Source organism: Medicago sativa, chromosome 7 (genome assembly GCF_051527215.1).
Source record: "Medicago sativa cultivar Bolivia chromosome 7, Bolivia_mono, whole genome shotgun sequence".
Classification (NCBI taxonomy): Eukaryota; Viridiplantae; Streptophyta; class Magnoliopsida; order Fabales; family Fabaceae; genus Medicago; species Medicago sativa.
This window is the reverse complement of record NC_140755.1, coordinates 73,020,998-73,165,176: the sequence shown is the minus strand read 5'-3', so window position 1 is coordinate 73,165,176 and position 144,179 is coordinate 73,020,998. Positions and strand designations below refer to the sequence as shown.

At 34.6% G+C, this 144,179-nt stretch overlaps 8 protein-coding genes and 2 long non-coding RNA genes across 15 annotated transcripts in view; 4 read left to right on the top strand and 6 right to left on the bottom strand.

Annotated features, from left to right (window-relative positions):
• LOC146908284 (uncharacterized) overlaps positions 1–1,317 on the top strand; it is a 9,117-nt gene extending 7,800 nt beyond the window's left edge. For all 3 annotated transcript variants that reach the window (XR_015018044.1, XR_015018046.1, XR_015018045.1), the window contains exon 7: positions 1,150–1,317. This is a non-coding gene — a long non-coding RNA (uncharacterized LOC146908284). The remainder of the gene's footprint in view (positions 1–1,149) is intronic.
• Positions 1,318–29,003: 27,686 nt separating this feature from the next.
• On the top strand, positions 29,004–34,108 carry LOC146908283 (alpha-soluble NSF attachment protein-like). The gene is made up of 9 exons (XM_085724246.1): positions 29,004–29,184; positions 29,435–29,484; positions 29,809–29,881; positions 29,969–30,048; positions 32,046–32,200; positions 32,316–32,475; positions 32,558–32,605; positions 32,793–32,873; positions 33,590–34,108. Exons 1-9 carry the CDS (start codon positions 29,037–29,039, stop codon positions 33,668–33,670), a joined length of 876 nt encoding a protein of 291 aa, XP_085580372.1. The 5' UTR covers positions 29,004–29,036; the 3' UTR covers positions 33,671–34,108.
• A 2,639-nt stretch (positions 34,109–36,747) lies between these two features.
• Positions 36,748–46,878, top strand: LOC146908282 (D-alanine-D-alanine ligase family). The gene is made up of 24 exons (XM_085729708.1): positions 36,748–37,120; positions 37,299–37,370; positions 37,943–37,986; positions 38,294–38,405; positions 38,512–38,583; positions 39,020–39,082; positions 39,342–39,419; positions 39,519–39,611; positions 39,794–39,913; positions 40,435–40,521; positions 40,684–40,893; positions 40,991–41,038; positions 41,157–41,411; positions 42,066–42,172; positions 42,760–43,004; positions 43,517–43,585; positions 43,710–43,774; positions 43,933–44,102; positions 44,472–44,550; positions 44,744–44,999; positions 45,123–45,168; positions 45,978–46,086; positions 46,284–46,346; positions 46,582–46,878. Exons 1-24 carry the CDS (start codon positions 36,797–36,799, stop codon positions 46,660–46,662), a joined length of 2,868 nt encoding a protein of 955 aa, XP_085585834.1. The 5' UTR covers positions 36,748–36,796; the 3' UTR covers positions 46,663–46,878.
• A 3,692-nt stretch (positions 46,879–50,570) lies between these two features.
• LOC146908281 (senescence associated gene 20-like) lies at positions 50,571–51,216 on the bottom strand. Its single transcript, XM_085727146.1, has one exon. The coding sequence runs from the start codon at positions 51,181–51,183 to the stop codon at positions 50,680–50,682; it is 504 nt and encodes a 167-aa protein (XP_085583272.1). The 5' UTR covers positions 51,184–51,216; the 3' UTR covers positions 50,571–50,679.
• A 5,904-nt stretch (positions 51,217–57,120) lies between these two features.
• Positions 57,121–60,062, top strand: LOC146908280 (protein FAR1-RELATED SEQUENCE 5-like). Of its 2 annotated transcripts, XM_085727893.1 has the most exons (3): positions 57,122–57,334; positions 57,453–59,756; positions 59,868–60,062. In XM_085727893.1, exons 1-3 carry the CDS (start codon positions 57,224–57,226, stop codon positions 59,877–59,879), a joined length of 2,427 nt encoding a protein of 808 aa, XP_085584019.1. In that variant the 5' UTR covers positions 57,122–57,223; the 3' UTR covers positions 59,880–60,062. The 2 variants fall into 2 exon arrangements, with proteins under 2 accessions (XP_085584018.1, XP_085584019.1); XM_085727892.1 differs by having other exon boundaries at positions 57,121–57,334; positions 57,453–60,062.
• A 2,677-nt stretch (positions 60,063–62,739) lies between these two features.
• On the bottom strand, positions 62,740–66,757 carry LOC146908279 (uncharacterized). 3 transcript variants are annotated; one of them, XR_015019809.1, is made up of 4 exons: positions 66,035–66,705; positions 64,774–65,615; positions 63,771–63,892; positions 62,740–62,873 (listed from the first exon to the last, which is right to left on the bottom strand). It is a non-coding gene; the product is annotated as an uncharacterized LOC146908279 (long non-coding RNA). The 3 variants fall into 3 exon arrangements; XR_015019810.1 differs by lacking the exon at positions 62,740–62,873 and having other exon boundaries at positions 63,558–63,892; positions 66,035–66,698; XR_015019808.1 differs by lacking the exons at positions 62,740–62,873; positions 63,771–63,892 and having other exon boundaries at positions 64,449–65,615; positions 66,035–66,757.
• A 24,254-nt stretch (positions 66,758–91,011) lies between these two features.
• LOC146908278 (uncharacterized) lies at positions 91,012–96,024 on the bottom strand. Its single transcript, XM_085725003.1, has 2 exons — positions 95,624–96,024; positions 91,012–92,592 (listed from the first exon to the last, which is right to left on the bottom strand). Exon 2 carries the CDS (start codon positions 92,588–92,590, stop codon positions 91,160–91,162), a length of 1,431 nt encoding a protein of 476 aa, XP_085581129.1. The 5' UTR covers positions 92,591–92,592; positions 95,624–96,024; the 3' UTR covers positions 91,012–91,159.
• Positions 96,025–97,214: 1,190 nt separating this feature from the next.
• Positions 97,215–98,027, bottom strand: LOC146908277 (uncharacterized). The gene is made up of 2 exons (XM_085729247.1): positions 97,800–98,027; positions 97,215–97,583 (listed from the first exon to the last, which is right to left on the bottom strand). Exons 1-2 carry the CDS (start codon positions 98,025–98,027, stop codon positions 97,215–97,217), a joined length of 597 nt encoding a protein of 198 aa, XP_085585373.1.
• Positions 98,028–100,688: 2,661 nt separating this feature from the next.
• LOC146908276 (senescence associated gene 20-like) lies at positions 100,689–101,397 on the bottom strand. The gene has a single exon (XM_085726543.1). It carries the CDS (start codon positions 101,309–101,311, stop codon positions 100,856–100,858), a length of 456 nt encoding a protein of 151 aa, XP_085582669.1. The 5' UTR covers positions 101,312–101,397; the 3' UTR covers positions 100,689–100,855.
• A 12,198-nt stretch (positions 101,398–113,595) lies between these two features.
• On the bottom strand, positions 113,596–114,323 carry LOC146908275 (senescence associated gene 20-like). Its single transcript, XM_085727903.1, has one exon. The coding sequence runs from the start codon at positions 114,264–114,266 to the stop codon at positions 113,811–113,813; it is 456 nt and encodes a 151-aa protein (XP_085584029.1). The 5' UTR covers positions 114,267–114,323; the 3' UTR covers positions 113,596–113,810.
• Positions 114,324–144,179: the final 29,856 nt, after the last annotated feature.

The window sequence follows — 144,179 nt, the reverse complement described above, 5'->3', positions numbered from 1 at the left end:
GATTATGGTAATGTAGAAGTTAGAGGAAAAATATTATGATAAGTTTTACGTGAGAATGAATAAATATGCAATTTCGGCTAACGTTACGTAAAGTGAGAATTGTTTGATTTTATTACTTTATTTCGACTCTTAGCTAATATAAATTATACTTTTAAGGTAATATAATGGTTTGACTTAGCTAAGACTCCAATTCTCATTATTGCCGAATATGTAGCCGAAATTGTATTATGCATATCCTCTAATCATACACTACCATAGTGTATATTTATTTGTGTAAAGTAATGTTTAGAGTAAAATAGCTATTGAACAAATTATTCTTGGGTAAATTTCCAATCATTGGAAAGTAGAGAATTCTAAGTATGGAAGTTCGGCTTAATTAGTCGAATTTAATTTATCAGGATATGGGGAAAATTTTATAACCTTTTAGAAATGGCATATGACAACGATATGCCTAGAACCTGAATAGGTTAGTATCAGAAATAATTTCAGAATAAAGACGGAATCACTACGTCTTTATTATCAGTTTCAGGATGTTTTCATTAAAAGAAAATTATTTAAGATAAGTTATTCCTCTCTATCTCCCCGTCAGTAGTGGAGTTGAGGATTGACTCAGTTATCAGAGAATCAGATCAAGTTATAATATTAAAACATGTTTAAATTGTGGCTTTCGCTATCCCGCCAGTTGGATACGAAAGGTTCCCGCCAGTTGGAACGGGCATTATCCGCGAGGATGACCCCACAATAATCAGAGGAGTCCGGTATCCCCGTCAGTTGGGTTCCCGCCAGTTGGAAATTAATACCGGTCAGAGTGGAATAAATTCCGGGGTTACTCCACCTGGGTTTATTCCGTAAAATCAACTCAGATAATATTGTTTGTTCAACGCTAACATTTCTAACATAATATGACAGACATTATGATTATGTTTATGATTTTTGTCATTAGTATTAGAATTATATTAGTAATTCAGATAGCGATCCTAGTTATCCCCCGATCGCTCAGTTATGCATGATAGAACAGTATAAACCCGGAATGGGTTAAGTTTAGAGACAGATGGCGATCCTAGGTTCCCTGTGATTGCCTACAACCTAGGATAGGTGGAACTCACTGAGACATCCTGTCTCACCCCAATCCCTTTTATTTTATTTCAGATTCGCAGGTGGTGCGCACGCTGAACATTGGTGATGAAGTAGCAGAAGAAGCTGGAAAATTATGTTTACTTGTCATTGCATGTATTTTGTAAACGTCATTGATACTCTTTCAGATGTATAAGACAAGTAATTCTATAATTTATTTGGAGAAATTTTTATTTATTGTAATTTTAATGTATCCAATACTAAGTTTAACGCACATGCTAAATATTCTAGATAAATTTAGTATGGGTGTTACAAGAAGCGTCTTAACTTCAGGAGCACTATTCTTACTTCAGAAGCGACTTAACTTCAGGAGCGCTTTTTCTCTTCAGTAACAAGTTGCCTTCAGGAGCGTCCAAGCTTCAAATTTTTGTTGTTTCCTTTGCTCTTTATTTGCTCATTCAGAACCAATGATGATGTAACTTTATAATTATGGTCCTGTACACTTGAACAAATATTAGCTAGTCCAATTTACAATTTTTAATACCTTGTTATCATCAAAACTCTTTAAGGTTCATTGTTAAACACATTTTGTTCCAACAATCTTCCCCTTTTTGATGATGACAAACAAAAGTATTTAAAATTGATCAATTGTTGTTAATCTAATTAACAAGTTGACTTTGGGGTTCTGAGGTTTGTAAGCTCAGAGTCTGAGGTTTGTAAGCTCAAACTCCCCCTGAGTCTGATAGTCTTTAAGGTGAGGTTTGTAAGCTCCCCCTAAGTTCTATCCAGGTTAATTAAATTCATTTTTCGCACAATAAAAATATCAGAGCTTTAAAAAATTGAATCATTGAAAGAATTAACTTATAGATAAGAAGAATGGTTCAATTAATTTTACTTGAATTTTGATACTTCTTCGTTCGTTCATAGCTTATACCAATAAGGTAAAAAAAAAATGATAGAAGTTTTTCAAAAATTTCAAATGCCATTAATGTTAATGGGGCTCAGAGCCTTTAAATACTTGTCACATATACTCCCCCTTTTGTCATTATCAAAAAAAATGAGATAAAAATAAGCATAAAAGACAAAAAGATTTGAGAAAAACTCAAACATGAGAGAGTATACTAAGAAATTAACTAAATAAATCAGACCAAAGTATATGAACATGAATATCCAAATATCAGAAGCAGCTAAGCAGTCAGAATCATTTAAGCATTCAGAAGTATAGAAAAATAAAACAAGATGGTTTCAGAAGCAAGGACTAAAAATTTAAAACACACAACAAACAAAAGATAACACTAAGGTGTGCAACTAATGATTGGTTTGTTGTTGTTTCTTCATCTTCTCCATTTCTTCAGTTTTTGTCTTCAACAGTTCTTCAAGGTATTGTTGCCTCTGGAGAAGAGCCTGTTCCCTTTCCTTAGCCTCTTGCTACTGCTGTGCCATCTGTTTCTTCAGAAGCTTACACAACCTTGCTTCTCTGGTCAAGTAGTCCTTTTCTGAGAAGAAAGGCTGGTTTGCCAGGAGCAGTGTAGAACTTCTTACTCTGAGATTCTGCTTCAGATGCTCCATTAAATTCCTGACAGAAGCTTCCTTGCTTCTGATGCACTTAGCCTTTACATTTTCAATAAGCTCAGCTGCCCGGTTCTGAAGAGATGCCCAGGAGTCTTCATATGCGTTGGTGAGATCAATTGACCTTCTTTGATCCACCAGATTATGCATTTGACTAAGGATTGTGAGAAGCTCAGCATTAATATGTCCAGATTCCAGGATGTTTGTGGGTGGTTGTTCAAGGGTTTCAAGATCAGAATCACTGATTTCCAGGTCTTGAACAGGGTTAGGAACTGGAATGGTAAAGTGTGTTTGTGTGTTTGAAGATGAGGGCTGGTCAGAAGCAATGTGTGCGGTAGAGGTTGAGGCTTGAACATTGACTTGAGAGTTGTCAACATCCATGGGAGTTGGTTCTGGGGAGTGTTCAATTTCAGTTGGTGGTTGTTGTGGTGAAGTTGATGTTTGAGTGTTGAGTTGGGGGTCAATGGTAGCTATTGGTGATTGTGGGGGTGTTGTGGGTTTATGTGGTTTAGGTGTTTGTTGATGGGGGTTTTCTGAAACAACATTTTCAGAAGCAGCTGCTTCTGGAGTTGTTTCAGAGGCTTTTTCTGAGGTAAACTCAACATTTTCTGGAGGAATCATGTTGAGAGGTTGAATGTTAAGGGGTTGAGGGTTAAGGCGAAAGATAGTATCAATGACTCTTTCTCTCTGCTCAGCCAGTTCAGCCAACTTCTCATTAATTATGTGACCAACTGGTTCATAAGTAGTTGACTGAGAGGGCTTTTTGTTGGTTTTGGTTGATGTTGACTGGCTTTTTACTGGTTTTTGAAAAAGTTGAGCTAAGGGTATATCATCATCAGAATCATCAGAATCTGATAATGATGTGGATGCGGAATCTGATGATATATTAATTACCTTCTCGGGTTCAGGATCAGAATCCTCTTTATCAGACTCACTGGTCATCAGCAACAGTTGCTTGGCTTCTGAAACTACAGACTCTTGTAGCTCAGCAGCAATTTTCAAGACTTTTTCAGCTGCTGCCTTCTTCCCTTGTAACTCCTTTAACTCCCAATCAGAAGCAGCTTGAGCTGTCAAAGTGATATGAGGAAAATCCTTGGTCCTCCTCAAAGCTGGCTTCCTCTTCCTCTTTGGTATAGCTGGTTGTACAGGGGCAATACCAGAACTTAGGACTGCACAAGAGTTGTTGTCTTCAGCTACCTCTTCAATTGATGGCATTGCAGAACCACCAATCTTAAGCTTGACAGAAGCAGGTCTTGCCTTCCTTGCAGATTCTTCAACCTTCAGATATTCTTCTTTGGTCATTTTCCTCTTAACACTCCTGCTTTTTGCCAGAGGCACAGTACCACCATACATTTCCTCAGGTACCTCATCCAACCTGATGACCTCTTTGGTTGCCACATAGTGTTCCTTGATGTACCTCATCTGTACTTCAATAGGATCCTGTTTGCAGATGGGTGGAAAATCCCTCATAAGATCAGACACGACATGAGATTCACTTAGATCAGTTCTAAGTTTGGTGACCTTGCTGATCAGCTTCATGTTCTTGAGAGTTTGAGCATTTATGAATGCTCCAGTTTTTGTATCCAGCATCTGATCTGTGTAGCCTTGAGCTCTGCTTAAACTGTCCAAGACACCTCCTTGATAGAATATCTCTGATAAGAGTCTTCCATAAGGAACCCAGGGCCTTGGTTTATCCTGCAGCTGACTCTGTTTCAGACACTCTACCAAGTACTTGAACATGTATTTGGGCACATTTACCTTTTCCTTCTTGATGAGGTGCTGGAGAAAGACCTTCTGAGCCAAATTTGGTTTCTCATTATCACCACATGGAAACAAATCCTCATTCTGAATCTTCAGAAGCATTTTGGTTTCCATGTTTAATTCAGCATATTTCTTCTCCTTTTCAGAATTGTATATAACCAAGTTAGCTCTTTCCTTCCAAATGCGTTGTTCAGCAGCACTTGAAAGATCAATTCCAGAGTAATATCCAGACGCTTCAACCTTAAGAACAGCTTCTATTTCCCATTGAGTAATTCTTACTGGAATACCGCAGATACTTGATCTGATTTCATCCTCAACAAACGGCGCAAGACCCATTTCTTCTCTTGTTTTCCCTTCTAATTCAGGATACATTAACACCATCTGACTTTCCTCAGCTAGGGATGCTGCTCTGTTGTAAAATTTTGCTCTTACCCAGAAGTGTCTAACCAGAGCTTCGTATGTTGGTCCATTCAACATTTTGAAGTAATGCATGAGTCCTTGCTCTTCAAAGTAGCTTCTGATCCAACACTTATGAAAACCCAGAGAATCAAAATCCACTGGATTCTCTATCTGAACTTGTAAATCCCATTCTTCCAATTTCATGCTTCTTCCTCTATAGTCATATTCCGGGACCATTCGTGAAGTAGATACTGAATCTTCTAGTTGCGAACTTGATGATGCCATTTGATGATAGACGAAGATTTGAAGAAGATGAAGATTTTAGGGTTCTAAGGTTGAGAGAATGTGCTTACTTCGCAAGAGGTTTGAGAGCAAATGTGTTTGTTGTGAGTGAGTAGTGTGTGAATTGTCAAAGTGTTAAAAGTAAAACGATTGCAATTCAAAAGAGACAAACAAACATAACATTAATGACAAAATTGGGGGCGCGTGAAAAGTACTTTGAAAGCTATTAAATCATCATTGCCCTTTTAGTTATACACCAACACATACAGGCCACGTAAGAAGTTCACAGAGTAACTACCAAGTTAGTGGGCCAGAAGTTACTTTTTAAAAGGTAACTTCCAACGTTTCCACTAATTCAGCTATTCAGAAGCAACAAATCCAGCTTCTGGACTTCAGATGCTGACGTCATCATCAGAAGCGAGTTTTCCTCAGAACCTCAATAAAGAGCTTCTGATGGACTACCGCTTCTGAACTAACTTCAGAACCTAAAATCCTATTCAGGAGCAAGCAAGCATTTAATCAGATACAAAGTGCATGTTCAAATTTTTCTTTATAAAATCAAATCTTTCAACAGTTAAAGGCTTAGTAAATATATCAGCCCATTGATTTTCAGTATCAATGAATTGTATATCTAAAATTCCTTTTTGAACATAATCTCTGATAAAATGGTGTTTGATTTCAATGTGCTTAGCTCTTGAATGCAAAATTGGATTTTTAGATAAACAAATAGCAGCAGTATTATCACAATAAATGGGAATACTGTTAGCAGTTATCTGATAATCTTCCAACTGATGTTTCATCCAAAGTAGTTGTGTACAACAACTTGCAGCTGAAATGTATTCCGCTTCTGCTGTAGACATAGCAATAGTTGTTTGTCTTTTGCTAGCCCAGGATATAAGATTATCACCCAGAAATTGACAGTTGCCACTGGTTGACTTTCTTTCAATCCTATCACCAGCATAATCAGCATCACAGAATCCAATTAGCTTATAATCTAAGGATTTCCTATAAAGGAGACCAAGATTAGTTGTTCCCTTCAAATACCTGAAGATTCTCTTAACAGCAGTCATATGAGATTCTCTAGGATCTGATTGGAATCTTGCACACAAGCATACACTGAATAAAATATCTGGCCTAGATGCAGTGAGGTATAACAAAGAACCAATCATACCTCTATACAGCTTCTGATCTACTTTAGCTCCTTCATCTTCTTTGCTTAAGTTGCACGTAGGGTGCATTGGAGTGTTCATCACTTTACAATCTTCAAGTTTGAACTTCTTCAGAAGCTCCTTTGTGTACTTTGATTGATGAACATAGACTCCATCTTTGCATTGATTGATTTGAATGCCAAGGAAGAACTTCAGCTCTCCCATCATGCTCATTTCAAATTCATCCTGCATTAACTCAGAAAATTCCTTGCAAAGAGATGCATTAGTAGAACCAAATATTATATCATCAACATATATTTGCACAACAAGAATATCTTTCCCAAGGGTCCTTCTGAAGAGTGTAGTATCAACCTGTCCTCTTTTAAAATCATTTTTGATTAAGAAATTACTTAGTCTATCATACCAAGCTCTGGGAGCTTGTTTCAAGCCATATAGTGATTTCTTCAGTTTAAAAACATGGTCAGGATATTTAATATCCTCAAATCCAGGAGGTTGCTTGACATACACTTCTTCTTCTATGACACCATTTAGAAATGCACTCTTGACATCCATTTGATATAATATTATGCCATGATTAACTGCATAGGAAAGAAGTAACCTGATTGCTTCCAATCTTGCAACTGGAGCAAACGTTTCAGTGTAATCAATGCCTTCTTGTTGACTATACCCTTGTGCAACAAGCCTGGCTTTGTTTCTTGTTACTTCACCTTGCTCATTCAGCTTGTTTCTGAATACCCATTTTGTTCCAATAATGTTCTTGTGCTGAGGTTTGGGTACAAGATCCCACACATCATTTATTTGAAATTGATTCAACTCTTCTTGCATAGCTAGGATCCATCCATCATCTGAAAGTGCTTCATCAACTGTTGTAGGTTCAATCATTGAGATTAGTCCAATCATTGACTCTTCTTGTCTGAAATGTGATCTTGTTCTTCTTGGACTATCTTTGTTTCCAATGATTAGATCCTCAGGATGTGAAGACTTGTGTTTGAATGTGTTTCTGGGAGGATCTTCTTGATGTGAGCCATCTTGTGCTTCATCAGAAGCAGTTTCATCTTGCGCTTCTGATGTGGGTTCAGCTTCTGGACTATCTTCAGACTCAGCTATCTGATCAGGTTCTGGAGTAGCTTCAGGAACCTGTATCTCTGCAAAACTTTCACCTTGCTTTGAAGTTTTATCTTCAAGCTCCTTGTCATCAAATTTAACGTGCATAGATTCTTCAACACAGAGTGTTTCTGAATTATACACTCTGTATGCCTTTGACCTTTCGGAGTAACCTAAAAAGATTCCTCTTTGGGCCTTGGCATCAAATTTCTTTAGGTAAAGCTTGTTGTTCAGAATGTAACATGTACATCCAAATTGATGAAAGTAGGAGATATTGGGTTTTCTTCCTTTAAAGAGTTCATATGCTGTTTTCTCCAAAATAGGTCTGATATAGATTCTGTTTTGAACATAGCATGTTGTATTCACTGCTTCTGCCCAAAAATGTTTTGGTAAATTGTTTTCATGAATCATGGTTCTGGCCATTTCTTGTAAAGTTCTATTCTTTCTCTCTACAACCCCATTTTGTTATGGTGTTCTAGGAGAAGAGAATTCATGGAAAATTCCATGTTTTTCACAAAAAGCTTCAAATGGCTCATTTTCAAATTCTCCACCATGATCACTTCTGACTTTCAAAATTTTTGATTCTTTTTCAGATTGAATTTGAGTGCAGAAGCTACTGAATACATCACACGCAACATCTTTACTCTTTATGAATTTCACCCAAGTCCATCTGCTGTAATCATCAACAATGACTAATCCATATTTACTTCCATATAAGGATGCAGTACTCACGGGTCCAAATAAATCAATATGGAGTAATTCTAAAGGTCTTGAGGTTGAAACAATGTCTTTGGTTTTAAAAGATGATTTCACAATTTTCCCTCTCTGACATGCACCACAGAGTGCATCTGAATGATAGTCAATGTCTGGTAGCCCTTTCACAAGTTGTAACTTACTAAGCTTAGAGATTAACCTCCAGTTAGCATGTCCCAACCTTCTGTGCCACATCCATTTCTTATCATTCACTGATAGTAGGCAAATCACCTTCTGATCAGCCAGTTCAGAAAAATTGATTTTATAGACATTGTCAACTCTCTTTCCCTTGAACACAATGGATTTGTCTTCCTTGTTGATTACTGTACAGTTGGGTTTTTCAAAAAGAACATCATAACCATTATCACAAAATTGACTAATGCTCAAAAGGTTATGTTCAAGACCATCTACCAACCATACATTATTAATTGAGGTAGAGGAATTACCAATAGTTCCTGTACCTATGATCTTGCCTGACTGGTTGCCTCCAAATTTCACATTTCCTCCCTCTTTCATTGTTAGGCTAAGGAAGATGGACTTGTCTCCTGTCATGTGTCTTGAGCAACCGCTGTCTAGGTACCATGATCTTTGCTTTGGCACTGCTCTTAGACATACCTGCATCATTGACATTTTTAGATTTAGGTACCCATTGTTCTATGGGTCCTGGAAGGTTAGTACTTAAGGATTTACTCTTCACTTCTTGTACCTTGTGCTGTGAGTTGGGTTGCTTCTGATTAACCATCACCTTAGGTTTTGGTACTTCAGAAGCAGTAACTGTCTTCTTCTGAAACTTAGACTTCAGAACCCCAGATTTTGGTTTCACCAGACTCTGAGGAATAGGTTCTGATCTTTTCAGGATCCTGACCTTTGAAGTCTTGGAATCAGATTTGATCATAGCCTTTGACTTAGAGTTCTTTGGCTTTGAAGTAATCTTAGCCTTAGGACTAGAAGCTTCAGGTTCTGATTGAACAACAGTTTCCAACTCAGCCCCTTCTGGTACAAAGAATGTTTTCAGACCTTCCTTGATGCATTCACAACAAGATTTTAGATTGGTTTTCTCAAGTTTCACTTCTGGAAAACCAATTCCTCTGCCATTGTTCTTGTAAATGCTATAAATCATAGAAGCTACTCTGCTTCTGTCAATGCCAGATATAATAAAATCTTCAAGAGCAATTTCATGGTTACTTAAAGGTTTTTCATTACACTTTTCTTGTAGCTTCTGACATAAGAACCTGAGTTGATCTTCATATGTTTTACACATGAAGTCAAAGCCCCTAAGTCCTTGTTCAGAAGCTTTCAGATCCAATAGAGTTGATTTTTGCTGTTGTACCAAATCAGCATATTTTTCTTTTAAATCCTTCAACTCATTGGTTCTTACTTCAAAATGTGTAAGAAGTTCTTTAAGTGACTCAACAAGTTCATCTCTGGGAATTTTGGAATATACCTCGTTTTCATCTTCTGAGTCTGAATCTGATCCAGCTTCTGAAGTTGCTGTTGCTACCAACCCAACAGCTACCTTTGCATCTTCATCAGCTTCCTCTTTATCAGATCCAGATTCACTACCCAAATCATCCCAGGTTGCCATTAAACTCTGCTTAAGCTGCTTCTTGAGTTTGCTTGGTTTGAATGTAGACCTCTTTGACTTGTCCTTTGACTTTTCTCTTTGAAGATCAGGGCATTCAGCAATGAAGTGTCCAGGCTTCTTACAGTTGAAGCATCCCTTTTGATCTTCTTTCTTTGAGCTTCTGGAGTTACCCCTTCTGGAGAGAAACTTTCTGTTCTTCTTGGCCAGATATTGAAGTCTGCTTGAGAGCATGGCCATTTCAGCAGCATCTGGTTCAGAATCTGAACTTGACTGTTCTTCCTCTTCAGATTCAACTACTTTGAGAGCTTTTGATGACTTGCCTTTGGATGGAAGAGCTATTGATTTACTCTTCTTAGTAGACTCATGTTCATTAAGACTTAACTCATGAACTTTGAGAGAACTAACAAGATCTTCGACACTTAAAGTGTTTAAATCTTTAGCTTCCTCAATGGCAGTCACCTTTGGTCTCCATCTGGCAGGTAAGCTTCTGAGTATCTTGCTTACATGATCAGAAGCAACATAGCTCTTCTTTAGAATCTATAGCCCAGAAACTAAGGTTTGAAACCTTGAGTACATCTCCTCAATAGTTTCATCATCCTTCATCTTGAATAACTCATACTGATGTACAAGCAGGAGAGCCTTTGCTTCTTTGACCTTCTTGCTCCCTTCATAATTTGAACAGAGAGAAGCAAACATAGCTTTAGCAGTGGATTTGTCACTCATCTTCATATACTCTGCTTTGGGTATGGCAGTGACAAGAGCTCCTCTGATAATATGATGCTTCTTGTAGAGTTTCCTCAGTTCTGGAGTATGTTTCTTTCTATCCACAACAGCTCCTTCTTCATCAAGGACTAAATCTCCAACACCATCTTCCAGAATATCCCATAATTCTTCATCTAGGCTCATGATGTAACTGTAAAAGTTGGTCTTCCACCAAGAGAACTCTTCAGCATCTCCATTGAACTTTGGAACTTTTCCAACACTGGTTTTCTTACTATCACTATAATCATGTGAGACATTTTTATAGCTAGTATCACCAGGACCAGTAGGAGGAGTAGATATGTTTTTCTCAGATCTTTGACTGTTGCACGGTTAAGTGTTACACAATAGACCAAGGCTCTAGATACCAATTGAAGGTGAGAAAAACACAAGAAGGGGGGGTTGAATTGTGTTTTTGAAAAATTCTTCGTTTCTCCTAAACACTGAACACACTGATCAGAAGCTAAGTGAGACAGCTTCTGAAGTGATTATCAGAATCTATATGCAGCGGAAAAAACAGAGAGAGAGAAGAAGAAAGACACAAAGCAATTATACAGGTTCCTTCCACAAACCGGAAGTAGTCCTGTCCCCCTTGCACTTCCAAGGAGAGTTCACTATGAGTAATATCTGATTACAAATGCTCAAGCACACAAGCAAGAGACTTCCAATGCTCAAGCACACAAGCAAGAGACTTCCTTTGCTCAAGAACACAATCAAGAGACTTCCTGCTCAAGCACAACTGCAAGAGACTTCCTAACTAAACAAAATTACACAGAAAATTGTTTAAGTTTGAACACTTGATATACAATCAGAGGTGCTCACAATACAAATCAGATACAGACTCAATGGACTTAAGAATTTCTAAGATATGACTTTGAGACACAGAAATTCTAAGTGAATGCAGAACAATTTCAGCAGAGGTTTGGTACTTGTGAAAATCTTGTGAGTCTTTCGTTCAGCGTTCTTGCATTACCAAAACTCTAAGTCTTCACTCCTTTATATAGAGGTGTGAAAGAGACGTTGTGAAATCGCCAGCACACCAAAGAGTCGTTGTTGAAGCTTGATCTTTCACCAATGATATATTTCCTGATTTGGTTGTTGTCCTATGAAGAACAAATTTGAAATCCATTCCTTATCCAAAGGAACATATATGCAGGCGAAACCGTATTCTGGAGCTGTTTTCTTGTCTTGTAGCGTGGACACAAAACAGAGTAGTGGAGAACGTGGTTGTACAATTCGTACAAAGTACAATGTCAACGCTTCCGTCCAAATTGCAAGCACAAGCCTTCAAACACCTTTGAAATGACCGTTGCAAAATTCCACTAATCCTTTGTTTGTGTTTTCGAATCCAATAGACAGCTTTTGCATTGATAATTCTTCAATTCTTGAATCTTTTGCAAATCCAGTTGAGATTCAGCTTCTGGTGAAATAGCTTCTGATGAGGCAGCTTCTGATGATGCAGCTTCTGATGATATGACTTCTGCAGCTTCTGATGATGCAGCTTCTGATGATATGACTTCTGGACTTCTTGTCTTCAGGAGCACTATTCTTACTTCAGAAGCGTCTTAACTTCAGGAGCACTATTCTTACTTCAGAAGCGACTTAACTTCAGGAGCGCTTTTTCTCTTCAGTAACAAGTTGCCTTCAGGAGCGTCCAAGCTTCAAATTTTTGTTGTTTCCTTTGCTCTTTATTTGCTCATTCAGAACCAATGATGATGTAACTTTATAATTATGGTCCTGTACAGTTGAACAAATATTAGCTAGTCCAATTTACAATTTTTAATACCTTGTTATCATCAAAACTCTTTAAGGTTCATTGTTAAACACATTTTGTTCCAACACAAATCACTCATGTGATTGTTCTTAGTCCAAATCCAATATGATAATCCTCAGTCTCTTCCTTTGGACCAACAATGGTATCAGAACTAATGATTTCATTAAAGATAATCGACTCTTGGTATCAAAAATATTCCTGACAACAAGGGTCATACAAAATGTCCCGTTGACGATGTTTGTTAACGGCCAGTCCTAACAAAACTTTAGCTATCAAAGAATATCTATATATTTGAAGGGTATGTAGACAAAAAAACTTGTACTTGACGGAGAGCATACCGAGATCAGTGGGCACACGCTTGAGGGAAAGATTGGTATGTTAAATGTGAACATGAGTCTCATATTAGATTGAAACTTAAATGTTGAACAATATATAAATGGATGTTAAATAATATATAAGTGAGAAGACTCATATATTTAGTATTTTAAAGTTTTGGTTTATTGATACCCAAACACGTAAGTTGGGATGGATGTTAAATAATATATAAGTGAGAAGACTCATATATTTAGTATTTTAAAGTTTTGGTTTATTGATACCCAAACACGTAAGTTGGGTACCGTAAAAGATAGTTGTTATATACATGGTACGAAAGCAAGAACAAACACACAAAAGTATAGAGTTAAGTATAGAATCTTAAGTTGAGAACTTGTAGTGGTTTTCCTAGTTGTATTTGAAACTTTTGTACATGTGCTGAAGTACATCACACCACAGTCTTTCAGAATATGCTAACATAAATGTTTGGATGAGGTAATTGAATTTTTTTAAAGAATTTAGAATTTTAGACAATTCAAATGATTCCATTAAATTGTTTTTATTTTTAAATATTTTTGTTCGGATGGAGTAATAAAAAATTTCATTGTTATGACTTTTGTTCAACTTTTATAAAATTTAATTTTTCTGGGCTAAATTTTAAAATTGAAATTAGAGGTCAATTTGCAAATTTCAAAAATTTTGAGGGGTAAATTTGTAATTTAAAAAAATTAGGGGCAATTTACAATTTTTTGTAAATTTATTGAGGTCAATTTGAAAAATTTAGAAAATTTGAGGACACCAAAGTGAAAATTTGAAAAAAAAATATAAGAATGAAGAAATTTGAAATTCTTAACTTTTAATCGACATTTGAAATTCTCTAAATTTAACTTGAACAAAATACTTCATAAATTTTCATCATTTTGAAAATTCTCCAAATTATCATCCAAACAATTAAATTCATCTAAAAGTATTTGAATTCTCTCAAAACAATACATTACCTCAAAACATTCTCCCATCCAAGCACACTTTAAAGAAACAAATGCAATAATTCTAAGCAAAACAAAACATAGAAGAGAAGAAATATGAAAAGTCGTCATCAATTTTCAATTTTATCAATACAAAAAGCCAATATAAGAGATGAACTTTTAACCACTACATTACTTGACAAAAATAAAACTAAGACTTGGATTGGTTACCAAAATGAACCCCACCACATAGCTTACATGTCCATCAAGATCAGCTGGATGGAATATTTCTTTAAGTATAGCATCACAAAAGAGGCTCAGGCTATTTATCTCTTTCACAAATTAAATTATTGAGTTTTAAGAGGAAGGCAAAATCATTAATTCCATGGGGAAAAGCTTGGATTAAAGCCAAAAGAGATAAATAGCTAGAGCCTAGAGAAACCATAGTGAACCCATGTTTGTATAACCAACGACAAATCTTGATAGGGAATCTTTAGTATCTCATAAGTGTAAATATTACTAGTGGTTCATTGGTCCTACTTTAACATGTGCTATGTTGTGCACGACCAAAATCAACATCTAAATTTTTTTTGACAAGAAAAATCAACATCTAAATTAGCATCAGCATGTTGCTGGCCACATTGATCTTTTATTTTGTTTGCTTCCATATCTATGCATACACACGGGTACATAATCTAGCTAGGCACACAATATGATTATTTCAAAGTCAAAACTGTGATCTTAGGTGGAATTTAGCCTGGGAAAGGCTAGTTTTTTCCCACCATAGGAAAGTTGGGTTTAAACCATTAGATTTAATAGGAACACCAATTTTATCATAGTCTTCCTCCACTTTATTTTTTCACATTATCTTCAACCTCCATGACACTGAACTTGACCCACTGCCACCAACACCGATCACAAATGAAGCCCATCACTTTCATTCTTTCTTTTTCAAATGGAAATAACGTTGACAATAAAAGTTTTATTTTTGGACAAAAACTGAGTTTTTCTTTGATATTGTTAGACAATACTCACAGTCCTTCTTAAATTAATCCAAGGTATTTATGTGAAGATCTGGGTATTTCTTCATCTTTCAACTCCAAATTAATCCACCTCAACGACAACAACAAGAAGTGGAAGTGTGTGTTTGAGGGAGAAGGAAAAGAACTGTTAAGATTTGCAGCAAAAGAGTTCTTGTTGATTCCACTCAAGCAACATATTTATTTTTACGGTGTACAATTTGGTAAAGAACATGCAAATTGCAAATTGTGAATTTATACATGAACACAAACGAAAACCAATTTTTAATTTACAGAAAAATTAGTGACCCATTTGGCATAGAAAATTGAAGTAAAAAATGTAGGAAGAAAAAATATTTATAGCAGTTTGTGAAGATTTGTGTGATTAACTTGTTGGAATGGTAGTCAGCCAAGGTTTACATGGCCTGTGGTGGTGGGTGAGTGACTCATGAGAGAGTTATATGGCGGAGGTAATTACTTGTTCTAGTAAAGGAGTGTTCTTGTTGATTCCATTAGAACAAAAATGGTTGTTGTGTTAATTTCAAGCAATTACAACGAAGAGTTCATACCAAAATTGGTGCCGTGGTTTATTGGTGTTTGTTGATGATTGTAAGGCTGAAGACAAAGGGGAAAATATTTAGTGCAGAGAGACTATGATAAAATCAATGTCCCTCTTTAATCTAATGGTCAAGATTTACTTTTCCATGATGGGAAGCAACTCCCCTTTCCCATGCTAAATCCCACCGTGATCTTAGGATGATTTTGATATAACGCTTACAAGTTGTGTACACTTACTTTTGGTTTTGTTTTAACAGAAATATAATTTCTTTACATAAAATAAAATTTGTACCAGTGCTATGGTTTCTTTTTCAAACAAATATCTATAAAATTGAGCTTATTTCTACAACAAAATATTTAGTATGTGCTTATTTTCACGATAAAAGATGCAAAGTATTTTGTAACGGAAAAGAAATTTTAAAACATTATGCTATATAGAGAGTGAAAATAGGTCAATGATCTAGGCTATATATTTTTTTTAAAAAATGACAAATTAATTAAGGGCATATTCGTATGTGTCTTTCATGTGGTTCTTAACTTAAAATATGCATTTGTGGTTATCCCAAACATTAGCAAAATATGGATTTGAAGAAATTATGATAGTTATAAATATTTTAAGTTAAATATATACATACATAAATTAGAGATATTCTTCAACATCAACATTGTAAGTGTATAGGTCTTAAATATTGTTTAGATTAAGTTATAGGTTTTGATGAGATGTCAAAATAGTCACTTAGAATTGATGTAACTAATTTTTCATCAAGAATCACATCACTAATCTTTAAGAAATCTTAAATTTACATGTTTTCGAAAGCTCTATAATGTGAATCGACTCATGTATATACATATGAACCGATTCACTTCATAAATTAGAGACATTCTTCAACGTTGTAAGTGACATTCTTAAATATAGTTTAGATTAAGCTAGGTTTTGATTAGATGCGAAAACTAGGACTTAGAATTGATGTAACTAATATTCCATTGAGAATCAGATCACAAATCTTAAATTTACATGTTTTTTAAACTCTAGTTTTGTTCATTTGGAAAAATAGGGTTGAAATTGTTTCATTTAACGAATGTGCAGGTTATGCTTAACTCCATTTTGTTTGATTAAAGCTACTTTTCCAAAAACATCCCACTTACACCTAAGCCTTGTTATAAAACTGAAAGTGAGTACTATGATATTGACATTGATTAACAGTTTAGAAACTTTTAAAGTGTGTGGTAATATGGCAGACATGTATGACGACTTTGGGTACCCTTATCAACCATTTGCAAGAAGTTCTAGAAATGGATGTTGGTTAAGACAGCTAGTTCATCAAAATACTGGTTAAAGAGTTGTCAAAACGGGCTAGCCCGTATGAACCGGCCCATTAAGCCCGATTATTTATTTGGGCCTTAAATATTGAACCCGAATTTTTATAGGGCTTTTTAGCCCAGCCGTAAAAAGTCTGGTACCCATTAGGGCTAACCCGTATGGGCCGCGAGTAGCCTGTTAGCCCGCATAACAAAAAAAATCATATATATATATATATATATATATATATATATATATATATATATATATATATATTGAATAATTCTTTACTTTGTTGATTATTAAAGTAAAAGATAAAAGAGAAAATTCAATGACTTAACACAAATATAAATGTAATAAAAAATTATATTTACACGTTTCGTTGCTTATAATTTTAAAGATTGAATATATAAATATCTATAACCATAACATACGTAAATTATTTAATATTTCTTTCCGCGCCGTTTTAGTTTGTGACGTTTGCAAGAAAATGTTTACAAAATTTTTTTGTGCTAGGAATTATTTAAACATACTAAAAAAAAAATTAAGAAATTTTATAGGAGTATTTTATAGTACTTTTTTAATTTTAAAAAAATATTTAATACGGGCCGGGCCGTTTTTCCCGCAGGCTGTATAGGACCGGGCTCGGGTAGTATTTTTGAAGCACGTATTGCAACTGTGCATTCCTTGTGCAACCACCCCCACCCCCCCCCCCCCCCCCCCCCCCCCCACACACACACACACAGACACACACACCCCCATATTTTTTTTACTACATCCTTAATATGTGTGCATCGAGTAGAAATTAAAGCAATTTTTGTGGAGATGAATCTTATAAATTTTAGTAGATGGCTAGGGTTAGAAGCCAGATCTTATTGATACCACCTAAGATAATATTTTCTTTTCTTAATTCATTGCATGAACATGTATATATACAGCAATAGTCTTGACTGTCAAGTTGTGACTATCTTGACTACCACGTCGCTACTGACTTGACTCTTAAGTCATTATCAAATATAAAAGATGCATACTATATATAAAAGATAGTATGTATCAGGAGTGGTTATTGTGAGAGGGTGAGAGGGGCTATTATTAGCCTTTGGATGATAATGAAAGGTTGAGATTACATTATATGGATTAAGTGAGTCACGTGACTACTGCTATTTGCCACAATCAGATTTTGTTCCACCTTCTTTGTCTTTCATCTATTTTCCCCTCCTAATTTCACAGAAAAATTATGACTATGCTTCTTCCCTCTCGATTTGTTCCTTATGTGTTCAATTTAATATATAAGCTTGACTGCCTAATTTGTTAATTCAAGAACGACTAACTCATAACTTGGTTTTGCTGCTATGAGTTTCGATTAAAAAAAAATTAAGGGAAGCCACATAATGAATTGAATTACTTTGCTGCACTGAAAACTAAGTTTGGATTTCACAATGTTTTAGTTGTTACCATTGCTAGTTGTGAACTCAAGTAAATTGGCCTAATTGATTCGTTTTATCAGTCTCTTTTTTTAATTAACAGGTTCGTCTTTCTGAACTCAAGCTGAACCAGTTTCAATCCTCCTCCCAATCTTCCCCACGCCAGGAGTTTCGGCTCCTCCTGACCATACGACGAAAAAGCCCAGTCATCGCAAACTCCACCGCACACCTTAGCAAAGACCTCACGCGTCAAAATTGTGTTTTCTTCTAAACTCAAGGACACAATGGGGAAGACGACTTGTCGGAGGCCACATGAGAAGAAATCGGTGTCGGAGTTGTACGTGACTCTAATTTTAATTTTATAAACCCTAAAAGAGAGGGTATGTTTTCAAACAGCTCTATTAAACCCTAAATTCAATTCAAATCAACTCTAGAAATTAGCAGGATCGTAGAATGAATAGAGGGAAGCATGTCGGCGACGACAAACAAGTATTTTGTCTTCACCATTTGTGTTAATGGCAAAGAGAAGAGAGGGAGATGTAGATCTGTGCGGCGAGTAGGATGAGAGAACCGAGATTGAAGTGTTTGAAAGGAATTGAGATGAAAGCTCTTCAACTTCGTTACCCTGAAGTAAGGATTAGAAGAGAGTGAACGTCAAAAAAAAAGGATTGGAAGAGAGTGAGAAATGAATGGGAAAGAAAAGAGACATCACGTGAGTTTTTAAACTTAAAATCTAATCTGAGCCATGTATTTAATCTGATGGCTGATAATAGACCCTCTCATCTCTCATTCTAAAATCTCCTCTCACTTGAAACATCGCGCATATATATATATATATATATATATATATATATATATGAGTAAGGATCCGTTGACACCTGGTGTCAACGGATTCGTTGACACCAAATCTCAACTGTCTATTTTATTTAATCAAAGGCTCCTAATAATTTCTAAACTAGCTCATTCTTCCTCTTGTGCATACGATTATCGCACCTCTTGATTTTTTCCTATACGTATAGAATTTGCAGCAATCCACATATGTGATTATTATTTTATCATGCTTATGCTTCCAATTATTTGTCTCTGCGGTTGAATGAAAATATCATAAGCTTCTAATTATATGCCAAAGGCTGGTTCTTGGATTCATGATAGCGATTCTAATACCAAAGTTCATATACAAATTGAAAATTAAACCAAAAAGCCCCAAATTAAAATTAGGGTTTATAATCCATATATGTTTAGATTTCTATTTTATGAAGATTCGCAATTTGCAATTTCTTTAGGCTGACTCCCTTCTCTAATTGCAATCGTTTTCATTACCTTTCTCTCCGGTTGCAATCCATAGGTTGAATTAACTAAGTAGGAATAGAGATGCAGACAAGAAATCATACAAATTGGTGTGGTACATGGTTACAATTTGTCTAAAGAGAAGAGTATCACCGGTGTTTTCAAGTACAGTTTTCAACGATTTAATAAAATAATTGTATGTAATTGGGGAAAGGATACACACCATATAGAAACATGGGAGCCTTTGATTAAATAAAATAGACGGTTGAGATTTGGTGTCAACGAATCCGTTGACACCAGGTGTCAACGGATCCTTACTCTCTATATATATATATATATATATATATATATATATATATATATATATATATAGAGGCCATATCAAATGAGAGGAGTGTTTAATATGAGAGATGAGAGGGTTAAATTGTGGCCCTTAGATTAATCTTTATGGTGATACTTAAGTCTGGTAACCGCAGCCAATCATTCAGCACTCTCTCAGACCTCAGTTCCGTCTTTTCGTTCTTAGTTGCCAAAGGAAAATTGATTTAAATCAACTCTAAATTTTTTATTAAAAAAGAATCACGCTTTAGGGGGGTGTATTGGATTAAGATTTTAAAAGACTATTTTAATAAAAAAGTCTTTAAGATTTTAAAAGACTGTGTGAGATTGTATTGATTCTGTGAGATTTTAAAAGACTTTTTATGTAAAAGACTTTATACACTCAAGATTTTAATGGATTTATCACACTGACTTTTAAGGATTTCAAAGGATTTTATGGGATTTTAAAATTTTAAAGGATTCAATGAATTTTAGGGAAAAAAGAACAAACTTACAAGTGTGAATGATAAAAATAATGAACAAATAAATTCTAGCGTTTGAATAAAGAAAAATAAAACCAATAAAAAATTCTTTTACTATTGATTTTAAAATTTTAAGGATTTTATGAGATTTTAAGGGACTAAAAAACACTCTTAACACATTATTCTCCATACACATTTTTTATTTGTTAAAAATGTTATTCCCACAAAATTCAATTGTACATATTTAAAATTATGACAGCCCTTACAAATCTTTCAAAAAAAAAATATTGTGTCAGCCCTCATTTTGTGTTTGAAATTAGAGAAGTCGTTTGAGTTTTTCTAAGAGAGGTGAGAGAGAGAGAAGAGAGGAGAGAGGGAGAGAGAGAGAGAGAGAGAGAATGGAGAGATAGAGAGACGAAGAGAGAAAGGAGAGATGGGGGAGGAGAGAGAGAGAGAGAGAGAAGGGAGAAGAAAGAGATAGTAACTTTTAAATGAAAAACAATCCCAAGAAATCTCATCTTTTCATGAAAGACTTTTTCTTGTTAAAATTACACTACAAAATCCCACAAAATCCATCAAAATCCAATTTATTAAACAATCCTTTGAAATTTGAATGATTTTGAATACCATGAGACTTTTTTTTAAGTGATGAAAAGTCTTGATTGAATTCCTCAAGACTTTTTTAAAATGACAAAGAGTCTTGATTGAATACCACAAGACTTTTTTTAAGTTGCAAAAAGTCTTGATTGAATACCACAAGACTTTTTCATAATTAAAAAGCCTTTTAAAATCTCATAGAATCCTAATCCAATACAATGGATCATCAAATTGATACCAATAAATGAATACCAACTTGATTGAAAATTCATGGTTGCCCGTCAGATCTGGAATTGAAGGGAAAAGTTCTTTAATTGAGAAAGCCAAACAATAAATGGATTTTCAGTTGTCTTTTGGATTTGATGAAAAATCCATGTCTGCAAAACTGGATTTGAAGAAACGTGAAGATGAAGAGGGGTTCAGACAACTTAGGTTTTTGAAAATTACATTAGAGTAGGAATGATATTAATCATAAATCCATTTGCTTTGTCAAACATTCTAGAAATTAACCAACTGTTTTATGATGATGGATATTGTTACCAAAAAAAAAAATGATGATGTATATTCAAAACTGGAACATGCCCAAGATATACTAGAGAGAAAACGAAGGTTGAAGGGATAACACACACATTTCACGTGTATCAAATTAGTCACTGAAGAAACTGGATCTGCAATGGTTTTAACATCTTGTGTTCTGAATTTTTAGTGTGAGAAAGAAGAGAGAGAGAGAGAGAGAGAGAGAGAGAGAGAGAGAGAGAGAGAGAGAGTAATAATGAAAAGAAAGGAAGAGGGAGATGCATTACACGCGCTTAGATGAGAAATAAAGAGGAGAATGTGCAGCTTTAAGAAAAATAAGATCTTGCCCGTTAATTCTAATCCAAGGGCCACCATTAAATGCTCTTATCTCTCATTTTAAAATCCCTCTCACTTGATATGTCCTATATATATATATATATACACACACACACACACACACACACACACACACACACACACACAATATAAAAGATACTACATATTTAATAGTAAATATATGGAAAATGCTACTTCTCAAGAAAAATAGCTTCAAGAATTTTTCAAGACACAGTTGGCAAATTTTAATTGGATGATTTATTTGTCCACTTCCTATTTTTCAGCCACACCTCCTTGAATTGTGGCAAATAGTGCATTGTGATTGGCTACTCTTTATTCTTGAAGAATTCTTGATGTTATTTTTCTAGAGATATAGCATTGCTCTAAATATATATGTTAATGGATAAGATGAGTGAGTAAAACGTTTGCTAAAGAAGAGAAAAAGGTGACGGTTTCGTTTTATTTATCTTTTCAAATTATTTTTTAAAATTTAAATGAGGTGTCATGTTATTATTTATTGTTTGTAAATGTTGACGTGTTACTTACGCTTGTGTAGAATTATTTCTCTGTATTTAGTCTGAAGTTTAGACCAAATACATTTGACTTGTAGGATTTTTTTTGTTTATATGTTTCATTATAAAAGGGAGTAGTGTCCTGGTTATATTCACTATGCTCGATCAATGAACTGAGAGATCTACAATTAGATTGATCTATTACATCAATTTTCTCCTTGAAGGGATCATCAATTTGCTCTGTTCATGGGTACCACCACCCATGCTTGTTTCTCCACATTAAAAGTTTCTAAGCTATCTTTGTGATCCATAGAAGTAAATAGGTATGAATGAAGAAAACTTATGGTTGTAAAATATTTTGCGTGAGAGAAAGATACAGAATTGGAGCTTGTGTTTGTGTTGTGCATAGGCATCAGACATAAGTATCAAGTTTTTAAGCCATATAAACTTGTGTATGATGCTTATCCACAACACAAACACACCTCGAGTTTTCTTAACTCATACCCTAGGTACTTCTATGGATCACAAAGATCGTTTGAAGTGGCAAAAACCTACATTTAATGTGGAGAAAACAGCGTGGATGGGGGTGCCCTAAACTGTTATAGGATTCTTCCTGAGCAAAAAACTTTAGTGTATTGTGATAATTCAATAGGGTATAGTATTTTTAGTTATGTTTTATTTACTAAAATAGTACTTTTATTTAAGCTTTATTTGCATTTTACAGTTTTTTGTTTTTGTATTGAATAAATAGGTAATTTCAAGAGTTATATGTGGTAATGATGCAAATTGGTGGAAAACCCTTGCATATATGGAACTTCAATTTGGAACAAACCAAGATCAAAGCCAATCAAGACCACTTTCATTGATCAAAAGGTGGGTTTTAGCTCATCAACACTTCATATTTTGCAGCATTAAGTTTCAAAATCGTCACCAAATGATGGAGTGGGTCAAATGAGTGAGTCATAAAATATAAGGTTCTTACGGCCAGCCATAGTGGATGACTGCCAAGGACTTCAATTTGGTGGTTTTTCTTTTGGAACTTGAATGATCATTGTGTAATTGCACTCCTAAATTTGTAACTAATGAATATAAGCAAGAATTCATGTATTATTTAGTCTTGGGTCACACCAACATGGATACCATAAGAATAGGGAGTCATGTTGTTGAGACACTTGTTTATTGCTAGAAATTCAATATTGATACAGAAAAGAATGTCTCATTCTTAGGCTTGCATTTCAAAGCAAAAGAAAGGAATGTGATTTTGATTGCTCATTGTAATTATGAATTCCAGTGATTTCAAGGCGTTTTTATCATAGCATATTTACAACAAAAAATATTTCCCGAGTATTTCTAAAACATTCATGCTATAAAAATCCCAAAACATCTTTTAATTGCCTACTTAGGACAAAAATGTAATCTCATAGTTCACAAGTCTCTATGGGATTGATACTTTATTACGATGATTAAATTGTGCACTTGCAGAGATATCATGTTGTCCTTTTGTATAACACATCTTCCTCAGCACCATCACTATAGTCTAGAATTATATTGTTCATAATGTTTCCCCCAATAACCATGGAGGTCGAAGATGAAATTCTGATTTGAATGTAAACACATAATCTCCACTCATCATCTCTATTTGAGCATGAAGAAATTTGGTGGATTAGAAAGTTATGAATTTCAGATTTTAACTATGAAGGAAAAAAAATCTAGGGATTCAAATTTATACTCCCTCCGTTTCAAAATGAGTGTCGTTTTAGGTGTTTACACACATATTAAGAAATGTAATGATTAAGAGAAAGAGAGTGGTTTTTTTACCAAATTATCCTTATTAACTATTGGTTAGTTTTAAAAGTAAGTATTTTGGAAGTAGTGTGCAGAGTATTAAATGGAGGGTACAATTGAAAAGAAAAAGTTATTATTGCATTGAAAACTGAAAGCGACACTCATTTTGAAACAAATTTTTTTGGCTAAAGCGACATTCATTTTGAAACGGAGGGAGTATAATTTAAGGACGAAGGAAATAGGGCAAATGGAGTAAAGTTGTCAACGACAAGTAAAATTGTTTTCCTGCCACAAATTTTTTTTATCAAAATAGTCCCTGCATATGTTAAACGTGACATGAAAAGACACATCCCCGTTTAGTGTCACACGTCAGTGTGCCTAGCGACCAAATCTGATAGGGAGACTTATTTGATATAAGTTAAGAAAATTAAAGGATTATTTAGCTATATCACAAAATTTGAGGATCAATTTGATTGTTGGTTACAAATTCAAGTACCAACAAGCATATTTGCTCAAATAATATAGTAATAAATATGTTTCAATCTTTTTGAAAAATTAAAATGTGCTTAAAGTTTTTTAAAGGTCTAAATTGTGTCTCTTAATTTTTAATAGGGGAGAAATAAATCTTCACTCTTTTTTGGTCAAATGAGAAAAATAAGCCTAAAAGAGAAACAAGAAAAAAAGGAAAAAGAAAACTGAAAAAGAGACCAAGTATGGAACTCCCATGGCATCCGCAAGAAGGACTAGCTGAAGCACAATCAGAGGATTGTTGAGAATCATCGAGTTACTAAAAGTTCTAGCACGAAGTTTAGCGAGAATGTCTGCACTTATATAACCTTTTTTTTTTTCGTTTTTCTTTTCACTTCCTAAATTTTTTTTGCAGGAACCTAATCAACATTCAACCATTGTCATCGCTACATTTCAAGAAAAATATTGCATTAAATTAAACACTCAAAGTCATACACTCTTACTCCATCCCTTGAAATTTAAGGTTTTTTCTTTATTTGGTCTCTTTTTGCTCTGCAATTTTTACTGGTTTATTTATTCACTTTCAGTTTTATTCCATTTAATGGCTTTTGTTAGTTCTGAAGAGTACAACTTATCTCTGAAAAGTATAAATGATCTCTAAACACGCATAAAAGAGAGATTTTTTTTATTTGAATAGCCAACGAAGATATATACAAAATTGGTTACAACAGTCGTCGTTGGAAAGCCAGACTCTCACCTTCGGGAAGGCAGTGAAGCGTGGGTAGTGGTATCCTTAACCGCCGGCAAAAAGAAACTAACCAATAATAAGCGTACAATGAAAACCCCTAGACATTAAGAATTTCTTTTCGTACTTCAGAAAATATAAAAAATAGAAAAGAAAAATCACAAATCATGGCGTGAATGCGCTTGTATGCTGGAAATAAACTTTCTGCACTTCAAAATGTTCCTTTATTTTACTTAGGATGATTTGTAAAATCTCATTTGATGTATTTAAATCCTAATAGTGAAACATCAATGAAGGAATATTCCTAATGTTTTGTACTTCAAATGTTCATAAGTCTTATATGAACATTGAAGATGCCTTTTGACTTTAATCCAAATAAATGTCTTTATTCCTTGATTGATGTAAGTCAATGTACTTTTCTAGGCTTTTATTTATGTTACGTGAGTCTTGAATGTTCTTGATAATGTTCATGAATTTATGGGTTTGTTCTTGATAACCATATGAACAACCTTCTGAACTATCTTGAACCTTCTGAACTATGTCCCACTTTCTGAACTCTGACTGAGTTCGTAAGTCTTAATGTCCTCTAATTGCTTGCTTATTGGATTGATTTATACTTTGTTTATGTCTTAGTTAAACACTCAAGAACATAAATTAAATACCAAGAAACTAATCAAAGTTCATTAATCCTTTAATCATCGATGTTTGTTATCTTTAAAATTAATTAGGGATTTTGCCTCAACACACATAATCTAGATTTATTATGTTTTATAAAAACTTCGGCAATTTTCAGATAAATGAGAATGAAGGAAAATTGTTGGAAATGTAAAGCTAGACAAAAAGTTTGAAGCATGAGAATAGCCTAAAATCTTTTAGGATGTAAAAATTGAAATTCGTTCTTAATGGGTTACTTTAGCATGAAAACAATGAAAACAAAGAGTCATATTAGTGAGACACTTATTTATTGCTAGAAATTGAATATTGATACAGAAGAGAATTTCTCATCCTTAGACTTGCATTTCTAATGCAAAAGAATGGAATATGATTTAGATTGTTCATTGTAATGATGAACTCGAATAATTTCAAGGTCTTTTTATCATAGCATATTTACAACAAAAAAAGTATTCCTCAAGTATTTCTTAAACATTCATCTTATAAAAATCTAAAATCATCTTTTGATTGCATAATTAAAAGAAGAAGGTAACCTCTCGAAGTTCAAAAGTCATTGTGAGATTGATATTTTATTACGATGATAACATTGTGGATTTAGGGGGGGATGTCATGTTGCCCTTTTGTACAACACATCTTCCCGAGTACCAACACTCTAGACTAGCATTATATTGTTTCTAATGTTGCCCCCCGTTAACCGTGGAAGTTGAAGATGAACTTTTGCTTTGAATGCTTTCTCTGAACTTCATAAACACATAATCCCCACTCATCGTCTCTATTTGAGTTTGAAGAAATTTGGTAGATTAGAAAATTAGGGATTTTAGATTTAATAATGAAGGAACAAGAATCTAGGGTTTAGATGTATATAATTTGGGGCAGAAAGAAATAAAGTCAATTTTACTGCCATAAAAAAATGATCGAAATAAACCCTCCTACATATGTGAAAGGTGACATGGAAAGACACATCATCGTATAACGTCACAAATCACCGTTTCTATCGGCCAAACTTGAAAAAGAGACTTATTTGATATAAGTTAAGCAAATTGAAGGACTATTAAGCTATTTCAGAAAATTTGAGAATCAATTTGATTGTTGGTTACAAATTCAAGTACCAACAAGCATATTCACTCTAATAATATAGAATTAATATCTTTCTATCTTTTTTAATGATTAAAATGTGCTTTAAGTTTTTTCAAGGTCTAAATTGAGTCTCTTAATTTTTCGCGAAGGCAAAATAGATCATCACGCTTAAAATTATAACGATTAGCCATTGTTAACAAATTTGTAGAACATTTTTTATCACCGAATAAATATTAGTAATGTTTTAGTAACTTTTCAAAAGAATAAAAAAATATTTTTTAAAATATATATTTTTATAATATAAAAGATGACACTTAGGTTATCCATATAAAAATGGTGGATAATTTACCCAACCACTAAACATTAGCCGGATAACTAAATTTTAAAGTGTCATTCACAAACTACCAATGATCCTACTAACAAAGGCTTACTTTTATTGGTTGGTGGGTAAGTTACCCTATAATTCTTTAAATGAAATCTAGAAAAAACGAATATTAAAAAACTAAAAATACTTAGCAAATAAATTGTTTGTATTATATTACCTGCTACGGGGCAGTTATGGTTGTTAACGGTGGTTGTTGATTTTTCCTTGTCGGTACAAGCTAGTGTATTTGCAAAGACACGTTGATACTCAAACCAGTGACGTCTTAAGGTGTTGTTTTAAAGATTATTTTAGAATGAGAATTATGTTCCTATTTTTACATTAGGGTACTTTAATGAATATTATAGATTCCTCGTAGCTACAAGAAGGCGCATCATGACGGTAATGCCCCTTATGGTGTAGAGGTCGGGTAAACGTTTGATAGAATGGAGGGTTGAGATGGGCTTTGAACACCTTATTCAGTGTCCCTAAAACATGTTTTGTATCGAAAAAGTTGTCAATTTTCTACGTAGTCTATATCTATATATAAAATAAACTTGACCTCTTCTAAGGATAGAATTGGGCTTATGTAGTAACTCTAGATAACTTTCCCACCTCTCTAGATAGGTGGCATTTAGGATACACAAAGGCTAGATAACCCTCCCACCTCTCTTATTGTTTAGAAGTAAAGCAAGTAAGACCGAAGAGATAAGAATATTTCCTGTTACATTTATTCTTTGCTTCTTCTATTTAACTATAAAGAATACAATGCCCTTTGGTGCTTCATCATGACTCCTAGCATATTTTCATATCATATCAATTAATTAATACATACAACTTCAACTCGAACTAATCATATTACAGTCAATCTATTTTCAATAGATTGAACTTTTTAAAAAAACGAGTTTAAAGTAAACTATGTATCATTTTTTTCCTCTAAAAGAACCCCTATGATTTTTATAATACCCTCAAGCAATAATGTCATGCAACATACATGTTTTGTTTTTAGTTACCATATCATAAGTAGAAGTTTCAACATCACGTTCCTTCACAAAAAAAAAAACAACATTTCAAAATTATGTGATTAATTTCCGTTGGGAAATTTGTGATTGTGGTTGAGGTCTATAAGGAAAGTTCTATCCTCCAAACTGAAACTTTTTTTTTTCTAAGGAAGAGTTAGAAATCGAACATTCGACTATGCTAATGGGATTAAAATCTCTTATCGTTTGTATTAAATCATAAACCATCCATTGTTAGTCATGCGACATCCATATTTATTAATTAAAAAAATATAAACATATCACGAGTGAAAAATAACCGTATAAATATGATTTAATTCACATGTGCATAATCTTTAAACATAAAAATATTCCAAGAGCCGAACCAAAATAATACAACAAACCTACTTTTTTGTCTTAATCATTTGATAATGGTCTAATAATATGAAATTCGATTAATCCAAAAAAAAAATTATACAAACAAAAATTATACCAATCAATTATTCAATCCTTTATGATGAATATTTTTTTGTTTATGACGGATATTTTGAGAAACTAAGTTCAAAATCTAATTGAAACAATTAATTATACTTTACTAATGATCTGATCAAAACTTCAAATTACTAAAACCTGTTTTTTAAAATGAGGAGTGATATTTGAACAACTAAAATCAAACAACTTTAGTGACAACCTTTTTCTCCTCTCTTCTTGGACAATAACAATAGAGAGAGAAAAAGGAAGAGAAAGAATAAAAGTACAATGAGAGTATGAGAGAGAAAGTTGTCACAAAAGTTATTTAAAAATGGTTGTTCAAATATCATTTCTCTTTTAAAATAAAGCAGTTAAGGTTAACGTATTCATCGGAATACATACTTCGCACCCATAACATCTTTAAAAATAACACAAGGGATTAAACTCTCACAATATGATAAACAAATGTTCGAAATCTTGACTCAAACAAGACACGTCTCGAATAAGATTATCAATTATTAAGTTAATACAAATTTGTATATATTTTAGTAATGATGTGTAGCCCCTCCTCATTGCATCGTTTGCAGCTGCAACTCGCAATCCAATGGCTGATCACATAGCGACGGGACAACAACTCGCTAACAAAGCTGAGAAAAAGCTCTTCTGCTGTTGCGCCTTGTTTGGTTCCAATTATCAAGATGCAGCTGAACTCTTCCTCAAATCTGCTCAATCATTCAAATTTGGAAAATCATGTTCATTTCTCTTCAACTTACCACCTTTTTTTTTCTTTCTTTAGTTGCTATTTTGTTAATTTGGTTTCATGCATCATAATCAAATGACCCGTCATGATTTTTCACTTTGTTTGAAAGCATAGATTATCAAATTAAGCATTTGAACTTTTGGGCATTTATAAAGTTTCAAGCTTTTTCTGTTGTGTTGCTTTGGGGGTGTTATGGTAATTTTCAAGGGTGAGTTTGTTGATAATGGTTTGGTTTGTTTCAGGGGACAAAGCTGGTTCAATCTTCATCAAATCAGCAAAATGCCATATGAAGGTTCATTACTATGATTTTCCATTTGTTTTTTATGAGACTATGATTTTTCATACTTTAGATCAGTGTTGTCAAATAGCGGATATAGTTGCGCTATAGCATAACGGAATTTTAAAAACTGTTGTTACTATTCTGTGATATACAATTTAGTACAAAGTGTTGTCAAATAGGGACTATAGCACTATCTGTAGCATAGAAGAATTTGAATAAACTGTTATTTTCTGCGACCCGCGATTGACAACACTGCTTTAGATATGAATTTTGTGCTGTTGAGTTTATATATATGATGATGATGGTAAATATGGTTTGGAATTGTATGTGAAACAGTTGGATAACAAGTTTGATGCTGCTAAAGCTTATGTTGATGCTTCCCATTGTTACAAGAAAACATCTAGAAAAGGTGCTTATTATATAGATTTGAATGCTAAGATTTGTTGATTAAGCATGACCTTAATAACTATTTTTGTTTCTGTTTTGATTTTTTAAGGAGGTATTACATGCTTAAAACAAGCAGTAACTATCTTCGTGGAAATTGGTCAACACATTATGGCTGCAAAGTATTGCAAGGTACTTTCTGTTTTATGTACACATCTTAGATGCAAATAGGATTGGATCACACAAAATTGCAGAAAATGTAACAACGCAACTGTTATCCCATAGACTAATTCTCATGTTACGAAAAATTATAGCAATGCATTGCTGTCTTGGAGACCAAGTCTCTTACATAGAGTATTTTCTGTCCAAAATACTGAACAACATTAACCTCTTTACCTTCTTTGTGATTCTACAATAATATATACTAGTGAATAACTGCAACAATCATTTTCTAATCCTAACTGCATAATAACTGTCATTAAACTTACTAATCATTTCGTAACGATAACTACCATCAGGCATTTACTCCTATTGTTTCCTATGTTGTCTGATTGGTTCCTTCGCTTCCTGCGTCTTTAGAAACAACCTTGTTCCCGATGTATGAGGCCTTGTCACTACAGTCCCTGAGTGTATTGAAATTACAAAACATCCTAAAATGTGTCTCCTGTTAGTAATTTCATTGACCAAGCTAACTTAACAGAAGACCCAATTGGAGACCAAACTGACCAACGAAAGATACATTCAGGGATGCTTTTGAAATTATGATAAATTCAAGGACTATAGTGGCAACACCTCATATATTCAAAGACTGAGATAGTGAGATATATTTTTACTGACAAGAGTTACTATAGGATCTTAAATTTTCATCATCGTCCATAGCTACTATCGTTGAATTCTTCATTATCTCCCAAGATCACTAATTCTATCAGTTTCTCTGCATATTGTTTTAAGGGATGGACCTTTTCTCAACACCTAAAGCATGAGCCCTTGCTTTTCTCTGCATACATTCATTAATTGGTGCAGATCTCTGATTTTCACGCCAGAAATACAAATATCTCTCTCCGCTCTTTTATTAGAATGTACTGAAATTGAAATGAAGTTTATGTTTTGTAAATTTCAAGATATACGCAGTCAATACTTTCAATTTTTCCTATCCCACTTGTAGCTCCCATTACATGAGCCTGTTCCAACATTTGAAACAGTGAAAGGTCCCATTTCTCTGTCTTAGACCCATCAGCCATTTTGATGGTGTTGAAATAGTGCTAGAAGACCTTGTTTTTGTATGCAAATATGAGCTTGTTCCGAACGCTAGTGTATTTCTTCTCTCTAGCTGTTTATTGCGTGCGAATTGCAGAGCAGAGCTTCAATTCTTGTTGTAGGTTGAAAAGTTTATATCAGATGCTTAATTTCAGGTTGCAACACAGCCAACAAATAACCCAAATCAGGTCGAAAATGCTTAACTTGTGATAAAAGAAACTCAAATGCCTCTATAAACTCTTCCACGAATCTTTTTGTTCCAACTGTTGCTATGTCACCATTTCCCACCTCAACTTCTCCCATAGAAGTCCATCTCCTGCTTACCTCAATAAGTTAAACCAATGGATAATAGCACCCTCCATGCTTAACTTAGCTGCTTTGACTTTTATTTTGTTACTAATAATATTTTGAGCTTCAAAATTAGGGTCATTTGCCTTAGTGATTTACCCAATAGGGTCATCTCGATTAAAAGATGGCAGTTTTACTTTTTAACTGCCGTGCAGTACTCTGTACTCGTCCATATCAAGATTATTTGAATCTGATCCTTTGTGGTCATCTCTGTGATGAATTTTTGTCCATGAATTTCTAATATTGAACAGAAAGTTTTCAAAATTTTCCTCAAACTATCTTATATGCTCATCCGTTTGTGCCATCATATCTGACATTAAATCGTGGAAGGTGAAAGGCAGCCAAGTGATTGTCTGAACCTCCTCTACTACGTCACATCCAAGTTCCAAACATTTGGAGAAGCTTGTTGGCATGTGCCTTTGTTTTCTATTCCTCCAATTCTGACAACTGTTCATATACATGTATTATGTTAGTATTATGCCCTCATTGTTAATCCATACTGTTAAATCTTTCACTTTTGAAGTTTTGATAAGGAGATTAAACAAACCCTTTGAAAGGATTTAAATTTGTCTTTCTGGATTTAGGAAATCGGTGATTTGTATGAGCTTGATCAAGATTTCGAGCAGGCTAAATCATATTATGAGAAGGCTGCTGAACTTTTTGATATTCGCGGGGATTCAACAACCTCTGTAATCCAGTGCAAACAGAAAGTTGCACAATTTTCTGCTCAACTTCAACAGTTAGTGTTTTCTCTTTCTGTCTCTCCAATGCGATTTTTCAATAACCGATTAAGGGAGACGTGGGTTAGTCTTCACAAAGTCTTGGATCATATTGATCTTCTTGATATTTACCAGATATCAGAAGGCAATTCAGATTTATGAAGATATTGCTCAACAATCTCTGAACAACAATTTACTGAAATATGGAGTTAGAGGATATCTTCTTAATTCTGGCCTTTGCGAGCTTTGTCGCGGGGATATTGTTGCAATTACCAACGCTTTAGAGCGCTATCAGGTTCTTTTTCATGTTTCTTCTTGATATCAGAGTAATACTTTACAGTCATACTTTTGACAAATTTTCCTTTTATCAAGTATAGGACTTGGATCCAACATTCTCTAGAACTCGTGAATACAAATTTTTGGCTGTAAGTAATGGAACTCCCCTGTCGTATTTGCATTGCAATTTTGTTTGTTCGAAATAACTCCTTGCCCCCCTTGAACACCATAAGAAAATTTGTCTTAGTACTAGCTTGGATGGCTTACTACTTTTCTCTTGCTCTTTCCTTGATCACTTTTTATTTTTATCATTTGAAAGTTTTTCTCGAACTTCAGGATTTGGCTGCATCAATTGATAACGAAGATGTTGCAAGTTTTACTCGAGTTGTCAAGGAGTTTGAAAGCATAACCCACTTGGTATGTCTCTTTGTCCAAAGACCCAAGTAATATGTATGAGGGGAGAAAATAGTCACTCAACTCCAACACATATGGTTACATTCGATCATTTCATTTTCTTAAATTGTTACTGGTGTCGACGTGTTAGCGTCGTGTCTAGTGTTCGTGTCAATGTTTCATAAATTTTAACATCTTCATTTCTTACCCCTTCTTGTCCACTCTCCTATGCATATAATAATTTTGGCATATTTGTCTCCATTACATTATTCATGTGTTTCATGCCATACTACAAAGTATAGTACACAATATTAGCATTTTTCGTCTGCATGTCTTGCAATGATTTTATGTATATTATAGTTGCATTTTTGTGTATGTTTCTCGGTATCGTGGAGATTTGAGAATATCATTGCAGTATCATACCAAATTGCATCTTCTACTTGATTATTGCTAATTAAAATATAATGCTATTTGCACCTCTTGGCCATAATAATAATTTGTCCAACTTTTAGTTTGTCCATTGAGGTCCATACTATACAAAGTTTATTTAGTGCATGCCACATTTTCATCTCAAAACTGTTATTATCCTTCCATTTTTAATTGAATGGTCACTTTGTAGTCTTCAAGAGGTAGCCAGAACATGTTTTCTGTTTTACCAAGAGACTTATTGTATTGTTATTCTCTTGTGTCCTATCAAATTCTACATGTTTTTAAGGTCACATGTGACTGTTTTTGTATAGGAGTCTTGGAAGTCAACCCTTTTATCTAGAGTTAAGGATGCTTTGGAAGCAAAAGTGATGGAAGAGGATGATTTGACATGATTAAATCAATATTGAACTCTCGGCCAACGAAACTATTCCAACTTTGTAAATGTCGGTGGTAAAGATATGTGAATCGATATCGATATTATATTGTACTAGTATCAATGGATCATATAGTGTTAGCATGACCCAAAACGTAAATAGAGAACACACGATATTTGATCACGGAGTTCGGCCAATTGTGTCTATGTCTTTGATTGGAGAGCAGCTGTTGTACCTAGTATTCAAACTTACGGCATACAAGTACAAGACACAACTTTTGTGTTTAGATTCCACTATCTCGAGCAACCTTCTGACTTCTCAGCAAGCTATGAGTCATACCCAACATATAGTAATAGATGGGTAAATCTTTCTGAGCTGTATTTTTAATTTTTTTGGTATTCACAAATTCATCATGAATTCATATGTATAAAAGTATTTAGTGTTTCATTTTCTAAAGTTTATTTTTTGCTAAATTTCTAAAGAATTTGTTACCTACATAATAAAATAGTGAAAATTTCATATATAATGTTGAAATAATCAAGTTTGAAGAACAAAAAAAAAAAGGTTTAATTAAATAGTTTAGAGATGTAAGTAATTATTAGCACAAAAATAATTGAATGTGGTTTATTGATATCATTCATATACATACATTTTGCATTGCATTGAATCTGGTTTTGACTTAGACGATTAACAATTTATCAATCTATTGTATGGTTCATAAAATTTTTGTACTATCTACCAAAACTTGCATAATCAAAGGCTTCTTGTTGCTACAAAATTTCTGTCATTACTCATGGCAAGGTCTAAGGAAAAGTTGGATTTATTGTGAATTTACTGCAAATATTCCTATCTTGCATTCATATAGGATGTTGATTTTCCAACGGTAGTTCCAATCATACCACCAAAGTCAAGCGCAAGTGGTTGGTGCTCAATGCATATGCGACTTCGTTTCATAGTGATAAAAAAAGGGAGTAATTCCAAGTTTAATTCAGTTGGTAAGGATATTCTATAATTAATGCAGGGGTTCAGTTTGAATTCCGGACACCCCACTTATTCACTTTAAACATGAATTTTTAGTCATTAGACAGGTCAAAACCAGATTACTTAGATAGAATATGACACTCCATTACATTCAATACACAGGTCAACCACCGATTCATAGTCATCATATTATATAAGTTAAATGGTCTATTTTTTTGTTGCATGAAGACAACAGAAAGTAACAATAGCCACTCCATATAAAGTATTCTCTTATTAGGAAAAATTCGTAATCAAACATAATGATGTGTTCAAACATTATTTAGATTAATTTGTAACCACCAATTTGTTATGAATAAGTTAACTAATAGCATGTTAACTATTAGACACATTCACACAACCAATTTTCTACTAAAGTATAATGAAAAAAATATTCAAAAACATTAGAGAATAACCCAATGTATCATCATGTTGTATAATATTTATTATAAAATGTTTGGTATTTTCAAAAGAATTATAAAATGTTTGTGATGATTGACCACTGTTGGTGTTGTTGCTGTTTAAAAGAAAATCTTAATTAGGTTCAAGAATCCTAACTTATTTGTAATCACATGAACTTATTGTGTTTAGCAAACAGCTTTTTAATCGTATGAACTTATAAGAATTCTATAAGACTGGTTAATGTTGTAATAAAATACGAAACACATGGTCTTGTTTTTTCTGGAAATAAATATATAATATGGTCTTGTTTTTTTTTTAATATTATATGGTATTTTTTTGAGAGGAGAATATTATATGGTCTTGTTGTGCCGTCCTATAAAACAATAATAAACTCTAAAAATGAAAAGATTGTGCGTCAGCAAAGTGGTTACACAATGCTATTCTCTTTGGCTCCTTGTTCGCATCATACATATAGAGTAAAATAACCAAAAACTTCAAAGAAATTGTAAATTCTTGGAGTTACTCCTCTAAAATTTGAAAAAACGCAAAATCCACCCTTAAATTGTAAATTGTAAATTGTCAGACACGTTCGTTCCTTCGTTTTTTTCCTCCGTTTGACAAGCTAACATGTTCGTTAAATGTACACAAGGTAGTGACAAGTTGTCAGAAGGATAGTGACACGTCATAGTGAATATTTGCACATATTTTGAGACAATCAATGTTTGAAAGGTTGGTCGGTTGAGGTAGAAGGACAAGATGATGAATATAAATCCATGTAAGGTGAAGGAACAAATTGCATCGTTAGATCAAGATGAAAACATTGGTGGTGATGATATATTGAAAGCAAGGGTAATGGGTGAATTGTATTGTTTAGCCAAGGACAGAATCAAAGAAGAGGTGTAATAGACAAGGTTAATGGTAAAAAATGATGCATTACTGAACGGAGTGAATGTTGAAGTATGTAATAGAATTGTTGTGCAAGATGTTCTATGGGAAAGAAAAATCATCATCATTTTATAAAATCATCCTACGTTAATGGTATATGAAAGATATTAAAAGAAGTGAGAATAATAAATATATGGGGGCATATATATGGGGGCATTGTAGGAAGAAAATCACTTAATTTTTATTGCTAATGAAAGTTAAGTTGGTTGTATGAATTTGACTCAACCACAATGTCGTGGATTCAACTTTTGTTGATGATATGAAGACCTATTTAATGAAAACTTATAAGTATTTCCGTAAGTGTTCTTTGAGTACTGAGAGTCCAACTCACTTAAATTCTTTATTGAAAATAAAAGTCTTTATTGAATAGAGGGATCGTAACCCTCTAATTTTGTATCCATTTCTTATACATCATCAACACATTACTTCATACACAAATCCAACTTTAACAAATACAAGTTTGTACTAAAATTCCTTTATTAATTATAGTTAGTGAAATATTTAAATTTGGTGAAACTTGATAAATAAAAATATAATAAATGTTATATTTATATTTTAAATTGACCATTATTTAAAAACAAAAATGGTAAAAAACAATTATTTTAAAACGGAGAGAGTAATTTGAAACGAGGGAAATGAAAGTAAATAAGAATTTTCTTTTAAAAAATTCATGAAATTAATGATTAGATTGCGACAGGTATATAAACACATCATCATTCACAATTATGACCAAGCTCCGACTCTCACACTGAACTAACCAACCTTTCCTTCCTTTCAATCATGGCCACGTCATCATCCATCTCTGGATTCTCCTCCACCCTCCTCCGCCACAACCACACCGTACACCACAGAAGTTCCACTAACCTGCAACTAATCTTCCCGAAGTACTTAGAATTGAACCACAAGCCGATCACGTGCCGTGCCACTCGCTCCAGTGCCGTTGCACGTGACACAATTGGCGAGGTGGTGGTTGTTAGCAGTGGAGTGGTTGAGAAGGGAAAAGAGGAAGGAAGAGCACTTCGAGTTGGTTTGATATGTGGTGGTCCTTCTGCTGAACGTGGAATTTCGCTTAATTCAGCTCGATCAGTTCTTGATCACTTGCAGGTTCATGCAATTTCCATATTTTCATGAATTTTATTTATTTTCTTAATTATTCCTAGCTTTCGATAAAGTACGAAATGATACTTTTGAAACTCTTAACACAAAATATCCAATACTGCTTATTTATTAATTCTGTGTTTTTTTTTTTTTTTTTTTTTTTTTTGTTTTGTTTACTTGGCAGGAGGATGATTTACATGTGAGTTGCTATTATATTGATTGCAATCTGAATGCACATGCAATTTCTTCTGCTCAGGTTAGTGTAATACATGTTTCCAAAATAGTGCTTCATGAGCTCCTATTCCTATTGAACTATATTTGTGAGAAATTTCTTTTGAATAATGCTAAATTCATGTATAAATGATCCCTTAGATATTTGAAGACCTGAACCAATAATACAAGGGTGGACAAGTCAGTGAAGTCACATATATACCAACAGTATATTGTTTCAACACTATATTACGATAAAATATTAGTTGAATTAGGTTCCTCATTGCTCTAAATAATGCTTATTTGTTCCTAAAGTCTTGCTATATACAATTCTTGATTAGTCTTAGTTGATGCAAATAAGTGAAATAGAACATCACTTTCGGCTTGGTTATGTCTCATTTTCTTATAAATGGCGCAATTTTTTTCTTTCCTTCTAGCTTATAGTTCAACTCATCAACTTTTTAGTTTCTTGAACTTTCTGTTTTCAGTTTTTGGGTCAAGGTTTTGTTTTCTTCATTTAAAACTCTCAGAAATGGCTCTACTGTTATGTTCTACCACTTAATTGATCACTTTCTTGAATCCAACCCATTTTTCTTATTTCCATATCTTTTTTTACAGGTATATTCCAACACTCCTGCCGATTTTGATTTTAAACTTGAAAGGTTAGTAAACCTTTCGTTCCATGGAAAATCACATTAAAGAAGTATGGTAAAAGTATTTCCAATTTACGAGTAATTAGCTTCATAACTGGTTAGTGATTTTCAAAGAGTTTTTTTATGAATAATCACTCATCATTCAATCAAATCCTTATGTGGTTAACTTCTCCGCAAATGAAAATGGTTTTTTAAATAATTCCTTTCTTGTAATATTCCCTTCAAAATACTGAATAAATATCATAAAAATATAGTAAGTAATAAATACTCATATATGTAGTATGAAAGTAAAGATGGCCATTTGTTAAATTTGCAGCCTTGCCCAAAGTTTCCCGACTTTGGCTGATTTGGCAGAGCATCTAGCTGCAGCTGTGGACATAGTATTTCCAGTCATACATGGTCGATTTGGTGAAGATGGTGGCATTCAGGTGCTATGTCTCTGTGTGTGTTGGTGTGTGTGTGTAGGGATCTTCTCTAGGCGATAATTAATTTGTGTATGTATAAACGATATTTCTATGTGATATATATTTTTAGGAATTGCTGGAAAAGTATAATGTTCCATTTGTTGGTACAGGATCAAGTGAGTGCTGCCAAGCATTTGACAAGGTAAAGGGCACATGTATTTTCTTGTCGTTTTTTTTTTTTTTCTACATGATTTTGTTCTCATTAGTAACACTGGAATGTAGCCAATTATTGATTTCTAGCTCTAAATTGGTTTACATCATAATAGCCGTCATAATGATAGTTAGATTAGGTTCTATACATTTAATAATAATCATTTACTAGAAAATACAAGATTTGAATTTTGCAGTTCACTCCTGAAATAGGTTAAAAAGCTTCTTCATTTAGTATTTACTCGAAACCGACTCGTTAATTATTGGGATGCTGATTGTGTTATATGAGAAAGTAATTGGAAACACTATATGAGACATTAAAACTGAGACATCTTCAATTTCTTTTACATCATCTTTATTTTATTAAACTTTTGTTACTTCCTAGTTTAACTATACCTCTTGCACTAATTATCTTAAAATTATTCCAGTATAAAGCATCATCGGAGTTACGGAAGCTTGGATTCGTAACAGTGCCCAGTTTCTTAGTTCAGGTATTGAAAATTGTGTTTTGACAAGGTCAAAATTTCTCCTTGTAGTGACAACTAATTAATTATATATTACATCAGCAGGTATCTACTAATGTTTTTCAATATCCGATAATTGGATGCTGCAAGCCTGCAACTCTGTTTATCTATACTTGCATGTTTGTGAAAGTATTTTATGTCTTTAAAGTTTAAACATAATTCATCCACATTTTTCGTACTGACATACTGAGATTTTTATAAATTGTAACATTATGATGTCAAATAGGGGTATGAAACAAACAAATCAGAACTATCAGAGTGGTTTAGGAAACACCAGCTTGACCCTGACACGGGGAAAGTTGTGGTAAGAAACTTGATTTGTTTCAGTAATTAGTTATTCATTCTTAACTCATTGTGAAACAGTTTGTGATGCTTATTGACGAGTTAAAATCTGACTTCTCAGGTAAAACCAACAAGAGGAGGCTCAAGCATCGGTGTTACGGTTGCATATGGTGTGAATGATTCTCTTGTGAAAGCCAGTGAAATTATGTCTGAGGTATTTTCAGTCAATTTGGTACTTGAATATGGGCAGAAACTTTTATGATTATGTTGATGAATATACATATAAATCATATAGAATGATATAAAGAAAAGTTAGGAGTAAATGTTTACTTGAATCACATCTCTCCCATAATATATATTAACTTTCGGATTGTTCATTGATTTTGAATGTTATAGGGAATTGATGATAAAGTGCTAATAGAATTATTTCTTGAAGGAGGGAGTGAGTTTACAGCCATTGTCCTTGATGTAGGATCTAGTTCAGATAGTTTTCCTGTCGCACTACTTCCCACTGAGGTATGTTTCATCTTTTTTTCAATGTGATTTCTTAATTATTCACAGAAATTTTAAATTTTTTATATCACTCTAGAGGGGACTGAGGGTATTAAATGAGACAGTTCAAAGCATCATTCCAGTTCGGTTCAATGGAGTGAGGGTTTATTTGAAAAACATTTGAATAATATTGTTCATCTATCAAGGAATGCAAATTTAACCATTTCCTCCAAAAATGAAAGGAACGGCCGTTTCTTATAATTTGGGCTGGCTTAACTCAATCCCATCAAACTGATTTGTAAGGTGAGGGATACCTTTGAGACACTATGATGTCTTTGAGCTGTGGTTCAAGGCTGTAAATTGGCCATGAGTTGTAGAACAAAATCCAGTTTTAATAATTGGGATCAGTTGTAATTATAACTGAATTGAAATTCCGCTTCCAAAGTCAGCAAGAAATTACTCAACAATTCATACTGAAAATTGTAATTGTTTATTTCTCAATGAATATTTCGTACAGAGTAGTAACACTGTAATTAGGTGAACAGGTGGAGCTTCAGTTCCTTGGAGAAAAAGACTTGAAAGAGAATGATGCAATATTTAATTACCGCAGGAAATACCTTCCAACCCAACAGGTCAGTATTTAGTATAAATGTATTATATATGCACACAAGATGCAGTGCACATATTTCCTAGGAGGTGACTTTCGTATTTTTAATCTCACTATAATTTGTTTTTGGTTTCATGCAATACTGCCAATTTTATTTCTAATCTTGTGAAGGATATATTCTCCACAGGTTGCTTATCACACTCCACCTCGATTTCCTTTGGATGTAACAGAGAATATTCGCAAAGGAGCATCTATATTATTTCAACAGCTTGGTCTGCAAGATTTTGCACGAATTGATGGATGGTTTTTGCCTGATTCAGGTTGTAAGCTATCATCTTCAGAAAGTGAGTTTGGAAGGTCTGAATCTGGCACCATAATATTCACCGACATTAACATGGTGAGATGATTTTCGCTCTTGGGAGGAATACAGATAGCGGTTTTACTACTAATGGTGGTTGTTCACTATTGCTGAATATATTCATTACATATTTCAGATCAGTGGTATGGAACAAACAAGTTTTCTGTTTCAGCAAGCTTCTAAGGTATTTCTGGATGTGTCTACCTCACATTACTAGTAATCGACAGCATATATGTTTTGCATATTGATGTATGGATAGCTCATGTTTTTTACTGTCCGAAAATGCTCTGTTTGCTATTCAGGTTGGTTTTTCTCATACGAACATCCTTAGGAGCATTGTTCACCATGCTTGCTTGCGGTTTCCAAATCTTGCTTCAGTCAGTGGCATATCAAGTCAGATTTCAAGCAGATCAAAATCTTCAGAGTCTAATAAGTCATTTCCCCGTCGTGAAGGAGCTCAAAAAGTTTTTGTCATTTTTGGAGGCGACACATCAGAACGGCAAGTATCTCTCATGAGTGGTACAAACGTTTGGCTCAATTTGCTAGGCTTCAATGATGTAAGTATCCATAATCAAGAAAACCTTCAAATTTTTACAACTTTAGATATGTCCATCCAATGAAGTGTAGTCCTCCCACTTCAACTCTCTTTTTTTTACAAAGTTTTAAGGAAATAGATGTGGAAGTATAAATCTGACAAAAATATTACACTTGTTTGTTTTAGCTGTTTCATGATTTCTTTCCTTTAGAATCGTCATATGATGTGTTGTAACCAAATATCAGAAATTTACCCAATATCTCTTATTTTTGTGGTGTAAGTAGAGCAAGGTTATTTTAGAATGGAAATGTTTTATAAATATGATATTTTGGTTGGCTTAAATACCACTTTGGTCCCTTAACTTATTTTAAAATTTCAACTTGGTCTCTTAACTTTACCAGTCAATTTGATCCCTTAACTTAGTCATTTTGCATTAATTTACATACGTTAGAGGACCAAATTGACCGGTTTTAAAGTTAAGGGTCCAAACTGAACTTTCTAAATAAGTTAAGGGACCAAATTGACAGGTTTTAAAGTTCAGCAAACTAAACTTTTAAAATAAGTTATGGGACCAAAGTGGTATTTAAGCCTAGTTTGGTTTATATTTTAGCTGTTAATAAAAAAAATCTCAATATAATTTGCATGTATTAGAGTTTAAAATCGTGCGTTCTTACAGCTTGAGGTAACTCCATGTTTGCTTTCCTCAACAAGTGATTATGCATCTAGTGTCGATATCGGAATAAAGGCTGATGATGTATGGAATAGAACAGTTTGGTCATTACCGTAAGTATTGATCTTTTTATCTACATCGGGATTTGTCCTTGATTTCTTAATATACTTACTGGAACAACTTCTCTATTTTAAAGTTGATAAGAAGATATAAAACCATTCTACCTGATAGCTTAAGCTTTTAAGAAGTTTGTCACTATCATTTTTCACCCCATTCTTAATAATTAAATTAAATTTCAACATGAGGTAAATGGGCTTGTAAACTTAATGATTTTTTTGAGTGTTGGTCTTTGACCAGAACGCTGTATTCTGCCTGCCATTTTCTACCATGAACTAATGACATGCATCAGGTTTTCCCTTTTAATTTTTATTTCAATGCATTGTTTGTCTTAAACCTTCTAAACTCCATAAAGTAAAATTTTCATTTGGCTAAATAGGATAGACAATTAGCATTCACAATCCAGAAATGTATCAATGCATGTGTACATTCTGTATCAGAATAAAAAACTTCTAATGTAGCTTCCTGACACAGGCTATGAATCCATGATCAGTAATAATAGTTCATTGTGATTCATTCATGTGATCTGCGGAAGTACTTGATGCAGGTAGAATGAGATAATTCAACATTAATTTTTGTACAGATATTCTCTTGTGCTAAGGCATACTACTGAGGAAGTACTTGATGCATGCATAGAAGCAATTGAGCCAAATCGGGCTGCACTAACATCTAATCTGCGGAAGCAAGTAATGAATGATCTGATGGAGGGTTTGAAGGACCACAATTGGTTTACAGGATTCGATATTGCTGATGAACTTCCTAAGAAATTTTCTTTAAGGGAGTGGATCAAGCTAGCCAAGGAAGTCAATGCAACAGTTTTTATTGCAGGTATTAAAAGCAGAGTGTTTTCTAGTGATTAATGTTTTAACTTCAACTTCTTTGTTGATGCATGTTAAAAGGTTTCCATATTCACTATTTATATATTATTGAAGATGCGTTTTTTAGAAGTCACTGTATAAGTAGAGCATGTTTCACCTTGACAAGTCAAATTTGATGTAATGTTTCAAGATGATAATACATTGCTTTATAAATTGTTTTTTTCGTTTTTGAAGTAGCTTTATAAATTGTTTTTTTCGTTTTTGAAGTAGAAGCAGAATAATTATAAGGGAAACAGTTGTTAGGTATGACTATGATAAAGCGAATGATAGTAAAATGGAAATTCTATTTAAAAGTGGTTAAAAGGGTCCCATTATTTGTTTAAATAATGATAACTGACCAGAATAAAATACATTCTTTAACAGTTTTCTAATGATTTATATTTTCAGAGTAACTTTCAAGGATTCTGGTTTATGAAATTGATTGTGTATTTATGTACAATGTTCATTCTTTGTTACGTATAGTACATGGAGGCATTGGAGAAGATGGTAGACTTCAATCTTTGTTGGATGCTGAAGGAGTTCCCTACACAGGTTTGTTTATATTGTACCCTTGCTACATGAGACCATTAAGTACAATGGTATCTACGACTCAGGTTCAATTTTTAGTTTTTTTAATTGTAATTGTGTATTCTCCCACTTTTAACTTCTGTTCAAGGTCCTGGTGCATTGGCGTCAAAGATTTGTATGGACAAAGTTGCGACTTCTGTTGCTGTAAATCATGTACGTTTCCCTTAATCAAATTATTTTTTGCTCAAAGATAAACACTCCTCCTCTTCCATTACTTTTCTCAATCTGACATTAACACTTGTCCATTATTTTATTTTTCTTTTCAATTGGTCAGTTTTCTCTGACCGTGCATTCTAATATCTTATTGAAAGCTTGCAAATTCGGGAGTTCTTACCATAAATAAAGAAGTCTGGCAAAAAGATGATCTGTCTAATAAGCCCATAAATGATATATGGCATGACCTCACCCAGAAGCTACAGTGCGAAACATTATGTGTTAAGCCAGCAAAAGATGGATGCTCAACCGGGGTTGCAAGATTACGGTATATTTTAATTGTGTTAGGATCCCTTTTGTGTTATCAATGATTTAAAAATTACGAAATATTGCATTATAGCCTGCTTTTCAAGGATTAATGATTATTACTGTAAGATATGTGAATGGCCTGCGTTGTATGACCACACATGGTTCTTATTATAATCACAATAGAAACAGTAATAATTTCATTGGATCAATCAAATCCTTTATTAGAGTAACTACATCCCTAATTATAGCCACAGAATATAAACATCTATAATTACAATGGATCATTAAAATCCATAAATAGATTAATTACATCCCTAATTCAATAATTACTTTACTTGCTCATTCTATTTTCATGCAGTTTTTTTTTAATGGCTCTATTTTCATGCAGTTGTTCCAGTGACCTTGCAATATATATCAAAGCTCTGGAGGACTGTCTACTAAGGATTCCTCCGAATAGCTTATCAAAGGTATAGGAACATCAATAACTTCATGTAGTCATCGTTATGTCATTTATTGATGAATAAGGGGTTATATCTTGGGCCATAGTTTTCATTGATAGATTATATAGGATTACCAATTATTGAGTTACGGATTTCAGCTCCTAACTTGCAATTTGTACTTAACGACATTCTATCTCTTGCTTTTGGTTGATGTACACAGGCACATGGAATGATTGAGATGCCAAACCCTCCTCCAGAACTCTTGATCTTTGAACCTTTCATAGAGACGGATGAAATAATTGTGTCATCCAAAGTTAAAAATGAGACTGCTCATGGCTTCATGTGGAAAGGAAACAGTAGATGGGTGGAAATTACAGTCGGCGTCATTGGAAAACGTGGATCAATGCACTCATTAAGTCCTAGTGTAACTGTCAAGGAAACTGGTGATATTTTGTCATTAGAGGAGAAGTTCCAAGGTTGGTCTCCACAGAATTATAATCTTTAGTTTTTAGAACCATAATTGGAAAAATACATAGCCTTCGTCATGACTGCAGTTGTTCACAATGGCTAATCTCTATCCTTTGTACATTGCTTCATAGGTGGGACCGGGATCAATCTGACTCCACCTCCCTTGTCAATTATGAGGTATGTTACTGAGATTCTACATCCCTGTAGCAAAATAGATTCAACAGTTTGTTGATGATTAAGTTATGTACAACTTCTGGCAGGGTTGATACTGTGTACCACGGTATCAATTATATTTCCTTAATTCCATTTATAGATGACTAAACTGCATTTTCCTCCCCCTAAGTTTCAAAATGTTGCGATTTTGGCCCCCTATCAAAAAAATGGCAAAAGTGGCCCCCCATGTTTAGGGAAATATGCTTTTTGACCCCTTATCTTTTCAAAAAGTTGCGATTATGGCCCCTTTTTGGGACACGTGGTGTTTTCTCATCAATTTTGGGACGAAAGGGGCCAAATTTTCATTTTTTTTTAACAGGGAGCCAAAATCGCAACATTTTGAAACTTAGGGGGCGAAAAGTGCAGTTTAGCCTTTATAGATTGGTTGAGATTATAAGCATGTGTGTCCAATTCTCAGTTTGATAATCTGGATAATTATTAAATCGCCTATCAGTTGTTCTCTTGAATGTTTATCACTATCAGTTTGTTGAAATACATTTCTTGTTGAAATACTTTTGGCATTTCTGTGCGTGACTCAAGTTCAATATTCAGTGTATTGGAAATTTCTTAAAAAAAGCAGATTTCTTAATTGGTATGTATGTAGGTGAATTTAGGCCGTGTCCTGTCGTGTAATTGGATGTGTTTATATTGTTTGACAAATTGTTTTGTTGTTTCTTCATAATTCAATGACGTTTTGTTGGCCTACACTTAATAAATTGGCAGGTTTCGTGAAATGATTTTTAATGATATTTTTCTTGTTATTTTCTTTGTAGTGAGAAAGCTTTGCAGAGATGTAAAAAGCATATTGAACTGATTGCAAACACTCTACAATTAGAAGGATTTTCACGTATCGATGCATTTGTCAATGTTGACAATGGAGAGGTTTGTTGAATTCCTTGCTCCGAGAAATGTTTTTTTCCCTCTTGTCTTTCACCTAATTGTTTTTTGAGTTGTCTCTTTGAAGTAGATTCTATTGCCTCACATGTAACATATGCTATTGTCTTTTGAATATCTGGAAAATGGTGAGGTAGAAATGACTTATCATCATCTTTCTCATTGACAACTTCCAAAATTTGTAGGTTTTGATAATAGAGGTAAATACTGTACCTGGAATGACACCTTCTACTGTTCTGGTTCATCAGGTAATTTTTTCTGATAATATTATTACTTTTCTTTCATGATCATCTTTTTTTGTTTTTTTGCGGGTCGAATCTTTCATAATCACTTTAAGTGTGTATATATTTTCTTCCTCCAAAGCTGTTACATAAAGTATGTGCTTTGCATCATACAAAATTTGAATTAGGACATTCTTTTAACAACCAATGTATTTCCATACTTGTGTTTTCTAATTGACTCTTCATTCTATTCATATCTCAGGCACTAGCAGAACAACCACCATTGTATCCTCATCAATTCTTCCGCACTCTTCTTGATTTAGCATCTGAAAGATCCATGTAAATATGTTCAAATAAATGTTTGAATTGTTTTCATGTAATGTTTATTATTATTACTAAAAGTTATTGTGTAGCTTCCCTTGATAATGTGAAACTCCTATTTCTTTCTTTTCTTGTTTCCCTTCTAGTATGTATGTTTTCAAATGCAATAAGACAAGAATAATACTTCCTCCGTTTCATATAAAGCCTTGATAATGTTGAAAAGAGATTGTTCCTAGCACTCCGAATAGATTATACTCAATGAATATGTTATCAATCCTTTAACATGTGAATAAAAAATTGTGATATGTTACATTTTTATGTATTTAAAAAAAAAAAGTGATGCTAAAAAAGTTAAGAATTCTACAAATAGCAAATATTTGTTGAAAAATAATTTTTACTAATATGTGTGCCCTTAAGCTATGTTATCATTTCCTAAAAAAAAAAAAAAAAAACTTGAAGCAAACATGTGAATGTTAAATTTTCTATTTCACCTTTCCGACAATAATTATGACATACTTTGCAGACGAATACTCTAAATTTCGATTGATGGTTTCATTTGCAGTTTTTAACAAATCTCTTTCTATTTAAATCTTGAAAAACTGTTTTACCTTTTCCCAAATGCAATCAAAAGTGGACTTGATTGGTTGTACATATTGACAACACTGTCATTACTCCGGTGATTATCATAGGTAAAGTACTACTAGCATCTTGTCACTATTTTCAAACAAAAATCCTCGGTAATTTTTTTTTCTTCTAGTGCAAAAATTGATTTCTTGGAAAGGTAACAACATATAGTCTCAATAGTCCTGTTAAATGGATGTTTGGTTCAACTTTTACAAGAATCGATTTTGAGTGAATTGATAATGGTGAAAAGTGATTGAATATGTAGTGATTTTGGATGTATTTGTGTAAAAGTGGTTTAGCAATAAATTTAAGGCTAAATTCAATTGTAGAAGTCAATAGCTAGTACAAATTGCAGCTTCAAGTAGAATCAATTATACAAGCAAAATCAATTCTACGTTAAATCATCCAAACATCATAAAATCATTTCTGCAACCTCTAGAATCAATTTTGACCCTCTAGAATTGAAACCAAACACATGCTTCATTAAGAATCTCACCACAAAAGGATTATTTTTCGGTTTCTAAAAATATGGCTTTGTCATTTTTCTACTATCTTCATCGACTCTATATATAAGACTCTTCTAGCCAAATCACAGAAATTAAGAAAAATTGTTAGTATATAAAATTTGTCAAAATTATCCTTCAATTGTTAAGTACTCCCTCCGGTTACTATTATAAGCAAATATCAACTTTTTAGGTTCATTTATTAAATGATGTATTTGGTCTATATTATTGACCAAATACATCATTTAATGAATGAACCTAAAAAATTGATTTTTGCTTATAATAGTGACCAGAGGGAGTATATGACAAAACTCATTACTTATTTCTAAGTACTCCCTCCGTCTCACAATAATTGTCTCTTTACCATTTTTTCTTTTTTTTCAAAATAATTGTCACTTTAAAATATCAATGCAACATTTATTATTATTTTTTTCCATTATTATACCCTTATTTATTGAATTTCATCCAACTTGACTACTCCACTAACTATATTTAATAAGGGTGTTTTAGTAATTTTTTTTGAAGAAGCAGGGTGTTTTAGTAAATGATACTAATTTTACCATCAAAATCAATACAATTAATCATTTCCTTAATACCCGTGCATAAACCTTAAACGACTATTATTTAGAGACGGAGGGAGTAGTTGGCAAGATTCATTAGTCCACCGTCCATCCAAACCATTAAATTCTAGGTAGTAGGGATGTGGGAGGCGTTAAAGTGGTTAAGCTTGCTAGACATACCAAGTGCTACTAGTGAACTATTGACTCCAAACAAGTGGTAGATTGTGCTACATTGATGATAAAAATCCTCAAAATGTTTGGGTCCATCTACTCCTTTTGTAGACATCTACTTTCATCTCACACTAATTATGGGATTAATTTTATAAGATGTCACACAAACATTATTGCTCGTATGTTAGTTAGAGTGGCAAAATATTTTTATGTTTGTAACCGTATCTTTGATTATAGCTCAACTTATAGTAAAGCAATGAGTTTTTCCTTCAATAAAAATGAGAAATGATTGTCTTGTAAGTGTATCTCAGTTGGTAGCTACCGATGATATTATTTGTAAGGGTCGAGGTTCGAGCTCTAGATTTCCCACTTCTCCACACTTACTTGTTGTTTTCACTTTAGTTTTTACTAAAAAAACACATGAAAATTACACATTTAACTCCAACCGTTCGAAAAACAAAGAAAACGAAGGAAGTCGAAACCGTTAAAGTTAAATACTCACTCTGTCCCTTAATGTAACCACCCATTTGATTTTATTTTTGTCCCTAAATGTAACCCCCTTTTCAAATTACTAGATGCATTTATTACTTTTTTCCTAAACATACCCCTAATTAATACTACTAACTTGTCTTGAAATATGAATAGTCAAATTTAATACACATACAAACAAAGGACAATTTGGTAATATTAATACACAAAACAAACACATTAATTACACTGACAACTTTTCTTAAGAAATGTGAAAAATGCAAAGAGTGGTTACATTAAGGGACAGAGAGAGTATATAATTTACATGTGTTTTCATGAAAAAACTGTAGCGGGGACAACAGTATTCTTAATTTTAAGGATGGTTAATGATGATCCATGTGCTAATCTTCTAGTAATGCCATCGGATTATATGAACAAAAAGCAACAACATTCTTGGTTATTGATAAAAAAAAAAAGTTATGCAATCTAATGCTCATCACCATCAAAAGCATTGATAATGGGTTTCAATTTTCAACCATGAAAAACAGGAATTTTTTTTATTGATATTGCAATTTCACTTCTCAATGCAAAGTTTAGTCAATTGACTTCGTCGATGTTAGCACTTGCAAATCTTTTTCATTTTTTTGATAAAAATAATACACCCTCCGTCTCACAATATTAGTCGTTTAAGGTTTGTGCACGATTAGTAAGTAAATGATTAATTATGTTGATTTTAATGGTAAAATTAGTAGCATTTACTAAAATATCCTTATTAATTGTAGTTAGTGGAGTAGTTAAGTTGGATGAAATTCAATAAATAAGGGTATGATAGTGGAAAAAAAGTAATAAATGTTGCATCGATATTGTAAAGTGACAATTATTTTGAGAAAAAGAAAAAATGTTAAAGTGACAATTATTGTGAGACGGAGGGAGTAAGAGCTTTTATTTTTCTCTCTATCAATGGCATGCAACCATAGGAGTTTTTATTTTGTGTTCTAGAGCTGTCCCAAGAAAAAGCTAAGCAATTAAAGCCATTGTTTTTGACCTCTTAAAACAAAGAAAGTTGTTTTTATCTTCCTCCCACCATTTAAAAACGTTAGGATACACCGTTCTGGACAGCCGAAAAAACATAGTTTTCCCCACCTCTAGAGTGGTGCTTCCGGAGAAAAACCATGATTTTTGTCCATCTGAAAACCAAAACGGTGCATCCGAACGAAATGGGTTTTTTAAAAATTGTGGGGAATAAAAAAAAACACTTGAAAAATAGATACTTTCACTTTGAGACTGTTTATAGGAAAGGAGATTGAGATATACTTTCACTTTGCTCTAACCAAAATAGATATTGATCATTCAACAATAAGGGGAAAAAGGCACTTAAAAGAAAGAGAGGAATAAAGGAGTAATAGCAATATAGTGTACACTACCATTATTTCTCTTATATTCATATTATTATATGCACCTTTAAGCTTTCATCTTTTTTCAACTTTTTCCTTAACCTCTTATTCATTCTTTTCCCTTCCAATTTGGTGATAATTTTATAGAACAATTTACCATATCCAAAATACATAAATACATAAAATATATTCTTCTAAAAGCAAGCTAAATAAGTTGAAAATGATGTTTAATATCCATAAGACCAAATTCATGATACATTGTACAAAGTACATTACATAACAACCAAATTGAGCAGCACAACAATGAGTTGTGTAGTGTCTAAATAGCCAACACAAGTCCAGGAAGTGACCTACGATAAAGATCACGAGGTTGACTTCTCCACAATGTCATGTTATCTTGCTTATGATCTTCCCACCTTAATGGCCTCAAATCTTTCACAACAAGCCATGTATTGAAATACTCTCTAAATTGTGTAATCAACCCATTTTTCAATGTCCAAACATGAACCCAATAAGCTTGTCCTTCCCACCCTTCAGTTATCACACAATCACCAATTGAAGTGACACTTCTTGGCTCAAATTTGAACCCTTTTTTGTGATTTGTTTCTCCTGTTAACACCTTCATCATGTGTTGACATTGTGGTGGACCATGGAACCAATACTCAAGATCACTTGCTAGCAATTTGGCTACCATTTCCATTGTTCCTTGACCCAAAAGTGCTTTGTAGAGAATTTCAACTATGGACTTATTTTGCATTTCAACCATAGAGTCCATTTTTTTATGAGAGAATGGTACTTGTTGAGTTACCACTGATTTTTGCATTGCATGGTAAGTCACAATTTATAGGGAATGAATGTTAAAGTTTGGTGTCATTAGTTTGTTCTGGAAATTGAGCATAGACGGTTGAGATTGATTAATTTATGAGGTGAGGGATTGGATGGTAACGTTTGAAACGACAAAATGTGTCACACCACAAATATGCATATATTAAATCATAGCATATGGTACTATGTGGGAATGCATTTATGTGGAGAAAACGATGTCTACTTGAAGACTATGTCATTTTAGTGTTTTATTTTTAGTAAAGGCAAAATGTGGTTGATTATAATTTTCTCGGTAGTCAATTTAATCTTGATAAAAAAAAAAAAAAAAACTCAAAGTAGTCTTCTCATTTTTATACTAACGAAAAATTAATTGCATATATTATGCCTTGTCCTTACCAACTGAGTTAAGCTCATAAGGACAAAGAAAAATTAATCTCTAATATAATGAGACACGGCCAATTTACCCTCTGCATAAAAATATTATGGACTAATTTGAGTATTATTTTTTATCGAAGATTAAATTGATTGGCGAGAAAATTACGAAAGACTAAATTGAGTTTTTTTTTCCTGGTGTTGTTTGGAGTGGCTCCTAGGGGCTTGTCCTGGGGTCTCTCTTTTTGGTGGTTTTCGGTAGCGTCTTTTGACGGCTATTATGGTGTTTTTGTACAGTTCTATCCTTTTTAGTTAGGCTAAACTGCATTTTTCGACCCCTAAGTTTCAAAATGTTGCGATTTTGGCCTCCTATTTAAAAATTACAATTTTGGCCCCTTTCATCCCAAAATTGTTGAGAAGACGCCACGTGTCCCAAAAAAGGGCCATAATCGCAACTTTTTGAAAAGATAAGGGGTCAAAAATCATATTTCCCTTATGTTAGGGGGGTCAAAAGAGCATATTTCCCTAAACATGGGGTCACTTTTGTCATTTTTTTCATAGGGGGCAAAAATCGTAACTTTTTAAAACTTAAAGGGTGAAAAGTTCACTTTAGCCTTTTAGTTATATATATATTTTGCCATTAAAAAAAAGACTACATTGAGTTTTCATTCTTTTTTCGGATGATATTAGAAATTATGTTAAACCTAACTCAAACTACAATATTGGCTTCCAAAATAAGGACAACCCACCATTTATAAACATACATTTTAGTTAATATATCTCATCTTATATGGAAATTTTAACACATATCCTCTCACGCACAAGATGAAAGACATTTAAAGTGTGACTCCATGTTGTAATTGATATGCAAATTAGGGCACACAATTTCAATTGATAATAAAATCCTCAAGATTGTTGTAAAATTCGTCATAATAATTATCTCTAGAAAATAATCAACATATATAAATTCAAGTATCAATCAAATATTGCTAAAAGAGAGAACAATAAACTTATCTGTTCTTTAAATTGCGGTAATTTGATGTCGGCAAAATCGAAGTAAACAAACATGAAAGTGATAACCTGCAAAACAGCAAACCATTATTAAGTAACCTGAGGCGTGACATAGTCACTGTCCTTGAGGATTTTATCCGCCTCATGAGCGCATATCCTCCCAGGATACAACAGTTCTTCCCCGTTATGAATCATAACCGGAGGTGACAGAACAACTCGAATATAAACACAGGAGATGCAACCTAGGAATAGAATATTGATGGAGAAGAAGATCGTTATTCTGGCTTCTATAGTGAGCACTATTTATTTTTATCAGAATGAAGGAAGTGAATTGTATAAACGTGTAGAACAACTGTTCCTACAAATAAGCCTAAGCCTTGACCTAGTAGGTAAGTTTGTACAGAAGGTTTTTCCAAAGGAATATTTGTTCATACAAAATATCATTAATTTTTAAATATGACTACTCTATACGTTCCAACATAATGACTCATGATTATAGAAAGTCAAAATCGCACACTCTCATACTCTAATTTTGAAGTTAGATTATAATTGATGCATGAGATTAAAATCCAAATATTTTCACAACATTGATCAGCAATAAGCATCAAGGATTAAAGACATAAGAAAATAGCTCAAAACAATATTACATGAATCACTACTTCAGCTCGTGATGATTAAGTTTAAAGTGTTCTAACTTCTAAGATGCTATCAAAGTTTTAAATACATTTTCACTATGTCAGCAATATCACAAAAAAAAGAATTGATCAATCTAATCTGTTAAAGAAACAAAATGTCCCCATGTGAATTTTGCTTTTAAAGAAAGATATCACCTCTAAGTTATCACAAAAGAAACCATTATAGTTAAAATATAATAATAATTTTTAATTGAAATATTTTTCTATACTTTTCAATTGAAAGTATGGAACACAAAATATTTGAAACTTTTGAAATATCCTCAAAATTACAACAATTTAAAGAACAGATAAGTTTATTGTTCTCTCTTTTAGCAATATTTGATTGATACTTGAATTTATATATGTTGATTATTTTCTAGAGATAATTATTATGACGAATTTTACAACACTCCATTGGTCACATAGCAAGCGACGAAACAATTCTTAGAATTTGGATTGGATTTGATTCAACCTTTACAAATTAATCGGTAAAGTGAGGAGTTTTACCACTCATAAACACATTTTTAAATCATATGTCATCTAATGCCTCCTAACTCTTGACATGTGCGATATTTAGTTTAGAATGGATCTTTGGTTTGTAGTTGAAGGACTCTTGTCTTTGAATATTTTGGTATAATTTAAAAGTGTTACTTAGTTGAATTGATGTTTTTGGAATGTAGGAGGGGAGGATCCTCTATTTTTTCAGCACTGGCAACTACCTCCCAAAAGCATTTGCATGTTGAGTTAGGACAAAGAAATTTGTTTTTTCAAAAAGGTAAACATCATTGATCATAAGTAAACAAAGAGTAAAATTTATAAATACAAAAAAAATAAATGTGACATAAGGGGATTCATTTTATGCATGGTTTACATCAAAATAGTCGCCACCTATAGTAGAGGATCTAATTTTCTTTAATTTAAGGAAATTTGTGTTGAATTTTTTTAAAAATAGACCATTATAATAGACAGAAAATACTTTTATACTCAACCAAGCCATGAGCTACAACATTGTTTTCTCTTCTAATTCAAGTGGCTCTAGTATTTTCCAAACGACTCAAATTTGGAAAAAGAAAATATATGTTTATCAGTTTTGCTGTCTTGATAGGTCCAAAGAGGCAATTTACCACCACCAACCTCACATTCAATCAATATTAAATTATCATTACAAACAAATATTAAAAAAAAGAAAATATTAAATTATCCTATACATAATTACTTTCAAAAATTTAAGAGTGAATTTGAATGTGTTTATGGATTTTTTTTGGATATTAGAATACTAGAAAATTTAAATCATGTGTATTTGAATTTCCTTCATTTCTCCACATTTTTTTTGTTACAATTTCTTTTTAATAAAGTAATAAAAATTTTCATTCTTAAAATTCGTTGGACTATTCTGTCAAAAAAAAAATTGTTGGACTATATTTATAAAATTTAAAATTTTTTGGATTAAAATTTAGGTTTAAATAGGGGTGTTCAAATCCAAACCGATCCAAAAAAAAACCGCAAACCGATCCAAAAAAACCGAAAACTGCAAAAAACCGAATATTTTTGGATGTGTTTGGATGTTGTTTTGGAAAAACTGCTATGATCGGTTCGGATTTCGGATTGTCTTTTCAAAACCGAACCGAACCAAACCGAACCGCAAAAGTAAATTTTTATACTTATTTATGATTTTATTAGTATTATATATTGCATTAATATATTGCTTATTGGTATGTAATCTTATATATTGCATTAATTTAATCTATATTATTACCACTTCATCTATTTCAAATATAATCAATCATTTTCATTGTGTAATGTTAACTTTTTTAATAAATTTGTGTTATATTTTGTATCAAACCTATTATTTTATTGTGTATGAGTAATATTAATGTTAATAAAAAAAATTACATGTTACACTTTGGATATCCAAAAACCGATCCAAATTAAACCGCATATATTTGGATCGGATCGGTTCGGATTTTTTTAACATAATCATCCAAACCGAACCGAACCGCACGTGATTTTTATTTTGGATCGGTTGATTTTTTACCTCAAAACCGATCCAAACCGGACCGCGAACACCCCTAGGTTTAAATATGTTTTTGATCCCTATAAATATACCAACTTTTCGTTTTAGTCCCTCTAAAATTTTCCTTCAACTTTTAGTCCCTAAAAAATTTTCCATTTTCACCTTTGGTCTCTCTTTTAAAGTAAAATCATATGTAGAATTCATATTTTTGAATAAAAATTTGCAGAAAAATTCATAATATTATAAGAATCTCTCCCAAAAAAAATTAGAATTTTTTAACCTAACATGAATTTAATATGAATTTTTATATTTTTTACGGTTAAAAATTCATATTTAATTCATGTTTTGTTAAAAAATTCTATTTTTTTTTTGCGGAATATTTTTTACAATATTCTACACATTTCTGCATAATTTCATTAAAAAATACAAAAATTAACTTTAAAATAGGGACCAAAAGTAGTGATTGAAAATTTTATAGGGACTAAAAGTTGAAGGAAAATTTTAGAGGGACTAAAACGAAAAGTTTGTATATTTATAGGGACCAAAAACATATTTAACCCTAAAATTTATTATGAAAAGTGATCCAATAATACCAATTTTGTGCTCATAACATACACAAATTACACACATCCAACTCTTCATGCTCTCGAGCGCACACCACCCACAAAAATTATTTAAAAAGGGATTTAATTTTGGAAAATGTTGTAGAAAGAGTCTTGAAGAAAGAAAGAGATAAATCGGAGGTGTACACAAAACATCTTTAATGTGAACAAGGCGTCATCCATAGTAAGTCTAATTAATCACAACCTCTTTTCATTGATAACTGGAGGTGGCATTTAGCATGCACAAGCAAAAGACTTGTGCACATTTAGTGGCCTGGAAATGAAGGACAGCTGGCGGTAAAAAAACACTTTTTACCTGCTGGAATATTTTAATGAAAACATATTATATTATAAACTATTCCATTTATTGTTTCTGCTGCTCACACCCCCTAAAACACCATCAGTTATCAGCAATTACTTGTACACCCCATGCTAAAATTGAAACATGGAGAGTAGTAATTCATATTTTCGTTATACACGTGAAACACCACCATAAATCTCATTTTGAGTTTTGTTTCCCTTCTCCTTCATGCTTAACATGTTTCTTCATCTCCATAGCCACCCATGCTCTTGATATTTCCAGATATGCTTTCTCCTTCATGCTTAAGTTAAAGTTCTTATCCATCAACAAAATTGTTCAACATTATTTCACTTTCCTATATTGATCTGGAGATTGCAGCTTAGTTTGGTTTATAGATCTAAATTCATTTTCAACTTAAAGGTATGAACATAACTTTGTTTATCATTTTAAATGTTTTATTATGCTATGTGGTTGTTGTATAGAAGTAGTGGGTTAGTGTTGTTGGCTAATATAAGATTCTGAGATACCATAACTGAAAGAATAAATAATGAATTTTTGAGTTAGTTTTTTGTCAATGAAAGAGGGTAAGAAGACAACAATGGCTGCAACACCAAGTTTATGAGATGGTGTTGTGCATGGTCGTGCTTAAGTTACACACGACCGTGCTCAAACTCACTGGAGATTGGATGCATTTTGTTTACTATCACCATGACCATCGTGCTCAATAATGACACGGTCGTGCTTGTGGTAATGGAAGTAAATATGGTTGGTTTATGCTAGGTTTTGTGAGAAAAATTCTGAACTGCAATCTAGCACGGTCGTGCGTTTTACTGACACGGTCGTGCCAAAATTCCATGCATGAAGTTATAATCTTGAATGTTTTGGAGCACGGTCGTGCTGATTATAGACACGGTCGTGCTTGACATCCTGGAAGTAATTGTTTTTGCTTTCTACTAGTATTGCTATGTAGTGTTGTATTTGTCTGGTTCCTGCAATTTTGTTCATGTAAAGGTAGTGTGTGTTTTGGCGAATTTGTGATTGTGATTATTTAAATCCATGTATGTATGATGAACAGGAAGATGGATATTCATGAAATTCTAGAAATTTTCGGAATTCCCAATGTAAGCGACATAACTGGGGGATGCAACCTTAATGCGGAAGGTTCAGAGGTAGAGGTATGTTGATGTGATTACATTATTGTGTAAATTATTTTTGAAGTTAGCGAAAATCGTAGTGTAATTTTGATCTAAGGATTGTCAATTACTAAGTTATTTTGCAATTTTTATTGTACAGGACATGGACAATAGCTCTTGTTCGGAGAGTGATGTATGTTCCTCGGATGAAGATGTCGAAGACATGTACAGTTCGTTGTATGGGTGCAACTTTGACGATGAAACGGCGGTTGATTGCATGGCTGACCTTGACAGAATTAATTTTAAGGAAATAGGGTCGGATGAAATCATGCGGTACCATTTTCAGGATCGTTTAGTTGCATTCAAGTTTTACAATTTGTACGGTTGTGTACGTGGATTTTCCGGTAGAAAAAGCCGTGTTGTTAAGAACAGGGATGGCGATGTTGTTCAACAAACCTTTGTTTGTCATAGAGAAGGTTACAGGGTTGGAAGTAATGCTGCCGATAGGAAAAGAGAGCAGAAGGCAACTAGTAGGTGTGGTTGCATGGCAAAAATTCAAGTACACGTTGACGCTGGTAGCGGTCGATGGTACATAAAATCTGTTGACGATATTCACAATCACACCTTTTTGGATGGGAAGTATGAGGGAATGCTACCTGCACATAGGAAGATGAGCGATTATGACAAATACCAAATGAAAATGATGAGGAAAGCTGGCATTCCTACGTCACGCATCTATGGTTTTTTTGCTTCACAGGCTGGTGGATTTAAAAATCTTGGATATACAAGAAGAGACATGTACAACGAGCAATTCAAGAACAGGGAGAGGAAGAGTACAGATGCAGAGGATGCAATTGATTTCCTTAAGGGTTTGTGTAGTACGGATGATATGATGTTTTTGAGGCACACAGTTAAAGAGGATGGAACACTTCGACATTTATTTTGGTGTGATGGGGTTAGCCGTATGGACTACTCGGTGTTTGGAGATGTTTTGGCATTTGATGCTACATATCGAAAAATTAAGTACAACACACCGTTAGTTATTTTTTCCGGTGTGAACCATCATAATCAAAGTGTCATATTTGGTAGTGCGATTGTTGGTGATGAAACTGAGGACACTTACGTGTGGCTGCTGCAACAATTTCTTGAGGCAATGGGCGGGAAGGCACCTGTGTCAGTTATAACTGACGGAGATCTATCAATGAGAAATGCAATTAGAAGAGTATTTCCACATGCTCATCACCGTTTGTGTGCCTGGCACTTGGCTAGAAATGCAACGAGCAATATAAAAAATCCAAAATTTGTCCCGAAGTTCAAACGGTGTATGTTCGGTGATTTTGATATTGAAGAGTTTGAAACTATGTGGGATTTGTTGGTTGCAGAGTTTGGGTTGGAAAATAATAAGTGGATTCATGAGCTGTATGAGAAGCGGGAGCAATGGTCAACTGCCCATATCCGTGGTAGATTTTATGCTGGTTTCAGAACAACCTCAAGGTGTGAAGGACTTCATTCTGAATTTGGAAAATATGTTACCGTCTTGTCGAATTTGGTGGATTTTTTACAGCATTTTTTGCGGTGGCTGAATTATGTTAGATACAGAGAAATTGAGGCGGATTATGCATCTTCTTTTGGTGACCCCGTTTTGCAAACTCAACATAGAAAATTAGAGAAGTCAGCTTCAAGAATATATACAAGGTCAGTGTTTAAGCAGTTTAGGCCCGTATTGGAGAGATCTAGTCGGTGCAAAGTCGAAGGTGATGTGCGCAGTGGTTCCATTTTTACCTACAATGTTTTCAAATACCCTAGGGATGATATTCATTGGATCGTGACATTTTGCCAAGAACGGTTGACATTTAAATGTTCATGCAAAAGATTCGAGACATTTGGTATTCCTTGTGAACATATCTTACATGTTCTAGTGCATTTGAACATTGTTGTACTGCCAGAATGTCTTGTGATGGAACGATGGACCAAACGTGCTAAAGATGGAATCAATGCTCAAAATGCTAATAGTTCAAGTCACCGTGATCCTGCATTTGTAACTACGTATGTGATGTTCGTTGAGCGATGTAAGAGGATGGCCAATGCCGTGTTGAAGTGTGGAGATCCTGAATATATACACAAAACCATGGAAATGATTGAAAAACACACCGAAACATTGGAATCATTAAGCAGGGGTGAAGTTGATGAATTGCCCGTGGTCGGTTCAGTGACAGAAAAAAGTTTAGGTAATCCGCAACGGCTTAAGAAAAGAGGTGGAGCAGCAGCTGCGTCTTCATCTCGTAATGTAAGTGGAAATAAAAAGCGGAGTTCGCCGAAATGTGGCATATGTGGATGTAAGGGTCACAACCGGCAGTCTTGTCGTCTACGAGAAGACTTTAATGTACAGTCACAGAATCATTCATCACATATCAATGATGATCAAGGGTATGCTGAAGACTCGGAAGATTGGAACACACCCATGGTAAGTGTGAAGCCGTTATTATCTAATGTTTGAAGTTTCTACTGTTTAAAATTTAAACGGTGATATTAGCGTCAACATTGTAAGTAATTTATTATTGTTCGAACAACGTAGGATTTGAACTAAAATTGAAGATTGGAGGAGCACGATGAATTTTGAAGTTTGATGTTGCGTTGAAGATGTTCGCAACTGATGAACCGGAGAATGGTGTATGATGACCCTTCGACGAAGATGTTAGTGACCTGTTGTTTGTTTAAATTGATTGTTGTTTTGCGTGTATTTAGGAGTGAACTTATGCATTTTTATTAATCTGTGAAATTATGATGTTGGAACCTTTCTAATTTGATGTGGATTGTTTAATATGTACACGATATCAAAGTATTTCGTGAATATTTGAAGGTTTGTGTAAAACGTTGTTCGTTGTGATGTGTCTAATTGCCTGCGCCACCTCTATTGTTAAGCAATTAGTAGTTAATATGTGTACTGGGTTATGAGCACGACCTTGGACACAAACAACACAGGCGTGCTGAAGGAAACATTTTACATTCGTACTTAGCACGGGCGTGTTTGAAAGTGACACGGTCGTGTCAATACACTATGTTCTAAGTTGATCCAGAGTGGGAATAGAAGGCACGCCCGTGTGATATATTAGCACGGTCGTGCTTATGAGTACTGATGCTAATGAAATTTATAGCTGATAATCAAGCACGACCGTGTTTATATTTTGCACGGTCGTGTCATTACAATCTGGTCATTAGTTAGTAATGTGAATGGAATACACACGATCGTGTGTAAATTGGGCACGGTCGTGTCAACATACTATGTTCTAAGTTGAACCAGAATGGGAATAGAAGGCACGCCCGTGTGATAGTTTAGCACGGTCGTGCTTATGAGCACTGATGCTAATGAAATTTATAGCTGATAATCAAGCACGACCGTGTTAATTTTTGGCACGGTCGAGTCATTACAATCTGGTCATTAGTTAGTAATGTGAAAGGAATACACACGATCGTGTGTAAATTGGGCACGGTCGTGCTACATATTTTTTACAAAGTTGTCACCACAGCATGCTCAAATTGTATTTCCTTACCACATACGTAAATAATACCACATACAATTTGGAATCATTTACAATACAACCTGAACAGAATTATAGATTATGACACCGACAAAGATTTACATATGAAGTTAAACAAACTTAAATTGAACACAATTAAGTTTTGAACAGAATTTTTGATAGTGCATGTTCAAAGAAACTTATACAAAATTCAAATAGAACCCAATATAACAGTACCAGTAGTTGATGAAAGATATGTAAACAAAAGTAGCGTTAGCAAGTTCAAAATAACCCAACATAACAGTTCCATAATAGAAGCAAGAAACTTAAATAAAAAACCAGTAGCAATCATCCAAGAAGCATAAGCAAGCAAAAAACCTATCCTCCCTACTCCGTAAGTCACGAACACAGATTCCCAACATTAGACTCCACCTGGAGGTTGGTATTCAATTTTTAGGTGCTGCATCATTAGGTTGAGCATATGTTGTTGCGTTTGGTTGTCCTGCCTCATCTGCTGCACCTCAGCCATCATCATTCCACGCCATTCCTGCTCCTCTTCATAATGCCTTTGATGCTCCATCCTCATCTGTTGAAGGTCGGCCCTTGTCCCTTGAACCTCAGCCTCTATCCTTGCACGCCAATCATGGTCATGTTGAACCTCCGACAGCGGTTGGTCTTCCTCCTGGTCATCAGCATGTACGTCATCTCCATCATGCTGCTCTGCAGGAACTTCTGTACCTAAATCGGAATAAATCCAGTTTTCTACATTTGATGTGTCAGTCCTATCAGGATTTGGCAATAGAAATGAGTCATGGTTCGCAACCCTCAATTGAAATTGTTCTCTCTTCCCCCCACTCACATCCTTAATCATTTTCATTTGAATCAGTGTGTCAATATTGATTCCATTGCAACCATGAAGTGGATGTTCATCACGATACAATTTAATATTTAACGTCTTGGCCATGAACTCTATCGGTCCCCCCACCACAATCTTACCACTGTCCTGTGTCGCAACAGACGCCATTTGGCTTAAAAGATAGTAACCTGTGTTTACTTGTTGCTTGTTGACCATAGCCCATAATATGAATAGTTCATCGGTCCTAACCGTCCCCGTTTCCTTTCGACCGAAGATGGAGCAAGCCATAACCCTGTGAATGTAGCGGAAAACAGGGTTGTGGATGGAACTAGCCTTAGCAGATTTAGGCACAAATTTCTTCATTCCAGTTATTTGATGCCAAAACTCATCAGGATCATAATTCTCAGGCCTATTGTTCGGGTTATGAGAATCGTGGATGAGTCCCGTGCTTGCGAACCCCATCCGTTCACAAAATTCAGTTAGTGACATGCTAAATTCACGGTTATCCAGGCTAAATGACACATTGTTGTGTTGTGGGTCATCAACATTATCTTTATCTTTTCTAAAACACAATGTACTAAGGAATTCTAGGGTAAGGTATACCTTTGTGGAGTATGAATGTCCTATAAATTTCCCCCATCCTATGTTACCAACCAGATCCCTAACATTTTCTCTCATACCTAAATCATCTAGAGTAGTTTTATCGGGATACCTGCTCATTAAGAGACCTCCCTCCACCGAAGTAATCTTCGTCATTTCCAGATTTAGAACTCCAATCCATGTCAGCAAGTTCCTTATCGAAACGTTCTTGTTCAGTAAGCAAGTCCGGGTCATTAGTTGGTTGCTTTTCAAAGTTAGTGGAATCATCTTTCCCTTGTGAAACTGCAATCACTTCCAGAGCTTCAACAGTGGCTTGAATGGCAAATAGAGAACCCCGTAATCCTACCACCTGATCCGTAATTCCCTGTTATACAACATAAAAATTTAGTTTCAAGCAACATTGTCGAAATAGTACCATACATGAAGATAAAAGAGGTGTACCTTTTCAACTGTGTTTTGTTTATTAGCCATTTCATACACAATTAGTTTCAAGCCTTTGATCTCTTCCATCACATCTTCTAGAGTTAATCCTTTTGGGGTAGGTGCTGGCGAATCCTTATTCGCGGCCGATTCATCAAAGTCATCTATGCTATCCATTGTATGTTGTCTACAAAAACATATGTTTTCAGATGTGTTGTTATGATGTTCAAAACACAATATGATTATCATGAACTTCGTACACCACATAACCAAAAACACATGTACAACACAGTCTATGGCCAACACGACCGTGTCCATATCTTGCACGACCGTGCCATTTAAAAGGCAGACTAGCACACTACAAGTCCAGTAGCTACTGACACGGTCGTGTCGACCATACGCACGACCGTGTACATTATGCAGCACCAAATTATAGCTTATTTGTACATTTTTTTATTAATAACATCATGGTATACATCATTCACTACTAGGAAAAAAACACATTATGATCACACAAAAGGAATAAACCCTTTATGTTAGGTGTTTGCTATTTTCATAAAGAACTTTTGTTTTTTTCCTTTCAAGTTTTAAGAACATCAAGTAGAACATCAACAAAAAGGACACTAAAAAAGGATAATGTTAAGAACATCAAGTTTTTCCCTTTCATAAAAAGTGATTTTTTTCCTTTGTATTTGTATGTTACAAGTCAATTATCCAACTAGTAGATCCCACCAATTATTGTTATCCTACTCAATGTATCGTATTTTTTTTTATGTATTTTGGCATTTGTGATGTGAACCTCATGTAATCGTTTAATTATTGTTATATTATCATGTTGTCTTTGCAAGAAGTTTTACAGAATTCAATGTTGTTTTGTTAAGCTCCATCAACAAAAATAATATTGTTTTGTTAGGTACATTTAAATCAGTTGAGGTGCAGAAATTGATATACATAATTTGTGGTCAAACATTGATGTAAATCATCATAAATAATAAAAAACCAACAAGAGTTTTTGTAAAAAAAAACAAAAAAACCAACAGAAGTCTAAATGACATAAGTAAAAAAGTACATTTAGTTTTCATACCTTTTCTTCATGTCCATGGCCACATCCTGTTAGAATTGTTACATTCCTATTTTCCTTCTTTATAACCATTATCTTAATGAAACCTTTGCCCCAATAGATGATAAGAACATTGATTTTTTCCACTACAAATGAATAAAAAAAAAATATTATGCAATATACAATGTTCTGTAAATTCATTTTATCAGAACTAGTCTAACAAAATTATGAGATTGTGCATCTAAATATAGACTTTTGTATAAAATTATTGGTCTGTAAATTAAATGTTAGTATTTAATATCCAACCAACAAATGATAAATGTTAATGGTATGGTTACACCAACCAAAGTCTGTCAAAAATATTTGATTACTACAAACCAGAAAATAGAAGAATCTCCTTCTTATCTACAATGTACTTTTTTCCTTGTACTACTACACATGGGAGACAGCTTTTTCTATGTCCAAATCACAATCCAAAACAGCTTTTTCACTATAAGGTACCCATCAAAGCTGACTTTCTGTCAACACTGTTTTGTCCATTGGATAAACCAGTGTCTCATGTACTCACTCAATTCAAATCAAAATAATTTTGGTTCCCACTTGGATTTTGGCCAATTTTTCCCTCTTTGCTTTTGGCCAAATTTCGAAATGCTTAATGCAGGGTTTAGGTGGCAATATTTTGTAATTAATAACATAGTTAAATAGGTCACTAAATAAATAAGTCACTTAATTAACAACAACAATAATATAAAAATACATCTTAATGTAGGGTCTAGGTTTCTTTGCGCACGGTCGTGCTACAATACAGCACGGTCGTGCACTAACTGACTGAGTTATACTACTACATATGAGAACGGTCGTGCACAATTATGACACGGGCGTGTTACCAAACACTGGTAACAACCTTCTTTTCAATTAAAATATACACACGATCGTGCACGATTATTGCACGACCGTGCATGAGATAATTAACTTATAAACCTAAATGGAAAAATAGCCTAAATACAAATACCATAGTAAATTTGACCTGGAGATTAAGCACGACCGTGCGTAACATGGACACGATCGTGCATCACTTCACTGGTTATTAGACACGAGCGTACTTCACAACGACACGACCGTGCTTAACATCATTGTTAGCAATATAGCTGCTTGTTCTTTATTCTCAGTGAAGATGGTCTTCAGTTTGTGATGAATGCTAGAGAACCCAGAACCAACACCAGTACAACAATTAAACATTTGATCTTACACATTGAATATTTTGCCTTCCTCAAATCTTCCTTCAATATAGACAACTCATAACAATGGTTTTTTTTGACAAAAACAATATCATCCATTAATCTCTTGTGAACATGTAGTGATTCATTCCTAACTTCTCTTTTAATTTCCAACAGTTGCTGGTTACATTCTTCAAACTGTTTTTGGAGGAATAATAATTCAATCTCAGATTGAATCTTCACATGCTGAATATCCTCCTCAATTAAATGTTTCATATCCACCAATTTAGCATCCAATTCTTTATTCAAAGCATCAAACTTCATAGCTTGATCAACTAGTACACACTCCAATTCATGTTCTAAGGTAGAATTTTTAGAACCAAAATCCGTCAACTTACTTTCCAGAACTTGGGTTGAATCCTTTTCACATCCAATTGGTTCACACCACTTGAAAAATTCACACCTTTGTTTGCTTTTGTTTTTTTTGTTGTTGTTCTTGCAAACGTAAAACAGCCGGTTTGGATTTTCATTAGTCATTGAAACCTTTATCGCTGCTATTTTGTTACAATGGCATACCTTGTTGGCATATTTAATCCAGCTCTGTCTCTCTCCCATGTTGCTTGATGAGGCCTTTGAGACATTCATGGTTGCACTGTTACAATCAAATAATATTAATAATGAGTCAATCAATAAACCTAAAAATCAAACAATCAATTATAATAATATTTACATTTCATCAACTTCCAAAACAAAGTGACAGAATTTCTGCAACTTCTTCAACTACCTTTAAACTACAATTTAACAATATTATAAGACCACATATCAAATCAAAATGAAGCAACAAATTACAAAATTGAAGCAACAAATTACAACACACGAAATTGAAGCAAAGGATAAAGTTTAAGAACCATCATCAGCAAAGTGAAATTCAACAACACAACAACTTATCTGACATATTCAACATTGAAGCAACAAATTACAAAATCAAACTAGATATCTAATTCAAAAGTAAGTCCAAAAGGAATTGAATAACAAGAGGATGGGAAAAAGTTATTACAATGGAAAACTTACAATTGTGTGGAGTTAATGTTGTCAGGAGAAGAAGAATTCGGATCTGAATGATGAGAAGAAGATGGCTTCAGTTGCTCTTGCTCACTTCAAGAAATTGAGAACAAATTTGGAATTTGGTTTAAGTGTTTTTATGGATCTTAGTAGCTCAAGGTAATGAATGCAACATATGAAAGTAATTGGATCCCCAATTATTATTTCAACCATATACCCTAAATGTTTGTTTGGTTGGTGCTTAAAGGTAGATGGAAAAAGACTTATATGATATGTTTGTTTATGAAGAGTGTTTGGTTATATATAAATAGGATAGATGTGAATTTATTTAATAGCTAACATAATTAAAATAATTAAAATAAAGCCTAACTAAACAATTTATCTTGCAACCCTAAATCTATCTTTTAAATGTGTTTCTCAGCCAAGCCAAATGTGTCAAGAGCAATTTTCAAAACACAAATCATAAATAAATAGTTACTCTCTTGTTCTTTACTCAGCTACTCAAATAGGTATGAGTAGCTAGACTTTACTATGACTGAATAGGTATGAGTAGCTAGAAAAATGATGATTTTGAAAATGAATATCAAATAAAGTCCAACCATATTAGAAGAAACAAAATTGTGAAAATTAAAAAAAAAAATATCATGGATTTTACAAAGAAGATCAAATGATAAAAGGAATTGAGGACCTTCATAGTTTCAAAAGCTTCAAATGATAAAAGGAATTGAGGTGTCTAACCTGTTAGGATAGTAGGATAATCAACATGAAAATCAAAATCATATACAATGAACTGTCGTGAGGCAAGCCTATAAGAGAAGTCAATTTCAAAACATTTTTAAGCAGACCAATTAGACAAAATATATGCTAAAACCAACCACAAAACATTTTTAAGCAGACCAATTAGACAAAATATATGCTAAAACCAACCAATTTAGGGTTTTGAGGACTTGTATAAGCTTTATGTAAGTTATGAGGTTAACTTCCTTGGAACATTACACAGATAGACTGACTTGACATGTCTAATAAACGAATCTCACTTATAACTTACTGTGATGAATTTTAAAAAGAAGATCAAATAAAATCCAACCCAAATAGAAGAAAAATAATTGTGAAAATTAGAAAAATGATGAATTTGAAAATGAATATCAAATAAACTCCATTCCTAATAGAACAAACAAAATTGTGGAAATTTAAAAAAAATGATGAATTTGAAAAGGAAGATAAAATAAAGTCAAACCTTAGTAAAAGGAACAAAATTGTGAAAATTAGAAAAATTATGATTTTGAAAAGGAAGAACAAATAAATTCCAACCCTAGTAGAAAGACCACAAAACGAGTGATGAAACTCACAACTCTTACCCTAATGACAATATTCTTTGACCTAAAGTACTACAAAGACCTCAAAACGAGTGATGAAACTCAAGATTCTTACTCTAACTGAAAGAATCTTAGAGTCAAAGTAGTTGGATGAACGTTCAGGGACTAACCAAACTTTTTATCGACTAACCAATCTCACAACTCCAACCCTAATGACAATATTCTTTGATATACTACAACTTAACTTCAATTGCCTTGTACTATAAATACATTCACATTGTTACATTTGAGTATACCACTACTCAACTCTTTCTTCCTTTCCTTAAAAAAAAAAAAAAACCAACTATTCCACTATGGCTCTCACCCATACACACAATCACATACAAGTTATGATTCCAGATTCCCCAGAGACATTTTTTGGTGCAGTCAAATTAGAAAAATGATGATTTTGAAAAATGAATATCAAATAAAGTCCAACCCTAGTAGAAAGACCACAAAACGAGTGATGAAACTCACAACTCCAACCCTAATGACAATATTCTTTGACCTAAACTACTACAAAGACCTCAAAACGGGTGATGAATCTTGTAGTCAAAGTAGTTGGATGAATGTTCAACGGCTAATCAAACTATTTATCGACTAATCATGCTTACAACTCTAACCCTAATGACAAGATTCTTTGACCTAAACTACTACAAAGACTTCTTAACGACTAATCAAACTCAAGATTTTTAGGTTAACCTAAAATAATCTTAGAGTCAAAGTAATTGGATCAAAGTTCAATGACTAATCAAACACTTTATCGACTAGTCAAGCTTGTAACTCTCACCCTAATGACAATTTTCTTAGACCTACACTACTATAAAGATTACTTGGATAACTGTTCAATAACTAATCAAAATATTTACCGACTAATCAAGCTTGTAACTCTCATAGTAATGACAATTAACTTTTTCCTAAACTACGTCATCAATGTCTGAACGACTGATCAAACTCTCAACTCTTACCCCGACAAGTAGAATAATATACGATAAGTATTTTGATGAATGTTTAATGCCTAATCAAACTATTCACCAACCTATCTTGCCGACAACTCTAACCCTAACGACCATAGTGTTCGAATTAAACTCACGCCTTAACTGCATGATTCCTCTACCTAAACTAGTTCAAAGATGTCACCAAGACCGATCAAACTAGAAACTCTTACCCTAACTGGAAGAATCTTCGAGTCAAAATACTTGGATTTTTCTTCATTGACTACTCAAACTCTTGTTATCGATTACCCTAGCTTGCATCTGTAACACTGTTGACAGATGGTAATTAATCAATCAAGATATTTTATACACAACTATTTTTTATACACATTAAAATTTAAATAACATAATACTACATTATTTAATCATTAATAAGAAGATAGTTCACCGGCTAATGAAGCAACTTACAACTCTAACCGCAATGACGTAATTCTTTGACCTAAAGTACTTCAGAGAATACTAGACTATATTTATATGGACCAAAAACTTATTAAACCCTCGTATAATCATTAATAAGAAAACTTATTAAACCCTCATATAAATGATTTAATCATTTATGTTTTAATCATTTTATTTGTAATTAGGCTTTTTTAGGCTTTAATCTATAGATATTACAATAAAATCCATTAAAAAACAAAAATTATATAGCTATTGTGTACTTTGAACACTGTAAGTCTCTTAAACTTACTATCATTGGAAGGGAACATGCCTGTATGAGACATTGTTGTTTTGCATTTTTAAAATAAGGTATTAAAAACTTTGATTAAAACATAACAATATACTCTTGCACGGTCGTGTTACGTATACACACGACCGTGCCTTTCAGTTTATATGTCAGCACGACCATGTCAATATACAACACGACCATTAATTCACGTTTTTCTTAGGCCACTTGAACTAAACACGACCGTGTAATTATTACAAACGGTCGTGCCCGAAACCACTTTTTTTTTCCCACTAATTCCCTTTTTTCATAGGCCACTTGAACTAAACACGACCGTGTCATTATTACACACGGTCGTGCCCGAAACGTGTCATAATTAAAAGTGCATTCCTTTTTTTAATCATTTATGACACAGTATGACATGGAATTGAAACTGTTATTAGAGCTTCTGACATGTCCATAAGTTATAAACACAGTATGACAGAAAATTAAATTTTCGTTAACGTGTATAAGTGTCTCAAAGCATCGTTTTCCAAACTATTACTAGCATGTTTCTGAAACATTACACTGACTTGACATGTCTAATAAACGAATCTCACTTAAAACTTACTATGATGAATTTTAAAAAGAATATCAAATAAAATCCAACCCAAATAGAATAAAAATAATTGTGAAAATTAGAAAAATGATGAATTTGAAAATTAATATCAAATAAAGTCCAATCCTAATAGAACAAACAAAATTGTGGAAATTTAAAAAAATCTCAATTATATACAAGTGAACTTGTTTACTTGACGAAAGCGCGCCCATGTGGCTTAATGGTTACAGACTTGTCCTTGCAACTTTGAGGGTTTGGGTTCGAGTCCCTACAACCACTTTTTTTGTCCATTAATTCCCTTTTTTTTAGTCCAGTACAAATACACACGACCGTGTCATACTTACACACGGTCGTGTTCGGAACGTTTCATAATTAAATGTGCATCTCTTATTTTTAATCATTTACCAATTATGTTTTAATGATTTTCATACTAATGATTTGTTTTCATTTATGATAATCATTTTCATATTAATGATTATTAATGATTTGTCAACAACCCACAATTCCACCAACTCACCAAAACATTTAAAGGTGTCTCCTACCTCAATCTTCTTCTTTTACTTCCTTCTTATTATAATTCCTTCTTCTTCTTCCTCCTGCAGCGCCAGAAATCATCACCATCATCAACCTTAGGTTTTCCCCTTTCGAAATCTACACTCACTATTAGGTAATTAACCTCCATTTCTTTCTTTCCTTTTACTTAATTTCATGCAGTTGGTTGCTTTTTATTGAATGTTGAAGCACTACATTGATAGAGATTGTTAGGTTCTTTTTGCTTTCATTATTCTTATTAGGAATGAGTTTCTGATTGGTGGGTATTGTTACTCCTGTTTGTTTCTTATATGGGGCTTCTGATTAATTGTTATCAGGAAATGTTAAATACTACTATTTCTTTTTTTTTCTGCTTATGAATCTTGTTGTTACTAGTACTGCCATATGTGGGTGTACAATTAATGTATGTAAATTGTTACTACTTTTTGTTTGCGACAGGAACAGAAATTTTGAAAAAATGGCTTCTAAAGGAAAGGGTGTTCATGTTGGCAGCACTTCTTCCGGAACACAGAAACAGGGTAGACTCAATGAGAGGGGACTTATTCTTCACAAATCTGAAAAGGTGAGGTACAGTATGCTTGTGAAAAGAGACGTTGTACCCAATAGGTACCCCGATTCAGCCGCTCTACAGGCATTGGGTATAGAGGACAATGTCACGACATTGATTAGTAATGTAGGCTGGAAAGATTTCGTAGGCGAGACGCACTTTGCCTTCGAAACTAGTACACTAGAATTTTTAAGTACCATCTCTTTTGTTCATGATGCAGACAATTACAAAAACTCAAACCACACCGTTTCATTTAGTTTGGGCAACGTGGAATATAACATGTCCCTCACTCAATTTAATGACATAATGGGCTTCGAAAGCACGGGGATCATTCATGATAAAAAGCATCGACATTTTGACAAACAGGAGTTTTGGTTTAAAATAACTGGCCGGAACCGTTTTAATGGCAAAACTGCCAAGGCCAGCATGATACAAAACCCTGTTTTCAAATACTTGCATAGAGTTATGGCCTGCACCATTTTCGGTAGGCCGGAAACTGCAACTGTGAGGTCTGATGAGCTATTCCTTTTATGGGCCATGATTAACAAATGTCCCGTAAACACTGGCTACTACCTATTAGACCATTTGGCATATGTGGCGGCACAACCAAAAGGTAAGATAGTGGCGGGGGGATTGGTAAGTTTCATTGCATGGAAGCTGGGAGCGAGAACTGCAACACAAGAAATTGGCATTGACGGGAACTATGCCATTGATATCGATTTCTGTAAAAATATACATATGGTAAGGGATCTAGATGGGGACAACAAGACTTTTATATTGCAGGTATTCAACGAAGATTCAATCTTGTTGCCAGATCCATCGAGAACTGACGTAACAAATCCAGCAAATTGGCTTTATATGGATTTAGATTCACGGGTACCTAAAGAGCAGGCTGGCAGAGATGAAGAGATGGGTGATTACCGGGAGGAGCAACAACCTGCGATTGGAATGAAAGACGACGATGATGATTGGCGTCGAAGAATGGAGGCGAAGGCTGACAGGACGTATGATGAGGTTGCATGCATCAAACGAATGCTTGCAGAAACGATGCAGCGACTCAACTTCCATTATCCTCCACCCGGTCCAGAATGATAAACTTTAATGCTTTGTGTGAACAATGATCCAAATATAATTATGTTGTAAATTATATTAGCTCTGAACTTGCTGAACTTGTTTGCATGTTAACAAAACACATGGCTCGTGCTAGTAATTGGCATGCTCTGGTATGTTGTGCACATTTTTATTTCACTAATGATTGTTGGTTCTACTGGATATGGCACCTGATACACACACGACCGTGTCTAATTCAAGCACGGTCGTGCAGCTATTGCAGACAGAACACCAGTCACTTTCTGTCTTTCTTACACGACCGTGTTATTACACGCACGGTCGTGCGTCTGTCCCAAAACAATTTCAAGGCAACAACCAGTGGTTTAAGGCACGACCGTGCCTATTTAAAGCACGGCCGTGCGAACCTTCCACTACTTTTTCAAATCCAACTCCAGTCACTTTAAGCACGACCGTGTCATTATAAAGCACGGTCGTGCTCACCTGTCATTGCTTTTTTTTTTTCGGGATTTTTTAGCTTTCTATTAACTCTTATAGTTTACTTTTTTTAGTATAAAAATTGTCAACTAATTTCCAAATAAAATAACATACAAAAATATTAATTTCCAAATAAAATAATATCTAATTATTTGTTAATTCAATGTTACATCTTAATATTATTAATATAGTTTACTTTCTACATAATTTCCTTCTATTAACTGTACAATTAATAATACTCCAATGTTTAATTTCTGATACCATAATTTCTCATAATTCAATCATTCATCATTGACTTACAATATTTTTTTGGTAGTGATTGACTCACAATATAAATAAACATTATTAATATTATGTTATACCAACAAAACATCTTATAATTTCTCCAATTTATTTTTCCAAAACATCATAATTCTTCATCTTGTAATTTTTCCACAACAATTTTACTACCCAAATATAACACCCAATTTATTCATCTTATAGTTTCTCCCATTTATTTTTCCCAAAAACTTCAAATCCAATTACAACCGTCCAATTTAATAAAACAACTTCTACTAATTTTCAGATTTTTCAATATTCAATTCAATTGAATTTGAATTGTCAACAAATAAATAAAATTATGCATGGAAAAAATATTTCCTATTTTCGGGCCAAGAATATTAAATTTGGCAGCCCATATATAAAATTTTACTCACAAATGTCAAGCCCAAGTCCAATACAAACCCCACCAAAAAAATTGCAATATAAAATTCAGATTTAATCAAAGGAGTGGGTCCCGCGTGGGACCCACATGCCATCTCTCCCTTTGTGGCAGCAGGTCACCCATTTCTCAATCCAAACAAATCTCAACCGTTGGCATTAAAATAATAATATATGAACGGTCCAGATTTGATTTGGGCCCACAAAATGCACAAGTTTGTGTTGTGCACAAGTCTTTTGCTTGTGCATTGTAAATCCCACCATAACGGGATGGTTAACGCAAAATAGTGACGTACCAAAGAAGAGTATAAACGCAAAATAGTGACGTACCAAAAAAGAGTATAAAGTTCACAAATGATAATTTATCACTTTTTATAATGAATGAAGTGTTTAATAATTTTTTTAATAAAAAAATCAGATTAGTCCACTATTTACATTTATTCAAGAAAAAAAAAGTACACATCAAAATTATTCATAACACTTTTCGTCAATTTTTTTTTATTATACCTCTAAAAAACATTATTTTTATTTCCCTAAAGCACCGGCAAAAGCAACCATACAAACCAAACAATTGAGCTTAAATGATAAATATAATGAGTTTCATTAAAGACGAACTGTTTGGAAGAACCCGAATTCGAGACTTGAGTGAAACAATTCTTAACTAGACGATCATTACTCTACGACCGAACTTCAAATTGCTAGATCATTTTTCCAAAGAAACCAGAGGATTAACGTAAAAAAAAAAAAATTAAGTACCAACAAAAGCAACCATAATAACACCGTCATTCCAGGAATATTGGGGGGCGAACAGTTTATTCTACCACGAGATTCCAACTGAATGGAACAAAGTTTATAGATTATTGCTACTAGTGCCAATATATTTTTTTCTTTGTCTTTGGATCTATATAATATGGAACGGTTGTGCGTTGTCCTAATTGTTGTGTTGAGATTGTGACTAATTAGTTTTTTTATTATAGAAAACTAATTTTCATCATTAACTTAACGGTTAAAATCACAATACATTATCACAAATTTGAAATGTAGTAATAAACATTTCTCTTTGCTTTACGTGACTTTATTTATCTTTATTTGTTTAAAGTATAGCCCTTTAGAAATTTTATTAAAATAAAAGGAAAGATATAAAACACTCGGAAAGGCTATACTAAAACTCAAGTCAGAATAATCAAGCGAACTATACATATGCCTCATTAAAAACTTTGTTAGGAAAATCCAGAGTGATAAAACTTGATAAAGGAAAAAGAGTACAAAGCAAACAACAAAAACAAAAAAGATAACCCCCGACAAATATCGACATCAACAAAATTTGAATAAAGTAAATTGCCGTTTCAATTAAAAGAGTCTATAAAAGAACGTGGAATAGAATCCAACTCATTCAGCTGAAGATCAATAGAAGCAATTTTATTTGAACACTCGTTGACCTATACAAAATCTGGATTACTAAAGTCCCTTCCCCTAAAATCTGGAGGATTAACACCAAAATTGTGTTGAACGACCTTTATAGCATTGCATTCATGCCTTTGACCACAAGCCCAAATCCTCGATTAATAGCTAGAATATCATTTTTAATGAATTGTATTCTAGAGTAGTTAATTTTCCTTTGAAAATTTATTTTTCATTATCAAATATAAGTATTTCTCATTGATTTCTTCTCACTAATATCACTGAAAATCAAGAACAAAGTCTTATTCTCAAGCCATGAAATCAACTAAATGGCTTGAAGTTGTAGCCAAAGAGATTCAAGCTCTTGAATCAAACAAATCGGTTATCATGATACCTTCGCACTTGTTGCCAAACTATTATGACACTTCATGCCAAACTGGGATGCACATAGTATTCAGAAGCTTGATACGCATGATCAATGGCTGTGTTATTCAGCACAATGTTGGTTGAAGCATTCGTGTAACACACCATAGCAAGACGAGAACCAAGATCGAAGAAAAAAAAGAAAAAATGGAAAGCAAATTCACCAAATTCGATAAAATGCAAGAATAACGATGAATTTCTGCAAGAAAAGCCTAGATTCAACCAGAATCAAGAAGAAAATCAAAGAAAATTCATGAAGAAGTCGAATGCGGAAGTATGAGCTCGAAAGACTCATATTACGAGATCAAATTCAAGATATAAATGAGAGAAAACGGAAACAATAGAATTAATTGATCTGAATACATAGTTACAAGTAGATTATTTATAGCATTAACTTTCTACATGGTTAACTTGTCTAGCAAGTAACTAATTATTACTAACTTAACTAACTAGTTTTTAGTGTACTAGTGGCTCTATGAAGATGATGAGTTCGCAGTGATACTTTTACGAACCTAGAAGATATATATCAATACCATTCTTTAACCCATTCAACTTGTAAAAAACAGTAGTGATATGCATATTAACGAGATTTGGATCATGCTCTTGTGTTCTTGGGGAGTCTTTCGACATTAATTGTTGTCCAAATCAACCAACTTGGTGACTGCATAGGGTCAATTGTCTCCTTTAAAGTTCTTAGGGTGTATTGTATTAGGGAAATGCTGATTTTTACGGATACTTAGAGTTTATTTATTAGGCTATTTCATTCATCACTCGTCTTTTTTTGGTGTCAAATAGTAGTACTAAAGTGAGGTTTCTTTTTTTGTTGACTTTTTATAAAAGATAATATTCGTGCATATTCTTGTGTTTCGTAGGCCAGGTCGTTTGTAATAAATTACACTTCTCATTATGTAATCACATTTTACTATTTTAGTGAGGCACACTTGGTTGGGCACAAATCCAAATAAAAATATTTGGGCACACACAAAATCAAGAAAAAATTAAAGAAAAATAAAATTACAATATATCAATTGATGTGACTAAATACTATTTATCTAATTTTGATAGTTTTATGTGAGTGTGTCCAAATAATATTGATTTGTGGTTGTGTTCATGAAAGCCTTTCTCCATTTTAGTTTCTCAGTTTTATATTTAAGATAATATATTCTATATTATTCTCATATACATATATTTCAAAAGTATGTACTCCAACATCGAAAGATCACTTAACAAGTTTATTGTATATTAATTAATATATCAGATGTAACAAACTCTTTTTTGTTTGACTGGAGATGTAACAAACCCTTATTTTCACTACACACACAGCTCATGCAAAGAAAAATGACCCCATTGGCATTTAGAAAGTTACTTTTCTTACGGGAGAAATTGCTTAAAAACAGATCCAATTGTAGTTAACTAACTACAGTTCGATGGGTTAATCACTTTTTAAGCCGGCTAAAACCGACTTAAAAAGTTATTAGATAGCTTTAAAAAGTGTTCAACAGTAGTTAATTACAGTTGAAAAAGCCAAATTGTAGTTAATTACAATTGGATTCATTTTCAAGCAATTTCTTCCATGAAAAAAGTAGCTTTCTAGCATTTATTGCAACTCCCAGTTGTATGGTACCACACTTGGGCTTCCACCGAACCTTTGCTTAATTTTAGGACTATTACTTTTCCCACCTTATAACCTTCTCACGCACCCTGTAAAAATTACAAAAAAGCCCTTCGGAAAACGTAATCCGAAGACAATCGATATCTTGTCCGTAGGACCGGCCACTTAGTGTATTGGTCCGTCAAGGTCATATAACTATGAGACAATTGCTCGCTAGGCATCCAGTAAAGTCCAACAATAGTTAATCACCATTCATAACCACTTTTTTAAATTGGATGAACCGATTTAAAAAGTGTCTCGACCGAACTCAATAGTACTAAACGTTAGTTAATTACCATTTGGTTTGTGCCTGAAATAAATCACTGCTAAAGAGCAATTGTCTAACTATGAAGATGGCCTTAACATTTCCAGAAAATGGATAGTATTTGACCATTCAAATATTAATTAGACCTTATATTAAGCAAGATTATCGGGGGCAATTATTCTTAGTCGCATATGTACTTGCAATTATTTATTATTATATGAATTATGTGTTTTATTTAGATGGTTTGCTTTGATTTTGATTTTTCTTTTTTATCAATAATGGTTTGGTTTGATATTCATTATAGAAAACACATTTTTTTTTTTTGGTAGGAACCCAATCTAATTAGAGTATTTGGCACCCCAATTTTGACATTTTTATATCTATAACCTCAATTTTGACATTTTTATTATCTATAACCTAAATCAAAGCAAAATACAACATGTTTAAAAGTCTCAATCATTTGTCAAATATGTGAACAGTTGTATAAAGAAAATTATTTGGTATCCATATATCCCAAGCAATAATTTCAAGTAAATAACAAAAGAAAGGTCAAATAAAAACTAGTGATGACCACAAATTGCAACCCTGGATAGGGTCCATTCTAATTAAATCCCTCATAATTGTCTGCCATGATTGGAAGGGAAACCCTTCCCTACCTTCGAATGATCTTTCTTCTGGACCATGACAATCTTATATATCTCTAGTGCAGTTTTTCTTTTGATATAAAAAATGAATATATTAAAACTTGCAATTAAAATCATCGTTATTATATCTATATATATTCATTTTTAAACCGGTGATTAAAACTTGCAATTAAAAATGAATATATATAGATATAATAACGATGATTGACAATCTTGGTTTTCGGGTGTCAAACATTGATTACGTTTGAACCTTTTAAACCGGTGATATCTTATTTTTTTCTTGGGAAGGGAAAAAGTAAGCAAAACCCTTGAGAATCGAGGTCCGGGAGTTGTTTTCGCTACGGGAAGGTGTTAGGCACCCATAACGACTATAGTATCCTATAGGAACCGTCTTTAATTTCTACGCGCGCGCTTTATTTTTAAATGCTATTTTGAAAAATGTTATTAAAACCTAAAGTTTGCTAGAGGAAGAATTGGAGGGAGAAGAATGTTTTTTGGATTTTTATTTTAGTTGAATTGAAGGAATTTTGTTCCTTGCCTACGTACCCGTTTAAGGGATCAAATCCACCGTAGTTCTCTTCCAAAAAATGTTTTTGTTTTTGTTGGTTGATTTTAAGTTTGAAAATGGAGTTTGAAGAATAGAAAGAGGCCTCAAGGGCATGAGATTTAGAAAAGGTGAGGTTTGATTAGTTATTTGCAAAAACAAGTCAAAGTATGATTAAAATTTGTTGAAATTTGATTAAGAAAATAAAAAGGAAAATCAATGGGATTTTGATCCCAAGGTTTATTAAGAAAAAAGCTTGAGTGATATTGTTTATATTTTTTTGGAAAATTGGGTTTTCTAAGTATAGAGCCTAAACATTCATCTAAACATACAATCCTAAACATACATCTAAACATGCATATTCTAGCTATATACCTAAAGTGGTGTGTGTGTATGTGTCGGTGCTTGTGTCGGTGTACATTATTAGAGTCCATTGTCCTTATTACATCATTGGTCTAGATACATTCTATGGCCTCTTTGCCAAGAAATTAAAAGCATGAAAGTAAAATATTACAAGAATTCCTAAACCTTTACATTCTAAGCATTAATATGGGAATTAAAGTGCAAGAAATGAAACTATAATGGAAGAATGAAGTATGCTTGTGGTGATGCATGAAACATGAAACAAAATGGTTAGTGGCATAAGGAATAATAAGGATTGAAATAGATGCAAATAGCATAGGAAAGTAATGAAACTTGACAAAAAAGTAACAAAATCTTAGCACACAAAAGTGGTAAAATATGCCTAAACTTTGTCATAAAATTCCCACAAATATAAGGCCTATAATTTTCATGCCATGATAATCTTCAAAGAATTTTATTTCAGCTATGACATGAAAATTTATAAGACAATATTAAACCAAGAATTATGACATCTTTTAAGCATGTTTCACACTTTAATCCCACAAACAATTATTTACATGACTTGTAAAACAAGAAATTAACAAATCAAACTCCAAAACAGTAAAGAATAGCACCAAATCAGAGGCATACACATTGTAAATTCTCATATCAAGGGTCAATATACCATATCAAGATTTTGGGATCAAGAACATGCAAGAATTTCACAAGAAATTAACAAAAAGTAACATAAAATCACAAGAAAACTCCACATATATTTTTATCAATTTTATCATGCAACAATTATCACAAAAATACCACAAAACTATCAAGGAATGTGTATGAGAATTTTTAGAATTTTTAAGGCATTTTTAGACACAAAATCATATAAAATTTCACAATTTTCAACAAAAAAAATGGTAAACTTTTAACAAGAAAATACTACATATTTTTAATCAAGATTTGACACATGACAACATCACAAAAATATCAACAAAATGATCAAGAACACATAGGAATTTTTTGGGAATTTTTTAAAGGATTTTTGAACATGCAGGGGTGCAATTAGCAAGAAATTAGTAAAACATGCAGGAAAAGGGGGGTGCGTACAGCAAAACGCATGCAGGCATGGCAGAATGCAATTATTGGGCCTAAAGATGCAGGGAATGGGTCGGTTGGAGCATGGATCGGGTTACTTGAACCGGTTTGAAAATGGAGAAGTAGTAAAAGTGGCTTTCATTATATGCAGTACGTGAATTCTTCTTCTCTCTTAAACCACAACACACGTGAACTCCCTCTCTTCTCTCTCAAATTTTTTGAAAACAATATCAAGAACACATCATAATCTTCATCTCCCTCACCTACCTCACCGGAAAATATATGAACATCGCCGGAAAATTCATCAACTCGCCGGAAACTTCATCTTCTCCGGCGAGAAGTGCAGCTTCCGGCGAGTCCCAAAACGCTCCGATCTAAACGAATCTTGCAATTTCGGAACCGGTTTTTATTTCTCTATTCGAATTCGAGCAGGCTTTTCAAAATTAAATCAAGAACAACCTAAATCTAACACGAACAGATTTGCGATCAAATCAAAAGAAATGAAGAGGAGCAGCGATACCTCTTGGAGCTTCCAATTCGAAGTTCTTCGCGAATCGTTTTCCTTTGTTCTTGATTTCGTTCTTCCTTCTTCTTTCCTTGCTTCAAATTCAATTCTGGCTTTTGCTTTGTGTTTGAATGTTTGTGTGGTAAAGGAAAACGAAAATGGATGTGTTGGTGATGGATTATGATGATGATGATTGTTGTTAGTTGAAGGTGAAGATTGATGAAGATGGTGGTGGTTTGTGGTGGTGGAAATTAGTTATGGAGTTTGTTAGGGTGGTGAAGTGGTGGAGGGAAGGTTGTTATGGTGGTGAAGATGAGGAAAAGAGTTAGTTGTGGTGGTGTTTTTTTTGTCACGTGAGAGAAAAGAAGAAAGAGGGAAGAAAGAAAATTTTTTGTGACTTTTTGGTGAATTTTTTGTGAAAAGTGTGATAATGATTGGTTATGAAAATTGACCACAAGTTTGACTTATATAGGTGACATGGTAAGCTTGGACCAATGAGACAATGCCATGTGTACTTGGATTTGTAACAAACTCTTAAGGACCAATAGCATTTGGACACATGGCACTTGGACTCTAACAAACTTAAAAGGGATTTAGAATGTAAATAACAAAAGTGCGAGGACTAAAATGAAAATTAAAACTAAAATTGAATTGAAAAAGTAAAAAATGAAAATTAACGTAAAGCGAGACGATTAAAAACAACAAAGCAGATTAAAATGAATCAGCAATATTATGTGAAATGACCAAAACGCCCCTAGGGACTAAAACGACTCGAAACGACTCAAATGCAATTTAAAAATGATTTTTTAACAAGGGATTAAAGCAAGAGCTTATTCAAACAAATTAAAAGACTCAGAGACAAATTTTAGAATTTAAACAGGGTTTTGACACATGAAAAGACCAAAATGCCCCTAGGGGCAAAACTGACTCAAAAATGACTTCAAATGCAATTTTAAAATGGATTTTGACATAGAATTGAAATGAAGACTTATTCAAACTATTTGAAAGGACTCAAACAAATTTTCAAAGATTGAAAGAGATTTTGACATAGGAAATGACTAAAATGCCCCTAGGGGCTAAACTGACTAGAAAATGACTCAACTGATATTTTTTGAAATGAATTTTGACATGAGATTGAAACAAGGACTTATACAAACCAATTTAAAAGACTCAAACAATTTTCAAGGATTAAAATGAATTGAATGCAGGAAATGACTAAAATACTCTTGCATGTAAATTTTGCAAATAACATTGAAATAAAATGCAGAGAAAGATGCAATTGATCAGAGACATATCAAATGACTTATAATGCAAGAAAAGAAGAATTGAACAAGTATTTTTAGGTCCAAAATTAGGGTATAACAGCTGCCCCTATTTAAGTTTCTTTGTCCGGGGAGTCAAGAGACGAAGTCTTAGAGTTGACGGGACGAAGATACTTAAATATTAACATTTGCACTGCTTTTGGACATAAAAATACGTTTTCAGATTTTCAAAAAACATGAATGCCATGCAACATTTCATTTATGAATGCAAGACAATCGAACCGGAATCTACGGGCTGTGTCACACCACCAAGGGATTCATAGACATCAAGGTAGAAAGAACGGGCAAAAAATAGACAGGTACAAGCTGTTCTTTGGATCGAACTTGCCACTTGACCGAGAGATACAAACAAGAGACGGGTACAAGCTGTTCTTTGGATCGAACTTGCCACTTGACCGAGAAAATACAAACAAGAAACGGGTACAAGCTGTTCTTTGGATCGAACTTGCCACTTGACCGAGAGATACAAACAAGATACGGGTACAAGCTGTTCTTTGGATCGAACTTGCCACTTGACCGAGAGATACAAACAAGAGACGGGTACAAGCTGTTCTTTGGATCGAACTTGCCACTTGACCGAGGAAATACAAACAAGAAACGGGTACAAGCTGTTCTTTGGATCGAACTTGCCACTTGACCGAGAGATACAAACAAGAGACGGGTACAAGCTGTTCTTTGGATTGAACTTGCCACTTGACCGAGGAAATACAAACAAGAAACGGGTACAAGCTGTTCTTTGGATCGAACTTGCCACTTGACCGGAAACAAAACATAAGCAAAGGGTACAAACTGTTCTTTGGATCGAACTTGCCGTTTGACCGGAAACATAGACATATAAGCAGGTACAAGTGGTTCTTTTTGGATTGAACCTTGAACTTGACCAGTAACGAGATACAAATTGAAAGTCTGGTTTAACAAGATACCAATTGAGGGTAAATTGTCATTGACTTGATTTGAAAATAGACATGACCATTTTTATTGGCCCAAAGGTAAATTGACATTGATTTGAAAGTTGAATTTGACATTGACATTGACATTGGCTTGGAAATTGAAAGTGACATTGACATTGACATTGACATTGGCATTGGATATTGAAATTGACATTGGCATTGACATTGACATTGACATTGGCATTTGACATTAACACTGACATTGACATTGACATTGACATTGGCATTTGACATTAACATTGGCATTTGACATTAACATTGACATTGACATTGACATTGGCATTTGACATTAACATTGACATTGGCATTTGACATTAACATTGACATTGACATTTGACATTTGGATATGCAACATGTATGTATGGTATAGCAAGATTATTGGATGTATGAGCACATAAAATGCATGATTATGCATGTATGAATGCTTTGAAATGCATGATTGGTTGGCGATTTGGCAGAGAAATTTCACAAAGGCAGACAAGACATTGGAAGATTGGGCACGTAGTGGCTCGTGCTGCGACATATTCGCAGGGGAAAACCTCTTTGGAGAGGCCGTTGTTTGAGAGACGTATCAAAACCATGGCTGAGGGCAGTAAACTTGTAAAGAAGGGACCCTTGGAAGGTTCTTGGATACAGGTCGCCGTTGCTAGGCGTGTCAGTGCTGGGTAAACGTTGGACATTCGCATCTGTGGTCAATGCTTTTATATTCTTTTTTCATTTTTCATTCTTTCAATCCCATTTTTGCCTGAACCGCCCTTTCGGGTTTTCGATTCACCGGGGAATAAGGTTCTTTTCATTGCCCCATTTTTGCCTGAATTGCCTTCATAGGTTGTCAATCAGCGGGGTGCTCATTTTTGCCTAAGCCGCCCTTTCGGGTTTTCAACTTAGCGAGCTTTTCATTTTTATTTTTCATTTTTTTTCATTTTCATTCTGTTTTTCATTCTTGCCATTGACCACAGATCATCCTGGGGAGTAACCTGCTTGTAACATGTATTGAAATAGACATTGACATTCATTTGTTCATGCATGTTTCATTGAAATGTACCCTGTTGCTCAGGTTTGCTTTCAAAATAGACAGAAAAAGATTTTTCAATTTTCAAAAATGTTTGTTTCAGACATTAACATTATCAAAATAGACAGAAAATGTTTTGCATATAGCATTGAAAGTAGAAAGAAAAATAGAGTTTCAAACAATAGCACAGGCTCAAATTGATGTAGAAGAGTGAGAGTCAGCCGAAGGCGTAACTTCACAGATTTACAAAGCTTGGAAAATGGTAATTTTATTGGTTGGTGATACATTGAACACGATGACCGCTATATTTCATAGAAATTTTGAATTCACAATACAGAAGCCTCTGATGAAGAAAATCATTGACAGTTGCAGATGCCCCAAGGGGTGATGGTGACTTGCCAGACATAGTTACTTGTCTTTTATCAACCTCATTTTTGCATGAACCGCCCTTTCGGGTTTTCGGCTCATCGAGGCGCTCATTCTTGCCTGAGTTGCGTACAATCTCAGCGAGCTCTTTCATATTCATTTTTTTTTGTCCCTAACTTTTGCCTGGATCGCCCTTTCGGGTTTTCGATCCACCGGGAAGCGCATTTTTGCCTAGGCCGCCCTTTCGGGTTTTCGACCTACCACGCTGTTCTTTTCTTTCTAGACAAAGTATTTCTTGACTATATCGGCATTAACAGGATTTGGAAGCTCAACACCATCCATGTGTGTGAGAATCAAAGCACCACCAGAGAAGGCCTTCTTGACAACATAAGGACCTTCATAGTTAGGTGTCCACTTGCCCCTTGGGTCGGGTTGCTGACTTATCCTTCTTTTCAATACAAGTTCGCCTTCCTTGAATTCTCGAGGTCGGACTTTCTTGTCAAAAGCATTCTTCATCCGCACTTGATACAACTGTCCATGAGCCATAGCATCCATGCGTTTCTCTTCAATCAGATTCAATTGATCATACCGACTTTGACACCATTCAGCCTCAGTTAGTTTTGCTTCCATGATCACTCGAAGAGATGGAATCTCCACTTCCAGAGGGAGAACTGCTTCCATACCATATACCAAAGAGAAAGGAGTTGCCCCGGTCGAACTGCGCACCGTAGTACGGTAACCATGCAAGGCAAACGGTAGCATTTCATGCCAGTCTTTGTAAGTAGTGACCATCTTCTGAACAATCTTCTTGATGTTTTTGTTAGCGGCCTCAACTGCACCATTCATCTGAGGTCTGTAAGGAGAAGAATTGTGATGTTCAATTTTGAATTCTTCACATAAAGCTTGCATCATGCTATTGTTCAGATTAGAACCGTTGTCAGTGATGATCTTGTTGGGAACACCATATCGACAGATGATGTTATTCTTGATAAATTTGACAACCACTTGCTTGGTCACATTAGCATAGGAAGCAGCTTCAACCCACTTGGTGAAGTAGTCAATTGCCACTAGAATGAAACGATGTCCATTGGAAGCTTTTGGTTCAATTCTTCCGATCATGTCAATGCCCCACATAGAGAAAGGCCATGGGGAAGATATAACATTGAGAGCGTGTGGAGGCACATGGATCTTGTCAGCATAAATTTGGCATTTGTGGCATCTTTTAGCATGTTTGTGGCAGTCACGTTCCATAGTTATCCAGTAATAGCCGGCTCTTAATAGTTTTCTTGACATGGCGTGGCCCGAAGCATGGGTCCCAAAGGTACCATCATGTACATCATGCATCAACTTCTCAGCTTCTTGTTTGTCAACACATCTCAACAAGACCATATCATAGTTCCTCTTGTATAGGATTTCTCCGTCCAGAAGGAATTTGCTAGCCCATCGTCTCAAAGTCTTTTTATCCCTGTTGGAAGCACCAGGTGGATATTCACGATTCTGCAAGAATTGTTTGATGTTATAATACCAAGGCTTTTTATCATTCACATCTCTATCAGCTTGATCTGGCATATTTTCAATAGTGAACACATGAGCGGGTCTATCAAGACGCTGTACTTTGATTACAGGCACATCATTCCAGTGATTCACACGAAACATGGAAGACAAAGTAGCGAGAGCATCAGCCATCTGGTTTTCATCCCGAGGGATGTGGTGCAGTTCAACCTTTGTAAAGTATGTCAACAGGCGTCTTGCATAGTCACGGTAAGGGATCAGCTTCTCATGATGAGTCTCCCATTCACCCTTTATCTGATTAATAACAAGTGCAGAATCTCCATAGATGTCAAGGTGCTTAATTCTCAGATCGAGGGCTTCTTCAACGCCCAAGATGCATGCTTCATATTCAGCTATGTTGTTTGTGCAGTCAAAGGTTATTCGAGCGGTGAAAGGAATGTGGTGCCCCTGCGGAGTTACAATGATGGCCCCAATTCCTTTACCATAAACATTAACAGCACCATCAAACACCAATCCCCATTTGCTATTGGGATCCGACCCTTCATTGATCAGTGGTTCTTCACAGTCTTTTGCTTTCAGATACATGATCTCTTCGTCAGGGAAATCAAACTTAATCGGCTGGTAATCATCAAGAGGTTGACAAGCAAGATGCTCAGCAAGGACGCTTCCTTTGATTGCTTTCTGAGCTTTGTACACAATATCATATTCAGACAACAACATTTGCCAACGTGCAATCTTTCCAGTAACAGCAGGCTTTTCAAAGATGTACTTGATTGGATCCATTCGGGATATCAACCAAGTTGTATGATTCACCATATAATGACGCAGGCGTTTGGCAGCCCAAGCTAAAGCACAACAAGTCTTTTCAAGCATTGTATACCGAGTCTCACAGTCGGTGAACTTCTTGCTCAGATAGTAGATAGCATGCTCTTTCTTACCAGTCTCGTCTTGCTGACCGAGAACACAGCCCACTGAATCATCTAACACTGACAGATACATGATCAAAGGCCTTCCTTCCACTGGCGGGACAAGGATAGGTGGTTCCAACAGGTATTCTTTAATGCTATCAAAAGCTTTCTGACATTCATCATTCCATACAACAGGCTGATTCTTTCTGAGTAATTTGAAAATTGGACCACAAGTAGTAGTCATGTGAGATATGAATCTTGAAATATAATTTAGACGTCCGAGGAAACCTCTGACTTGCTTTTCAGTTTGAGGGGCCGACATCTCTCTGATGGCTCGGACTTTATCAGGATCAACTTCAATGCCTCTCTGGCTGACAATGAAGCCTAGCAACTTTCCAGATCGTACACCGAATGTGCATTTGTTAGGATTCAACCGCAGCTTGTACTTTCTTAATCTTTCAAACATCTTTTTCAAATACACAACATGCTGCTCTTCATCACTTGATTTCACAATCATATCATCAACATATACTTCAATCTCTTTGTGAATCATATCATGAAACAGAGTTGTCATACCTCTTTGATAGGTAGCACCAGCATTTATCAAGCCAAACGGCATCACTTTATAACAGAACGTTCCCCACGGAGTAATGAAGGACGTCTTTTCTCTATCTTCAGGTGACATTCGTATCTGGTTATAGCCAGAGAAACCATCCATGAAAGAGAACACTTTGGATTGAGCAGTACTGTCAACAAGAACATCAATATGAGGCAATGGGAGGTTATCTTTTGGACTGGCTTTGTTCAGGTCTCTGTAATCAACACACATTCGAACTTTCCCATCTTTCTTTGGTACTGGTACGATATTGGCAATCCACTCAGGATATTCAGCTGTCATGAGGAAACCCGCATCAATTTGCTTCTGTACTTCAGCCTTGATCTTAAGAGCCATGTCTGGACGAGACCTTCTCAATTTCTGTTTGACAGGAGGGCATTCAGGTCTTGTCGGTATCCGATGTTCCACAATCTGGGGATCTAGACCCGGCATATCTTCATAGGACCATGCAAAGACATCTGGATAATCGTGGAGAAGCTGAGTAATCTTCCTTTTCACTTCTGGCTCAAGTGCAGCACCAATCTTGATCTCTCGCTTGTTTTCTTCAGTACCCAGGTTGATAAGCTCAATCTCTTCCTGGTGAGGCTGAATGGCTCTTCTTTCTTGCTCAAGCAGTCGAGTGATCTCATACGGTATCTCTTCATCATCCTCCTCATCTTCAGCTTCATATACAGGGAATTCAAAATTTGGAGGAACCATAGGGTCACTGTGTTCAACGGGTTTATTATGGTTCAATCTGCATAATATGATTGGGATGATTTTAGAAAAAGTTTTTCTATGCAGATTTTTGAAATTAATAAGAAAAATTCAGATGTTTTGGTTTTTTATGGCATTACCATTATTTCCAAGAAAAAGGCACTAAAAAGTAAAAAACAAAGAGTCGTGAGAAAGACGACAACTTTTATTGATAACGGCAATGCCGAAACAAACATGCCCTTACAATGATATCACTTTCGCCTTGGGCAGAGCGAAAGGATTGTTATTTTGAAAACAAAAAAACATGAGCAACAAGACACATTACATGGAAGCATGCATGACTAAAGGAACATCAATGGCTTCCCAATTTCTCACAGTGCCTCCTGGTATAACAAATGTAGGCACGTGGCTTCTTTCAGCCGCATCTTCAGTAATAGCATTGATGAACCCAGCACTGTAGAAAGTTCCTGTTGAAACACCCGAGGTTGGGGAGAATCCAAGGCCCTCTTTACGTTTGTTTTCCAGAATCTGAATCACTTTGCCCCAGCCAGCAGCTTGCCCTTGTTGAATAGCCCTCTGGGCATCTTTCAGTGAAGCCATGCTAGTACCAGCCCTCCGGGGCTCTGCGCCCTCGACAGTCAAGCCTTGAAACGATGTCCCTTCAGCGGACCCTGCTTCAACACAAGAGAAGGATGATACTTGGCTAACTAGAAATGCCTCTTCACCATGCACAGTGACAATCTTACCATTCCTCATGAACTTGAGCTTCTGATGCAAAGTGGAAGTTACTGCTCCAGCGTCATGGATCCATGGTCTTCCGAGGAGACAACTGTAAGAAGCGTTGATGTCCATGACTTGGAAAGTGATTTGGAACGTCTCTGGACCAATGGTAATTGGCAAGTCTACCTCTCCGAGAACGTCCTTGCGGGATCCATCAAAAGCTTTAACCAGATAGCTGCTACCCCTCAGGGAAATTCCGTGATGACATAATTGCCTTAGTGTGGACTCAGGCATTACATTCAACGATGATCCAGTGTCCACCAACACGTTGGATATCATATCAGATCCACAGTGTATCGAGATATGTAGAGCCAAGTTGTGATGTTTCCCTGCTGCGGGGAGTTCATCATCACCGAATCCCAAACTGTTGCAAGCAGTGATATTACACACTATTCCATTGAATTGCTCCACAGAGACTTCGTGATCAACGTAAGCTTGCTCAAGTATCTTCATTAACACTTTCCTATGAGCCTCTGAGCTCATGAGCAGAGACAGGATGGATATCTTTGATGGGGTTTGTAGCAGTTGGTCAACAATCTTATAGTCACTTTTCTTGATAAGCCTCAGGATTTCGTCCAGATTGGACTCTTCAATAGATTGGCCTGCTGGGCCAGTGTTTTTGTCAACAGGAGGAACAGCTGGTGGAGTTACCGTGGCAATGGGTGTAACTACCTTCTTTTGAAATAAGGGTGGACGGACCTTTCCGCTTCTCAGAGTTGTAACTTCACTGGCAACATTGTCAACTGTAGCTGGGGATACCAGAGGCACTTCTGCTCCATTCTCAATCATGGTTGCACTGTACTTGTAAGGAATTGCTTTGGTAGAGGTATAAGATACCGGACCAGGTAACCTGATCACCAAAGGCTCAACATTTCTTATCTGAGGTACATTTTCAACAGGGGAGTCATGGAACACTTGCACAATCACACATACATCACTGGCAATCAAGTGCTTGTCATCCATCAGGCTCTGGATATCACCTTGCACAACACAACAGCCCATGGGATTTTGCAGACATTCTGAACAAGAATCATGATCATGTTTGAACAAAGAGGCCTGGCAGAGCTTGACATGTAATGGCACCAAGGGAGTAACGACATTGCGGACATCCAACATGGGATCCTCTTGAGGAGCGGGAATCCTTTCAAAAGCCTCAATCATATTGACAACAGCATGGTCTGGAAGTGGATTGCCGAGGACATGAGGAGCATTATTCTCAAAAGTCAACCGTCCCTTTTCTATTAGGTCTTTCACAATATACTTCAGAGCAAGGCAACCCTCAACGTCATGGCCTTGAGCACCCTGATGAAATTCACATGTTAGATCCTGTCGGAACCTGAGAGGCAATGGATTAGGCGGAGGCCTGCCTGGTCTAGTGACACAGTGTCCCTTGGCCAGTAGAGTTGGGAGCAACTCACCATACCGCATTGGTATTGGTGGAAAGGAGGGTTTGGGTCGGGGACCCTGTTGCTGCTGCTGTTGTTGTTGAGCAGGAGGCTGTTGTTGCACTTGCTGAGCGATGGCATTGACAGGCACTGGTGGTTGGCCCGGTGGCAGAGGATATTGCTGGTAGAATGGCAGGAAGAAAGGATGCTGAGAGTACTGCATGTAATGATAAGGCAGAGGTAATTGTGTGGCAGCTGCGGATGGGTTACCAGACACCATCCCCACATCAGATTCTTTCTTCTTATGATGACCATTACCATACTTCTTTGATGCACTGTTTGAAGATTCACCTTTCTCTAGGACAATAATACCATCTCGGACGGCCTCCTCTAGACGCGTTCCCATTGTAACCATATCAGAGAAGTTGTTTGGGGCAGAGACTATCATTCTCTCCTTATATTCCTTCTTCAGAGTCTTCAGGAATGTCTGTGTTAACTCTTCCTCATCAAGTCGAGGAGAAACACGGGCAGCTGCCCCTCTCCACCTCTGAGCATATTCTCGGAAGGTTTCATCTGATTTCTGAGACAAGGCTTTAAGAGAGTCTCTATTTGGCCTCAGACGGGTATTGAATTCATATTGACTCTCAAAAGCAGCAGCCAGATCCTCAAAAGTATGAATGTTGTCTTTGCTCAAACTAGTGTACCATTCTGCTGCATCATCTGTCAAGCTACTCTGGAAGCAATGGATCATTAGTGCATCATTGTCGGCGTAGTTAGCCATCTTTCGGACATACCGGATAACATGGTTGTGTGGACAAGAAGTCCCATTGTATTTGTCAAATTCTGGCTCTTTGAATTTCTTAGGAACCTCAAACCGGGACACCAAGCATAGATCACGAGCCTTAGCAGGAGCACCATTGTTTCCTCGGCTAGCCTTGACCTCACGGAGTTCTCCAGCCAACTCCATCAACTGTCTTCTCATAGCTTCCACTGTGGGATCTTGTCCACGCGGAGTATCGACATCAATTACCTGTTGCACAGTGTGTACAATAGGATCGGTAACAACGGTAGTCACCTGAGGCATAGCAGTAGATACAGGAATCTGTCTTTGACCAGCAAAACCAGAGACACCAGCAGCAGTATTAGGAGAATAGTAAGCTGAGAGACCATAAGGACGCCCATTGGGCATAACAAAACGAGCATCAGTAGCCACAGTAGATAGTGGGATAAACGGAATTGCTTCAGTAGAAACTGGGACAGATGTGGCCGGTTGTTCTTGTGCAGCCAGCAAAGCAGACATAGTGTCATGAGCCTTAACCAAGTCTTCTTTCATAGCAGCCAATTCGGCACGGAGCCGAGCATTTTCTTCTTCAAAGTTAGCCATGATCCTTCTCTTGTGAAATCTTGTTTGGTGAATTCTATCTGGTCGATACACTTTGCGAGCACGAGCCACTTTTCAGACTGCGGCGGACAAAACCAGGAGGCAGTAAGCACGAGAGAAGCTTTTTGTGACCAATGAATGCATATGATGCATGAAATGTGTAAATGCATATGCAAAAAGATTCTTTTTACGTGTTATCGAAGGGTTTTTAGACAAATTAGAAACTTGTAAACATTACTAAACAACGATTAACATGAACGGGAAACAAATAACCAACATATAGTTTTTACAAGACGATTCCCTTTGAAATGCTAAGCCAAGGGGTAGACTTTAAAATGTAAATCAACACAAAATGGAAATAACAACAGGAAATGGAGATCCTCAAGCATAGGAAGTGGAAGCATCATCCTCAGACTCAGACTCATAGCTGCAGTATCGTGCATAGAAGTCACGGGCACCCCTAGCCCTCTTGGAGTCTCTCATAAGCATCCTATCTTTCTCTTCAATCTCTCTCTTAGCCTTAGCTAGCTCTTTCTTCAGTGTCAAGACCTCATGAGTCTTCTGCTCATCCTTTCCATCCAAAGTCATGATCAAGTTCTCAGCCTCATAGTATCTAGCCCTCCACTGATGCTTCTCCCGACTCTCCATAGCTAGATGCTCCTGATACATCTCCTGGGTAGGTGGGAGTAGAGGCAAAGGCATGGTAGGAACAGATGCAGACACATATCTCATAGGGGGGTAAGGCATACCAATCTCCACAGCTTGGTTTATCACCCACTGTGTATAGGCTTCATGAGCAATTCCGGACCTTACACCCATATGCTTCACCTCTTTCTTCCGAAGCTTAGTCCAAGCTTGGATGAAATCTTCTCTAATTCCGGTGGGAGCATTGGAGTAGTGAAAGAAGTAAGGAGCTGTAGCAAGATTGATGGGCTTATCTTTCATCGGAAAACCAAATTGTCGCAAAGCAAGCTCCGGGTTATAGTTGATTCCACCCCGGGTACCAAGAAGAGGTACATTAAGAAACTTTCCACCACCAAAGATAATTTCCTTAACCCTAGAAGCGGGAGTGAGCCAAACCACTTCATTAGGAGTGAGAGCCATAATCCTCTGTGAAATAGACCAATTCTCCGGATTGTCATGGAAAGACTTCGGAAGGTGCGAAATAAACCACCTATAGAGGAGAGGCACACAACAAAGAATATATCCACGACCCTTGCCAGTACGATCATGAATAGCATGGTATGTGTCAGCTAGCAGAGTAGGAACCGGATTCTTGGAGTGGAAGATCATAATAGCATTCATGTCCACGAAGCCATCAAGATTCGGAAAGAGAATAAGCCCATAGATAAGAAGTGCAAGAATAGCCTCAAGAGTGTCCTGACAAGTGGTATTGAGGTGAGCTTTCCCAAGAAGATACTCTGACGTGAACCCTCGGATACGAGCCTTAGTGACGAGATTCTTGGTGACATCGGTGGTCTTGAGATAGAGATCCTTAGCAATAATCAGTGGAGTAAGAGGAGGCTCAAGTCCTGAGAAAGGTACCCCCTTAGCAATAGACAGACCCATCAAGGAAGAATAAGCCTCTAGGGTAGGCACCAACTGAAAGTCTGGAAAAGTAAAGCACCGATACTTCGGGCCATAGAATTGCACTAGAGTGTGCACAAGCTTCTCATCCACATTAGTATGAAGAATAGGAAGTAAAGCCCCGTAACGACGTCGGAAACCAGTCGGATCCTCAATCTTGAGTGCCAAATCTCTCAAACTAGCCAAATCCACTTCCTTGAACTTGTAGGACTTAGTCATCTTCATCCCTACAATGTTTACAAATTCAACTTGTCTAATCCCTTCGATAACAATGCATGGAAAAAGTTTATGCATGTATGCATGTATGCATGAATGCATGATTATGTTCAAGTTCGAAGAAAACATGGTGGGTTGAAGTTCAAAGTTGAGGAGTCATGGGTGGACACGGCGTCCGGTGAAACTAGGGCTTTAGGATAATAGTAACCGGGTTCTAAAAAGGTTCCCAAGTTGCAACCTCTCCGACGTATATCATGGTGCCACGAGACAACACTCGCTCCATGATTATCCGTGGAAGGTCTAACTTGAGTGTAGTATCGCGTGACGACTAAAACTCGAGACAACACTCGGTTTAGCCTCCGCACTACGTCCTAGAAAATGGCCATGGATGGGTTTGGTTATCTACGGTTCATAGCGTCATAGAACAATCAGAAGTAAAGTGCCTAAACGCGACAACACGCGCCGACAACATCACCCCCAAAATGCCTCAGCTATGTGGGATTGATCGCATAATCCAAAACACGAGGCAACCCCCGGAATGAATTGTCGATTATATCCCTCCTAAAATCCTAAGTTCACTCAGCCCGGGTGCAGGACTTTTGATATTCTCACCCCACACGTTTGCAAGAAATTAAACATTTATTCACATAGGAAAGCAAGTAAAAGAAGCAAGTAAAAATACAAGCGCAAGCGTGGAAATAAATACTAGGCGTAACTCTCGAATCCCCCCAGCGGAGTCGCCAGCTGTTTTATCTTGGTTTTCGGGTGTCAAACATTGATTACGTTTGAACCTTTTAAACCGGTGATATCTTATTTTTTTCTTGGGAAGGGAAAAAGTAAGCAAAACCCTTGAGAATCGAGGTCCGGGAGTTGTTTTCGCTACGGGAAGGTGTTAGGCACCCATAACGACTATAGTATCCTATAGGAACCGTCTTTAATTTCTACGCGCGCGCTTTATTTTTAAATGCTATTTTGAAAAATGTTATTAAAACCTAAAGTTTGCTAGAGGAAGAATTGGAGGGAGAAGAATGTTTTTTGGATTTTTATTTTAGTTGAATTGAAGGAATTTTGTTCCTTGCCTACGTACCCGTTTAAGGGATCAAATCCACCGTAGTTCTCTTCCAAAAAATGTTTTTGTTTTTGTTGGTTGATTTTAAGTTTGAAAATGGAGTTTGAAGAATAGAAAGAGGCCTCAAGGGCATGAGATTTAGAAAAGGTGAGGTTTGATTAGTTATTTGCAAAAACAAGTCAAAGTATGATTAAAATTTGTTGAAATTTGATTAAGAAAATAAAAAGGAAAATCAATGGGATTTTGATCCCAAGGTTTATTAAGAAAAAAGCTTGAGTGATATTGTTTATATTTTTTTGGAAAATTGGGTTTTCTAAGTATAGAGCCTAAACATTCATCTAAACATACAATCCTAAACATACATCTAAACATGCATATTCTAGCTATATACCTAAAGTGGTGTGTGTGTATGTGTCGGTGCTTGTGTCGGTGTACATTATTAGAGTCCATTGTCCTTATTACATCATTGGTCTAGATACATTCTATGGCCTCTTTGCCAAGAAATTAAAAGCATGAAAGTAAAATATTACAAGAATTCCTAAACCTTTACATTCTAAGCATTAATATGGGAATTAAAGTGCAAGAAATGAAACTATAATGGAAGAATGAAGTATGCTTGTGGTGATGCATGAAACATGAAACAAAATGGTTAGTGGCATAAGGAATAATAAGGATTGAAATAGATGCAAATAGCATAGGAAAGTAATGAAACTTGACAAAAAAGTAACAAAATCTTAGCACACAAAAGTGGTAAAATATGCCTAAACTTTGTCATAAAATTCCCACAAATATAAGGCCTATAATTTTCATGCCATGATAATCTTCAAAGAATTTTATTTCAGCTATGACATGAAAATTTATAAGACAATATTAAACCAAGAATTATGACATCTTTTAAGCATGTTTCACACTTTAATCCCACAAACAATTATTTACATGACTTGTAAAACAAGAAATTAACAAATCAAACTCCAAAACAGTAAAGAATAGCACCAAATCAGAGGCATACACATTGTAAATTCTCATATCAAGGGTCAATATACCATATCAAGATTTTGGGATCAAGAACATGCAAGAATTTCACAAGAAATTAACAAAAAGTAACATAAAATCACAAGAAAACTCCACATATATTTTTATCAATTTTATCATGCAACAATTATCACAAAAATACCACAAAACTATCAAGGAATGTGTATGAGAATTTTTAGAATTTTTAAGGCATTTTTAGACACAAAATCATATAAAATTTCACAATTTTCAACAAAAAAAATGGTAAACTTTTAACAAGAAAATACTACATATTTTTAATCAAGATTTGACACATGACAACATCACAAAAATATCAACAAAATGATCAAGAACACATAGGAATTTTTTGGGAATTTTTTAAAGGATTTTTGAACATGCAGGGGTGCAATTAGCAAGAAATTAGTAAAACATGCAGGAAAAGGGGGGTGCGTACAGCAAAACGCATGCAGGCATGGCAGAATGCAATTATTGGGCCTAAAGATGCAGGGAATGGGTCGGTTGGAGCATGGATCGGGTTACTTGAACCGGTTTGAAAATGGAGAAGTAGTAAAAGTGGCTTTCATTATATGCAGTACGTGAATTCTTCTTCTCTCTTAAACCACAACACACGTGAACTCCCTCTCTTCTCTCTCAAATTTTTTGAAAACAATATCAAGAACACATCATAATCTTCATCTCCCTCACCTACCTCACCGGAAAATATATGAACATCGCCGGAAAATTCATCAACTCGCCGGAAACTTCATCTTCTCCGGCGAGAAGTGCAGCTTCCGGCGAGTCCCAAAACGCTCCGATCTAAACGAATCTTGCAATTTCGGAACCGGTTTTTATTTCTCTATTCGAATTCGAGCAGGCTTTTCAAAATTAAATCAAGAACAACCTAAATCTAACACGAACAGATTTGCGATCAAATCAAAAGAAATGAAGAGGAGCAGCGATACCTCTTGGAGCTTCCAATTCGAAGTTCTTCGCGAATCGTTTTCCTTTGTTCTTGATTTCGTTCTTCCTTCTTCTTTCCTTGATTCAAATTCAATTCTGGCTTTTGCTTTGTGTTTGAATGTTTGTGTGGTAAAGGAAAACGAAAATGGATGTGTTGGTGATGGATTATGATGATGATGATTGTTGTTAGTTGAAGGTGAAGATTGATGAAGATGGTGGTGGTTTGTGGTGGTGGAAATTAGTTATGGAGTTTGTTAGGGTGGTGAAGTGGTGGAGGGAAGGTTGTTATGGTGGTGAAGATGAGGAAAAGAGTTAGTTGTGGTGGTGTTTTTTTTGTCACGTGAGAGAAAAGAAGAAAGAGGGAAGAAAGAAAATTTTTTGTGACTTTTTGGTGAATTTTTTGTGAAAAGTGTGATAATGATTGGTTATGAAAATTGACCACAAGTTTGACTTATATAGGTGACATGGTAAGCTTGGACCAATGAGACAATGCCATGTGTACTTGGATTTGTAACAAACTCTTAAGGACCAATAGCATTTGGACACATGGCACTTGGACTCTAACAAACTTAAAAGGGATTTAGAATGTAAATAACAAAAGTGCGAGGACTAAAATGAAAATTAAAACTAAAATTGAATTGAAAAAGTAAAAAATGAAAATTAACGTAAAGCGAGACGATTAAAAACAACAAAGCAGATTAAAATGAATCAGCAATATTATGTGAAATGACCAAAACGCCCCTAGGGACTAAAACGACTCGAAACGACTCAAATGCAATTTAAAAATGATTTTTTAACAAGGGATTAAAGCAAGAGCTTATTCAAACAAATTAAAAGACTCAGAGACAAATTTTAGAATTTAAACAGGGTTTTGACACATGAAAAGACCAAAATGCCCCTAGGGGCAAAACTGACTCAAAAATGACTTCAAATGCAATTTTAAAATGGATTTTGACATAGAATTGAAATGAAGACTTATTCAAACTATTTGAAAGGACTCAAACAAATTTTCAAAGATTGAAAGAGATTTTGACATAGGAAATGACTAAAATGCCCCTAGGGGCTAAACTGACTAGAAAATGACTCAACTGATATTTTTTGAAATGAATTTTGACATGAGATTGAAACAAGGACTTATACAAACCAATTTAAAAGACTCAAACAATTTTCAAGGATTAAAATGAATTGAATGCAGGAAATGACTAAAATACCCTTGCATGTAAATTTTGCAAATAACATTGAAATAAAATGCAGAGAAAGATGCAATTGATCAGAGACATATCAAATGACTTATAATGCAAGAAAAGAAGAATTGAACAAGTATTTTTAGGTCCAAAATTAGGGTATAACAGAATGAAGTAAGGATATAGAAGAACAAATGTGCTCATTAGCACCTGAATCTATGAGCCAGTAGTGTGACTTAACATGCAAGGGGGCAAGGGAAAATAGTGTTTATACCTGCAAAAGCGTTTATGAAAGATGAAGCTGGTGCAGAGATGACATGATTGGTGTTGGTTGAGGTAGTAGGTGGTGCTGAAGGAATTAAAGATGATTGTTGGAGCAAGGAAACAAGATGAACATACTAATCTTGAGTCAAACCAGTTTGAGAAATAGCTGAAGAACCTGCTGCAACACCTTGAGTTTCAGGATAACCTCTGAATTCACAGCATTAGTGGAAGAAATTCCCTTGTTAGCATTAGGGAAACCATGTTTTTGATAACAAAATTCAACAGTGTGATTAGTTTTGTGACAAAAGGTACAATATTTTGAATTGTTCTTAGGTGGATATGAACCAAAATTTGGTTTTCCACGCCCAAATGGCTTTCTTGCATCAGAAGCATTCACCAAAATGTTGGAATCTTCAATAGAAGGAGAAGCAGTAACACCAGAATTGTTACTTTCTTCCTGAATCACAAGTGAATAGACTTTGTCGATAGAAGGAAGAGGATCCATAAGCAAAACCTGAGTTTTTACAACCCCAAAGTTATCATTCAAACGATAATTGCGAGCAGATCTCATAGATTCACAACGACAAGGGTGAGGACAAGTACACATAGGAATTGGACGGTGAGAATTAAGCTTTTCTCAAAGAGACTTCAATTCAGTAAAGTAGTGAAGCACATATTTCGTTCCTTTTTTCAAGTTGTTGATAGCAGTGCGTAAAGAAGCAATTCAAACTCTATCAACTTTAGAGAAGCGTTCTTGAAGCTCAATCCACACATCAATGGCGTACTCATGGAATACAATAGTCTGAGCAATTTGAGGAGAAACTGAGTTCAAAATCCAAGAATGGATTAGGTAGTTACAACATTCCCAAGCACTACGGTTCAGATCATCAGTAGGAGGGATTGGAATAGATCCATCAACAAAAAAGAGTTTGTTATTTGCTCCTAAAGCGCGCTTCATAGAACGATGTCATGCTAGGTAGTTAGAACCATCAAGAAGAGGTGTAACTAGCACAGAGCTAGGACTTTCACTGGGATGAACATAATACGGTGAATCAGTGTTCGGTTGAACAACCTGAGGAGCTTGGCGAGGAGATATAATGAAGAAGAAGCAGAAAATTACCAGAAATGAAGAACAAAGTATGAAAAAAGATGATACGTGAAACGGCAAAAAAGAAGAGAATCAAAGAATCTCAAAACGAAATTGAGAATGAAACGATGAGAAAGGAAGAAGAATCAATGTGATTCTTCATGAAATCGAAGAAAAACGAGAAAGCTAAAAAAGCTTGAAGTTCACGCATCAATAGCGGAAGCTAATTGAATCGTAAAGAAATTCCTCTCAAGGAGAGAGAGTAAAACTGATACCATATTATCAAATGAACAAAAGGAGGGAAAAATCTTATTGATGAATGAAGTGTTACACTTGTATTTATACAATTCTGCAATAAGCTATGTAATTGACTTAACTAACTAAGAAGAAGAAAGTACAAAGACTAAAATGTCCTCTTAGTATCTTGCTTGGGCTGCAAACTATCTACTATTTTGTTTGTAGTTTCTGTTTTATCTTCTAAGTTTAATAATAACTTTATATGCCATCGGTCAGTAGGAAAAGAGATACCTTCACTTTGCTTTAAACCAAAAGAGATATTGATAATTGATCAGTCACTCGTGTTGTATCAATTTTTCAATTCATTCTACTAAGAAGGGGAAAAAAACACTTCAAAGAAAGAGCGGAGTAAAGGACTGTTAGAATGTGCTGCATATTTCTAGAATTCTCTAGAATGCATTAGTAACCTATAGAATGTTATAGAATGATGTACATGCCTAGATTTCTCTAGAATAGTTTAGTATGTTTTAGAATTAATTAATACTAAACATGTAGTATGAAATGTCATGAAGAATCTAGAAAGAACTATCTAGAACATGACATCCACACTATAAATAGGCAAGCATGTACTCATTTGCAATTAATCCAATCAATCCAATTTGGAGAGCAATACAATATATTCTTGCTCCAAGTCCTCACACTACTTACTACTATATTTCAACTATCATCAACTAAAGCCTTCTTCACTATCCAACTACACTCTTAACTATCACTACTACCTAAACAACTAACAGTGGCATCAGAGCTACGTTCGATCATATATTGGGCGTAGACAATTTATCCACCTAAATATCAACCAAACCCTCCATATATTGGACATGTGGAGAAGGACTGCTACAACAAAAATAAGCATCAAGCAAACTTCATTGAAGAGCATGAGTGTGAGAAGGGCCAACGTGACTATGACCAACATCTTTTTTATGCCACCCAAGATTCCAATGACGAATTAAGTAATTGGTACTTGGATAGCGGTTGCAGCAATCACATGGCCAAAGATGAGAGTATCTTCAAGGATATTGATTACTCTGTCAAAGTAAAGGTTCGACTGGGAAATGACTCAGTCGTGGAATCTAAAGGCAAAGGCACTGTGATGGTGGAAACCAAGAAAGGTACCAGGTTCATCAATGATGTCTTACTAGTCCCCAATCTTAAAGAGAATCTTTTGAGTATTGGTCAAATGATGGAGAAAGAATATATTATACACTTTGAAGGAGACACATGCTCAATATTTGACAACAATCACAAAAGGCAAGAGATAGCCAAAATAAAAATGGAGAAAAGAAATAGAAGCTTTCCAATAAGCTTCAAATATACTACTAACACTGCCTTCAAAGTTGAAGTTGATGAAAATGCAAGCTGGAATAGGAATGCAGGACAAGTTGAGAGAAGCAGCATTACCATTCCAATAAAACAATCAAACAGGGAAGCTATAGAAGAAGCAACTGAGGAACCAGGTACGCCACCTTCACATTCTCAACAAGAAACTTCTTTAAAATCTACTCCAACAAGAGTGGGATCACTGGTGGATATATATGAAACTTGCAACTTGGCTAAACATGAGCCTGACAACTATGAAGTGGCGTCAAAACCAGAATTATGTGCCAAAGGCAATGGAGGAAAAGATCTAAGACTAAGAAATTCTTTGAATGAGCATAATAAACATCCTCGAGCATGGTACACGAGAAAATTGACCAACATTTTATCAATCGAGGATTTGGCTAGATCAAGATTTGAGCTACTACGAATTATGCTTGGAGTTACCGAAATATGCATCAAGGAGGAGTGTTAGAATGTGCTGCATATTTCTAGAATTCTCTAGAATGCATTAGTAACCTATAGAATGATGTACATGCCTAGATTTCTCTAGAATAGTTTAGTATGTTTTAGAATTAATTAATACTAAACATGTAGTATGAAATGTCATGAAGAATCTAGAAAGAACTATCTAGAACATGACATCCACACTATAAATAGGCAAGCATGTACTCATTTGTAATTAATCCAAATAATCCAATCAATCTAATTTGGAGAGCAATACAATATATTCTTGCTCCAAGTCCTCACACTACTTACTACTATATTTCAACTATCATCAACTAAAGCCTTCTTCACTATCCAACTACACTCTTAACTATCACTACTACCTAAACAACTAACAAGGACTAATAGCAATATAGTACACTACCATTATTTCTCTTATATTCATTTTATATGCACCTTTAAGCTTTCATCTACTTTAAACTTAATCCTTAAACTCTTATTCATTCTTTTCCCTTCCAATTTTATACAACAATTGATCATATCCACAAGCCAAAGATATAGGACCATCATGATACATTGTACATAATAGTGATTACATTACATAACAACCAAATTAAAAACAACAATAAATTGTGCTGTGTCTAAATAGCCAAAACAAGTCCAGGAAGTGACCTACGATAAAGATCACGAGGTTGACTTCTCCACAATGTCATGTTATCTTGCTTATGATCTTCCCACTTTAATGGCCTCAAATCCCTCACCACAAGCCATGTATTGAAATACTCTCTAAATTGTGTAATTAACCCATTTTTCATTGTCCAAACATGAACCCAATAAGCTTGTCCTTCCCACCCCTCAGTTATTACACAATCACCAATTGAAGTGACACTTCTTGGCTCAAATTTGAACCCTTTTTTGTGATTTGTTTCTCCTGTTAACACCTTCATCATGTGTTGACATTTTGGTGGACCATGGAACCAATACTCAAGATCACTTGCTAGCAATTTGGCTACCATTTCCATTGTTCCTTGACCCAAAAGTGCTTTGTAGAGAATTTCAACTATGGACTTATTTTGCATTTCAACCATAGAGTCCATCTTTTGGTGAAACTTTTTGTAAAGAAAATGCTACTTGTTGAGTTACCACTGATTTTTGCATGGCATGGAAGGTTGCAATTTATAGGGATGGATGGGAGAAGGATGCTAAAGTTTGGTGTCATTAGTTTGTTCTAGAAATTTAGCATAGACGGTTGAGATTGATTGATTTATGAGGTGAGGAATTGGATGGTAACGTTTGAAACGACAAAATGTGTCACACCACAATTATGCATATATTAAATCATAGCATATGACACTAAGTGGGAATGCATTTATGAGGAGAAATCGATGACAGCTTGTAGACTTACTAGTATGTGCATTTTTAGGGTAAAAAAGGCTTCTTTTTGTGGGGTGGAGGTGGGTGGATGGTGGACTAGTGGTGGTGTTAAAATTTTGGTTAAGTTTAACTCAACTCATATAAAACCGGTTTATAAAATAAGGATCATCCACTATTTATAAACATATTTTAAATTCATATTTCAATTATTATAAAACTTTTAACACACATATCTTTACAGAGAGGAGAGATATTTTATGTATGATTTGAGTTGTCTTACAATGTACAATCCAGTTAATCTAAAATTGACTTTGATACCATCTTACATCTTAGATTGACTTAACTCAATCTTTAAAAAATAGTAGCTACTCCTCCCTCTCCCATGATTTTTAAACACCACTCCTGTCTTTGCGAAGAAAAAAATAATATTTGTATAATTTACCCATTTTGACGTGAGAAATATGGTGTTGTTTTTCATCTAGATGTGTAAATATTCTGTGAGAATTGTATATCATATATGTGCAACTGGAGAGACTAAATTTTCGAGTTGGGTATTACTGCAAATAATATCAAAACTTTTCATTACAAAATTTAACACTCTTGTACTTCAAGACTGAATTCGAACACAAAACCTCTCAGGACTGAATTCGAACACAAAACTTCTTCTTATACATAAAAGATCTTTTACGATGTTATCTAAGTTTTCTTGGGTCTAGATGTGTATATATGGGTGAATGTGATTTTTATGAAATAATTAGAGAAGGGGTTAAAAATAGTTCTCTTAGAAAATTAGGTAGCAAGGTGACGAATGACTACCATTTATAAACAAACATATTTTCATATCATATCTCATGCAAAACTCTTAAATATGTTAATGGTTTACTTAGAATGACTGACCCTTTTTTGATTTTGGTTTGTAGTTGAAGAACTCTTTTGTTTGATTCTTTAGGTATAATCTAAAAGTGTTATGAGGTTGAATTGATGTTTTTGGAATGTAGGATGATCCTCCATTTTTTCAGCATAGGCAACTACCTCCCAAAAGCATTTGTAAGTTGAGTTGGGGACAAACAAATTTGCATTTTTCAAAAAAGTTAAACACAATTAAGTACCATAAATAAAAAATAAAGTAAAATTTATAAATACAAATATTTTAATGTGACATAAAGGGATTCATTTTATTGTCAAAAAAAAAAAAAAGGGATTCATTTTACATTTTTATTTACATTAAACTGAGTTTAGATCATCTACATTTAGATGAAACAACTATTATTACAATAGACAGAAATTACTCAAAAGATCAATACTATTACAAGAGGGTTAAGCGAACAAAGATTCAAATCAAAATGAAATAGCAAAGTTCACATTATCTAAGCACAATCTAAGTTTCGAGGTTTGCATTTGAACAACCAATAGTAATATTTATCAAATACTTAATTTCGATTCATGGAGGGAGTTAAAAGAGAGATCAATAGAGGCCACAATCTCTATATTTTTTTAAATTTTATAAGATATTGTATACTTGGCCTTTTCTACACAATATATTGAGTCTTAAGCACTTAATTTTCTACTTTTTTTTTTTTGTGACAAAAGGAGCAAAATTTTCAAAGCAAATCAGAAAAAGAAATACAAACTTAATCCCCCAAGATGAGAAAGGCAGGAAATTTGGAACTAAATTAAATATTCTTAAAGAAATATACTGACTAAGAACAAACTTGGCAAGACCAGCCACTTGATTAAATTAACGAGAAACATTTTGACAATGAAAACCAGACGATAGAGAGGACATAACACCTTAAGATTCGATAATAAATGATGAAAAATATGTAAAAGACTTGCTTCATCTTCAATCATTTTAATGGAAAAAAGAGAATCTCTTTGTACAACGACTTAATGAAATCAATGTTGTTTGTCCATAAAAGGAGCATGGTAATTCCCCACAAAAGCCTTTTAACTAAGAAAAATATAAAACAAACAAGAAGATTAATTTATTATAAGAAAATGCTAGGTCTTTTTACATTTGATTAACAATATTAACTTTGGTCATATCTTATAATTTCTTAACTTTTTTATATAAGTCGTGCATTAGAAAATTTACTTTTTCTGTACCGAATTACTCTTTTAATTCTGCCCCCCTAAAAGTTAACCTAACCCCTCGAATTTTTTTTTACTAAAAGTTGTTTTGTTGACAAAAATAAACGACATTTATTTATTTAAGCTGATAAAATACATCAATACAATACAAAGTCAAAGTCACTCAAAACAAAAAAGATGAATATGTGAACAAACTCACAACATCTATGTTAATATCATAAAATGACAAAGTTCATAAGTCTACAAATATGACTATGTTCTAGTCTTCTTAATACTCATTCTTTCAGATCTGCAATGTTGACGACGTCAAAATCATTGATTAGATTTGCACTTGATCGTATTTAATGCCTCACTATTATCAAAAGAAACATATATTTTAATAGACTATGATAACAAAACAATTTTGAAATTTGTAAATATTAAACCTTATAAAACAATTGAAGTAAATATACTCACATGTATCATATGGATTGTCTATGATAAATTGATAATATAAGGTTTATCATGTGTCCTATTTAAATTTATCAAAATGATATCATATGGATTGTCTATGATTTGTAAAGAATTTGCTTTCATGTTAGTGAAGTGTCACTATTTGATTTTATCACAATGATATCTGAGGTGCTTCATCAATTTTTCATCTCTTTATTCTAGTGTCATGATATTTTAAATATGATCAAATGATCACTTAAAATAAATAGAATTGACTACACAGAGTAACAATAACAACCATTATATCTTTAAAAAAACAATAACAACCATAATAATAATAATAATAATAATAATAATAATATGATCCCCTCAAAAAAAATGTTATGAAGATAATAAAATATACACTTTACTCCCTTAAGAACTAAATAATAAAATATACACTTTACTCCCTTAAGAACTAAATATATAGATAAAACTATACCCTCCACTTTTAAGAGACATTTGAATTAAAATGTTCACTCAAGAATTCAATGTCTATCACATTTTTAATATATTATAATAAAAATAAATATTTTTATGATAGCAATTAACATCAAGGCACTATATTTTTCTTCAAAAAACACCTTTAATCCAACATTAAAAAAAAATCAAATTTCCTTTCTCTATAATTAACTTTGAATATTTTATTATTAACTTCATTATTTTTTAATGTTAAATTTAATTTTATATAGCGTTTTTCCTCAGTTGTTTTAGTAAATTTTCCAAGTTATTTATTTTACCTTGTAATCCTTCATAGTTTATAATAAGGTTTAAATTATATGCTAATTATATGGTGTTATAGGAGAGGTGAATGTAGATTTCAACATAAGAAAAGAAAGAAAATGTAATTTAGCCATCTTTTAGAGGAAGAGATTGTAATATTCTGTAAAATATTTTGCATAAGAAACAAAGGAAATGTATATTTTAACATAATAAAAGATTTTCTTATGTGAAGGAGTTGTAATTTACTCAAAACAAAATTATACTTCAGAATTTTCCCTAAAGTATGTGTTTGCATATTGATTCCAACACCGGCAAAAGCAACCATAATAACACCGTCATTCCAGGAATATTAGGGGCGAAGAGTTTATTCCACCACGAGATTCCAAGATTCAACTGTATGGAACAAAGTTAATAAATTATTGCTAATTTAGCACCAAGGTTTCTTTTCTTTGTCTTTGGACCTATATTATATTGGGCACTTTTACGGTGCAGTCAGAAAATTGACTTTTTTGAAAACGTTATTTTGTTTAGCCAATATAATAATTGTTGATGCCATGTCAGCTAGTGTATTGTTGGTGGACCATTGTAAGTCTAAACTTTTTCTTATTAGAAATCAGTCCTCATAGAAAATATTAATTACTTTTGATTTATTAACTTATTTATTAATTATGTATAATTGATTCAATAAGAAAAGGCATGACAGTAAACAAAATGCCATGGCAGAAAACCGAAACGAAAGAAACATGATTCCAGCATAACAAATACAACTGCAAGCCCAGAACATCCAAAAAACTAGGTCTCTCCTCAAAACAGACATCACCAACACCCGAACACAACACCAGTAGGAAAACAATAGCAGCTGCCGACAACAATAGCAGCCACGACCACCCCAAACAAGCCCAAAAACGGATGTGAAGATCGATTTGATTAAGCAAGACGGTTTTAGGGTTCGAGAATGTGAATTTTGGAGAAGATGAATTTTGGAGAGAAAGGGATTTGATTAAGCGGATAAATTATGGAGAGAAACAGTTTCAGGGTTCGAGAATGTGAATTTTGGATAAGATGAATTTTGATTAAGCAAGACAGTATAGTTGGTGTTGGAGCATATGAGTTTTGGAGAGAAAGAGATGAACAAAATCGAAAGATGATAGGGATAATTTTTTTTTTTGTTTGTTGTAGATGATAGGGATAATGAAAGTTGAAATGTTTTACCCAATTTCGATGCATAAGATTTATGATTTACAAAATAAAATAATAATAAAAATGTTTAAATTTTGATTTAATCAGGGACTCAATTGCAATAAATAAAGATATAATGACACATCTTATGAGCAAATGTGCAATATACCATATAATCTGACGTATCATGGATTAAATACACAAAATGGTCAATGATTGACCAAAGGGTTAACTTCACCAGAAAAGTCATTCTCATGACTTCACCGTAGAATTTTCCAATATAGAACGGTAACGGATTTGGTAGCTGTTGTTTTTATGATAGATGATGAGCTTAGGCTCATACTCTTATGTGTGTTCTTTGGGAGTCTAATGTCCAAACCATCCAAGTTGGTATATGCATACGGTCCACGGCTCCATAAAACTCGAGAGATTAGTGTTAGCAGTTAGATCGGAGGATATTTGATTTGCACTTAAAAAAATACATGTAGTACTCTTTCAATCATTGAAAGATAACTGAACAAATTTATTGTAAATTGATAGCAAACTTTGTTTTTTTGGGATAACAAACCATTACTAACATCACGATACACACAACTCATGCAAAGGAAAATGACCCCATTTGCATTTATTGCAACTCCCATTTCACAATATATATGTGGTACCACAATTGGGATGCCACTGAACCTTAGTTTAATTTTACCTCATTTTATTTTCTTCAATCATAGTTAGTAGGACCACTTAGGGTAGTTAATCCGTCGGGGTCAGATAACTATGAAGATGGCACTACCTTTTCCAGCAAATGGGTTGTCTTTGACCATTCAAATCTAATTAAACCCTATATTAATCATAATCTTATTAAGGGTGCAATTGTTCTTAGTCGCATTTGTACTTGCAAGTGTTTATTCTGAATTTTTTTTCTTTGACAAATTTATTATTTGAATCATGTATTCTATTTATATGGTTTGGTTTGACATTCATTAATGAAAACATACTCTTTTTGGAAGGAAACCATTATAATTAGAGTTTTTCGCAGCTAATTGGATTTTCTTTTTTGGTGGTGTCTAGGGTTCGAACCCCCTGACTTTGCAGGTAAACTCACGGGGATAGCACCTAAGTGGGTTTACAAAATATGCTTGCAAGCTTCGACTCTTTAGACCAATTATGAGACTAATATTTGCTCGGATTCTAAAATCTTAGCTTGAAATTCTCCGCCTCTTTCTAAAAGTGTGTTATGCAGAAATCAAACTATGATTCTTCGTAAACTCACGGGGATAGCACCTAAGTGGGTTTACAAAATATGCTTGCAAGCTTTGACTTTTTAGACCAAATTATGAGACTAATATTTGCTCGGATTCTAAAATCTTAGCTTGAAATTCTCCGCCTCTTTCTAAAATAGACCAATTATAAGACTAATATTTGCTCGGATTCTAAAATCTTAGCTTGAAATTCTCCGTCTCTTTCTAAAAGTGTGTTATGCAGAAATCAAACTATGATTCTTCTTCACAAGTTCAATGTTTCTTAACCAATTGAATCACATTCATTAAGTAAATGAATATTAAATTTTACAGAAAAAAACATCAACAATTAAATTGAAACCTATCCTCTTCACTGTTGCAGTGGAAAAATGATCATTTTAGCTAAAAGACTAATTAGGACTTTTCAATCTTATTTGTTAATTTCAAGACTTATGGTGAAAAAAATAATCTAATGTAGTTGTGTGAATATTCATGAATAATCAACATCTTTAAGTTAGATTTTCTTTAATTAGATCCTCTACAGCTGCAATATGGTGTTGCAGTCGTGGAAAATCCAGTTATGACCTTTTTGTATCTATAACCTAAATCAGGGCTAATACAACATGTTTGAGAGACTAAATCATAAATCATTTATCAAATATATAGAAAATTATTCGGTAAGCAATAATTTCAAGTAAATAACAAAACAAAGGTCAAATAAAACTAGTGGTGATCATAAATTGCAACCTAGATAGGGTCCATTAAATTAAGTCCCTCATATAATTTATGTCATGATTGGAAGGGAAACCCTTCCCTACCTTCGAATGAACTTTCTTCTGGACCATGACAGCATGACGATCAATGCTATATCTCTAGATAAATAACATCAAAAATTCTTCAAAAATAAAGAACAGTCAATCACAATGCACTATTTGCCACAATTCAAAGAGGTGTGTGACTGAAAAATAGAAAGTGAACAACTAAATATGCAATTAAAACTTGTCAGCTGTGTCTTGAAAAATTCTTGATGCTATTTTTCTAGAGAAATAACATTTTCCCAGTCTGATATATCACTAGAGCAATGTTATATCTCTAGAAAAATATCATCAAGAATTCTTCAAGAATAAAGAGTAACCAATCACAATGCACTATTTGCCACAATTTAAGGAGGTGTGGTTGAAAAATATAAAGTGAACAAATAAATCATGCAATTAAAACTTGCCAACTGTATCTTGAAAAATTCTTGATGCTATTTTTCTAGAAAAATAGCATTTTCCATATCACTATTATAGTTTTTCTTTTGATATATAAAATGAATATATAGATATAATGACAATGATTCTTGATTCTATATATAGATACATGCAACCTACTATATTAGTAATTAATATCAACAGTTGGATCCAACCATGGAAACCCCTCGTGTGCATGGAGTTTGGACATTCTCCTAATCAATAATCAACCAAAGTGACCACTCATAATCATATATATAGCCCCATATAATTAAATTCAATTGACAGGACACTAAACTTTTCATGGGTGAGAATTGAGAACCAATCCAGACTATTGTCCTTTAGCAACCAATTTATGAGACTATATATTAATTTTCTTAGTGATAATGCTATATATGCATTAATTGCAGCCCATGGTATTTGCTTCTAGCTCCATTATTGGGTCAATGATCCTTAGCTCCATGGTATTTGCTTCTAGCTCCACTCTTTGAGAAGACATTTGTTAGGAGGAAAAGCGCTTTCAATCCAGAGAATCTTGACTGTACAAAAAATAGATATGCCACACTTTATTGATAACAAGTTCTCACTAAGTTATTGTGTGGATACGCATACATTGAGTTCTCACTAAATATTAATTATACATATTTTGCAGAGCAAACTTAAAATAAGTTGTTTTATAGATACATTTTGAGTTCTCTAAGCAATGGGACTGCTTTCCCGCTCTTAAAAATCTGCACAATAACTAGTTGTTTTAAGTGCATTTAAGGCAAATACATATCATCCTCTTATTCCTGAAATGGTATTTGTTTTAGGGAAATGTTAATGAATGAGGCACTCTTTAAGAATTTTAGATAGTACAATTTTATAGAAAATTAAGCTTTTTCAAATAATAGTTTCATAATTTGGAACCCTAGACTGTCTTTAGGGAACTTGTTTGTTTTTATTGTGAATACAACAAATTCGTTGACATCGTTTACAAAATATAGTTTCAGTCGTAGTCATCCTGAATAGCAATGCGTAGCAGCCGACCCCAAAAACGGGATATCATATAACAATATGAATATGACAAATATCGGTCACCGATATTTGATTATTTTTTGGACAAATTACATGACTTATACTATAAAGCATAAACAAACTTATATATTTCTCAACAACAAAACTTATATTTAATATAAAATTAAATATAACACTCAAATCTCGTGAAACATTCATATATCAAAACACCAAAAAACAAAAGACATAGGAACAAAATAAAAAAAAAAATCACAAAACAAGAGAAACCATAAGATAGAAGATAGAAGAGTGTGTTTCTTGGCATAGGTGAGAAGAGATAAACCATTGAAAAATGTTAGGGTTTACGAAATTCTTAAAATGCCCTAATTAAAAAAGTTTTAAAAATATTGATCAATTAAAAATTTCCTACTAAAATAAAAAATAGCAGCTGAAGCGGTCTCTATCCGCTCCGCACCGTTACAGCAGTTGAAGTGGCTGCTATTTAATTTTGCGCCGCTATGACGATTGCCATCGCTGTCTGTCGCCGCTACGCTATACGCAACCCCCATAGTGCCACTATTGACTACTATGGTTTCAGTCTCATTCTTCTTGAAAACACACACACACACACACACACACACACACACACACACACAATTACGACTCAGGAGGATAACCTCTTACATTTAAAGAAAGAGAAATGATATTTGTACATCCAGTTTGTAACAACTTTTGTGACAACTTTCTCTCTCCTACTTGCATTATATTTTTACTTTCTCTCTCTATTGCTATGGTTTCCGTGACAACACCTACTTTTCTTTGTAAATTTATGATTGTCCCGAAAGTTGTCACACAAATGGTTGTTCAATTTGTTGGCATAAACCGGAAGAGAAAATAAAAAAGTAAAGAAAGACACTCATAATACACCCAAAAACTCAACGACCCCAATATACACTCACACCCTCCAAAGCAAATAGTTAACTACATCTCTCAACACTCTAAAACAAAAGTATAAAAAAAAAAGTAAGATACAAGTTTAAATTATTTTCACAAATTCAAGTTAGTAATGAACATAAATATAAGTAGAAGATCTATTTTTGAATCTCATGCATGGAAGATATTTTTAAAAAAATGAACTAAAGTAATATTTTTTTAGAATAGAAGGAGATGAAAGCTAATAACACTCACTTTAGAACACTCTCTCTAACACTCACTCTTTTATTGGATGAAATCATGTATGCCTCACTATTTTTTGTGGGTTTTATTTCCAAATTAAGACATAAGAACCGTCCTGATTAATTAGTTAATGAATTAATAAATAAATTGGTTAAAAGTTCATTATCAATATGATTTACTTAAGAGCAAGTGGTTGAGGTGCATCCTATAAAAAGAAACTAGAGCTCATATATAGTGTTGGTTTCCCTATTCCTTTACAATTCTAAGTAATATGAGTGATGGTGGGATTAGGCAAGTGCACCAAATCATTTACCAAGTAATAAAGTGATAAGTAGAGTATCGTATCCATAGGGATTGTCGTTTCGTCTAAACAATCTGTGTTACTTATTTGAGAGCAAAATAAATAAATAAGATAATGGTCTAGAGTTTGTAATAGAGAAAGTTTACATGTTTGATTGCAGAATGTTAATGACGGTTAAGAGTCTTTGAATCACATCTATTTATTTGTTGGAATTAATTAACAATTAATTCATGTTCAATTATTCTAAGTAGACTATCTATGTGACGAGTTCGTCAGGACGTGATAACCTAATTAGTTTGTCAAGTTGCACCTGCTGGTTGCACGGTGATCCTTACTTGTTGGGTCTTACTTCCTCAGGGGTAACTAAAACATAAACTTAAATTAGAGTTCCTAAATTTCCAAAGGTATGATTCCCAGTGTACCTAAAGGTTCTCATTTATGAATCTTAAAAGTAAATAGCACACTCTTCCTAGCCCTCGGTAGTTCTACAAACGGGCATCCCTATTAGTGTCTACCTTACCAAGGTGCGAGGAGAATGGAGTTACTGGACTGATTTAAGTCGTGAAGTCATTTGTTTCCTTAATTATTAACTAGTTACTACCTGATTTTAGTAGATGATCATCAATATTAGGCATGTCACCTTCCAAAGTACTTACCAACAAGGTACGCACGCTTTCAGTTTCTTTTGCGATTTTGGCCCCCTATTATAAAAAATAAAAATTTTACCCCTTAATTTTACAAAACGTTGCAAAGCTATGCTGTGAAGGTGCCACGTGTTCCAAAACAGGGGGGACAATATTGCAACTTTTTGTAAAGATAAAGGATCAAAAGAGCTTATTTCCCTAGAGGTAGAGGGTCAAAAGAGCATATTTCCATAAAGTTAGAGGGACAAAAGAGCATATTTCTATAATGATAGAGGGCAAAATTTTCATTTTTTTAATAGGGGGCCAAAATCGCAACATTTTAAAACTTAGGGGGGGGGGGGGGGGGGTGAAAAGTGCACTTTAGCCTAAATAAAATAATTATCCAACAAACAAGAGAGATGTTCATCTTAGAACCCTAGCCTAAAAAGATTTAGTTACTCATGGTATCTAAAGACAAATTACAAAAGAAATAAAACATACCCTAGAGAAACTTGGAGTGAGGAGAGAGAAACTCCTCACTGGAAGCTCCTAGTGCTTACATTCCTCTTGAACCGCTTCTTTCTGAATGAGAAATTGTGAATGAGGAATGCAATATTTATAGGGAGAAATTTCACTTGATGTCGGGTCGAAAAATTGGGTTTTCCCACTAAAAAGTAGTAAAAAGCAGTTTTGGCATGCATTCAGCAATGCTCGGGGCGCACAATCCATGCTCGGGGCGCTTGAGGCATGCTCAGGGTGCATGGCCATGTTCTTGAAACCTTTCTAGTTCAAAATTATTGAGCTGGACGTGAAAAAAAATAATGTTTTGTGTTAATTTAGTCAGTTGGATGCCTGAAAAAATGACATTTTTTGTGTTAATTGGCATATTCACGGGTGTAGTTTTAATAAAATGAGTGGGTGGTTAAAATAGCTCTTTAACTTAGATATCGGCTGTGTGTGTTCACGTTACCAAACATTAGCCATTACCACTTTCTTTCTTCTTAATCTACCCAAGAGGATGATCTAGGGTCAATTTTTGACTCGTACATAATTGTTTTTTCTTTATCTTTTAATTAAATACGTGATTTTCATATTTTTTAAGCCTTCCTTCGTATGTTTTTATTTTATTTCATCATCTTAGCACAACATTGTTTGTTTTGTTCCGTCTTTGTGCGGTGTGTATTTTATTTCCCATCTTAGTACGATGTTTATTTGATTCAAGTTGAAAGATTAACTTTGGTCAAGTGTATATTTAATCAATAATTTTCACGTCGTCAACGTTGCATATCCAAAGACATGAGTATTTCGGACACTTGAATATAGCCACATTTGTAGGGATATGATGAACTTTGTTGTTTTATGCTATTAGCTTGGATGTTGTGAATTTGTTTACAAATTCATCCTTTTTATTTTTAGCAACTTTAAATTTGTATTGTATCAATGTACTCTATCAACTTGAATGGATGATTATCGTTTATTTTTTTCAAAGAAAAAAAATACTAAGACATCAGTTTTTATATTGTTTTGCTGCGCCTGTCCAATATCTCTCAAAAACTGGTTTTATCCATGCACCATTTATAAAAAATTGATTACTTCAAGATGAACCATTCCAAACAAAAAAAAAGTTTTTTTATTCACACATGGGATGGTCCATTTGGAGAAAACCATGATTTTAGCCAGTCCAAAATGATGCATTCAGACGGAATTAGATTTTTAGAAATGGCCAGAAATAAAAATCAGCTATCAATCACTTTATATGCCATCGATGAGTAGGAAAAGAGATACCTTCACTTTGCTTTAATTTAATTTAGGCCTAAATAGATATTGGTTTGGTGGTGTTGTATCCATTTCTCAAGTTGTTCTACAAGAAGGGAAAGACAACGATTGAAAGAAAGAGAGGAACAAAGATTAAAAGCAATACACTACACTAACATAATATCTCTTAAATTCATATTATATTCACCTTTAAGCTTTCATATATTTTCAACTTAATCCTTAAACTCTTATTCATTCTATTCCCTTCCAATTTTATACAACAATTGACTATATCCACAAGCCAAATATATAGCTACTAATTCCTTCAAGAAAAATTTGAAAATGATGTTTAATTCACATGACCAAATTCATGATACATTGTACAAAATAGTCATTACATTACATTACCAAATTGAGCACAACAATGAGTTGTGTTTTGTCTAAATAGCCAACACAAGTCCAGGAAGTGACCTACGATAAAGATCACGAGGTTGACTTCTCCACAATGTCATGTTATCTTGCTTATGATCTTCCCACTTTAATGGCCTCAAATCTCTCACTACAAGCCATGTATTGAAATACTCTCTAAATTGTGTAATTAACCCATTTTTCAATGTCCAAACATGAACCCAATAAGCTTGTCCTTCCCACCCTTCAGTTATGACACAATCCCCAATTGAAGTGACACTTCTTGGCTCAAATTTGAACCCTTTTTTGTGATCTGTTTCTCCTGTTAACACCTTCATCATGTGTTGACATTGTGGTGGACCATGGAACCAATACTCAAGATCACTTGCTAGCAATTTGGCTACCATTTCCATTGTTCCTTGGCCCAAAAGTGCTTTGTAGAGAATTTCAACTATGGACTTATTTTGCATTTCAACCATAGAGTCCATCTTTTGTTGAAACTTTTTGTAAAGAAAATGCTACTTGTTGAGTTACCACTGATTTTTGCATGGCATGGAAGGTTGCAATTTATAGGGATGAATGGGAGAAGGATGCTAAAGTTCTGTGTCATTAGTTTGTTCTAGAAATTTAGCATAGACGGTTGAGATTGATTGATTTATGAGGTGAGGGATTGGATGGTAACGTTTGAAACGACAAAATGTGTCACACCACAATTATGCATATATTAAATCATAGCATATGACACTAAGTGGGAATGCATTTATGAGGAGAAATCGATGACAGCTTGTAGACTTACTGGTATGTGCATTTTTAGGGTAAAGAAGGCTTCCTTTTGTGGGGTGGAGGTGGGTGGATGGTGGACTAGTGGTGGTGTTAAAATTTTGGTTAAGTTTAACTCAACTCATATAAAACCGGTTTATAAAATAAGGATCATCCACTATTTATAAACATATTTTAAATTCATATTTCAATTATTATAAAACTTTTAACACACATATCTTCACAGAGAGGAAGAGATATTTGATGTATACCTAGTTGGTATGTCGGTGTTTCCTCCCGATGTCTGCCATTACTCCTTGCTTAGCAAAAAAAATTTTGATGTATGATTTGAGTGGTCTTACAATGTACAATCCAGTTAATGTAAAATTGACTTTGATACCATCTTACAATTTAGATTGACTTAACTCAATCTTTAAAAAATAGTAGCTACTCCTCCCTCTCCCATGATTTTTAAACTCCACTCCTGTCTTTGCGAAGAAAAAATAATATTTGTATAATTTACCCATTTTGACGTGAGAAATATGGCGTTGTTTTCATCTAGATGTGTAAGTATTCTGTGAGAATTGTATATCATATATGTGCAACTAGAGAGACTAAATTTTCGAGTTGGGTTTGACTGCAAATAATATCAAAACTTTTCATTACAAAATTTAACACTCTTGTACTTCAAGACTAAATTCGAACACAAAACCTCTCAGGACTGAATTCGAACACAAAACTTCTTCTTATACATAAAAGATCTTTTACGATGTTATCTAAGTTTTCTTGGGTCTAGATGTGTATATATGGGTGAATGTGATTTTTATGAAATAATTTGGGAAGGGGTTAAAAATAGCTCTCTTAGAAAATTAGGTAGCAAGGTGACGAATGGCTACCATTTATAAACAAACATATTTTCATATCATATCTCATGCAAAACTCTTAAATATGTTAATGGTTTACTTAGAATGACTGACCCTTTTTTGATCTTTGGTTTGTAGTTGAAGAACTCTTTTGTTTGATTCTTTAGGTATAATCTAAAAGTGTTTTGAGGTTGAATTGATGTTTTTGGAATGTAGGATGATCCTCCATTTTTTCAGCATAAGCAACTACCTCCCAAAAGCATTTGTAAGTTGAGTTGGGGACAAACAAATTTGCATTTTTCAAAAAAGTTAAACACAATTAAGTACCATAAATAAAAAATAAAGTAAAATTTATAAATACAAATATTTTAATGTGACATAAAGGGATTCATTTTATTGTCAAAAAAAATAAAATAAAGGGATTCATTTTACATTTTTATTTACATTAAATTGAGTTTAGATCATCTACATTTAGATGAAACAACGATTATTACAATAGACAGAAATGACTCAAAAGATCAATACTATTACAAGAGGGTTAAGCCACCAAAGATTCAAATCAAAATGAAATAGCAAAGTTCACATTATCTAAGCACAATCTAAGTTTCGAGGTTTGCATTTGAACAGCCAATAGTAATATTTATCAAATACGTAATTTCGATTCATGGAGGGAGTTAAAAGAGAGATCAATAGAGGCCACAGTCTCTATATTTTTTTAAATTTTATAAGATATTGTATACTTGGCCTTTTCTACACAATATATTGAGTCTTAAGTACTTAATTTTCTACTATTTTTTTTTTGTGACAAAAGGAGCAAAATTTTCAAAGCAAATTAGAAAAAGAAATAAAAACTTAATCCCCCAAGATGAGAAAGGCAGGAAATTTGGAACTAAATTAAACATTCTTAAAGAAATATACTGACTAAGAACAAACTTGGCAGGACCAGCCACTTGATTAAATTAACGAGAAACATTTTGACAACGAAAACCAGACGATAGAGAGGACATAACACCTTAACATTCGATAATAAATGATGAAAAATATGTAAAAGACTCGCATCATCTTCAATCATTTTAATGGAAAAAAGAGAATCTCTTTGTACAACGATTTAATGAAATCAATTGTTTGTCCATAAAAGGAGCATGGTAATTCCCCACAGAAGCCTTTTAACTAAGAAAAATATAAAACAAACAAGAAGATTAATTTATTATAAGAAAATGCAGGTCTTTTACATTTGATTAACAATATTAACTTTGGTCATATCTTATAATTTCTTAACTTTTTTATATAAGTCGTGCATTAGAAAATTTACTTTTTCTTTACCGAATTACTCTTTTAAGTCTGGCCCCCTAAAAGTTAACCTAACCCCTCGAATTTTTTTTACCAAAAGTTGTTTTGTTGACAAAAATAAACGACATTTATTTATTTAAGCTGATAAAGTACATCAATACAATACAAAGTCAAAGTCACTCAAAACAAAAAAAATGAATATGTGAACAAACTCATAACATCTATGTTAATATCATAAAACGGCAAAGTTCATAAATCTACAAATATGACTATGTTCTAGTCTTCTTAATATTTATTCTTTTAGATCTGCAATGTTGACGACGTCAAAATTATTGATTAGATTTGCACTTGATCGTATTTAATACCTCACTATTATCAAAAGAAACATATATTTTAATAGACTATGATAACAAAACAATTTTGAAATTTGTAAATATTAAACCTTATAAAACAATTGAAGTAAATATACTCACATGTATCATATGGATTGTCTATGATAAATTGATAATATAAGGTTTATCAAGTGTCACTATTTAAATTTATCACAATGATATCATATGGATTGTCTATGATTTGTAAAGAATTTGCTTTCATGTTAGTGAAGTGTCACTATTTGATTTTATCACAATGATATCTGAGGTGCTTCATTAATTATTCATCTCTTTATTCTAGTGTCATGATATTTTAAATATGATCACTTAAAATAAATAGAATTGACTACACAGAACAACAACAACAACAACAACAACAACAACAACAACAACATGATCCCCTCAAAAAAATGTTATGAAGATAATAAAATATACACTTTACTCCCTTAAGAACTAAATATATAGATAAAACTATACCCTCCACTTTTAAGAGACGTTTTAATTAAAATGTTCACTCAAGAATTCAATGTCTATCACATTTTTAATATATTATAATAAAAATAAATATTTTTATGATAGCAATTAACATCAAGGCACTAATTTTTTCTTCAAAAAACACCTTTAATCCAACATTAAAAAAAATCAAATTTCCTTTCTCTATAATTAACTTTGAATATTTTATTATTAACTTCATTATTTGTTAGTGTTAAATTTAATTTTATATAGCGTTTTTCCTCAGTTGTTTTAGTAAATTTTCCAAGTTATTTATTTTACCTTGTAATCCTTCATAGTGTATAATAAGGTTTAAATTATATGCTAATTATATGGTGTTATAGGAGAGGTGAGTGTAGATTTTAACATAAGAAAAGAAAGAAAATGTAATTCAGCCATTTTTAGAGGAAGAGAGTGTAATATTCTATGAAATATTTTGCATAAGAAACAAAGGAAATGTATATTTTAACATAATAAAAGATTTTCTTATGTGAAGGAGTTGTAATTTACTCAAAACAAAATTATACTTCAAAATTTTCCCTAAAGTATGTGTTTGCATATTGATTCCAACACCGGCAAAAGCAACCATAATAACACCGTCATTCCAGGAATATTAGGGGCGAAGAGTTTATTCCACCACGAGATTCCAAGATTCAACTGTATGGAACAAAGTTAATAAATTATTGCTAATTTAGCACCAAGGTTTCTTTTCTTTGTCTTTGGACCTATATTATATTGGGCACTTTTACGGTGCAGTCAAAAAATTGACTTTTTTGAAAACGTTATTTTGTTTAGCCAATATAATAATTGTTGATGCCATGTCAGCTAGTGTATTGTTGGTGGACCATTGTAAGTCTAAACTTTTTTTTATTAGAAATCAGTCCTCATAGAAAATATTAATTACTTTTGATTTATTAACTTATTTTATTTATTAATTATGTATAATTGATTTAATAAGAAAAGGCATGACAGTAAACAAAATGCAATGGCAGAAAACCGAAACGAAAGAAACATGATTCCAGCATAACAAATACAACTGCAAGCCCAGAACATCCAAAAAACTAGGTCTCTCCTCAAAACAGACATCACCAGCACCCGAACACAGCACCAGTAGGAAAACAATAGCAGCTGCCAACAATAACAACAGCCACGGCCACCCCAAACAAGCCCAAAAATGGATGTGAAGATCGATTTGATTAAGCAAGACGATTTTAGGGTTTGAGAATGTGAATTTTGGAGATGAATTTTGGAGAGAAAAAGATTTGATTAAGCGGATGCATTATGGAGAGAGACGGTTTTAGGGTTCGAGAATGTGAATTTTGGAGAAGATGAATTTTGATTAAGCAAGACAATATTGTTGGTGTTGGAGCAGATGAGTTTTGGAGAGAAAGGGATAAACAAAATCGATCTAGAAAAAAGGATGATAGGGATGATGAAAGTTGGAAAGTTTTACCCAATTTTAATGCATAAGATTTATGATTTACAAAATAAAATAATAATAAAAATGTTTAATTTTGATTTAATCAAGGACTCAATTGCAATAAATAAAGATATAATGACACATTTTATGAGCAAATGTGCAATACACCATATAATCTGACGTAGCATGGATTAAATACACAGATGCTCAATGATTGGCCATAGGGTTAACTTCACTGGAAAAATCATTATCATTACTTCACCGTAGAATTTCCATATTTATATAGAATGGTAACGAATTTGGTAGCTGTTGTTTTGATGATAGATAATGAGCTTCGGCTCATACTCTTATGTGTGTTCTTTGGGAGTCTAATGTCGAAACCATCCAAGTTTGTAAATGCATACGGTCCAACGGCTTCATAAAACTCGAGAGATTAGTGTTAGCAGTTAGATCGGAGGAGATATGATTTACACTAAAAAAATACATGTAGTACTCTTTTCAATCATTGAAAGATAACTGAACAAATTTATTGTAAATTGATAACAAACTTTGTTTTTTTGGGATAACAAACCATTACTAACATCACGATACACACAACTCATGCAAAGGAAAATGACCCCATTTGCATTTATTGCAACTCCCAATTCACAATATATATGTGGTACCACAATTGGGATGCCACTGAACCTTAGTTTAATTTTACCTCATTTTATTTTCTTCAATCATAGTTAGCAGGACCACTTAGGGTAGTTAATCCGTCGGGGTCAGATAACTATGAAGATGGCACTACCTTTTCCAGCAAATGTTTTGTCTTTGACCATTCAAATCTAATTAAACCCTATATTAATCATAATCTTATTAAGGGTGCAATTTTTATTTTTTTTGAGAAAATATTAAGGGTGCAATTGTTCTTAGTCGCATTTGTACTTGCAAGTGTTTATTCTGAATTTTTTTTCTTTGACAAATTTATTATTTGAATCATGTATTCTATTTATATGGTTTGGTTTGACATTCATTAATGAAAACATATTCTCTTTTTGGAAGGAAACCATTATAATTAGAGTTTTTCGCAGCTAATTGGATTTTCTTTTTTGGTGGTCTCTAGGGTTCGAACCCCCGGACTTTGCAGGTAAACTCACGGGGATAGCACCTAAGTGGGTTTACAAAATATGCTTGCAAGCTTCGACTTTTTAGACCAATTATGAGACTAATATTTGCTCGGATTCTAAAATCTTAGCTTGAAATTCTCTGCCTCTTTCCAAAAGTGTGTTATGCAGAAATCAAACTATGATTCTTCTTCACAAGTTCAATGTTGCTTAACCAATTGAATCACATTCATTAAGTAAATGAATATTAAATTTTACAGAAAAAAACATCAACAATTAAATTGAAACCTAGCCTCTTCACTGTTGCAGTGGAAAAATGATTTTAGCTAAAAGACTAATTAGGACTTTTCAATCTTATTTGTTAATTTCAAGACTTATGGTGAAAAAAATAATCTAATGTAGTTGTGTGAATATTCATGAATAATCAACATCTTTAAGTTAGACTTTCTTTAATTAGATCCTCTACAGCTGCAATATGGTGTTGCAGTCGTGGAAAATCCAGTTATGACCTTTTTGTATCTATAACCTAAATCAGGGCTAATGCAACATGTTTGAGAGACTCAATCATAAATCATTTATCAAATATATAGAAAATTATTCGGTAAGCAATAATTTCAAGTAAATAACAAAACAAAGGTCAAATTAAACTAGTGGTGATCATAAATTGCAACCTAGATAGGGTCCATTAAATTAAGTCCCTCATATAATTTATGTCATGGAAGGGAAACCCTTCCCTACCTTCGAATGAACTTTCTTCTGGACCATGCCAGATGACGAGCAATGTTATATCTCTAGAAAAATAACATCAAAAATTCTGCAAGAATAAAGAGCAGCAAATCACAATACATTATTTGCCACAATTCAAGGAGGTGTGGCTAAAAATAGGAAGTGAACAAATAAATATGCAATTAAAACTTGTCAGCTGTGTCTTGAAAAATTCTTGATGCTATTTTTTTAGAGAAATAGCATTTTCCCAGTCTGATATACCACTAGTACAGTTTTTCTTTTGATATAAAAAATGAATATATAGATATAATGACAATGATTCTTGATTCTATATATAGATACATGCAACCTACTATATTAGTAATTAATATCAACAGTTGGATCCAACCATTGAAACCCCTCGTGTGCATGGAGTTTGGACATTCTCCTAATCAATAATCAACCAAAGTGACCACTCATAATCATATATATAGCCCCATATAATTAAATTCAATTGACAGGACACTAGACTTTTCATGGGTGAGAATTGAGAACCAATCCAGTCTATTGTCCTTTAGCAACCAATTTATGAGACTATATATATTAATTTTCTTAGGCACTGTTTGGTAAGGCCACATAACTAGCTTATAGCTTATAGCTTATAAGCTCGTTTGACAAAATAAGTTCTGTTTGGTAACATTTTTTACAACGAGCTTATAGCTTATTTCACGAATTTCAATGAGCTTATAAGCTATTTTTCAGAAGCTACTTCAAGTAGCGTTTGAGCTTATAGCTTATAGCTTTTCATGTTTTATTCCATTTATACCCTTACCACTTTAACTAAAACCCATGTTTACCCTTTGTAATAAATAGCTATTTTAAAAAAAAGACATGTTATGTACTTATGTTTAATTAAATTTCAGATTTCATTGGCTGATAATAATTTTTTTTTTAAGAAAAGGCTGATAATAAAATTACATGCTCACTTTATGTTTTGGTTACAAAATATAGACTTGCTTTTACATAACATTTCCCTTAAAAAAAATGTTACTTTTTAGTTAAAAAAATTACGCTATGTTTTAAAAAAAAATTGTTGTCGCAATTAACTTTTTTTTAAGAGGGTCACAAGTAACTTTTGTTTAATTTTTTTTGGAAAGGTTTTGCTTAATTTTTTTTTATATAAAGTATAAAAACTAAAATAAAATAAACAGTTATTAAATTTAAAATATTTAAATTATCAAATATCTTAAATATTAATTTATAGTAGTATAAATTTTATATGAATTAATAATGTCCTTTTATGTAATTTTACATTTATCAGCTAGTTCAACCGCTATTTTTACCAAACACTTTAATTAGCTTATCAGCTATAAGCTATCAGCTAAAAGCTATTAGCTAGCTTATCAGCTAAAAGCTATCAGCTAGCTTATCAGCTAGCTTATAAGCTATCCGCTATTTTTACCAAACAGAGCCTTAGTGATAATACTATATATGCATTAATTGCAGCCATGGTATTTGCTTCTAGCTCCATTATTGGGTCAATGATCCTTAGTTAACTCACTCTTTGAGTAGACATTTGTTAGGAGGAAAAGCGCTTTCAATCCAGAGAATCTTGACTGTACAAAAAATAGATATGCCACACTTTATTGATAACAAGTTCTCACTAAGTTATTGTGTGGATACGCATACATTGAGTTCTCACTAAATATTAATTATACATATTTTGCAGAGCAAACTTAAAATAAGTTGTTTTATAGATACATTTTGAGTTCTCTAAGCAATGGGACTGCTTTCCCGCTCTTAAAAATCTGCACAATAACTAGTTGTTTTAGAAGTGCATTTAAGGCAAATACATATCATCCTCTTATTCCTGAAATGGTATTTGTTTTAGGGAAATGTTAATGAATGAGGCACTCTAAGAATTTTAGATAGACAATTTTATAGAAAATTAAGCTTTTTCAAATAATAGTTTCATAATTTGGAACCCTAGACTGTCTTTAGGGAACTTGTTTGTTTTTATTGTGAATACAACAAATTCGTTGACATCGTTTACAAAATATAGTTTCAGTCGTAGTCATCCTGAATAGCAGTGCGTAGCAGCCGACCCCAAAAGTGGGATATCATATAACAATAAGAATATGACAAATATCGGTCACCAATATTTGATTATTTTTTGGACAAATTACATGACTTATACTATAAAGCATAAACGTAACAAACTTATATATTTCTCAACAACAAAACTTATATTTAATATAAAATTAAATATAACACTCAAATCTCATGAAACATTCATATATCAAAACACCAAAAAACAAAAGACATAGGAACAAAATAAAAAAAAAACACAAAACAAGAGAAACAATAAGATAGAAGATAGAAGAGTGTGTTTCTTGGCATAGGTGAGAAGAGATAAACCATTGAAAAATGTTAGGGTTTACGAAATTCTTAAAATGCCCTAATTAAAAAAGTTTTAAAAATATTGATCAATTTAAAATTTCCTACTAAAATAAAAAATAGCAGCTGAAGCGGTCTCTATCCGCTCCGCACCGTTACAGCAGTTGAAGTGACCGCTATTTAATTTTGCGCCGCTATGACGATTACCATCGCTGTCTGTCGCCGCTACGCTATACGCAACCCCTATAGCGCCACTATTGACTACTATGGTTTCAGTCTCATTCTTCTTGAAAACACACACACACACACACACACACACACACACACACACTGTAAGACCCATAATTTAGCTGCGACTAAATTTAGGGCTTTGTATTTTGTTCTGATGTTTTCTTTGTTAATAAATGACATTTTGTCGAAAAATTATTTTGATTCCAAAACTATTATTTTGAATGGAAACTTGAAGAGCAAGTTAGTTATGTGAGGTCTATGATTGATTCACATATATTGTTTTCTATCCTGGGTGATTGAGTATGATTTTCATGATGTTTGTTAAGAATGATTATGTTTTTGTGACTTGAGTTAAGGGTGTTTTATCTTGGTTTTCGGGTGTCAAACATTGATTACGTTTGAACCTTTTTAACCTTTGATATCTCATTTTTCTTGGGAAGGGAAAAAATAAGCAAAACCCTTGAGAATCGAGGTCCGGAAGTTGTTTTCGTTACGGGAAGGTATTAGGCACCCATAACGACTATAGTATCCTATAGGAACCGTCTTTACTTTCTACGCGCGCGCTTTATTTTTAAATGCTATTTGGAAAATGATATTTACACCTAAGGGTTTACTAAGTGAAGAATTGGAGGGAGAAGAAAATGTTGGAATTTTTATTTTATTTGAATTGAATGAATTTTGATTCCTTGCCTACGTACCCTTTTAAGGGATCAAATCCACCGTAGTTCTCTTCAAAAATTGTTTTTGTTTTTGTTGGTTGATTTTAAGTTTGAAAATGGAATTTTGAAGAATGGAGATTGAGAGGCCTTAAAGGCATGAGACTTGTGAAATTGTGAGGTTTGATTAGTGATTTTGGAAAGAAAGTCAAGTATGATTAAAATTCATTAAGATTTGATTAAGAAAATAAAAGGAAAATACAATGGGATTTTGATCCCAAGGTTTATTTAGAAAATGATTTGGGTGATATTGTTCATGTTTATTTGGAAAAATGATTTTTTCTAAGTGTAAATCCTAGGCATTCATCTAAACATTCAATCCTAAACATACATCTAAACATGCATAACCTTAGCATATACCTAAAGATATCTATGTGATGTGTGTGCATGTGTCGGTGCTTGTGTCAGTGTACATCATTAGAGTCCATAGTCCTTTACACCATTGGCCTAGATACATTCTATGGTCTTGCAAGAATTTAAAAGCATAAGAAAAATATTACAAAATCCCTAAGCTTTACATTCTAAGTATTAGTATAGGAATTAAAGTGCAAGAAATGGAACTAAAATGGAAGAATGAAGTATGCTTATGGAGTGTATGAGACATGAAACACAAGGAAATGGTTAGTGGCACATGGTAATATCAAGAGAAATAAAGCAAGAAAAATGCTATAACAAAAGCATAGAAAACAACACAAACTAAAGCCAAAATAGGTGCAAAACATGACTAAAATTTACTCATAAAATGCAAGAATCATATGACCTATAATTCTCATATTCCAACATATTTTCCAAAGATTTAGAATCAGGCTTTAGAATGAGAATTAAAGCAACATGATGAACTTGACATTTTTAAAGTAAACTTAGGCATATTTGCATTATTTATTCACAAATGTAACTTGTAAACCAAGCAACTAATCAAGACTCACACACAAGCATCACAATTATGTACAAACAGTAGCCAAAGATTCATAGAATCATATAACATGTATATCAACCAATCTTCAAGAACATAAAATGGAATTGAGCAATTTTTAGAGGTTTTTTCACATAAAATCAAGAAGTAATGCAAGGAAATGTGATAATATTTTTTTAACAAAATTTTCAGTAAACAAAATGCATGAAAACATTAAAAAAATAACTAGAAATGTACATGAATTTTTTTAGAATTTTTAAGGGATTTTTAAGCTCAAGAACATATAAAACTTCACTAATTTTAACAAAAATAGTAAACAATTAACAAGAAAAATACCACACATATTTTTAATCAAGATTTAACACATAACAACATCACAAAAATGCCAAGAAAATGATCAAGAACATATAGAAATTTTTTTAGGAATTTTATAGGATTTTTAGACTCAAAAATATAAGAAATTCACAAATTTTTGACAAAAAAGGTAAACAAAATAACAAGAAATACTACATATATTTTCCTCAAGTTTTGACACAAAAAAAAAAAAACATCACAAAAAGGTCAAGAAAAATATCAAGGACATATGAAAAATTTTATGGAATTTTTAAAGGATTTTTTTTTTTGAGACAGGGGTGCAATTGCCAAACATAGCGTGTAAAATAGCACAAATACAAGGAAGAGGAAATCTGCAGAAGAATACAACCCAAGCCCAAAGGTTTGAGTTGGATCTGGGTGATCCAACTGCTTTACAGCCCTCAGATCAACCCAGCTTCTTCTCAAACCCTAGATCCAAGGGACTACATCGCGCAGAGCATAGTAACACACGGCAGGTATACGGCAACAAACAACCACGTACGTACACGTCATACAGATCAAGATCCAACAGTCCACAAAGCCAGAGAGCACAGTGATAAGCATACACAGGCACGCATGGTAACAGACAGTATATAAGCATGTAGATAGAGAAAATCCACACAACACTCAAGCCACCCTCTCTCTAAAACGTAAATAGAGAGAGAAGCTCTGCAGATACACTTCTCCTTCTCCGACTTCCACTTCTTCTTCCGGCGCGGCGGCCGGTTCACCTTTCGGTGTCGTCGCCGTCGCCGAAAAACTTTCCAGCCTCAGATCTTAAAATTTTTTATAGTTTTGAAACCGTTTTTTACTTTTAAATCCAAATCCGAGCTTAGTTTTTGAACATGGAGGTCGGAGAAGTGTAGATCTAAGGTTTACTATATATAAAAAAAAAGACGAAAATAAAGGGAAAGAAAAGAAGAGAAGATTACCTCTCTTGATGTGCCTTTTCTTCACGTCGTCGTTTCGATTCGAGTACTTCTTGCTTCGATCTGCAACAGCTTCTCTCCCTCTTGTTCGGTTCACAATTCGAATCTGGTTTTGGAAGCTTGTTGAGCGTTCGTTCTTGATGAGAATTCAGTTTGGTTTCGTATCCCTCTGATTCACTTGGTTCACGTGTTCGTCACTGTTACGAACGGTTTGAATCGATGAATTTGATGTTTTTGTTGCTGGATTCGCGTATGAACAGTGAGAACAATGAACGGATGAGTTCTTGAGGTTTGTGATGAACAAATGCGATGGTTTTTGTGATGAATCCGGACGGATTTGTCTATTTCTGGAGGTTGAAGATGATGAATGTTCAAGAATGTTCTTGAAGATTCATGAAATTTTCTGTGATTTTTGTGGAGTTTGATCCGAATTGAAGAGAGAGAGAGAAAAGAAAATTTGTTTGTGATGATGTGTACTGTAATGAATGGATCTGTGATGATTTGGCCTGTGACTGGGCTTTTATAGCTGACACATGTGATGTTCTGGACCAATAACAATCTGCCACGTGGACTGGACTTGTAACAAACTTTTGGACTAATCTGCAATTAACTAAAAATAAAGGACTAAAATGCAAAAATAGCAAAAGGACTAAAAATGTAATTAAAATAAAATTGGTAAAAAATGTAGTGTGAAATGACCAAAATGCCCCTAGGGACTAGAACGACTCAAATGCAATTTTAAAATGGTTTTTGACATGGAATTAAAGCAAGAGTTTATGCAAGCAAAATTAAAAGACTCAGAGACATTTTTTTAGAAATTAAACAGAGTCTTAACACATGAAAAGACTAAAATGCCCCTAGGGGCTAAACTGACTCAAAATGACTTCAAGATGCAATTTTTGGAATGGATTTTGACATGGAATTGAAATAAAGACTTATTCAAACCATTTGAAAAGACTCAAACAATTTTTAAGGACTAAAATGAGTTTGGATGCAGGAAATGACTAAAATACTCTTTTTCATGAATTTTGCAAATAATATTGAAATAAGATGCAGAGAAAGATGCAATTAATCAGAGACAATTTCAAATGACTTAAAATGAAAGAAAAGAGGAATTGAGCTAGTATTTTTAGGTCCAAAATTAGGGTATAACAGCTGCCCCTATTTAAGTTTCTTTGTCCGGAGAGTCAAGAGACGGAGTCTTTGATTTGACGGGACGAAGATACTTAAATATTAACATTTGCACTGTTTTTGGACATAAAAATACGCTCTTAGATTTTCAAAATATGAATGTCATGCAACGTTTTGATTATGAATGCAAGACAAACGAACTGGAGTCTAACAGAGCATGTCATATCATTGGGGATTTAGGTAGACGAACCAGGGAACAAAAGATAGGTACAAGCTGTTCTTTGGATCGAACTAGCCACTTGACCATGAGATACAAGCAAGAGGTGAGTACAAGCTGTTCTTTGGATCGAACTTGCTACTTGACTGGGAATAGAGACACAAGATAGGCACAAGCTGTTCTTAGGATCGAACCTGTCACTTGACCGGAAACATGGACGTATAGGAAGATACAAGCTGTTCTTTGGATCGAACTTGTCGCTTGATTGAGAATGTAAACAGATAGTCAGGTACAAACTATTCTTTGGATCGAACTTGCTGTTTGACCTAGAAATATAGACAAAAGACTGATACAAGATGTTCTTTGGGATCGAACTTGCAGCTTGATCAATATCACAACATGTAAGTTGGTACAAACTGTTCTTTGGATCGAACTTGTCGTTTGACTGATAACAAAACATAAGCAGGGTACAAACTGTTCTTTGGATCGAACTCGTCGTTTGTCCGGGAATCATAGGCATATAAGTAGGTACAAGCTGTTCTTTGGATCGAACTAGCTACTTGACCTATAACAAGATACAAATTGGAAGTTTGATTTGAAAAGGTACAGATTGAGAGTAAGTTGACATTGACTTGGTTTGAAAATAGACATGACCATTTTTGTTGGCCCAAAAGCAAATTGAGAGTGGATTAACATTGACAAAGACATTGAATTGAATATTTGAGATTGAAAATTGAGATTAATCAGAGACATAGACATAGACATTGAATTGAGAGTTGAAATTGAATTGAATTAGAGATTGAGATTGAGTTGAATTGGAAATTGAAACTGAGCTAAATTGATATTGAGATTGGATTGAAAATTGGGATTGAATTGAGTTTGACAGTTGAAATTGAATTGAATTGAAATTGAGATTGGATTGAAATTGGAGATTGAGTTGAATTTGAAAGTGAGGATTGAGTTGAATTGAAAGTTGAGATTGGGAATGCAACATGTATGTATGGTATAACAAGATTATTAAATGTATGAGCACATAAAATGCATGATTATGCATGTATGAATGCTTGAAATGCATGATTGGTTTGTAGTTTGACAGAGAAGTTTCACAGAGACAGACAAAACATTGGAAGATTGGACACGTAGTGGCTCGTGCTATAACATATTCATGTGGAAATCCTCTTTGGAGAGACCGTCGTTGAAAGACGTATCAAAACCCTGGCTGAGGGCAATAAAAATTGTAGAGGAGGGACCCTTGGAAGATTCTTTGATACAGGTCGCCGTTGTTAGGCATGTCAGTGCTGGGTAAACATTGGATGTTCGCATCTGTGGTCAATGCTTTTCATTCTTTCATTCTTCAATCCCATTTTTGCCTGAACCGCCCTTTCGGGTTTTCGATTCACCGGGAATAAATTCTTTTCACTGCCCCATTTTTGCCTGAATTACCTTCATAGGTTGTCAATCAGCGGGGTGCTCATTTTTGCCTAAGCCGCCCTTTCGGGTTTTCAACTTAGCAAGCTTTTCATTTGCATTTTTCAATTTTCATTCTGTTTTTCATTCTTGCCATTGACCACAGATCATCCTGGGGAGTAACCTGCTCGTAACATGTATTGAAATAGACATTGACACTCATTTATTCATGCATGTTTCACTGGAATGTACCCTATTGCTCAGGTTTGCTTTCAAAATAGACAAAAGATTTTTCAATTTTCAAAAAATGTTTGTTTCAGACGTTGACACTATCAAATAGAAAGAAAATATTTTGTATATAGCATTGAAGATAGAAAGAAAGTAGAGTTTCAAACAACAGTACAGGCTCAAATTGATGTAGAAGAGTGAGAGTCAGCCAAAGGCATGACTTCACGGATTTACAAAGCTTGGAAAATGATAATTTTATTGGTTGGTGGTACATTGAACACGATGACCGCTACATTTCATAGAAATTTTGAATTCACCAGTGCAGAAGCTTCTGATGAAGACAATCATTGACAGCTGCAGATGCCCCAAGGGGTGGTGGTGGTTTGCCAGATATAGTTACTTGTCTTTCATTGTTAACCTCATTTTTGCATGAACCGCCCTTTTGGGTTTTTGGCTCATCGAGGCGCTCATTTTTGCCTGAGTTGCGTACAATCTCAGCGAGCTTTTTCATATTCATTTTTTTTTGTCCCTAACTTTTGCCTGGATAGCCCTTTCGGGTTTTCGATCCACCGGGAAGCGCGTTTTTGCCTAGGCCGCCCTTTCAGGTTTTCGACCTACCACGCTGTTCTTTTCTTTTTAGACAAAGTATTTCTTGACTATATCGGCATTAACAAGATTTGGGAGTTCAACACCATCCATGTGTGTAAGAATCAAAGCACCACCAGAGAAAGCTTTCTTGACAACATAAGGACCTTCATAGTTAGGTGTCCACTTGCCCCTTGGGTCGGGTTGCTGACTTATCCTTCTTTTCAATACAAGTTCGCCTTCCTTGAATTCTCGAGGTCGAACTTTCTTGTCAAAAGCATTCTTCATTCGTACTTGATACAACTGTCCATGAGCCATAACATCCATACGTTTCTCTTCAATCAAGTTCAACTGATCATACCGACTTTGACACCATTCAGCCTCAGTTAGTTTTGCTTCCATGATCACTCGAAGAGACGGAATCTCCACTTCCAGAGGGAGAACTGATTCCATACCATATACCAGAGAGAAAGGGGTTGCCCCGATTGAACTGCGCACTGTAGTACGGTAACCATGCAAGGCAAAAGGTAGCATCTCGTGCCAGTCTTTGTAAGTAGTGACCATCTTCTGAACAATCTTCTTGATATTCTTGTTAGCGGCCTCAACTGCACCATTCATCTGAGGTCTATAAGGAGAAGAGTTGTCATGTTCGATCTTGAATTCTTCCAATAAAGCCTGCATCATGCTATTATTCAGATTGGAACCATTGTCAGTGATGATCTTGTTGGGAACACCATATCGACAGATGATGTTGTTCTTGATAAACTTCACTACCACTTGCTTGGTCACATTGGCATAGGAAGCAGCTTCAACCCATTTGGTGAAATAGTCAATTGCCACTAGAATGAAACGATGTCCATTGGAAGCTTTTGGTTCAATTCTTCCGATCATGTCAATGCCCCACATAGAGAAAGGCCATGGGGAAGAGATAACATTGAGGGCATGTGGAGGCACATGAATCTTGTCAGCATAAATTTGACACTTGTGGCATCTCTTAGCATGTTTGTGGCAGTCACGCTCCATAGTTATCCAGTAATAGCCGGCTCTTAGCAGTTTTCTTGACATAGTGTGACCTGTAGCATGGGTCCCAAAGGTACCGTCATGTACATCATGCATCAATTTCTCAGCTTCTTGTTTATCAACACATCTCAATAAGACCATGTCATAGTTCCTCTTGTATAGAATTTCTCCGTCCAGAAGGAATTTGCTAGCCCATCTTCTCAAGGTCTTTTTATCCCTGTTGGAAGCACCAGGTGGATATTCATGGCTCTGCAAGAACTGTTTGATGTTATAATACCAAGGTTTTCTATCATTCACATCTTCATCAGTTGGATCTGTAATATTTTCAATAGTAAACACATGAGCGGGTCTATCAAGACGCTGCACTTTGATTACGGGCACGTCATTCCAGTGATTCACACGAAACATAGAAGACAAAGTAGCAAGAGCATCAGCCATCTGGTTTTCATCCCGAGGGATGTGGTGCAGTTCAACCTTGGTAAAGTATGTCAACAGACGTCTTGCATAGTCACGGTAAGGGATCAGCTTCTCATGATGAGTCTCCCATTGACCCTTTATCTGATTAATAACAAGTGCAGAATCTCCATAGATGTCAAGATGCTTAATTCTCAGGTCAACGGCTTCTTCAATGCCCAAGATGCATGCTTCATATTCAGCTATGTTGTTCGTGCATTCAAAAGTTATTCGAGCAGTGAAAGGAATGTGGTGCCCTTGCGGAGTTACAATAATGGCCACAATTCCTTTACCATAAGCATTGACAGCACCATCAAACACCAATCCCCACTTGCTATTGGATCTGGTCCTTCATTGATCGGTGGTTCTTCACAGTCTTTCGCTTTCAAATACATAATCTCTTCATCAGGGAAATCAAACTTAATCGACTGGTAATCATCAAGAGGTTGACAAGCAAGATGCTCAGCAAGGATACTTCCTTTGATTGCTTTCTGAGCTTTATACACGATATCATATTCAGACAACAACATTTGCCAACGCGCAATCCTTCCAGTAACAGCAGGCTTCTCAAAGATGTACTTGATTGGATCCATTCAGGATATCAACCAAGTTGTATGATTCACCATATAATGACGCAGGCGTTTGGCAGCCCAGGCTAAAGCACAACAAGTCTTTTCAAGCATTGTATACCGAGTCTCACAGTCGGTGAACTTCTTGCTCAGATAGTAGATATCATGTTCTTTCTTTCCAGTCTCGTCTTGTTGACCGAGGACACAACCCACAGAATCATCTAACACTGACAGATACATAATCAAAGGCCTTCCTTCCACTGGCGGGACAAGGATAGGTGGTTCCAACAGGTATTCTTTAATGCTATCAAAAGCTTCCTGGCATTCATCATTCCATACAACAGGCTGATTCTTTCTGAGCAGCTTAAAAATTGGTCCGCAGGTAGTAGTCATGTGAGATATGAATCTTGAAATATAATTCAGGCGTTCGAGGAAACCTCTGACTTGCTTTTCAGTTTGAGGGGCCGGCATCTCTCTGATGGCTTGGACTTTGTCAGGATCAACTTCAATGCCTCTCTGGCTGACAATGAAGCCTAGCAACTTTCCAGATCTTACACCAAACGTGCACTTGTTGGGATTCAACCGCAGCTTGTACTTTCTCAATCTTTCAAACATCTTTTTCAAATACACAATATGCTGCTCTTCATCACTTGATTTCACGATCATATCATCAACGTATACTTCGATTTCTTTGTGAATCATATCATGAAACAGAGTTGTCATGCCCCTCTGATACGTTGCACCAGCATTTATCAAGCCGAACGGCATCACTTTATAACAGAACGTTCCCCATGGAGTGATGAAGGACGTCTTTTCTCTATCTTCCGGTGACATCCGTATCTGGTTATAACCAGAGAAACCATCCATAAAAGAAAACACTTTAGACTGAGCAGTACTGTCAACAAGCACATCAATATGAGGCAATGGGAAGTTATCTTTCAGACTGGCTTTATTCAGATCTCTGTAATCAACACACATTCAAACTTTCCCATCTTTCTTTGGTACTGGTACAATGTTGGCAATCCACTCAGGATATTCAGCTGTCATCAGGAAACCCGCATCAATTTGCTTTTGCACCTCAGCCTTGATCTTAAGAGCCATATCTGGATGAGACCTTCTCAATTTCTGTTTGACAGGAGGACATTCAGGTCTTGTCGGTATCCGATGTTCCACAATGTTGGGATCTAGACCTGGCATATCTTCATAGGACCATGCAAAGACATCTGGATAATCATGGAGAAGCTGAGTAATCTTCTTTTTCACTTCTGGCTCGAGTGCAGCACCGATCTTGATCTCTCGCTTGTTTTCTTCAGTACCCAGGTTGACAAGCTCAATTTCTTCTTGGTGAGGCTGAATGGCTCTCCTTTCTTGCTCAAGCAGTCGGGTGATCTCATACGGTATCCCTTCATCATCTTCCTCATCTTCAGCTTCATATACAGGGAATTCAAAATTTGGAGGAACCATAGGGTCACTGTGTTCAACAGGTTTATTGTGGTTCAATCTGCATAATATGATTGGGATGATTTTAGAAAAATGTTTTTCATGCAGATTTTTGAAATTAATAAGAAAATACAGATGTTTTGGTTTTTTCTGGCATTACCATTATTTCCAAGAAAAAGGCACTAAAAAGTAAAAAACAAAGAGTCACGGAAAAGACGACAACTTTTATTGATAACGGCAATGCCGAAACAAACATGCCCTTACAATGATATCACTTTCGCCTTGGGCAGAGCGAAAGGATTGTTATTTTGAAAACAAAAAAAAACACGAGCAACAAGACACATTACATGGAAGCATGCATGACTAAAGGAACATCAATGGCCTCCCAATTTCTCACAGTGCCTCCTGGTATAACAAATGTAGGCACATAACTACTTTCAGCAGCATCTTCAGCAATAACATTGATGAACCCAGCACTATAGAAAGTTCCTGTTGAAATGCCTGAGGTCGGGGAGAAACCAAGGCCCTCTTTACGCTTGTTTTCCAAAATCTGTATCACTTTGCCCCAGCCAGCAGCCTGTCCTTCTTGAACAGCTTTCTGGGCGTCTTTCAATGAAGCCATACTAGCACTAGCCCTCCGGGGTTCTGCACCTTCAACAGTCAAGCCTTGAAATGACGTCCCTTCAGCGGACCCTGCTTCAACACAAGAGAAAGATGACACTTGACTAACCAGATACGCTTCTTCACCATGTACAGTGACAAGCTTACCATTCCTCACAAACTTGAGCTTCTGATGCAGAGTAGAAGTTACTGCCCCAGCGTCATGAATCCATGGTCTTCCGAGGAGACAACTGTAAGAAGCATTGATGTCCATGACTTGGAAAGTAATCTGAAATGTCTCAGGACCAATGGTAATCAGTAGATCCACCTCTCTAAGAACATCTTTGCGAGATCCATCGAAAGCCTTAACCAAATAGCTACTTCCCCTTAGGGAAATTCCATGATGACTTAACTGTCTCAGTGTAGACTCAGGCATTACATTTAAGGATGATCCAGTGTCCACCAGCACATTGGATATCATGTCAGACTTACAGTGCACCGAGATATGCAAAGCCAAGTTGTGGTGTTTCCCCGCTTCGGGGAGCTCATCATCACCAAACCCCAAGTTATTGCAAGCAGTAATGTTACCCACTATTCCGTCGAACTGATCCACAGAGACTTCATGATCAACATAGGCCTGTTCCAGTACTTTCATCAACACTTTCCTGTGAGCTTCTGAGCTCAGGAGCAGAGACAAGATGGATATCTTTGACGGAGTTTGCAGCAGCTGGTCAACAATCTTATAATCGCTCTTTTTAATAAGCCTCAGAATTTCATCCAGATTAGACTCTTCAATAGATTGGCCTGTTGGGCCGGCGTTCTTGTCAACAGGAGGAGCAACTGGTGGAGTTATTGTAGCAACAGGTGTAACCACCTTCTTCCGGAACAAGGGTGGACGGACTTTTCCGCTTCTCAGAGCTGTAATTTCTCCAGCAACATTATCAACCGTAGCTGGGGATACCGGAGGTACTTCCACCCCATTCTCAATCGTAGTTGCATCATACTTGTAAGGGATTGCCTTAGTAGAAGCATAAGATACTGGACCAGGTAACCTGATCACCAAAGGTTCAACATCCCCGGTCTGAGATGCACTTTTAGCAGGAGAATCATGAAACACTGGCACAATCACGCAAACATCACTGGCAATCAAGTGCTTGTCATCCATCAGGCTCTGTATATCATCTCGCACCACACAACACACCATAGGATTTTGAAGACATTCTGAACAAGAAGCATGATCGTGATTGAACAAAGAATCCTGGCAAAGTTTGACATGTATTGGCACCAAAGGAGTAACAACATTACGGACATTCAACATGGGAGCCTCTCTAGGAACAGGAACTCTTTCGAAAGCTTCAATCATGTTAACAGCAGCATGATTTGGAAGTGGATTGTCGAGAACATGAGGAACCTTCAACATCGTGGCCTTGAGCGCCCTGATGAAATTCACATGTGAGATCCTGTCGGAACCTGGGAGGCAATGGTGTAGGCGGAGGCTTGCCTGGTCTGGTGACACAGTGGCCCTTAGCAAGCAGAGTTGGGAACAGATCAGCATACCACATTGGTATTGGTGGGAAATAAGTCTTGGGCCGAGGACCCTATTGTTGCTGCTGTTGCTGTTGAGCAGGAGGCTGCTGTTCTACTTGCTGAGCGATGGCGTTAACGGGCACGGGTGGTTGACCCGGTGGCAGAGAATATTGCTGGTAGAATGGTGGGAAGAAAGGATGTTGAGAGTACTGCATGTATTGGTAGGGCAGGGGTAACTGAGCAGCAGCTGTGGACTGGTTACCAGATACCATCCCTACTTCGGATTCTTTCTTCTTATGGTGGCCATTACCATACTTCTTAGGTGCGCTAGCTGAAGACTCACCCTTTTCGAGAACAATGATACCCTCTCTGACAGCCTCCTCTAGACGAGTTCCCATAGTAACCATGTCGGAGAAATTATTCGGAGCAGAGACTATCATTCTTTCAACAGATTCCTTCTTCAAAGTCTTCAGGAACGTCTGTGTTAATTCTTCCTCATCAAGCCGAGGAGACACACGGGCAGCTGCCCCTCGCCATCTCTGAGCATATTCACGGAATGTTTCACCCGTCTTCTGAGACAAAGACTTAAGGGAATCCCTATTTGGTTTCAAGCGGGTATTAAACTCGTAATGATTTTCAAAAGCAGCAGCAAGTTCCTCAAAAGTATGGATATTGTCTTTGCTTAAACCAGTATACCAGTCTGCCGCATCTTCCATCAAGCTATCCTGAAAGCAGTGAATCATCAGTGCATCATTATCTGCGTAGTTGGCCATCTTTCGGACGTACCGAATGACATGGCTCTGTGGACAAGAAGTTCCATTGTATTTGTCAAAATCTGGCACTTTGAACTTCTTAGGAACCTCAAATCGGGATACCAAGCATAGATCACGAGCTTTAGCAGAAACACCGTTCCCACGGCTAGCTTTGACCTCACGGAGTTCTCCAGCCAATTCTCTTAACTGTCTCCTCATAGCTTCCATTATAGGATCTTGTCCACGCGGAGTATCAACATCAATTACCTGTTGCACAGTGTGTACAACAGGGTCGGTAACAACAGTAGTTACTTGAGGCATAGAAGTAGGTGTAGTAGCAAAAGTTGTCACGGGAATCTGTCCCTGATTGCCAATACCAGAGATACCAGCCGCAGTGTTAGGAGCATAGAAAGCTGAGAGTCCGTAAGGGCGTCCATTGGGCATAACAAACCGAGCATCAGACATTACAGTAGACAGTGGGATAGATGGAAATATTTCAGTCGAAGCTGGGACAGATGTGGCTGGTTGTTCTTGTGCAGCCATCATAGTGGACATAGCGTCATGAGCCTTAGCCAAGTCTTCTTTCATAGCAGCCAATTCGGCACGGAGCTGAGCATTTTCTTCTTCAAAGTTAGCCATGTTTCTTCTCTTGTACAATCTTGTTTGATGAACTCTATCTGGTTGGTAAACCTTACAAGCACGAGCCACTTTTCAGACTGCGGCGGAAAAAACCAGGAGGCAATGAGCACGAGAGAAGTCTTTTGTGACCAATGAATGCGCATGATGCATGAGATGTGTTAATGCATATGCAAAAAGACTTTTTTTGTGTTATCGAAGGGTTTTAGACAAATTAGAAATTTGTAAACATTACCAAACAACTGAAACATCAAAACCAGACAAAATAAACAAGCATCACAAAGTCTTACAAAATAATTCCCTTTGAAATACTAAGCCAAGGGATAGACTTTGAAATGTAAAACAACATAAACAACTGGAAATAACAACGGGAAACGGAAATCCTCAAACATAGGAAGTGGAAGCATCATCCTCAGTCTCAGACCCAGACTCATAGCTGCAGTATCGGGCATAAAAATTACGGGCCCCCCTAGCCCTCTTGGAGTCCCTCATAAGCATCCTATCCTTTTCTTCAATTTCTTTCCTAGCTTTAGCCAACTCTTTCTTCAGTGTGAACACCTCATGAGTCTTCTGCTCATCTTTTCCATCTAAAGTCATAATTAAGTTCTCAGCCTCATAATATCTAGTCCTCCACTGATGCTTCTCCCGACTCTCCATAGCTAGATGCTCCTGATACACCTCCTGAGTAGGTGGTAGTAGAGGCAAAGGCATAGTTGGAATGGATGCAGACACATATCTCATGGCGGGGTAAGGCATACCAATCTTCTCTGCTTGGCTTATCACCGGACCTTACACCCATATGCTTCACCTCTTTCTTTCGAAGCTTGGACCAAGCCTCTATGAAATCTTCTCTTATTCTTGTGGGTGCATTGGAGTAGTGGAAGAAATAAGGAGATGTAGCAAGATTGATGGGCTTTTCTTTCATTGGGAAACCAAATTGTCGCAAGGCGAGCTCCGGGTTATAGTTGATTCCACCTCGGGTACCAAGAAAAGGTACATTAAGAAATTTCCCACCACCGAAGATGATTTCCTGACTCTAGAAGCTGGAGTGAGCCAAACCACTTCATTAGGAGTGAGAGCCATGATCCTCTGTGAAATAGACCAATTCTCTGGATTATCATGGAAAGACTTCGGAAGGTGCAAAATAAACCACCTATAGAGAAGAGGTACACAACAAAGAATGTATCCACGACCCTTGCCGGATCGATCGTGAATAGCATGGTATGTGTCAGCTAGCAAAGTAGGAACCGGATTCTTGGAGTGGAAGATCATAATAGCATTCATATCCACGAAGTCATCGAGATTTGGAAAGAGAATAAGCCCATAGATGAGGAGTGCAAGAATAGCTTCAAGAGTGTCTTGACAAGTGGTGTTGAGGTTGGCTTTCTCAAGTAGATACTTTGTAGTGAACCATCGGATGTGAGCCTTAGTGACAAGATTCTTGGAGACATCGGTGGTCTTGAGATAGAGATCCTTAGCAATAACCAATGGAGTAGGAGGATTCTCCAGTCCCGCGAAAGGTACCCCCTTAGCAATAGATAGACCCATCAAGCAAGAATAAGCCTCTAAAGTGGGCACTAACTGAAAATCGGGAAAAGTGAAGCACCGATAGTCCTGATCATAGAATTGCACTAGAGTGTGCACAAGCTTCTCATCCACATTAGTCTGGAGAATAGTAAGTAAGGCCCCGTAACGATGTCGGAAACCAGTCGGATCCTCGATCTTGAGTGCCAAACCTCTCAAACTAGCCAAATCCACGTCCTTGAACTTGTAGGACTTAGTCTTCCCCATTCCTGCAATGTTTAAAAATTCAATTTGTCTAAGCCCTTCAATAAATGCATGGAAAAAAGTTTATGCATGTATGCATGTATGCATGATTATGTTCAAGTTCGGAGAAAACATGGTGGGTTGAAGTTCAAAGTCAAGGAGTCATGGGTGGACGCGGTGTCCGGTGAAACTAGGGCTTTGGATAATGGTAACCGGGTTCTAAAAAGGTTCCCAAGTTGCAACCTCTCCGACGTATGTCATGGTGCCACGAGACAAACACTCGCTCCATGATTATTCGTAAGAAGGTCTAACTTGAGTGTAGTATTGCGTGACGACTAAAATTCGAGACAACACTCGGTTTAGTCTCCGCACTACATCCTAACAAATGGCCATGGATGGGTTTGGTTATCTACGGTTCATAGCGTCATAGAACAATTGGAAGTAAAGTGCCTAAACGCGACAACACGCGCCGACAACATCACCCCCAAAACGCCTCAGCTATGTGGGATTGATCGTATAATCCAAAACACGAGGCAACCCCCGGAATGAATTGTCGATTATATCCCTCCTAAATCCTAAGTTCACTCAGCCCGGGTGTAGGACTTTTGATATTCTCACCCCACACGTTAGCAAGAATTTAAACATTTATTCACATAGGAAAGCAAAAAAAGAAGCAAGTAAAAACGAAAGCGCAAGCGTGGAAATAAAGACTAGGCGTAACTCTCGAATCTCCCCAGTGAAGTCGCCAGCTGTTTTATCTTAGTTTTCGGATGTCAAACATTGATTACGTTTGAACCTTTTTAACCTTTGATATCTCATTTTTCTTGGGAATGGAAAAAATAAGCAAAACCCTTGAGAATCGAGGTCCGAGAGTTGTTTTCGTTACGGGAAGGTGTTAGGCACCCATAACGACTATAGTATCCTATAGGAACCGTCTTTACTTTCTACGCGCGCGCTTTATTTTTAAATGCTATTTGGAAAATGATATTTACACCTAAGGGTTTACTAAGTGAAGAATTGGAGGGAGAAGAAAATGTTGGAATTTTTATTTTATTTGAATTGAAGGAATTTTGATTCCTTGCCTACGTACCCTTTTAAGGGATCAAATCCACCGTAGTTCTCTTCAAAAAAAAATTTGTTTTTGTTGGTTGATTTTAAGTTTGAAAATGGAATTTTGAAGAATGGAGATTGAGAGGCCTTAAAGGCATGAGACTTGTGAAATTGTGAGGTTTGATTAGTGATTTTGGAAAGAAAGTCAAGTATGATTAAAATTCATTAAGATTTGATTAAGAAAATAAAAGGAAAATACAATGGGATTTTGATCCCAAGGTTTATTTAGAAAATGATTTGGGTGATATTGTTCATGTTTATTTGGAAAAATGATTTTTTCTAAGTGTAAATCCTAGGCATTCATCTAAACATTCAATCCTAAACATACATCTAAACATGCATAACCTAAGCATATACCTAAAGATATCTATGTGATGTGTGTGCATGTGTCGGTGCTTGTGTCAGTGTACATCATTAGAGTCCATAGTCCTTTACACCATTGGCCTAGATACATTCTATGGTCTTGCAAGAATTTAAAAGCATAAGAAAAATATTACAAAATCCCTAAGCTTTACATTCTAAGTATTAGTATAGGAATTAAAGTGCAAGAAATGGAACTAAAATGGAAGAATGAAGTATGCTTATGGAGTGTATGAGACATGAAACACAAGGAAATGGTTAGTGGCACATGGTAATATCAAGAGAAATAAATCAAGAAAAATGCTATAACAAAAGCATAGAAAACAACACAAACTAAAGCCAAAATAGGGGCAAAACATGACTAAAATTTACTCATAAAATGCAAGAATCATATGACCTATAATTCTCATATTCCAACATATTTTCCAAAGATTTAGAATCAGGCTTTAGAATGAGAATTAAAGCAACATGATGAACTTGACATTTTTAAAGTAAACTTAGGCATATTTGCATTATTTATTCACAAATGTAACTTGTAAACCAAGCAACTAATCAAGACTCACACACAAGCATCACAATTATGTACAAACAGTAACCAAAGATTCATAGAATCATATAACATGTATATCAACCAATCTTCAAGAACATAGAATGGAATTGAGCAATTTTTAGAGGTTTTTTCACATAAAATCAAGAAGTAATGCAAGGAAATGTGATAATATTTTTTTAACAAAATTTTCAGTAAACAAAATGCATGAAAACATTACAAAAATAACAAGAAATGTACATGATTTTTTTTAGAATTTTTAAGGGATTTTTAAGCTCAAGAACATATAAAACTTCACTAATTTTAACAAAAATAGTAAACAATTAACAAGAAAAATACCACACATATTTTTAATCAAAATTTAACACATAACAACATCACAAAAATGCCAAGAAAATGATCAAGAACATATAGAAAATTTTTCAGGAATTTTATAGGATTTTTAGACTCAAAAATATAAGAAATTCACAAATTTTTGACAAAAAAGGTAAACAAAATAACAAGAAATACTACATATATTTTCCTCAAGTTTTGACACAAAAAAAACATAACAAAAAGGTCAAGAAAAATATCAAGGACATATGAAAAATTTTATGGAATTTTTAAAGGATTTTTTTTTTGAGACAGGGGTGCAATTGCCAAACATAGCGTGTAAAATAGCACAAATACAAGGAAGAGGAAATCTGCAGAAGAATACAACCCAAGCCCAAAGGTTTGAGTTGGATCTGGGTGATCCAACTGCTTTATAGCTCTCAGATCAACCCAACTTCTTCTCAAACCCTAGATCCAAGGGACTACATCGCGCAGAGCATAGTAACACAAGGCAGGTATACGGCAACAAACAATCACGTACGTACACGTCATACAGATCAAGATCCAACAGTCCACAAAGCCAGAGAGCACAGTGATAAGCATACACAAGCACGCATGGTAACAGGCAGTATATAAGCATGTAGATAGAGAAAATCCACACAACACTCAAGCCACCCTCTCTCTAAAACGTAAATAGAGAGAGAAGCTCTGCAGATACACACTACAAGAAATATGACATTTTGCCAGGGATTTTGACAGGGGTTTGGAACCCCTGGGAAATTTGCCAGGGAAAATACCAAGGACAACACCTGGCATATAACACAAGGGTTTGCCCTCGCAAAACCCCTCACTTATTACAAGGCGGGAAATTGAAATTCAAGAATCTGTTGCATGCAGGCTTGAAGTGACTAAAGTAGGTGACTGTCAGGCAAAAACCGAGGGAATATGCCAGGGAAAGCCCCTGGGATGGACAAAAAGGTGATGAATCTCTGCAATTTCTCAGTTGACTTGACATGAGCCTGAAAAGCTTCTGTAAAAGTTGACATGCCAGGGGTTAAAGCCCTGGGATATTGCACAAATCCCTGGTTTTTTTTCCTACCATTCTGCACCTATCTGCACCTAGAAACAACTATGAGTTGACTGCCATTTGTGAGGGGCAGCCCCTGGGAAAACCCCTGGCATTATTTCCTTCTATAAAAACCAACGTAACCTTGTGCCCATGTTTCAGACTTAGAAAAATTTATACAACTCAATCTTCTTCATACACTTCTACTCACTTCTACACTCTACTCTTATTCAACATCAAGAAACTTTGCTAATTTGGTAAAAATCTATTCTTTTATTTTATTTGTGTTTTTATTTTTTACTACTTACTGATATATAAATTATTTTATTGCATCAGTGTTCAAGTATTGCCTCCTCTTGTGGATCCTTGCTAAACTTGCTCTCTGGATTTGTTCTTCTCTCATATCAAGCTTCAACAAGTTCGTAAATTTGTTCTTCTCTGGATTTCCAAGATCAGTTTTTTATTTGTCAAAATAAATTTTAAAAATTATTTTAATGTATAATTAAAGAAAAAAATAATAATAATACTGTTAATTTAATTTAAATTAAAGAAAATTACTTTTAAAATTGTATAATTAAAGAATACGTTTTTTTCCTTTTTTTAATTCGGAATTTAAATATATATAAATGTATAAACGTTTTTTTCCTTTTTTTTAATTCGGAATTTAAATAAATAAAGAAAACTATATAGAATGTTATATAGAAATAAATAATTCGGAATTTCCTTTTTTTTTCCAAAATCGGTTTTTAAAAAATGCATGTTTTTTAATTACTACAGAATTTAATAAAACTGGTTTTAAAAACTTTTTTTTAAATTAGCCAAAATCGGTTTTAAAATTTGTGTAGTAAAAAAATCTGAAATTTTTTAAAATGAAATCTGTTTGTTAAAATTTTAAAATCTGTTTAAATTTGTGTAATAAAATCTGTTTGTTAAAAATCTGTTTTTTTTTTAATTTTTCTAATTTAAAAAACTGGTTTTAAAATAAAAATACTTCATAAAAAATAATATACTAAAAAAATTTATTGTTGGAAAACATTTTTTAAAAATAGTGTATTAAAAATCAGTTTTATTTCTAAAATTAAAATTATGTTAAAATCTATTTTTTTAATAAATTAAAATCTATTATTATATTTTATCAATTTATAAAATAAAATACAATATTGTATGTGTTATGTTGCTTTATTTGTATGCATTTAATTGTGTTTTAAAATATAATTTTAAATATTTTTAAAATTATATTTCATTAAAAAAATGATTTTTTAAACAATTAATTGTATTTAAAAAACAACTTTTAAAAAAATCGATTTTTTAATTAATTTAATTGCATTTTATTATTTAAAATTATTTTTAAAATATTTAATTAATTAATAAAAAATACGTTTTTATAAATAAAACATTTTTTTAAAAAAAATAATATGTACGTTTGCCAGGGGTTAAACCCCTCGCATGTCCCTGGTTTTTTGGGGATCTGACTTGACTTTCCATCAGTCAGTCGTCAGTCAGTCATCGCAGTCGGAGTCAGAGCCTGCAAAGTTGCAGAAGAAAGTGAGGGAATATTCCAGGGAAAATGCCAGGGAAAATGTCAGGCCATATACCAGGGGTTTAGCCCCTCGTTTTTTTCCCAGGGTTGTAACCCCTGTCAAAAGGTTAGCGACGAGTGCTTTTGCGAGTGCTTATGCCCCTGGGAAATTCCCTCACAAACGTCCAGTTTGCCAGGGATTCTGTCATTTTCTCAGGGATTTTGCCCCTGGCAAAAGGTAATGTTTCTTGTAGTGACACTTCTCCTTCTCCGACTTCCACTTCTTCTTCCGGCGCGGCGGCCGGTTCACCTTCCGGTGTCGTCGCCGTCGCCGGAAAACTTTCCAGCCTCAGAATTGAAGAGAGAGAGAAAAGAAAATCTGTTTGTGATGATGTGTACTGTAATGAATGGATCTGTGATGATTTGGCCTGTGACTAGGCTTTTATAGCTGACACATGTGATGTTCTGGACCAATAACAATCTGCCACGTGGACTGGACTTGTAACAAACTTTTGGACTAATCTGCAATTAACTAAAAATAAAGGACTAAAATGCAAAAATAGCAAAAGGACTAAAAATGTAATTAAAATAAAATTGGTAAAAAATGTA

Excerpts from the sequence above, each read along its gene's own strand:
- LOC146908283 (XM_085724246.1), top strand. The coding sequence starts at position 29,037 with ATGGCTGATCACATAGCGACGGGACAACAACTCGCTAACAAAGCTGAG. Across the intron at positions 32,201-32,315 it reads TTTTCTGCTCAACTTCAACA|ATATCAGAAGGCAATTCAGA; the intron begins GTTAGTGTTTTC and ends GATATTTACCAG. Across the intron at positions 32,874-33,589 it reads TTGAAAGCATAACCCACTTG|GAGTCTTGGAAGTCAACCCT; the intron begins GTATGTCTCTTT and ends GTTTTTGTATAG.
- LOC146908278 (XM_085725003.1), bottom strand. The coding sequence starts at position 92,590 with ATGAAGATGACTAAGTCCTACAAGTTCAAGGAAGTGGATTTGGCTAGT.
- LOC146908281 (XM_085727146.1), bottom strand. The coding sequence starts at position 51,183 with ATGCAAAAATCAGTGGTAACTCAACAAGTACCATTCTCTCATAAAAAA.
- LOC146908280 (XM_085727892.1), top strand. The coding sequence starts at position 57,224 with ATGATGAACAGGAAGATGGATATTCATGAAATTCTAGAAATTTTCGGA. Across the intron at positions 57,335-57,452 it reads CGGAAGGTTCAGAGGTAGAG|GACATGGACAATAGCTCTTG; the intron begins GTATGTTGATGT and ends TTTATTGTACAG.
- LOC146908277 (XM_085729247.1), bottom strand. The coding sequence starts at position 98,027 with ATGAAGCGCGCTTTAGGAGCAAATAACAAACTCTTTTTTGTTGATGGA. Across the intron at positions 97,584-97,799 it reads GCTTCTCTAAAGTTGATAGA|GTTTTGCTTATGGATCCTCT; the intron begins GTTTGAATTGCT and ends GTAAAAACTCAG.
- LOC146908275 (XM_085727903.1), bottom strand. The coding sequence starts at position 114,266 with ATGGACTCTATGGTTGAAATGCAAAATAAGTCCATAGTTGAAATTCTC.
- LOC146908276 (XM_085726543.1), bottom strand. The coding sequence starts at position 101,311 with ATGGACTCTATGGTTGAAATGCAAAATAAGTCCATAGTTGAAATTCTC.
- LOC146908282 (XM_085729708.1), top strand. The coding sequence starts at position 36,797 with ATGGCCACGTCATCATCCATCTCTGGATTCTCCTCCACCCTCCTCCGC. Across the intron at positions 37,987-38,293 it reads TTTGATTTTAAACTTGAAAG|CCTTGCCCAAAGTTTCCCGA; the intron begins GTTAGTAAACCT and ends TTAAATTTGCAG. Across the intron at positions 44,103-44,471 it reads ACCGGGGTTGCAAGATTACG|TTGTTCCAGTGACCTTGCAA; the intron begins GTATATTTTAAT and ends ATTTTCATGCAG.